A 138,230-nucleotide genomic window follows, 5' to 3' on the forward strand; every position below is an offset into this window, starting at 1 on the left:
GTACATAAAATCATGATCATTTCCAACATAGGTGAGACTTGAACAAGCATGGAGCAAGATCTGAGATCTGTTGTTTTTAGGGTCAGACAGTTCACAGTTAAAGTCACCAAATAGGAGAAAACTTAGGCCTTCATCTTAATATTTTGATACTAGCTTGGCAATAGATGTGCATGTGAGAGAGAACTTCCTCTCAGACATATAATTACGGTAATTAGTAAGAAAATAAACTACGAATATGACCACATTCGAAACTTTAACCGCAAGGAAACTGTCAGACTTAGCAACTAGATTACCAAGTAGCTCTTTCCGTATCATCAGGGCCAAACCACCTGAAGGCCTACCGCGAGTGGACTTAGCATGGTGGAAAAAACAGATTATGAGAAGACGTGAACTCCAACAGTTGACGACTATCGCTTGACAAGAAGTGTTCCTGAAGACCCACCACGTCAAACCGCAAAGTTGAGACAGTAGGTGATGTTTCGGTACAACTTTCCCATTGATGTTCCACGATACAATTTTTAAGGTTTTTTCAGACATTTGGAATTCTTTAGAAGAGACTGAGTGACAGAACATTTAAAACTGTAACATGGGTGGTCGGAGGAATTGCATAGAGCACACTTAGCGCCTTGGTACAAGGATTATCTTTGGTTGTAGAGTGGCCAGCCTCACCACACCTGGAACATCTTCGGATACCTGAGCACGCAGACGCAAAATGACCATATGACTGGCAAGAGAAGCATTGGGGTGGCAAGCGTTGAAATATACTAATGGGGAGTCTTTCGTACCCTATGATGGGCGGAAAGCGAATAGAAGACTCGAGGTCCTCTTTAGACTCAAAAAGAAGCATAAACGAATGGGTGTTTCGGATTTGAGTTGTATCAAACAGTTGGCAATCAGATCACACAGGTTATTTTCATTCAGATCTTCAGGAACATAACGGATAATACCGAAAAGGGAGGGGCATAGGAGTTTAGGCTCGACTTCAGGGTTATTCCCAGTTATGCGTGACATAATAGATTCGGCACCACTTTTATCCTTTGTGACTACTTTCCAGGCGTCTCTACTGGGACGAAGCTCGATTATATTCCCACTAGCTTCTCCACAAACATGCTCCAGATAAGCTTTACGGGAGTCAGGCTTTTTAAGGTCTAAGGGGGGCTTCTTTTGAATAACTGCATAGGAAGGCTTGGCCGGTGGAGTGACTAATTGATTCATGGATGTAGCAAGTTTCTCAGCTGCACGGGCTTTTTTCTAACTTTCAATAAAGTCCTTCAAATTATTGGAGATTTCTGTCACTTTTAGAGTAACATTAGCACTCAATTCACCAGGCGTAGTTGGGACCTCTGTAGGATCAAAAATTACGAATTTTGGCAATTTTATCCGGTTAGTCTCATATAACTGGATCAGTTTCAGCATATCTAACACATTATCGGCAATCTTCTGGCGAGCAACGTTGCGACTCGAAGTATTCGAATAATGCCAAAGTGTATCCTTAGCTTTTATAATCGTATCCTTGTCATAAAATCCCACTGCCTTTTCGCAAATTTCATCAGTCTTATTTGCTTAGCGCTTGCGATAAATAACTTAGCAAAGCCTTATGCACAAGTCTTTCTTTCTCATTCGACATTATGCTAATTTAGAAGTCCAGACACATTCAATAGGAAAAAAATAAAAAAATGACAATAGGAAAAAGTATATTCTTTCGTATACATGTTTTACTTTTTCTCAGCTTCATAATGACCTCCCCCGGCCCCTAAGTGTTCCACTATCTCTTACTTATCATCAGAATAATTATGGTTTTCACAATACAAGAAAAATCATATTCAAGTTCCCTTACTCCTTGTGTAAGGTCAGATTTTAAACCTTTAATGGCGAGTCATACTATAAAATAAGTTGCCTGAATCAGCCCGAAGGCCACTCATCCGGTTTGTTCAAAAAAAAAAATTAGTTCTTTGCTTCTTAGAAGTTATTTTTATCTATTTATTTATTTTTCTTATATATTTATTACTATTTATCTGAGTCCATTCAATCTATTTTATTAGCTTAGTCTGTTTAATGTATTTAATTTTGTTTTCTATAGTTTTAATTTTATTTATATTTCCCTTTCTTCTCCTTTTTGTTCTTCTCTCTCTGAGTAGGTGATTAATTTAAACTTTTGTTGTTGTTTTTTTCTGAGTAAATGACTTGTTTGTCTTCCCTCTTCTTTATAGGCTAATGAGCCTTTGAGGGAACAGTAAAGTGTAATATTGTATGTGTGTTTTACGATGATTGAATCTTATCTCAATTTAGACGAAGCCTTTACTATGGATGCTTAGAAGAAATTGGTTTCCCTAGTATTATAGGAATAACTTTTGGATGAAGTAAAAATTGCATTTTTTTGATACTATTAGTGGCTAAAGAGATTATTCAAGTACTTGATAGAAGACGTTGAAAACTGAACAGCATTGACGCTTAGGAGAAATTGGCTTCCCTAGTATTATAGGAATAACTTTTGGATGAAGTAACAACGGCATTTTCTTGATACTATTGGTGGCTAAGGAGACTATTCAAGTACTTGATAGAAGACGTTGAAAACTTAACAGCATTGTAAAACTGAACAGCATTGACACTTAGGGGAAATTGGCTTCCCTAGTATTATAGGAATAACTTTTGGATGAAGTAACAACGGCATTTTCTTGATACTATTGGTGGCTAAGGAGACTATTCAAGTACTTGATAGAAGACGTTGAAAACTGAACAGCATTGTAAAACTGAACAGCATTGACACTTAGGGGAAATTGGCTTCCGTAGTATTATAGGAATAATTTTTGGATGAAGTAAAAACTTAATTTTCTTGATACTATTGGTGGCTAAAGAGACTATTCAAGTACTTGATAGAAGAAGTTGAAAACTGAACAGCATTGTAAAACTGAACAGTGACTATGGCTGTTTTTGTTACAAATATTATACCATTTGCTTACCATCAAAAAGAAAAAAGAGAGAGAGAAGAGGGGATGTTTAGTTGGGGAAGGTGAATTTCCATGAAACAGTTTTTTCCAAAGAATTCTCACCCAAAAATATAAACGTCATTTCCAGAAGTTATTCTGGGATTTCAGACAGTTCTTTAAAAAAAATCTTAGGGGTTAACTTTCTCAGGGGTGACTTTATTTTTGCAGTATTGTTATGAAAAAGTTAAACTTTAGCGTAAAATCCAGAGCCAGTTAGGTCTTACACTCCCCTTTCATTTATATCATATCAGATATAATATTATAAAGAGCAAAAGCACAAGCTTTCCAAATGAAAGTGAAGAGCGACATTAAAAACTTGAAACAAACAGAAATTATCCGTTGTATGTTAAAGGGATGCACCCTCTCTACTCCCTGTAAATTATGTGGAGCTGCAGTCAATTTGTTTCAACTACAATTATTCTGTATATTATGAAATAAGAATTGTTTTCTTAACATGTTTTATTCCCAACAGCCCCAGTTCTAGACTTAGACCAAAAAAAAAAAAAAAAATAATGACGAAGACCACACTGCCTTTCTAAAATACAACAACAAAAGAGAGAATAATGAGGAGTTTTTTCACAAGACGGTGAACCAACAAAACCTATTTGAATATTTCGGCCCTATATCTAAGGGCCGTCTTCAGAAAAGAAAATAATAAACGATGAAACACTTACCATAAAAGTTCTCGGTTAAAAATCCATTTTTTTTAAAATAGCCTTTGCATCATTGTTTCTTAACGAATAGTTCAGCCAAGACTGTGTGATAAAAGCTAACATTTTACAAGCTAAAAAGGTTCATTCATTTCACTATTGCGATATTTGCCTTCTCTGCAGCTAATCTGATACTTCTTTTGGGATTGGTCTTGTTTTTATTCGTTCCTATTTTGCTTTATTTTGAATTAGATTATTTTATTTTAAAATAATTTTTAAAACTCTAAAATAATTTTAGCAATAGTTAAACTTGGCGGCTCTTTACTTTCATCTGAAAAGGTTTTTTCTTTAATAAGGTTCGAGGGCAACTATTGAGCGAAGTTAGAAGATTTTTCCATTTATTAAAACTGATTTAAAAGTAATTAATTGTGTTTTGCTTTCCTTTTTCCCGACAAAAGACAATATTACGCAAATATTTTAGGGCTTAACTACGGATACTCAAAAAAGTGAAAAACAGTTTCAGGGAAATAAAACCCGTTTTCAGACTATTCATTTCCTTATAAAACTAGTTTAATCAATAATAAACTTCACGCCTGTATATAAGGGTTATTTGCAACAATTCGTGTCATTAACGACAAAAATGTCAGCGCAAATATGCAACATCTGTGAATTATTGGAAATATTGGCTAAAAGGTGACTTTCTTGTTACAAGGGCTTTTAAAAAATATTTAAGGGTTTTTAAAAATATTATAAATTTCATAAAGCTGCTGATTTACAAAGCAAAAAAACATTGAATAGTCTTAAAGCTCATTGATGTAGATTGATTTAAAGCCGTGAACGTAATAATTTGATTTTTGACACTAAGAATAAAATTTCTGGCAAATTTTGGCGAGAACACTTTCCTCCAGTAAGTATTGGCAGTTAAGCTTTTAATCCTTTCGACATAAAAACCGTCTCATTGCACATAAATGCGTCAGGTATAAAAAAAAAATTCTATCCGGCACTGAATACTGCCAACAAGTCTTATATTACGCGAATTTGACCTAGCTTCAAACTACTCAGCTGTCTAAATGGAATACGCATAATAAAACTGTAATGCGTAGGTAAAGCAATACGCATATAATACGCACATAATAAAACGTAAATATAGGCACTTTTGTCATTCTTGTATGTCTGGATAATTTTGGCTTAAAGTTTTTAGAGACTGGTATTTCACTTTGACCATACGTTGCACCGCGTTATTTCTGCTGAAGTCTTCAGTAAAACTAAAGTCCCTTCGCGATACCCAGCTTGATTTTTTTTTTTTTTTTTTTCATCTAAAGTAGGGGATCGTAAATTACTAATTTCAGAACTCAAGAAATTCAAATACAGTATATCTAAAAACGTGGACACCGACTGCTAATTTTGGTGCTCAGGAAAATCCATAAGGCAGGTGATTTAGTATGACGGTTGATGCTATTAGCATGATCGGTAGCAGCCTGTATATTCATACATAAAAGGTACCGGTTGAATCACTACTTACCAAAACCATTAAGCAAGGGAAAAATTATATCGATGGAAGAAAAACTGGGAATTAATCATAAACGAAGATTTGTTGGACCTTCACAGTTTGTAGATAGCATCTTTTCCCTTTTCACCCCAAGAACCAAAAATTTAAAGTCACAGGAATTAGAAGGAAAATGTATTTTTTTTTTAATAAGTGTCGATGTTTGCTATAACCGAGAAAAAGTAGGAAGAAATTTCCAGAGGTCCTTTCCTTTAGAACGAAATTAAATGAGCTTACTAGAGCTAAAAGATAATTCAATTGAATCAGATACCAAGAACATGGAGGTCTTTAGCTCCTAATACACTAGGAGACAAAATCATTTGCCCTGTTTCATTTATCAGATTTCAAATGGCATCTGTATTAGCAAACTATTATCGCAACTTTAGATGTCTTTGGATCCCGATTCTAGCAAACATCTACCCCACTAGCAAACCATTTTACATATTAACAAGGACCCGCCCGGATATCGGATTCCCGGATACTGAATACCCAATTTTAGTGAGAACCAGAACCAGAGATTTATTATTGAGCGGCATTCATACTACGTATCTAATTTTCTATGCTGTGATTAAGTTACGTTATGTTAAGCGTTAAACAAGTCCTTTCACACAAGGCTAAAGTAAAAATTCATAAGACCAATAATTGTCTGAAATCATCACAATCATCATAATAAACTATTTAAAATTAGATACGCGGAATGGAGATACAGAATCAAGCTCTGTGTGAAAGGCTATCAAAGGAAAATTTTTATGGCACTTGGAATTTACCAAGTGACACAGCGATCGCAATTTCTGCCCGTCTGTCTGTTTGTCGGTCCCGGTTTTGCTAGTTCGGGCACTTCCAGATAAGCTAAGACGATGAAAGTTAGCAGGCGTATCAGGGACCAGACCAGATTAAATAAGAAAAAGTCTTTTCCCCGATTCAACCATCTAGGGGGGGGTGTTAGGACAGTTTGTTCGGAAAAATTAGAAAAAATGAAGTATTTTTAACTTACGAACGGGTGATCGAATCTCAATGAAATTTGATATTTAGAAGGATATCATGTCTCAGAGCTCTTATTTTAGATCCCGACCGGATCCGGTGACATTGGGGGGAGTTAGGGGGGGGGCTAAAATCTTGGAAAACGCTTAGAGTGGAGGGACCGGGATGAAACTTGGTGAGAAAAATAAGCACAAGTCCTAGATACGCGATTGACATAACAGGAACGGATCTTTTTTCTTTGGGGGGGGGCTGGGGGGTTAATTTTGAAAAATTAGAAAAAATGATGTATTTTTAACTTACGAAGGAGTAATCGCATCTTAATGAAATCTCATATTTAAAAGGACCTTGTAACTCAGATTTCTTATTTTAAATCCCGACCGGATCCAGTGTCATTGGGGGGGGGGATCTTGGAAAACATTTAAAGCGGAGAGACCAGGATGAAACTTGTTGGGAAGAATAAGCAAACGTCTAAGATACGTGACTGACATAACCGGACCGGAAAGACGGTTAATTCAGAAAAATTAAAAATATGAGTACTTTTAATTTACGAATGAGTTATCAGATCTTAATGAAATTTGATATTTAGAAAGACCTCGTATCTCAGAGCTCTTAATTTAAATCCTGACTGGATCCGGTGACATTGGGGGGAGATAAAGGGGGTAAGTGGAAATCTTGAAAAACGCTTAGAGTGGAGAGACCGGGATGAAACTTGGTGGAAGGAATACGCACAAGTCCTATATACGTGATTGACATAACCAGATCGGTAGGACGGTTAATCCAGAAAAATTACAAATATGAGGTATTTTTAACTTACGAACGAGTTATCAGATCTTAATGAAATTTGATATTTAAAAGGATCTCGTATCTCAGAGCTCTTATTTTAAATCCTGACTGGATCCGGTGACATTGGGGGGAGATAAAGGGCGTAACTGGAAATCTTGGAAAACGCTTAGTGGAGAGATCGGGATGAAACTTGGTGGGAAGAATACGCGCAAGTCCTAGATACGTATTGACATAACCGGACCGGATCCGCTCTCTCTGGGGGAGTTGGGGGGGATTTCCAGTACTTTAGCGTGCTTTGTCCTTCTGAATGTGCTATGACAGTGAAAATTGGTAGGCGTGTCACAAGTCACAAGTGCAAATGCCATATGAGCTCTTGACTCTTCTGACGTCGTCACAAGTGCAATATGAGCTCCTGGCTCTTGTTATCAAACAATTTATTTTCAAAAAATAATTAATCAGTTTATTATTTACAAATCAATTTGTTTCCCTTGTCCAGAATCTCTATTGTGTCGGTGCTTTATCAAATAGTTTGTGGTAACGAACTGTGGTAAGGAGCGACCCGGCTCAATAGTAACCAAAACTTTAAAAAACGGAATTTTGATACCAAAATATACAAATCAAAAGAATCAGATTTTTATGTTGATTTTAAATATATAAGTTTTACCAAGTTTAGTTTTACCCATCTAAAGTTACGAGCCTGAGAAAATTTTCCTTATTTCCGAAAAAAGGAGAAACAACCCCTAAAAGTCATAGAATATTAATGAAAATCACACCATCAGATTCAGCGTATCAGAGAACCCTACTTTAGAGGTCCAAGCTCCTATATCCAATTAAATAAAAAAAATAATTTTTTTAGCTGAAAGTAAGGAGCGACATTAAAACTTAAAACGAACAGAAATTACTCCGTATATGAAATGAGTTGTCCCCTCCGCAATCCCTCGCTCTTTACGCTAAAGCTTTTAATTTTTTTTGAAAAGTAGAATTGTGGCAAAGAGTCAAACTTTAGCGTAAAGAGCGAGGGATTGCGGAGGGGACAACTCATTTCATATACGGAGTAATTTCTGTTCGTTTTAAGTTTTAATGTCGCTCCTTACTTTCAGCTAAAAAAATTATTTTTTTTTATTTAATTTCTGAACGTTTTTGAATTAATGCATGTTTGGTTTTGGCTCTCCGCACATAAATTATTAAAATGAGATTTGTATAATAATTCTTTTTTCTTTGCTAAATGGCTTTCTCTTAGTTTTGATCAGACGATTTTGAGAAATAAGGGGTGGAGAAGGAGGCCTAGTTGCCCTCCAATTTTTCGGTTACTTAAAAAGGCAACTAGAACTTTTAATATTTAACGAACGTTTTTATTAGTAAAAAATATACGTAACTTAACAATTAACTTACGTAACAAACTTTCATAACCTTATATTTTTAATATGTATACGAGGGGGTTTGTACCCTCGTTAATACCTCGCTCTTTACACTAAATCGTAAGTTTTGTCCCAATTCTTTAAGAATGACCCCTGAATCAGAAAGGCCGTAGAATAAATAGTTTAAATTACTAAAAATACTTTAGCATAAAGAGCAAGGTATTTATCTCCTCCTAAATACCTCACTCTTTATGCTAAAGTATTTTTAGAACCCCTCATATGCGTAATAATCTCTGTTCGTTTTAAGTTTCAATACTACTTCTTCCTTTCATTTGAAAAAACGTTTTCATGTTTATTTTTCATTGTTTTCTTATAGTAATGCTTGAGAATCCTGCGCCCTTTTCATTGAATTTTTCTTCCCCCATGACAGATTTCTCCAAGGAAAGATCCTCCAACATAGCCCCCTCTCCTCAGCCCCACCCCCAAGCAAAATAAAATCCCCCTGAAAACGTCTGTACACTTCCCAATAACCATTACTATATGTAAACACTGGTCAAAGTTTGTAACTTGCAGCCCCTCCCCCAGGGATTGTGGGGGAGTAAGTCATCCCCAAAGACATGGTTTTTATGGTTTTCGACTATGTTGAACAAAATGGCTATCTCAAAATTTTGATCCGTTGACTTTGGGAAAAAAATGAGCGTGGGAGGGGGCCTAGATGCCCTCAAATTTTTGGTCACTTAAAAAGGCCACTAAAACTTTTCATTTCCGTTAGAATGAGCCCTCTTGCAACATTCTAGGACCACTTGGTCGATACGATGACCCCTGGGGAAAAGAAAAAAAAAAAAAACAAACAAACAAACAAACAAATAAACACGCACCCGTGATTTGTCTTCTGGCAAAAAATAGAAAATTCCACATTTTTGTAGATAAGAGCTTGAAACTTCTACAGTAGGGTTCTCTGATACGCTGAATCTGATGGTGTCATTTTCGTTAAGATCCTACCACTTTTAGGGGGTGTTTCCCCCTATTTTCCTAAATAAGGCAAATTTTCTCAGGCTCGTAACTTTTGATGGGTAAGACTAAACTTGATGAAACTTATATATTTGAAATCAGCATTAAAATGCAATTCTTTTGATGTAGCTATTGATATCAAAATTCAATTTTTTAGAGTTTTGGTTACTATTGAGCCGGGTCGCTCCTTACTACAGTTCGTTACCACGAACTGTTTGAAAATGCGGAATTTTGTACTTTTTGCCAGAGTAAGGATCAAAGTTTTACTTGTTCTTTGTTGTTTTTTTCCCAGGGGTGATCGTATCGACCCAGTAGCCCTAGGATGTCACGAAAGGGCTTATTTTAACTGAATTAAAAGGGCTAGTGTCCTTTTTAAGTGACCGAAAAAACTGGAGGGCAACTAGGCGCCCTCCCTCAACCTGTAAAGAGCGGGGCGTTGAGCGTAAAGAGTGGGCTGTTGAGGAGGGGAAAGCTGCTTTCATATCCGGAAGAATATCTGCTCGTTTTAAGTTTTAAAGTCACTCCTTACTTTCAGTTAAAAAAAAAACTTGTTTTTTTTTTTTTTTTTTTTTTTTTACTTAATCCCATCCAGATACTCTGTTGTTTCCGTATATGAAAGGGGCTTTTCCTCCCCAACGCCCCGCTCTTTACGCTAATTTTTTTTACTGTTTTAAGAAGTAGAGTTAAGAGAAAGAGTCAAACTTTAGCGTAAAGAGCGTGGCGTTGGGGACGAAAAGCCCCTTTAGTATACGGAGTAATTTCTGTTCGTTTTAAGTTTTAATGTTGCTCCTTACTTTCATTAAAAAAAAAATGTTTTTTTTATTTAATTTCTAGACGTTTTTAAATTAATGCATGTTTTGATCTTGGCTCTCCGCACGTAAATAATTAAAACGAAATTTGCATATTAATTAATTGCAATTAATCGAAAGATTTTGAGAAAAAAGGAGCGAGGGAGGAGGCCTAGTTGCCCTTCAAGTTTTTGATTACTTAAAAAAGCAACTAGAACTTTTAATGTTTTACAAACGTTTTCATTGGTAAAAAATATACGTAACTTAAGAATTAACTTACATAACAAACTTCTATATTCGTATGTTTTTATTGCGTATATGAGGGGGTCAATCCTCGTCGATACCTCGCTCTTTACACTAAAGCTTAGATTTTGTCCCAATTCCTTAAGAATGACCTCTGAATCACAAAGGCCGTAGAATAAATAGTTGAAATTACTAAAAATACTTTAGCGTAAAGAGTGAGGTATAACGAGGAGGTAAACCCCTCATATGCGTAATAATTTTTGTTCATTTTAAGTTTTAATGCTGCTCCTTACTTTCAGTAGAAAAAACTTTTCATTTTTAATTGTTTTTTCAAATAATGCTAGAAAATCCTGCGCCCCCATCATTAAAATTCTCTTCCCCCATAAGAAGTTTCTCCATGGAAATATCCTCCCATGTAACCCCCACCCCCTCAATTCTCCCCCTTAAACCAAAAAAATCCCCCTGAAAACGTCTGTACACTTCCCAGTAACCATTACTATACGTAAACACAGGTCAAAGTTTGTAACTTGCAGCCCCTCCCACGGGGACTGCGGGGGAGTAAGTCGTCCCTAAAGACACAGTTATTAGGTTTTTCGACTATGGTGAATAAAATGGCTATCTCAGAAATTTGATCCGGTGACTTTTGGGAAAAAATGAGCGAGGGAGGGGGCCTAGGTGCCCTCCAATTTTTTTGGTCACTTAAAAAGGGCACTAGAACTTTTAATTTTCGTTAGAATGAGCCCTCTCGCAACATTCTAGGACCACTCAGTCGATACTATCACCCCTGGGGAAAAAAAAAAAAAAAAACAAATAAACACACATCCGTGATCTGTCTTCTAGCAAAAAATGCGAAATTCCACATTTTTGTAGATAGGAGCTTGAAACTTCTACAAGAAGGTTCTCTGATACGCTGAATCTGATGGTGTGATTTTTATTAAGATCATATGACTTTTAGGGGGTGTTTCCTCCTACTTTCTAAAATGAGGCAAATTTTCTCAGGCTCGTAACTTTTGACTGGTATAACTGATCTTGATGAAACTTATATATTTAAAATCAGCATTAAAATGCGATTCTTTTGATGTAACTATTGGTATCAAAATTTAATTTTTTAGAGTTTCGATTACTATTGAGCCGGGTCGCTCCTTACTACAGTTCGTTACCACGAACTGTTTGATAATGTAGAATAAATTTAATTAACGTATTATCCTAATTGGACCTCATGTCCACTTGATATTGCTTTAATTTTGACCATGCCTGGACCAGAGGCTGAATATTAGCTAATTGAGTTGTGTCAGTAAGTGAATACCTGATACAAAACTAAAAAAAAAATAATAATAATACAAAATGCGCACAATTTAAACAGGAGCTGCACAAAAATCAAACTGCTTTAAAAACATAAAGTGAATAATGGTAATCAAGCGTACGCTTCAATACTTAGAAGGCTGTTATTTTTTGTTTTTTGTCGCCTCACTCTAAATAAATTATGGGATAATTTTGAACACTTATCCAGTAAATTAATTGTTTTGCCACTACTGAATGATACTTCAGATTTTTGAGTTTGGAATTTCTTACCTATAAATGGAAAAAGAGCTAGAAAAACCCGATTTTTACGAACCCGGTTTACAAGTAGAAAGTTGAATCTCTCTTTGGTCTAGTAAGTTAAGCATATGTAAATCAAACAAGTTTTGTTTTTATTCAATCACTGGCGGAAATGACAACAAAACCAAAACAAAGCTCTTTTAAAATTATGAAACTAAAGCACGATAAACACGAAGGTACCTTAATTAAATGCCTGGATCAACACTAATTTGGTTGTTAAATGAAATTTACAAGTTAATACATTTTAACACGGAGATAGCGTTTTCTTGAAGAAAGATGTTTACTTGACTTAAAACTGTTCGTCCTTTTATTGGCTTAATATTTCTCACAAAAGAACAAATCAGGCTTAAAGAAGGCGGAGTTTTTTTCAGAAATTCCTATTCATTATCAACCTAGGTTTTTTTTTTCTCAGCATCAGTCTACTCGGTGCACTAGTTAACCCAGTTTTAAAAGGGTGGAGACAATTTCACCAAACAAATGAGAAAGGATGTGATTAGTTTGTAAAAACACTTTACAAAAGTTAACCAATGGAATTCAAGCACACTTTTTACCATGAAAGAATGGGGTAGTAATCTTGCCTTTTTGCTTCATTTTTACTTCATTAGGTTTCAGGTTAGGTTTTACTTCATTAAGCTGTGTTTTTATTTGGACGCATGCTATAAAGTAGATAATCTCTCATTTCATAGATTATACCTGTGCATATTACACATTTTTGTGAATTAATATACATATTTATCAAGTTACAGGTAGTGGCGACTACAAAATTTGAATATGGCTATATCAGCTCAGAAACTAAAGCGATGTAAATACAAGAGGGCCATAACTGATAAATGAGAAATTAAAAAGGACTTCGGGGTGAAGGATGTGCACCTTGGAATAAATGTACAGTTCGCTTAGCCATAATTCTTGTAGTGAGGCCGATTATTTTTTTTTCTACTTGGACGATTTGCCACCTACAATCAAAACTTGGCTTAAGATTTTTGTCGGGAGACCCCATAACCTTCAAATTCACTTATCAAGCTATAACAGTTTTAAGCTAACTTCCGAAATAGGGACAGAATTTCGTTTCGACCCCGAAACTTCACGTCAATCGATGATGGAATGTAAGGAAATATTCTCTTCACTTAAAGATAAAATTTCATTTGTTTGCTTGGCAAAATTAAGCTTCAATTTTAAAATCCAGATAATAGGCTATAGGATTTTTGAACTAGTTCTAAATGGAGCACAATTATCTTTCTTTTTTTTCTTTTTGGCAGTGGGATTTGACAGCGAGAATAAACAAATATTTGATTTGATTCAGTTTTGGATCAAAGTTAAGAATTCATTTCTCCTGTAGAAAAAAAATTGTTTAAAATGGATAGAAACTTCTTAGATATGCAGTAGTAAAAATATACAAGCAGTATTCGTTTTAGGTAGGTGCCTGTAGTTTCTATTTTCGAGAAATTTTCTAGAAATATTCATATTTCAGAAAGAATCGCTTTAAGTCAGGCAGACCACCCATGATTCACCTAGGGAAGTCACTTAGCATTTTTAACTGTCAAAACTTACTATCATAATTTAAGATTTGTATAAGATTTTAAGCCAGGGTACATCAGAATAATTACAATTAAATTTTGAAATTCAGTCAATAGAGCATTTGATTTTCACTCCTGTTTACGTTTTGACTTCACTACTTGACCACGTTGGTGTAGGCTTACTGTTTACAAGTCTCGAAATCACTGGAGATGTCACTTTCCGAAAGATGGAATATCTTGCTAATTTTTCTGGGGCAAAACCAATCTTAAGAGCCCAAAACGCAAGCAAATCAACATCCTTACACACAGTTAGGACAAAAATTGAAACACCTTGTAATGAAGTAAAAATACTAAATAAATATGAAAATGTCAAACTTTTATCGAACAAAGCTAATATTCCGAACGTCCATGAAAGTCCTAAAATTGTAAATAAGAAGAGAGAAGCTCTTATTTTACTTGCAGTCATGGTATGGGAGTTCGTACGAAGGTTTGACGAATAAAAAACGGCATTTTTTAGAAACATAAAATAGACAATAATATTAACAATCATTACTAAAACCCAAGGAATAAGGACTACATATCTGAAAATTTGACGGTCCATCCAGCAAATATCACCTGCTGCTATATAAGTCAAGGGACTCTCGTATTCGTGAATCAGGCCAATTACTACTGGAATCACAGGCAACCCCCAGCTAAACATATGGGCTTTGGTCATGAACCGTGGTACGTAATTAGGGAGAATATAAACAAATTTTTCATACTGATGGTAAGCTTCAACTAACATCCAGAGAAATGATGAAAGGAGGAAGTAATGAAGTAGAGGAACTACAAAGAAACAATGGTAAGGAACTATTATTTCATTCCCCTTCCCGTGGAAGGAAACTAATAGCAAAACTAGGGCACAAACTAAAGCAAAAGATAGGCTAACCAGTATTCTGATTCCGATATGCTTCTTCCATGGCTTGTACACTATGAAGTTAAAAATCACTAATAAAAGACATACAATTGATAGGATTGAACCAACCAAACTTATTAAGTCTAAAATTAATGCATGCTGTCCACAAATCTTTTTACTTGGCAAAAGTCTTGTAAATGCTGTTAAATGATTGCATAGGCAAACATCAAAAACTTCACCATAATTTTCAACTGTATTATTGAAGAAACAGCCATCTTTCGCCCATGCTCCCGAACCACCTATTTCTGGATTCCAGTAAGCACATATGATGTCACTCCCATTACAGACATTGCTCGTCCTTTTGTAAAAGATCTTGACAGGTTCTTCTAAATTGAACACGGCTTTACCTGGGATCTCTGCCCCAAGTACAGCACTGTCTACTGTTCCATTATCAATGACAACATATCCCTGATCAACAATTAAACTATAGTCATAAACTGGTGTAAACATATTTGTATAATTAATAGTAAATAGTGAAGCGTCTGGATATGCTGCAAACGAAACGACTTCACTGTATGACAGAACTTCTGGCAAGAAAATTAACCCATCTTGCTCGTTGTCAATGTCATACGCAGTGAGTTTTGTCACATTTTTGATGTGGTTCTTCTCAGTAGTTACAGCAAAGCCATAAACAGGCTGTAACTCTGTATATCTTCCTGTCATGTGAGCAACATTTGAATCTACATAAAGAAACTCTTCTTCGTTCAAATCAAGGGCAGCTTTAGATAACAATTCTTCAAAACGACAGCATGCTTTAGTGAAGTTGAATAGTTCTTGCGACTGCCGCAGTAAGCTCTTTTCAACATTTAGCACCTAAAAGAGCACAATAAGTCAAACTTTGTGGGTAGGATCTGCGCCTTCTCTTATTCTTGTTAATTAATATATTTTACTGCATTTATAATTTTCCTCTATTATATATTGTACAATTCTGTGTTGTAATGTATTTACAATTTTACTGGTAATTTTCCGATGTATTTCTTTGTCGGTAATTTGACAACTGACAGAGTGAAAGTTGACCTAAGAGGACTACCAAAAATCAAAACGTTCTGTGGGTATGGATCGAAATCCTTCCATTTTATTTATTCTTATCTATTCTAATTTACAAAAGTGATGCCGAATTCCTCATAAAGTAATGTTTCCTGGTAATTTTCCAAGGTATTCCTTTTTCGGCAATTTACAAGTTAATAAATGCGGATATTTCTATGGTTTCAACAAACCAGGGGCGTAATTCTTTCAAAATCCCAGGGGGGGGCAAACTAGGAGCCGATTTTCCCAAATCAAGTGAAAACTGGAAAATGATCTATATATTAAAATAAAGCCAAAGATATACTAAAGAAAACTGACCAGATAGAAGAGCATCGCCAAGTGCTGAAAACCATGTTGTGACCAAGATGGGCCCAGGATTGCACAAAGCCTCCAACTTATTTAGTTTTTGGAGGTCCCAGGGACTTCTTGCTGTCCGGTTCTAAGCCGGCTTAAGCGCTTCGGTGTAGACTTGAGAAGATATGTTGGTCCCCATCCTGCACTGGTATCCGGGATCACTGCTTTTCTTGAGGCCAAAATAATTTCAAAGATTTAAGGAACATGAAAATTGGAACTTGGAATGTTACGACGTTAAAAAATGACTATCGCATCGACATTTTGACTGACGAATTCAGACGGTTTGAACTGGATTTATTAGGAGTTTCAGAAACTCATATCCCAGGGTAGGAAGCATGAAATTAGGTGACATAGAATTTGTTTACTCAGGAAGGAAGGATGGGGTACATAGACAGGGAGTAGGGCTCATGATGAATAAGGAAGCTGCTAAGTCTTGTTTAGGCTGGGAAGGTATTAATAATAGAATACTAATTGCTCATTTTATGACTAAAAAGTTTAGGGTATCAGTTATAGTAGTATATGCCCCCATTGAACCAATTGATGGAGATACTAGTGACTCAGATGAATTTTACTTACAGTTACAGGAGCAAATAGACAGGGTACCAGGTAGAAATATGGTGTTTTTGCTAATGCCCAGGTTGGTAGAAATACGGATAGATAGTACCCTAGCCTAGATAATTTTGGTGTAGGAAAAGAAAACAGTAATGGCTATAGGCTTTTGCAATTCTGTAGGTATAACAACCTAGTTATAACCAATACGGTGTTCGGTCACAAAATGGCCCATAAGTTGACATGGTATTCACGTGATGGTAAGACAGCAAACCTTATTGATTATGTTATTATAAACAGAAGACTAGCAGGATCAATACAAGATACTAGGGTGTATAGGAGTGCTGTTATTGATGTTAAAAGTAAAGATCACCATCTAGTAGTGTCTAAGGTTAATTTAAAGCTGAAATTTCGGAAGAGTAACTCCCTCCCGGAAAGTTATGATGTTGGTATACTTCAGGATGAAAATTTGAGACAAAAATTCCAGGAACAGTTGAGTACTAAACTTGAGGGTTTAAAATTTGACAATGTGGAAGATGGATGGAATAATTTCAGAAAAACAATTTGTGAAGTTGCTGATGGTGTCCTAGGGAAGAGTGCTAAGACAGCAACTAGGAATATTAGTGAAAAAGCTTTAGGTTTAATAGAGAGTAGAAGGGGTTTGTATAAGAATTATCTGAGCGATAGGTCGTATGAAAACAAAAGGAATGTAAAGAAAGTGGAGAAAGCATTAAAATATGAACTAAGGAGATGTGAAATGGAGGCGATGGATAAAATTGCTGAGGATCTGGAAGATGCGGCTAGACGGCATAATAGTAAAATATTATACTGGCATGTTAATAAATTGAAAGGGAGTAGCCGATCCGGACTAGTCCCAGTTAAAGATAGAAATGGGGCCACAATTAGTGATAAGGAAAAAGTTAAAGAAAGATGGGTGGAACATTTTGAGAATGTGCTAAACCGAGATACAGTTGCAGGAAAAGATATAGATGAAAATGAAAAAGTTTGTGATACCTTGGATGTGAAGGAAGATTTGTTTAGTGAGGAAGAATTAGCGACAGTACTAGAAGGATTAAAAAATAATAAGGCCCCAGGTGCTGATAGTATGATTAATGAGTTCCTTAAATATGGTGGCTCTGAGGTTAGGAATAAGCTACTGAAGATTATGAACATGATTTTTGAAAAAGGGGAAGTACCCAATGATTTTAGGAAAACCTTAATTAAACCACTGTATAAGAAAGGTGACAAGAGTGAATGTCGTAATTATCGAGGCATTATTCTGGTCCCTGTAGGTAGTAAATTACTGAGTAATATGATACTTTTTAGACTGAGACATGCTGTAGACAAAGTTTTAAGGGAAGAACAATGCGGTTTTAGAAAAGGTAGAGGATGTGTCGACCATGTTTTCACTCTTAGGTTAATAATTGAGAAGTCCCTTCGTTGTCAAACACCTTTGGTCCTTAGTTTTATCGATTATGAGCAAGCTTTCGATTCTGTTGATAGAACAGCGTTAACAAAGGTCTTATCGTTATATGGTATACCAGAAAAATACTTTAAAGTGATTTGCGCTATGTACGAGAATAATACTGCTGCGGTTAAGGTAGGAAATGAGGTTAGCAACTGGTTTTGTATTAAATCAGGAGTTAAGCAGGGTTGTGTTCTATCCCCCTTTATATGGATCATTTTGATGGACTTCGTCTTAAGGAGCACAGGAAAGGCAATTGGAGACCATGGAATCAAATGGGGAGGAAGAACGCTCCTGGACTTAGATTATGCTGATGATTTAAGCATATTAGATGAAAGTGTGAGCAAAATGAATGAATTTTTAGAGGTTTTACGAGTTCAGGGTGCTAAAATAGGCTTGAAAATTAATGTTAAGAAGACTAAGTCACTAAGGCTAGGAATAAGTGAAGTTGAACAGGTGACCTTAGGTAACGAAAAGATTGATCAGGTTGGGAGCTTCAGTTACCTTGGTAGTATTATTAGTAAAGATGGTGGGAGCAGTGAAGATGTTAAAAGTAGAATAGCTAAAGCTCAGGGTGTTTTTTCACAGTTAAAAAAAGTTTGGAAGAATAGAAAGATAAGCCTACAAACCAAGATTAGAATATTGGAAGCTACAGTGATGACAGTGGTCAAATATGGCTCTGAAGCATGGACACTCCGAAAAGCAGATGAAAATTTACTAGATGTTTTCCAGAGAAATTGCCTACGGATTGTTCTGGGTACCCGGCTGACTGACCGTATTTCAAACAGTAGGTTGTACGAAAAGTGTGGTTCAATCCCGCTTTCTGGGGCTATAATGAAAGAAAGGTTGAGATGGCTAGGCCACGTTCTACGGATGAAGGATGACAGATTACCGAAGATTGTCCTTTTTGGCCAACCGTCTGGGGCTACACGGAAAGCAGGTCGTCCTTGTCTGGGTTGGGAGGATGTCATAAATAAGGATTTAAAGGAAATGGGAACTTCCTGGGAGGGTGTAAAGAGGGAGGCTTTAAATAGATTAGGTTGGAGGAGGAGCGTGCGTAGCTGTGTTGGCCTCAGGCGGCTTGGTGCTGCAGTGAGTTATTAGTAGTAGTAGTAGTATTCGTTTATTTTGCCCCCCTTTTTATAATGTCACTTTTCGTTTTTCTTCTGACTTTTATTTGCTTTAAGTTTAGTTTGGTTTGACCAGTTTTTTTTTTTAACTTTTTAATTGACTTTTACAGTCAAATTATTGACTCACAAATGATTGTTCATTCTGATTTTTCTTTTTCACTGTTGTTTTTGCATTTTTGCCAGTTGTCGCATAATCATAGCATTTGTTGACTCCGAAGGCCGAATCCGGCCGCTTACGGGCTTGTAATATTGATTTAAAAAAAAAAACATCTCATCTCTTATCTTATGTTTCTTAAACTAGCGGTACTAACAACAAAATTCTTCGCTAATATTATTAGCCTACTCCTTTAATATTGCTGTGGTTTCTTTTTCGGCAATTTACAGGTTGATAGATGCGGATTTTTTTATTGCTTTTTTAAATTACTTTTTAGTTTACATGAAACATTCGATTTTACCGTATTTTATCTTTATTATTATAAATGTAAATCTTTGTCTCGCCTGAAATTTAAGAGAAAATATTTTTTTGGGCAATCTTCTGGATTATTGTCTTTCTAAACTAGCGGTAATAACAAAACATTCTTCACTAATATTATTAACCTAACTTCTTTTAATATTCCTGAGAAAGTCTTCGAAATTTAGCTTTGTTCAGTTGGTCAAGATTGGCTTCAGAACTAACTTTTTTTCAATTATTAACTTTTCATTTACATTTTCTTCATTACCCAGCTTTTAAGGATTTTTTTTGAGAAAAATTTTCTAGTATCATTCTTAAAGGAAATTACAGACCATAACGAAACAATGACTGAAAGAATTCAGAAAATTCTAAGAAATTCCAAAAGGCACCAAAAATTAAGAATTATGTTTTTATTGTAGCTAATTTAGTAAGAAGATAGCCCAACAAGATCATCAATTTTTATAACGAAATTAGTGGTCTGACTGGAAGTTCTGAGCATATTTTTATTAAACTCAAGTAAGTAATGGACAAAGGAGTACTGCTTCGAGTACCACAAAGAGTCCTTAATCACATACGTCTGTTTTTAGCTAATATGTTTACGGCTCCTACTAACGGAAATCAGTAATACTGTTAGGAAAGGAGAATAAAAATTAACGACCACAGGGAAGGCCAAGACATTGGCCACTCACATACTGATCAATCTTGTAATGAGGTAAAACTTGGAAATGTGGGGTATAAATCTGAAACACAAAAAAAATATTGGAATTTTGTGGTAAATACAATAAATTATAGGAATAGTCCTATAATTACAAGAATCTCAACTGTGGTAAATTACAAGAATATCAAGATTTCGGGGAGAGACTGAGGGTATAATCCTGCTGCCTCTTGTGATCCCAATTTCATTTTAAGGGTTCTTATTTTAGGCTACCATTTGAAAGCCAAGACATCTGACACAATCACACGAGCCTATTTTGGAGCGGGCGACATTTAGAAGAGAGGCAATTTTAAAAAGCACAAAAGTATCCCAATTGTGTGGCAAGTATAAGAAATTATGGAAAAGTTAGCAAAAATCTTGGTATTTCGAGAAGAAGGACAGACATAAGTCCAAAGCGTAGCCTTGGACTTGCACTTGCTAAACCCTACTCGTATTTTAAGAAGTGGTGCCAATATGGGGCAGGGGTACATGTACCCTTGAATTTTATGTCCTTGCTAGCTTTCGAGAAATACCTTTTCTGATTTTCTCACTGAAAAATGTCTTTTATAGTATTTTCATTGAAAAAATAAAAAAAAATTAATCTCTCCCCCTGGATTTTGAAAATGCATCCCTCGTATTTTTCTTGAACTAACGCCGTTGATTTTAAGAGTTCACTCACTCTATTTTTGGCCATATTTAGGCGTATTTTCTCTGTATGACAGCCTCGCCATATTATTTTGATTCACGATTATCAATGCAGGCAATAGAGCTAAATGTATATTTTTCTGCTCAAAAACTGGTAGGCATAAGAAGAGGGGTGCGAAGGGATTATTACCCCGCTTAAGTTCGCCAATTACAAAGATTAATGACTTCGTCGGCTATATAATGTGTATTCTTCTGACAAAGGAAATGCAAACTAAGGTTACTCAAACCACATTATACCAAAAACATTGCTTGGGAAATTATCGCTAAAAGCTTTTAATTCATCAATTAGTTTGTCCGCTTATATGGTCATTAGTCTGTGTTCACACAGTTGAAGACCTGCAACTGCTCTAAACCCCTCATAGGTTACAATTCAGAACTTTGGATGGCAAGCTGGTTGGAATATTTATAGCTTTCTTTTGATAAACTAATTCGTAGGCTTTTTCATGGCTCACATTTCTTTTTAAAATTTCTTTTTCACATTCCAAGCCAAGGACTACTCCTAACCCCTGCTCCCAACCTCCTGTATATATGCCACTAGGGCTTTCTCTAGTTATAAACACAAAGATGATTTCCAGCGATTATTAAGATTGTGAAAATAGGTTTGATAGTTACGACTAGAACAGAAGAATTCACACGCTTGGTATTCACACAGTTCGGCGTAAGTAAAATGCAAGTAAGGAGCCGCAAGGCCTAATAGTAACCAAAACCCTGAAAAAAGGAATTTTGACAGCAATATATACATCAAAAGAACGAGTTTTTAATATTAGTCCCAAAACACGTAAAATTTGTTAAGTTTAATTCTATTCATCAAAAGCTACGCGCCTGAGTCGATTTTCATAATTTTTGAAAAGGGGGTAACATACTCAAAGGGCATTTTATCTTTGTCGTAATTTAACTTTGAACTTTGACCTAAAGTTTTTTTTTTTTGTATTAATGCTATAATAATGACAGCTCAAACATAAAGGCTACTGATCCGGAATAAAAAAAATTTTAAGCACTATAAAACTTTAGCGCGAAGAGAAAGGGGTTGAGGAACGAGTGCCATCCCTCGTATACAAAATAAAATCCTTCCGTTTGAAGCTGTACTTTCATGTGAAAAAACTTGTTTTTTATGTCTAATTGCTAATCACAAGACCTCTTTCTTGCTATGGAGAAAAGTGGTTAAAATTACATCATGGTTACTCAAAATAAATCTTTATGATCAGAGCAAAAGCCTTTCTGTGACCCAGATGGTCGGAGGAAAGCCAATCTTTATAGCTAATATCATAAGTTTGGAATGGATATTTTTCATTAAAAACGTCCCAAGTTATAGATATTTGACGAAGACTTCACCAAGTTCCTGTTGGAAAAGTCTACTCAAGAATTTCCTAAAAAATTTTCAAATAAAAATGTTGAGTGAGCTCAGTAGTGATATTTGGCTGAAGCGGAGTAAAAATTTCTAAAGAACTCTAAGGAAGCTTGAAACATAGATATAAATGGTAAAACACATCAACATACAAAAATACTAGCACAAACTTAGTATTTGCTATGGATCATCCAGAATTTTTTTTTCGATTTAGTCAGTATAAATTTTTTTCCATATTTCTATTTTCAGCAAAAGGGTTTCAGTTTTTTTTTTTTTTTTTTTTTTTTTTTTTTTTTAATGAAAACATTTCCCGAAAAAGTGCAAATTGAAAATGGCCTTCATGTCACATAAAAACCTCAACAGAGCACACTTTAGCAGATGGCGTAATTTTTCAACTGGGAAAATTCGTTATAGTTAATCCTTAATTTTGGCTTTTACGTTAAAATTGAAACTGGCACGCATGTGAACGAAAAAGGAGGTCGAGGTAGGAATTCATGCCTGACCATCTGCCCTAGTATAAAATCTCCTAATCCGCCATGAAGGTTGAACATGGGTTCACCTAGAGATAAAAATGACCTTTAAGAATTTGAAAGTTAAACCGTATGCTAATGGTTAAATATTAGCATACGGTTTACGGTAATTCTCTTTGTTTTGACTAAAATAATTTTGCTTGAGGAAAGCTTAGTCCACAGAAATGTGCTTCACCATATTGAATACAAACTTCAATCGTTTCAACTTGTCACTAAGTACCTTTAACACTTGCACTAAGATTCACTTTCATCAATAAAAATGAGAACTTTGCGCCCATGGAGCCTGTGGAGGGAATCTTGCAGACACTATGAAGGTACCTGCATGGACTCGACTCTCTAATTTCCAAGGAACGTAAGTTTACAATTATAAGTGAAAGTGTGCTATTTTACAATATTTCACTAATCTAATTGGATTATAAAAATTGAATACTGAATACAAAAACTGAATGACCATATTGAATACAAACTTCTATCGATTCAACTTGTCACTAAGTGCCTTTAGCATTTGCACTAAGCTTCACTCTCCTCCAGAAAAATGAGAACTATGTGCCCATGGAATATGTGGAGGGAATCTTGCAGAGACTGTGAAGGTACCTGAATGGACTTGACTCTCCAGTTTCCAAGGAACGTAAGTTTACAATTATACGTGAAAGTGTGCAATTTTGCAATATTCCATTAATCTAATAAGATTATAAAAATTCAATTCATAGGTATTCACATTTTTGAGCTAAAATATTTAGCCTAAACAAATTTCTGAATATAAGAAAATACTTACGATCTCTTAAAATTTTTATTCTGTGCATCAATTAATTAGGTAATAGCAACAACACAGATATGAATTCTTATACATATATACATTTAGACATTAACTCTTAGCCCCCTGTGTGGGGAATATTTTTATTTCTATGATTGGTGGAGGTGTTTCTTCCTAAGACAGTTTGTGGTATTTAGTTTAGAGTGCAATTTTTGATTGAAAAACTAGTTTAAGAGTGCAAAACTTTGAGGAATACTATAGGTTTTTCCTCTTCAGAAGTATTTCAACCTCCCGAAACTATGTTCCTGACTAGGATTTCATAAAGCCTTTTGGGAGGGTATTCCTTTGTTGGTGAGCATGTATGGCTAAATATATTTAAACTACAAACCTTTGACAAGATTTCAAAACCAATTTTAACTTCAGATTTATCAATTAAAGTATATTTCTGGAAAATACTTCCAACGGTTTGCATATGATTTAAATCTGGTCTCCATGAATCTATTACATGCAGAAGTTTGACCAAGCTGACGTCTTCATCATTGTCCAGGGTATCCCATATCTCCTTTAGCTTGATACTTGTCTCATCTGTTTCACTTGTGGGGCATAGCGAATGCAAACGTTCAGATGGAATTTCCTTTAAAAATAAAGACATAAAATAAAGACTTAAAAAAGACGTTAAAAAAAAGACACTAAAACTATAGCGACTCAAGTCATTTTTTGTCGACAGTTTTTTTTTTCAAAATTACTTGTTTTTGACACACCTTTGCCACATAAAAATGTGCTGGTTGGTAAATTTGTATCCTATTTTTTCTTTTTCTTAATGTTTATTGAGAAATTTTAATACATGCAGAAAAATAATAAATCGTTTTTGTGGCTCAGATGAACACCTATCAAATACAATTTTTTTTTTCCAACAATATACCCCAAATACCGAATTAGTGTCAGTAGGTAAAATGTTAAAAATGTTCTTTTTATGGTGTTTCTGCCAATCAAACTATAGGGCAGCAACTACTTGCATGCTATGTTCATATTTGATCTATGATTATCTGTCCGCCATTTATGGTTATTCATATTGTAGTCATTTTAATATATAGTTCTAATTTACGCTGTAACGATGTAGAATTATATGCAGAGTCATATAAAGCAATTCCATTGCATTTAGTCTTATTCCAATTCGATCATAGCACCGAACTAAAAGTGGCCATTTATTAAAAATTGTTATAAGCAACGTCTATTCCACCGAATTCTCACAATAAGAGCAGCTGACAAAATTTCAGTAGCAAAATATGCTGCCAAAATTCCAGAAGCGAAATTTTTTGCAGCATTTAGTGGATAATAGCCGTATGCCACGGGTAGGTGCCAAAATTGAACTGGAACATCTTTAAGCAAGGCAAATTATCTTTAAAGCTACTTTTAATTTCTGCAACTAATTAGAAATGTAAATCAGATATGCGAAAATATCTAAATATAGATTTTTGAAAAAACGTATTCAAATGTAAGTAAAGAGCTAAGAAAAAACTCAAAATACAGAAATGCTTCTACGTACAAAATTCTCCTACTCCATCAACCAGACACTCTTTACCATGATATTTGAAAAATATTTTCTCGAAAAAAATCTGAAAACAACAAATATACAACTGCTACCACTACAACTAACAATGCGTTTGCAGCACCAAGCCCACTGTGGCCAACACAGCTTTGCACGCTCCTACTCCACTCCAATCTATCCGAAGTTTACTTATTACCCCTCCCATGAAGTTCCAAGTATCTTTAAATCTCCATAACCTCTTCCCCGCCCACTTGGAGGACAACCAGCTTTTCATTTAACTTAAAAAAACACACGTCCTTGACAATCTATCATACCAAAGTTATGCTTCATCCTTAAAAGATGGCCTAGCCATCTCAACCTTTGTTTAAGCTCTTCATTGGCTCTGGACAATCAAAAAATTCTATGAAAATTCTGATTGGCTTAAGTTAATGCTAGATAAGTCCCTGTGAATATCATTTTGAATGAGCCCAGAAAGTGGGAACTTCTAAGATATGGGAAGATTAGGAGGTGGCCACGTTTCAGAGCCATAGTTAACCACTGTCATTACCGGGGATTGTAATATCCTCCTCTTATTTTGAGTAATTATTTTTCCAATCTTCCATTCTATTTCAACTACATTTAAAACACCCTGAGCCTTGGCTATTCTACTTTTTACATCTTCACTGCACCCACCACCATTTCTAAAAATACAACTCGAGTAACGGGTAATAGAATCTTTAAAAAGCGTGTCGCTTGTTTTCATTTCCCTTTATTTTCAATACGACTCCTGAGGGTATCCTAGATTTGGGGCAGGTTACTAACCCCTCCCCCTTCAATCCTTGCTCCTTGGTTCCCTTCTCTCATGACAATACTGTGAGAATAAGGGCTTATTAAGGTGTGCTTTATTTGTACAAAAAAATAGAATTGCACTAAATATGAAGTAAGCTGCCACTCTCATCAAACATTCTTTAAGCCAAAGTTCAGCTTTTACCACAGGGCTTCTGCGGTTCAAAGTTTCCGTTTTCTATCAAATAAAAATTTCCCCAATAAAAAAGATGCTATTGCAGTCTAGACTACGTATTGCTCGTTTAGTCTAAAATTTAGCCTGTAAGTGAGGAGGCAAGAGGGTAACCTGCAACTTTTGTGTTGACCTGAGAAACCTTTAGCCGAAATCCTGAAAATACAGGCCTGAAAGTAAAATTTCCGTTGCCTTAGACCCCCTCTTCACAATTACAAAATGCAATCTATTGATCTCCCCTTTAACGCCTGGTAGGTGACTATGCACTACTTTACAACAGCTGAAAACAATTCACGATAACAATATTTATCTAAAACTCTTCGTGAAAACTAAAAAAAAAAATCCTTAAACTGTAATGTATCCCATTTTAAGTTATTAGTATCTATAAACTTGCATATCTTAAGAAAAAATGGGAAAATACAACTTTTCCACGTGAAGCTTAATCACAGATGGGAGTTTATATATAGGCTTGTTCGTTTTTTCTTTTTAGCTTAAACTAGGGATGATCATTACGAGATAGTAACGGGAGAATGATCATTCAAACGAAAATTCAAAATTCTAGTTCCATTTTTATGCCACGAAACAGTACTATGACTAAGGCGAAAACTTAGTCAGGCAAAAACTTTCACATAGTCAATCGCCTTAGAACTATCAAAAAGGTATTTACGGAGCGTCCAATCTTCTGATACCATGCCATCAAGCAGTAGCGCACCCTTTTAGGCAAAATAAATAGTTATCATATAGAATCATGTGCAACATTACATAGTTACATTTTGCAACTTTTTGTACAATGCTGCTTAAATCAATATTGGAGGAGATTTAGCCCCAGCATTCTTTCATTTTGGATAAAAAATTTAAAATAAGCCTGCAAAATATATTTTGAGGGGGGTGATAGTTCCCCCTCTTATCGAAGACATTTGGATTGTAAAATTAAAGATCGCATGCATAACAAGCTTTTTTTGAAATCCAAATATTATGACATAAAAAATTGTTTGTGCCCCCTCCCACAAAAATGATTGAGGTGTCCTTTTTTAGGGTTTCTCAGGGGAGCTCGATGGTCATCAGAAACGTTGAATTTTATGATGTGACTTTAATAAACACCACATTCTCCCCCTTAGGAGTATTTTCTCCTTTTTTCTAGAATTATGCAAAAAAATTTTATTCTGATAATTTTTTACAGATAAAAATAAGAATGGTGGATTTTATTTTTTCGAATTAGAGTTAAGATCATATGATTACTATTAGAGGAATTCCTCTTTAGTTTACCCCAATAGAATAATCTCCTTCCATGAAACGGAATCTTACTAAAATCCAAATTTTGGAGTATACTTACTTCCATTTGCTCCCATTTTGCGCCGTATATCTCATTTCCTCCACACTTGCGCCTGTAGTTTTTCATTGCTTTACATACCCCATCTTCAACAGCAAATTGGTACAATGGGGTTTCAACGAATCTATACAAGTTGTCATTCTCAGTTTCAATTGTCTCTGGACATCCAAAAGATGGGCGAATATAATCTACTGTAAGTTCTTCTGTAACAGAGCAATTGTAAGTAATAATATTGTCACCTTTATAATGTGTTATTTTTCCATTTCCTTTAATTTTGATTCTACCTCCCCATTCTTCAGTAACATCACATTTCTCAGCAATCAAATTTGGAACCTCTTCATGGTAGATAGTCTCCTTGTTGAATCTTGATAGTTGAAATATTTTTACAGAAAAAATAGCGTTTGACATGAATACTGATTCCAAGAAACAGTTTAATGTCCTTTCCATAGCTGTGTGTGTTTTAGTGCAAGGTTTCAAACTTGCTGAAAAAGGGGTCTTTATTCTTTCAGATATCAAAAAATTTAATTGACGGTTTTCAAAATTAGATTTTTCCAAAATATTTATTAATCTTACTACAAAGGGAAAATTTATGTTGCGGCATGAAAAATACTGACAATATGCATTGTGTAAACGTTTCAAAACAGCTTGTTCGAATACTCCAAATCCGTTTTCTAATATTTCGTCATATTCTCTATCGGAGTTAAGTTTTACTCTAAGTGAATAAGTTCTTTCAAAATTGGAGGTCACATAGTTCGACAAGATTAGCCTTCTAGAAGGTTCAAACCAATATTCACAGAAGAAAATAGATGCTTCGGTGGTATCAACAAGAACTTGAAGCTTGTCATTAGATCCAGGTGAACCAGAATGTAAGAGATTTCCGTTTTGGTAGCATCTTAATCCCAGTCCTTTATCGCATGTTTGGCCAGAAAAAACTACTGAATCAGTGCCAAGGTCGCATTCAACATCTGTCCCCATCTCAAATTTTGGATTTATTAAATGTACAGATAGAAAAGAATTAAAGCCTACATTTTCAATATTGATTTGAACACGATGAGTTGCCTCTGGTTCAACCTTTATTTCGCACAAATAGCTATTTAGTGCTTTATCAGGATCATAAGCTAAAACAAATCCATTTTGATCAACAGCTCCATACATGTGATGCTTTTTTATTGTGCAGGCTGCCTCAAATGGAATCCATGCTGTTGGAGAACAGGCAGATGACGGGGAGCTGCTCCAACAAAAAACTGGAAGAGTGAAATTATTGGTGACGTTCCTCTGTCTTAAGCCCACCCAGGCTGGAGTAGCAGTGCTACCCGCAGATTGGACTAATTGATAGGCAACTGAATAAAGACTAATATCATCTAAAGTGGCTAATTGACCGCCTTGAGCTTTGCAAGACCTTGCAGCTTCGTGCCACGTTACTGAAGACCCTGAAGTTAAAAGCCTCAAACATCTTTTTCGTCCTGGTATGAGTCTATGAGTCCACCATTCTTGCGGACAGGAATGCTGTATCAAATCTTTTGTAGGTAGCACAAATGTAGATACGCAGCCACAATTTGAACATGTTTGAATCTAAAAAAAGGAGACAAAGCTTGTTCTAAATAAATAAATAATAATTTAAATAAACAAAATAACAATAAGGCAAACACTGACCCGGCATACCTCTCCGAAGAGTTTTACCTCCAAAATTCTGAAAAACAATGAAATGTAAAAATCTGACTATTTAGGCCAAGTGACATACGACGTCCATTTTTACCAACCTCCAACTCGCCATCAAGGAAACGCTAGTGAATAAATAACAGTGATTTTATTACCATATCTCAGGTACCATCAAGCTTACTACCTTCATAATCACCTTGACGATTCAGATATTTCTGTTCAAAGGCTAAACAATGTCCTTTGCATAAAATGCTGCCGCAAATGATTTGAATGAAGTTGTGATGTTTTTTGGAGCTCCTCATCACTTTGGAACAGTGTCTTCCAAGCCATTTCCTGCAATCCAATACCTCCTCTTCTGTTCTGAATAGCTCTTCGTAGATGCCACAAAGTTTTGCAGTAATAATATGCAACAATAGTTACCCCCCCCCCTGCATAAACTCTACAAATAATATACCTATTTAATAAAAAAAAAAGTTGCCATAATTTTACATCTGTTGGATGTTTGCTTAAATTTTTCCGGCTGAAGGAATTTGTGTCCTTCCATTGTTGTGCATGAGCACCCAACATATGTATGGTTTTAACGTAGCTCTGAGTTTGAATCCAGCCGTTTCCCTGAATTGAAGAGATTCCCCCAGAGGACAGGGCTTCCAAGCCGACGGGAAGCCCAAAAAATTGTCATAACTAATGCGAGGGCTAAGCTTTCTAGGACTGATAAGGTTTTTACTAAAAATATTAATTGCTTTGGAGGACCATCAACGTCAACGAACATGCTTTAGATTTCTGAAATTACGATTAAAAAAAACAGTAAATCAATATCTCACAATAGTAGAAGAAACTGCGATATCAGTACGTTATTGTCATATGGTTTTAGCCAATAAATTGTGACTGTACTATGTAGCCACTAAGTTTGCATAGAGAAGAAATCTTCGATATAATTGTTTTTAAACTACAAAAAATTGTTAAACTTCGACGGGAATCAAAGACTATATACATATAAGTTAGAATTAAAAATGCCAAGAAAAATTTTCACGTTATCAAAACCTTTAACTAATAACTTAACCTCTTTTCTCAAGTATAGTAGTTTTGAAGTTTCAGGCAGCACTCTAAAAAATAGTCTATATTCTGAATCAACTATAAAAAGTAGGTTTTGTCCGGACGCCTATAATGAAAACGATCCCTGAATAATTCTGATTTGAAAAAGATGTAACACATTGGTATACGCGTCGGAGCGAAGAATTTCAATCTTTTCGGTCAACGAAATTCGAAAAAATAACGTCTGCCAAAAGATATAAAAATCAGTCCCGAGATGAACCCACGATGAATCAGGTAAATACATCATTGTGCTTAACCGCAAGCCTTCTCCTTCTTCTATTTTTCAAATTATTTTTTCTTCTCAGGATAAAATAGCTTTTAAAAGAATTAAGATTCATCAAGTCAATAGAAAAGAATTAGAACACATTAAATGCCCAATACTGCAAAACATTGATGGTTCTCAACCTGGAAGGAGTTTTAGGAAAATGTGTTGAATGAGGAGGACAGTATCTTTTAAATACAATAAAAATTGTTCAAATTTTTGTAGAAAATCTTTTTTTCAGAAAAAAGTATTTATTTTTGAACCACCTTATTGCATCGTCTATTCATACCCGTCACGCAATGCTTACATCTCTTTTTATCAAAAATTTTCACAGTTAATTAATATATTGACACAAGCCAATTAATAGACTCTTTAAGTTAGCCCTCCGGGCTTCAGAATTAACACTTGAAAAAACTCATCAAGATGTGAATTTTTTGTAGGTCATGCTTTATTTATTATACACTAAATAATAGCAATAATTTTTCTCTTAAGTAGCGTAACAGCTGCAGCGTACCAATTTTTATACCCAAATTGATTTATTTATGCTCCGATTTTTAAGCGTTATACAACATAATTAAACTCGAATGTTGTAAAGTTATAGGACTCGTTAATTTAAAGTTTGACGCGTTTTAAGCAGAACCATAATGTAAGCTTTTCAAAAGAAGAAATGATATATTTGTTTGAAAAACCCCATTTGTATTAGCGCCGTATGAAAAGCAAAGCATAGAGAATATAGGAAAAACTACCATCGTTCACGCATGTGGAAAGATGCAATGATGCATTGAATATGATCTGTGACTGGTAAGCTTAAGATTAATAGTCTACAATTGTTTGTTCCTATAAGAGATTAAATAAAAAAAACAGGTTTTTGAACTGAAAGTAAGGAGTGACATTAAAACTTAAAACGAACAGAAATCACTCCGTATATGAAAGGGGCTTTTCCTCCTCAACGCTCCACTCTTTAAGCTGAAATTTTTCTGTTTAAAAAAGTGGAGTTAAGAGAAAGAGTCAAGCTTCAGCGGAAAGAGCGGAGCGTTGCGGAGGAAAAGCCCCTTTCATATAAGGAGTAATTTCTATTCGTTTTAAGTTTTAATGTCGCTCCTTACTTCATTTTGAAAAAACTTGTTTTTTTGAATTAATGCATGTTTTGATTTTAGCTCTCCGCACATAAATAACTAAAGCGAAATTTGCATATTTTTTTTTTTTTTTTTGGCTAAATGGTTTTCTATAGTTTTAATCAGAAGATTTTGAGAAAAAAGGAGCGGGGGAGGAGGCCTAGTTCCCCTCCAATTTTTTGATTGCTTAAAAAGGCAACTAGAACTTTTAATTTTTACGAACGTTTTCATTAGTAAAAAATATACGTAACTTACGAATTAACTTACGTAACGAACGTCTATATTCGTATGTTTTTATAACGTATATGAGGGGGTTCACCCCCTCGTCAACACCTCGCTCTTTACACTAAAGCTAAAATTTTGTCCCAATTCCTTAAGAATGACCCCATCACAAAGGCCGTAGAATAAATACTTGAAATTACTAAAAACACTTTAGCGTAAAGAGCGAAATATTACGATGAGGTGGACCCCCCATATGTGTAATAATTTCTGTTCGTTTTAGGTTTTAATGCTGCTCTTTACTTTCAGTCGAAAAAACTTTTCATGTTTATTTTTTCATTGTTTTTTAAATAATGCTAAACAATTCTGTGCCCCCTTCATTGAAATTCTCTCCCCCATGAAAAATTCCTCCATGGAAAGGCCCTCCCACATAACCCCCCTCAACTTCCCCCCCCCCCCAAAAAAAAAATCCCCCTGAAAATGCCTGTCCCACGGGGACTGTGGGGGAGTAAGTTGTAACCAAAGAGATAGTTATTAGGTTTTTTGACTATAGTGAATAAAATGGCATTCTCAGAATTTTGATCCAGTGACTTTGAGGAAAAATGAGCGTAGAAGGGGGCCTAGGTGCCCTCCAATTTTCGGTCATTTAAGAAGGGCAATAGAACTTTTAATTTCCGTTAGAATGAGCCCTCTCGCGACATTCTAGGACCACTTAATCGATACCATCACCCCTGGGGAAAAAATAACAAAAAACAAATAAACACGGATCCGTGATTTGTCTTCTGGCAAAAAATGCGAAATTCGAAATTTTTGTTGATAGGAACTTGAAACTGTGGGATTTTTGTTAAGATTGTATGACTTTTAGGAGGTGTTTCCTCCTATTTTCCAAAATAAGGCAAATTTTTTCAGGCTCGTAACTTTTGATGGGTAAGACTAAACTTGATGAAACTGACATATTTAAAATCAGCATTGAGATGCGATTCTTTTGATGTAACTATTGGTATCAAAATTCTATTTTTTAGAGTTTCGGTTACTATTGAGCTAGGTCGCTCCTCACTACAGTTCGTTACAACGGATTGTTTGAAAACACAAAAAACCCTCCTTAGTTCATAAAGAATAAAAATATAAAACAGAATAATATTTAAAAAAAGCAATGAGAGCAAAAGGAAGCAATGAAAGGTAAAGTGAAGATATAGAGAAGATATAGAAGATATAAAGCTTAAGTCGGCTATTCACTACCCGGACCAGGCGTTTTTGGATGTAATATTTGGGCAGCTGTTTGCTGATTCCGGTACCCGTCATATTCAAACATAGCTCAAAAATGGATGCTGATTGCCAGGAAAATCAATAGCGTAATTTAGATGGCAGAGTAGTGCTTGCATGCACATAGGTCACTAGTGACACAATTACATGTTACAAAAGTGAGCTGTATATTGGTATATAAAGGAAAACAGTGGACATGTTTCAGTTGATGGAATACCTACGCAAAACCCGCATCCAAGACCCAAAAATATAAATTCATAAGAATGGAAGGTTTTATTTTTGCTAAAAAAAAATTTTGCTTGCATGTTTAAGGAGATACTGTTTTATTGTCTATTTTGTGCATTGCTTTTTAGAGATCACTGTAATTAGTAAGCTGTTATACTGGCTTGTATACCTCGGAGTCTCAAAATTTGCATGCTGCAACCCCATGTAAATCCAAAGAAAGTACCGCCCTGGGGCACCTTTAGCCCGATTTTGGCGAGGACCAAGAGTGATTGAGGAACTTTAGTCAAAAGATACGCAATATCATCAACTGGTCAAAAGCTATGCCTCATGAATAAAATAGTTCACTCCCACTCATTACCTGTAACATAAAACTTAATATTTGGTGGTGTGGTCGCATCCTCAGAATTAACAAAGACTGCAATCCCTACGAAAGTTTTTTTAATAAACAAATAAGAGGGTAAGAGAACGCCCAGGTAGCTCAGATCAGGCTGTCATGATATCAGGAAAAGGTTTAAAATTTTGTAATTTCTTGGCAAGTAACGCAAGCAGAAGCTGCAAACACGGAAGGACAGATGGGGATGTGCGTTGGCCATTATTTTGGCCTTGAGAGAGATTATGAATTTAGGCAAAAATGAGCGGATTGATTTAACCCCTCCAAGAAGTTTTAGTTTGTCATCTTATCGCGATTTCCTATTGGATTAGAGCCTATCCAAAAACGACTTAATCGTACTAGAGGAACTTTGCGGACGTTCTTGTAGCACTAACAATGAAGAAAAAAGGCGGAAACCAACACTTTTTTAGAAGTAGAGAAAAAATAAAATACAAAAGAATACGATTTGTTCGTAGGGGAAAGGGAGGTAGAGTTAATAGTAACCTAACATATGTAAGAAAAATATGCCTTTTCTTATGTATTTTTTATTTTTGAGTCCATTTTATACGCTGATTCTAAGAGCTTGAACTTTTTTTAACCTTAAAGACACCTAACAAAAGCTGTAAAATAAGAGAGTTTGTGTGTTTTTACAAAAAGGAGAGACACATCCCCCGAAAAGGGTACAATCTTGTAGAAAATGACAGTATAGAACTTAAAATGTCAGAGAAACTTAACACAACCAGATATTATCATAAATCTTATGGGGCTACTGCTCCCTCAGCCCCCCTTTTCCCTACTCTCATCCCACTCCTCACGATAAAGCACAGCTTGCACTTTACTAATAACTTATTAGGTCTACTTAAGATAAACAATTAAAAAAAAGAGAGACCTTCCCCAGATTTCTCCGCGTACCCATTTAGAGCTGGGTCGACTATGGCTAAATTACAGAGTCACGCCACTGACAACCGTCCCAACTGAACAATTGGGTAAACTGGGATTCGAACCCGCGTCCTCTCCGACTAAATCCTGAATCCACCACACCAATCGGCCAGGACGGCTCTGAGGACTAAGAGAGATGGAAACCATGCTCGCTTTTGAGTAATTTCTGTTCCTTTTAAATATTAACGTCACTCATAGCTTTTAACTGGAAAGTTTTTTTCTTTATTATGTAAGTTCTAAAGATCCATTCATAAAAGTGAAGCCTTAAAGATAAACCTTAAAGAATAATCTTAAAGATAAAAGGATTTGAGGTTTTATAATTTTAAAGGATACGGAACTTATGAAGATATACAAGTTCAAAAAGAACATAAACAGGTTATATACAAATTTCCTCACTAATTTGAGTGGAATTTCTGCACCCAACCTCAACCTCTGATAGCAATACTTGCGAGTAATACTTTTTTTTTCTCTTTCAATTACATTTATGGTTCTTAACGAACTAGAAATCATGTTTACATAATATTGAGCAATGAATGTCGAAAATTTGAGATTGGCCAAACCCGTCCATAAGAATTTCCAGGAGATTTTCGTTCACTTTCCTAACCGCAACAGGCATTTAGCCAAATAAACCACGTCAGCAATTAATACGTCAACATGATTTTATCCAAAGGTGACCTCAAGGCAGTTAAGAGTGTTTCAAATATCCAACCCTTCCTTCCTTCTAACAAGGACATAAAAAAAGTGTAAATCTTCCAATTTGGAATGAATTATAATTTTTTTTTTAGCCTAAAGCCTTTTTTTTTGCAAGGAATCATTTTTTAAAGGAACATTTTAATAACCCCTCCGCCTCTGATTTTTTTTAGATCTTTTCTTTTAGATCAAATCTTTTCTTTATAATTACATGCATTTCGCTAAGCTTTTAATAATGTACCGATTTCAAACAATAAAAACCAAAAAAATCAAAAAGGGATATGAGTGCGTGAGTAACTAAATGAGTGCGTGAGTAAAAGGGATATGAGTAACTCATTCGCCGTCAATTAGAAGTTTTTGTAGTGAATACCTGATAGCTCCTAATTCTTCTGATATTATGATATTTAGGATACTCAATAAATATGGAATAATTGTTAGAGTAGCAAGAAAACATATTTTCATACCAGGCTGTTCATGAACAGTACATATAGAGCATGAGAGGAAGACATCGGGCCCATGCCCCCAAAATCTTATGGCTCTTACGACTCCACATATAGATTCCTATAATTTCTACGGTGGACGGCGTTTACTTCTTCCCCCGGAAAATACTCCCCCCACGGAAAATACTCCCAGAAAATATCTTCCCGGAAAATGACCCCCCCCGAAATGCATAGTCTTTTGGGCTGCTCGCCTGAAATTCTAAATGGGCAAGCTCCCCTATTGGGTTTTCATTCATGGATGCAGAAGATTTAGACTTATACATTGACGCAAAGTTCAGTGATTCGACGATTATATTGACGTTTGATCCGTGGGAGTCAAGTGAAATCAGTATTTAATTTTTTCCAGGATATTCTACCTGAGTTTCCTAACAAGAAAAGGTATTATGCCTGATGAGACACGTGAAAAAATAATGATTCTACTTAGCTTTTATCTAAGGGCACCTCGGGGAGACATAAGAAAGCTCCAGCCACCCCTATATCTGGAAAGAAAAAAAAAATACGAAGGTACAACGTTTCATAAGTTTGAAAAAAAAACACGAGACTTTCAGACTCAATTGATTTAAAAAAAAACTATTTCCGCAAAACAAGTTTTCAAAGAAAATTAAAGAGCTCCGTTAAGGCAACACTGAGCAGAAATAAAGTCAAATAATCTCCCAAGCGTAAAACCACCATAAATCATTATCAATAAATAAATGAAACTCACAACGAACAGAAATTACAATGAATAGCCGAGTCAAACTCAAAATTTGCAAAAATTAACGTGAGTAAGACTAATAACCGCCATGCCTTCTCAAGACCAGAGCATAATTTGCGCTTTATTGAAAAAAAACAAATGACCCTGGATTGTCAGTTTAATTGAGATATCCGGATACTTATTCCTTATAGTTTTGATAATTTTTTATTTAGGAAAGTAAGAAAAGTGAAAACATTTAAAACATATTTTGTTTTCAGCAATGCAAAATAGGTTCTGGTCTTAAGAAGGCATCGGAGTTATCAGCCCTACTCGTGATATTTTTGTTCGTTTTTTATTGACATGGTCTTTTCCACGGAAAAAAATTATGTTTAACATCTTTTCAGTTTTTTCTGTGAGAATCCATAGTCTTGGCTGATATTTGTATGTTGGAAAAACTTTTTCGCAAATTTTAATCCTGAAACAAACAGTATTTTTTTTTAAAGAGTGGACCACAAATAAGACTTTTATTCACTGCAAAGCAAATATTAGATTGTCACTAATTACTTTCCCCTCCTTCTTCAGATGCAATGGAATGACACGTATTCTCACTTCTTCAAAGTCGCCTATGGGCTAAGGATTAATGCCAAAAGCTAAAAAAATGATAAGAGAGAAGAGGTCGAGAGATAACTGATTAGTCAGTATCATAGTAGCAGTAAAAGATTGATTAACTTATACTTACGGGCAAAGTGGATCCTTTAGGGTGTCGGTACAAGCAAACCCCTTCATGTTTTGAGCTGCAATCCTCATTAACAATATCAGTATTTGAACTATTGTAATACCTAATGCCAAAACATTCCCTGTGATCCAGTCGTAGAAAGTTTCTTGATCCTTCCAGTTCTGTAACAGTTACCGAACCTTGAATCAAAAAGTGAATATAAGGATGAATAGGTTTGGAATAGCCATTTTCCCACTTTATAACAAAAATGTCAGCTAACAATTTACTAACAATTGTAGAATCCCCTATGCTATAATATTATCATTTTTATATGAAAAAATTCGGGGCCCCAAGCTGGTATGAACTAGGGGCCTGATATGCTAAGAGTTAGCCATTTCATTAGGTTTTATTCTAATGATTGATTCTTTTGAACTTCTTTTTAAGGTAATCAATAGATGGGCGAGGGTTTTTATTATTATTGTTGTTAATATTATGGGTGGCTCACCAAACTGAGTGAAGGCTCAGACCACCGAAGGCCCATTGTTTCCACGTCCAAATAAACCCAAATAGTGAAGGGAGTCCTTACCTAATTAGTCTTTACCATATATTTTGCCAGCTGTTGGTAATTATATTCAATTAGTATATCCCCAGCTTATCATTCAGTTAATGAAAAACTTTCAACGGATATAATCCCAGCCGATCATTCTGCAATTCCAAATCCTCTTGCTTTCCTCCAGCTATTTCAAGTTTTAGAAAAACTGGGGGATCAGATCTTTCTATCCGGGTGAGATGATTCCCAAAATTCAGAATACCTGTAGTGACTTCAGTAACCCTTCGTATTCCGAACTATTCAGCCTGAAAGAGCGCAAATTTGACAACGTGATAGCTGGTTGTCTCCTCATTAAAACCAAGGTCACTTTGGTATATCACTATTCGAGTCCCTGATTTTCCGTGAGATCGTGAACCATACACATAAAAGATGTTCTTCTCCACTTCATTTCTATCCATTCTGGTAACCTGAAATTGCCTTTCAGGTAATACCAATGGGAAGCTATCTTCCTTGGGCATTTGCAGGTACACGTGCATAAGCATTACTGAGTTGCAAATGTCCATATAGCTTTTGATTTTCCCAATTCATGTCTGCTATCTCTGGTCTGTTGATCAGCAGTCTGGACCCTGATATCACTTGTTATTGCTTCTTCTCTTGAATTTTTTTAAGCCAAAGTCCTATACATAGCTCCGTCGATGCCATGTCAGTTCCATGATCTCCGGATGTAATCATTAGTCAGGCAAGCCTTAGCATCCTTGCGAAAGGTGTCATGTTCCTAGTGAACAGTTAAATTGGTGCTGACTTCCAACTTTTCTCCACTATTCTTCATCCCTGGATTAGGAAATCAGAGACCTTTCTCTACACAGTGAGCTATCAAGAACAGCTGATGATAAAAATGATACACAGGTATGTATATTGAAATAATCTGGTAGATGGACTCAATATCCTTAGCTGCTCAGGTGAAGCTTACGAAAATGCCATAGGAATGGCTGATTTCCAAATGGAAGTTCAATCCTGTGTAAAAAAAAATATTATTGAAAAACTAAAATTCATTCATTGTGCTAAACATTCCTAAGCCTGTTGAAGTCCATTCTGCTTCAACTAGAAAAAGCTATACCACTTTTCTCGGAATCACTTGGCAAGTTTTCATGTTCTTTTCATCATCTGCCCAATCTCGTGGAGTGAAACAAATGGTCTAAACAAGATGGAGTGCCAGATATGAGGCCGTAAAAATGACAATGAATCACTATTCTTTGATTCGGGGCATTTTGGAACGACTCATAGATTTCTCAAACACAGACCTCCTGAAAGCACAATTATACGGTTTGATGTGACTATAGTGCTGGAGGTATTACAGTCTTTTTCGTTTTCGTGCTATCTTGGCTTTTGAAATTGGGTTATTTGACTTTGACAATTGCAACAAAAAGGTTTGATCCTAACTAATGTTTCAATATAACAAGTGCTTACTGAAAATAACTTCCTGGTTTCAACAACTTATGTAATTGGACAGTAATTTGTGTTCATTTGAGTGTCATTTCACGATAAAATCGACGCTTAACTTAATCTATGCTAAACTTAAGTAGGTTTTGCTGTACTACTTAATTGTTCTCCCTTGTATATTTTTTGCCTACGCTATGTATATTTGCATGCATCAGGACGGTAAACGTGTAACTGAACCCCCGTTTAATGAATCCCGTGCAAGTGAGCCCATTTAACTGGACCTTTATTCAACTGAGCCTCGAATTAACTCAACTACCATTTAACTCATCCCCCGTTTAAGGTTTAAGTCAATCCCTATTCAACTTCAAATCAAGCCTCGTACAATTCAATCCCCGTTTAACTCAGCCCCCGTGCAGCTCAGTTTCTGTTCAACTAAACACTCGTCCAACACAACCCCCCTTCAACCCAATCTCGTTTGACTCAAACCCCGTACAACTCAATCTTCATCCAACTCAAACCTCTTGTAAGACAACCCTCGTTTGTATCAAGCCCTGTTCGACCCAACCCAACCCAAGCCCAAAAAATAAGTTTGAGCTAACGCTAATTAAAGGCTCAAAATTTGCTTCTCGCTTTGATGGCTGTTCAAATATCATAATTAATTTATTTTAAAACGTGTGAATGCAGAGGTGGATGGGTAGTTGAATATGGGCCTTGGCTCCAAAATAAGACATAATGTTTTCTCTAGTCAGGCTTGAGGTTTGATAGGATGTAACCTCTATTCTAGGAATATACAATAGTAAGAAAGAATCTGAAGAAAAATTGAGAGCTATAGAAGAGAAGCCAAGGTTATGCAGGCTTTAAAATTTCATTCTGCGAAAGAAGGTTCCAAAAGGAGATTGCAATGGTAGCGATTGTTATACTTAGAAAAATGTTTGAATAGTGAAGCAATCTTCACTTTTATTTGGAACTTTTTGGCGAAGTATGCTAAATAACATCAAAACCAGTGACTGGTTAATGCACACCTTTATGGGGTGAAACAAATAAAACCCTAATTACAAGAACTTTGGATGGTTACCCATTTCAACGCCCTCCGATGTTCCAAATGACCCGCTAGTGCTGGAGAAAAACAGAGAGAAAAAGAAGACACGTCCGGGCATCAAGCTCTTTTTTGAAAATCCCAAGAAGTTGTTTCGTAATTAGTCAAACAGTTCGTGGTAACGAACTGTAGTAAGGAGCGACCCGGCTCAATAGTAACCGAAACTCTAAAAAATGGAATTTTGATATCAATTGTTAACTCAAAAGAATCGCCTTTTAATGTTGATTTTAAATATATAAGCTTCATCAAGATCAGTTATACCCATCAAAAGCTACAGGCCTAAGAAAATTTACATCATTTTGATTGCGCACCTTTGATTGCAATCAGAAAATAGGGGGAAACACCCCCTAAAAATCATACAATCTTAACGAAAATCACACCATCAGATTCAGCGTATCAGAGAACCTAATTGTATAAGTTTGAAGCCCTTACCTAAAAAAAGGGGAATTTCGCATTTTTTGCCAGAAGACAGATCACGGATGCGTGTTTATTTGTTTGTTTGTTTTTTTTCCCGAGGGATAATCGTATCGACCCAGTGGTCCTAGAATCTTGCGCGAGGGCTCATTCTAACAGAAATGAAAAGTTCTAGTGCCCTTTTTAAGCGACCAAAAAATTGGAGGGCACCTAGGCCCCCTCCCACGCTCATTTTTTCCCAAAAGTCACCGGATCGAAATTCTGAGATAGCCATTTTATTTACCGTAGTCGAACAACCTTATAACTATGTCTTTGGGGGCGACTTACTCCCCACAGTCCCAGTGGGAGGGGCTACAAGTTACAAACTTTGACCAGTGCTTACATATAGTAATGGTTATTTGGAAGTGTACAGACGTTTTCAGGGGGATTTTTAGGTTGGGGCGGGGGTTTGAGAAGAGGAAGATATGTTGGGCGAACTTTCCTTGGAGGAATTTGTCGTGGGGGGAGAAAATTTTCATGAAGGGAGCGCAGGATTTTCTAGTATTATTAAAAAAAAAAACAATGAAAAAATAAATATGAAAAAGTTTTTTAAACTGAAAGTAAGGAGAAGCATTAAAACTTAAAGCGAACAGAAATTATTACGCATATGATGGGCTCACCTCCTCCTAATACCCCGCTCTTTACGCTAAAGTATTTTTCGTAATTTCAACTATTTATTCTGCGGCTTTTGTGATTCAGGGGTCATTCTTAAGAAATTGGGACAAAATTTAAGCTTTAGTGTAAAGAGCGAGGTACTGACGAGGGGGTGAATCCCTCTAATATGTAATAAAAACAAGAGATTACAAAAGTTCGTACGTAAGCTAATTTATAAGTTACGTTTATCTTTTACTAATAAAAACATTCGTAAAAAATTAAAAGTTCTAGTTGCCTTTTTAACTAACCAAAAAATCACAGGGCAACTAGGCTTCCTCCACCGTTTCCTTTTTTCTAAAATTATTCGATCAAAATTATGAGAAAGCCATTTAGCAAAAAAAACTCGCAAATTTTATGTTAATTATTCCTCTGCGGGGAGCCAAAATCAAAATATACATTGATTCAAAAACGTTCAGAAATTAAATAAAAAAAAAGTTTTTTTTAGCTGAAAGTAAGGAGCGACATTAAAACTTAAAACGAACAGAAATTAATTCGTATATGAAAGGAGCTGCTTCCTCATCAACGCCCCACTCTTTACGCTAAAGTTTTTTACTGTTTTAAAAAGCAGATTTGAGAGAAAGAGTCAAACTTTAGCGTAAAGAGCGGGGCGTTGATGAGGAAGCAGCCCCTTTGATATACCAATTAATTTCTGTTTGTTTTAAGTTTTAATGTCGCTCATTACTTTCAGCTAAAAAAAACTTGTTTTTTTTGTTTAATTTAGTGTAGATATGAAAGTATATAGCATCTATCATTAACGATTCACTTTTGTATTTAAATGATTTTTTTTTCACATGGTAGTTTTCTTTTTTAAACTCTTTTTTCACTTGCAAATGGGACCGGGAAGGAGAATACTCAAAAGAGGAGGGGGTTTTACACATGAGTTTAAATGTTTTCGATTGTGGAGATTTTTAGTGGTAGACTTTTTGTGGTTTCAATCTTTTTACACTCCAGAAATAACACTAAAATTATATTTTGGTGTCATTAGGCATTATATGATAGTACTGCCATGAGGAAAGTATAAAAAGAGCGTAAATTCACTTATTAGCTTTCAAATAACCTGAAACAGCTCTTTTCGATGTTTTGATGCTCTATTACGAAAGTAAAACAGTTCAAAATAGGGATGATACCTTTTTAGTGACAGTGAATAGATATAAAATTTTTTAACTGGATATTTCGAACACATACACAGTGTTCATCATCAGCACACATGTTTGACTCTTTGCCACAATTCTACTTTTTAAAACAATTAAAAGCTTTAGCGTAAAGAGCGAGGGATTGTGGAGGGGACAACCCATTTCATATACGGAGTAATTTCTGTTCGTTTTAAGTTTTAATGTCGCTCCTTACTTTCAGCTAAAAAAATTAGTTTTTTTTATTTAATTATGAGAAAGAACGCACCTTTGATTTTAACATAATTCTTTCAAGCAGGGTTAAAAAAAACTTCAGTAGCCAACGATATTTTTCAAGTAGCAAGCATAATTTTTATGGCACTTGGTATTAACCAAGTGACATATAGCAATCGCAAATTCTCTCGGTCTGTCTGTCGGTCTGTCTGTCAGTCTGTCGGTCCCGGTTTTCCTACTTTAGACACTTCCAGGTAAGCTAGGACGATGAAATTTGGCAGGCGTATCGGGGACTGGACCAGATTAAATTAGAAATAGTCTTTTTCCCGATTTGACCATCTGGGGGGGAGAGTGGAGGGCTGGTTAATTCGGAAAAAAAGAAAAAATGAAGTAATTTTAACTTACGAACGGTTGATCAGATCTTAATGAAATTTGATGTTTAAAAGGATAAAGTGTCTCAGAGCTATTATTTTAAATCCTGAACGGATCTGGTGACATTGGAGGGGAGGGGGAATTGGGAGAAGTAAACCTAAACTCTTGGAAAACACTTAGAGTGAAGGGATTGGAACGAAACTTGGTGGAAAAATAAGCACAAGTCCTAGATACATGACTGACCTAACCGGAACGGACCAGCTCTCTTTGGGCCATTTGGGGGGGGGGTTAATTCTGAAAAATTAGAAAAAATTAGGTATTTTTAACTTATGAACGGATCTCAATGAAATTTTATATTTAGAAAGACATCGTGTCTCAAAGCTCTTAATTTAAATCCCGACCGGATCTGGTGACATTGGGGGGGGGGGGTTTGGGGAGGGGGAACCTAAAATCATGGAAAACGCTTAGATTGGAGGGATCGGGATGAAACTTCGTGGGAAAAACAAGCAGAAGTCTTAGATACGTGATTGACATAATTGGAACAGCTCTTCTCTATTGGGGGGGGGGGGGTAATTCTGAAAAATTAGAAAAAATGACGTATTTTTAACTTACGAAGGAGTGATCGGATCTTCATGTAGCTTCATGTTTAGAAAGATCTCGTAACTCAGATCTCTTAATTAAAATTAAATATAAAAAAACTAGTTTTTTTTAACTGAAAGTAAGGAGCGACATTAAACTTAAAACGAACAGAAATTACTCAGTATATGAAATGGGTTGTCCCCTCCGCAATCCCTCGCTCTTTATGGTAAAATTTTTAATTGTTTTAAAAAGTAGAATTGTGGCAAAAAGTCAAACTTTAGCGTAAAGAGCGAGGGATTGCGGAGGGGACAACCCATTTTATATAAGGAGTAATTTTTGTTCGTTTTAAGTTTTAATGTCGCTCCTTACTTTCAGTTAAAAAACTAGTTTTTTTATTTAATTTCTGAACGTTTTTGAAATAATGCATGTTTGGTTTTGGCTCTCCGTACATAAATTATTAAAATGAAATTTGTATATTAATTCTTTTTTTGGCTAAATGGCTTTCTCTTAGTTTTGATCAGACGATTTTGAGAAATAAGGGGTGGGGAAGGAGGCCTAGTTGCCCTCCAATTTTGCGGTTACTTAAAAAGGCAACTAGAACTTTTAATTTTTAACCAACATTTTTATTAGTAAAAAATATACATAACTTAAGAACTAACTTACGTAACAAACTTTTATATTCTTATATTTTTTATTATATATATGACAGGGTTTGTCCCTCGTTAATACCTCGCTCTTCACGCTAAATCTTAAGTTTTGCCTCAATTCTTTAAGAATGACCCCTGAATCAGAAAGGCCGTAGAATAAATAGTTGAAAATACTAAAAATACTTTAGCATAAAGAGCAAAGTATTTATCTCCTCCTAAATACCTCGCTCTTTATGCTAAAATATTTTAGAACCCCTCATATGCGTAATAATCTCTTTTCGTTTTAAGTTTTAATGCTACTCCTAACTTTCAATTTGAAAAAAAAAAAACTTTTTCATGTTTATATTTTCATTGTTTTTTTTTAATAGTAATGCTAGAAAATCCTGCGCCCTTTTCATTGAATTTCTCTTCCCCCAAGAAATATTCCTCCAAGGAAAGATCCTCCCACATAGCCCCCTCCCCTCAATCCCACACCCAAACCAAAGAAATCCCCCTGAAAACGTCGGTACACTTCCTAATAACCATTACTGTATGTAAACATTGGTCAAAGTTTGTAACTTGCAGCCCCTCCCCTAGGGCCTTTGGGGGAGTAAGTCATCCCCAAAGACATAGTTATTATGGTTTTCGACTATGCGGAACAAAATGGCTATCTCAAAAGTTTTATCCGTTGACTTTGGGAAAAAATGAGTGTGGGAGGGGGCCTAGGTGCCCCCCAATTTTTTGGTCACTTAAAAAGGGCACTAGAACTTTTCATTTCCGTTAGAACGAGCCCTCTTGCAACACTCTAGGACCACTTGGTCGATACGATGACCTTTGGGAAAAAAAACGAAAAAAAACAAACAAATAAACACGCACCCGTGATCTGCCTTCTGGCAAAAAATACGAAATTCCACATTTTTGTAGATTGGACCTTGAAATTTTTTTCTATAGGGTTCTCTGATACGCCGAATGCGATGGTGTAATTTCCGTTAAGATCCTATGAATTTTAGGGGGTGTTTTCCCCTATTTTCCAATGTAAGGCAAATTTTCTCAGGCTCGTAACTTTTGATGACAAAGACTAAATTTGATGAAACTTATATATTTAAAATCAGCATAAAAATTCAATTGTTTTGATATATCTTTTAGCATCGAAGTTCTGTTTTTTAGAGTTTCGTTTACTATTGAGCCGGGTCGCTCCTTACTACAGTTCGTTACCACGAACTGTTTGACCTCAACTGGATCCAGCGTCATTGGGGGGAGGGGCAGTTGGGGGGGACCAGAAATCTTAGAAAATACATAAAGAGGAGAGATCAGGATGAAACTTGATGGGAAGAATAAAAACCTGTCTAAGATACGTGACTGACATAACCGGAGCAGATCTGCTCTCTTCGGTGGAGTTAGGGGGGGGGGTATTCGGAAAAATGAGGTATTTGTAACTTACGAACGGGTCACCAGATCTTAATGAAGTTTGATATTTAGAAGGATCTTGTGATTTAAAGCTCTAATTTGAAATTCCAACCAGATCCTGTGACATTGGGGGCAGTTGGAGGGTGAAACCGGAGTTCTTGGAAGACATAAAAATTGGGGTATTTTTATCTTACGATTAGGTGATCGGATCTTAATGAAACTTGATATATATAGAAGGATCTTATGTCTCTGATGCTCCATTTTCGACTCGAATTGGATCTGGGGACAAAGGGGGCTGGAGGAGGGAAACAGAAATCTTGGAAAACGCTTAGATTGAAGAGATCGGGATGAAACTTGATGGGAAGAATAAGCACAAGTTCTAGATACGTGATTCACATAATAGGACCGGATCCGTTCTCTTTAGAGGAGCTGGGGGGTGTTAATTTGGAGAAATTAGAAAAATTGAGGTATTTTTAACTTAAGAACGTATGACCGGATGTTAATGAAATTTGATATTTAGAAGGAATTCATGTCTCAGAGCTCTTATTTCAAACATCGACCAGATCTGTTGACATTGGGGGAGTTGGAGGGGGAAATCTTGAAAAACGCTTGGAGTGGAGGAATCGGGATGAAGCTTGGTGTATAGAATAAGCAAATGTCCTTGATACGTGATTGACGCAACCGTACTGGATTCGCTCTCTTTGGGGGAGTCGGGGGGAGGGGTTCAGTGATTTGGCGAGTTTGGTGCTTCTGGACGTGCCAGGACGATGAAAATAGGTAGGCGTGTCAGGGAGCTGCACAAATTGACTTGATCAAGTCGTTTTCCCAAATTCAACCATCTGGGGGGCTAAAGGGAGAGGAAAAATTAGAAAAAATGAGGTATTTATAACTTACGAGTGGGTGATCGGATCTTAATGAATTTTGATATTTAGAAGGACATCGTGACTCAGAGCTCTTATTTTAAATCCTGACCCGCATTAAGCCTCTGATTTTCCTTTTAAATCAATCTATTGATTCTTAGAATTTTTTATAGCTCATACCATATGAGTTCTTGGCTTTTAGCTCTTCCTGCCTTGTCACAAGTACCATATGACCTCTTAGCTCTTGTTTCTGAAGGAAGTGGATTGAATAGAAAAATTTTACCAGAAAAACGCCGTGTTTTTGTGAGATTTACAACATATCTTAACTTTTAAGGGAGGGAGTTTTCCTTAAGAAAGTGGAATTAATTAACCCGAAATATTATCTTATTCGTCTTTTTTACTTTCGCTCTACTTCTATTGACTTATGTAATTCTAAAATTTGAACGTAGCAAAATATTCCCCAACTTAAAATATTTGTTAAGCATGAAACCCGAAAAGAATCTGGACTCACCACCATCATAAGTTTTGTAACCCGTACATTTCTCCCTCCTGACCAAGCATGATTGCGGATGGTTTTTCCAGGTACTAGATAATATCCTTACTCGGAACATGAACATAGTACTATAGAATATTTCTTTTTTTTGATACTTTGAAGGAAGCCACAAGAAAGGTTTTGTCACTAAAGACTAAAATAAAAATAAAGAAGTTTTTTTTTCAACTGAAGGCTAGGGGCAGCATTAAAACTAAAAAAAAATATAGAAAGTATTGAGTATATGAGGGGGATTGCCCCCTCTTCAACATTTCACTCTTCACGCTAAAGTTTTTCGACACTTTCAAAAAGTTACTTATTGTTCTTATCAAATGACCTTTATGTTTGAGGACTAGTTTTTAAAGAATTGGGAAAAAATTCAAGTTTTAGCGTAAAGTGTGAGGTACTGAGGAGGGGAAAACCCCCCTCATATACATAATAATTTCCATTCGTTTTAAGCTTCAATGTTGCTCCTTACTTTCAGTTGAAAAAAAACTTTCTTTAATTTAATTTCTGATCTTTTTTTTAAAAATAACGCCAGGAAATCTGGCTCCCCTTCTACAGAAAACACCCCTACCCACATACATATTCTCTGGGCAATTCAATTCTGGTGAAAATTCAGCCCCGGACTATTACTCTTAACATCTCCACGAGTAAAATTGAGTTGGTAAAGAGAAAGCAAGATATATAAAGGCAATTTTGTTTAGGAATTCTGGGAAATTCCCCCAGTATAAAATTTCCCCTGAAAAGTTCACCCCCTGGAAACTTCCCTTTCCAAGAAAAATTCTCCCCATGCATAACCCCCCAGCATAAGATTCGCCATCCTCACCTAAAAAATGTGTGCATAATTTCCTAAAAACAAATACTATACGTAAAAAATGGGCAAACAAACATAAAGATCTTTCCTGTCTTAAGTCTGTGGGTGTCTTGTTATTTCCAAAGACATAGTTATTGTTCCTTTCAATTATGGTGAACAAATAGCTATCCTCAATTTTGATTGGATGATTTTAGGAAAAAGTGGCATGGAAGGGGCCTAATTGCCTTCCAATTTTTGGTCACTTCAAAAGTGCACTAGAACTTTTTATTTCCGTTAGAAGGAGCCCTCTCCCGATGTTCCAGGCCCACTTGGTTAACACGATTACCCCTGAAAAACCAATAACAAATAAACACACATCCGTGATGTTTCTTCTGGCCAAAAAAAAAAAATACAAAATTCCACATTTTTGCAGATAGTAGCTTGAAATTTCTACACTAGGTTCTCTGATACGCTAAATCTGACAGTGTGATTCCCATGAAGATTATATGATTTCTAAAGGGTGTTTCCCTCTTTTTTGAAAATAAGACAAATTTTCTCAAGCACGTAGCCTATAATGGGTAAAATTACTCTTAATGAAACCTATGTAATTGAAATCAGCACAATAAGCCAATTCTTTTGATGTATCTATTAGTATCAAACTCTATTTTTCACAGTTTTGGTTACTATTGAGCCGAGTCACTCCTTACTTACAGTTCGTTACCACGAATTGTTTGATATTATAAATATACAAAGAATATTTTATAAAATTATAGCAATTATCCGTTATAATTTCTGTTATAATGCAATTTTCGTTATAATGAGCCCTCTAGCGACATTCTAGTTCCATTGGGTCGATACGATCATCCCTGGAAAAATAAGCAATAAACACGCATCCGTGATCTGTCTTCTGGCAAAAAATACAAAATTCCACATTTTATAGACAGGAGCATGAAACTTCTACAGCAATGTTTTCTTATACGCTGAACCTGATGGTGTGATTTTCGTTAAGATTCTATGACTTTTAGGGAGTCTTATCCCCTATTCTCTAAAATAAGGCAAATTTTCTCAAGCTCTTAACTTTTGATGGGTAAGTACAAACTTGATGAAACTTATATATTTAAAATCAGCATAAAAATACGATCTTTTTGATGCAACTATTGGTATCATATTTTTTTTTAAAGTTTCGGTTACTATTGAGCCGGGTCGCTCCTTACTACAGTTCGTTACCACGAACTGTTGCAAAACCAGGGGAACTGGGTACAGAAGATTAGGAGGTACAGAAAATATGCGTCTAAGGATTTTTTTATAACGAGAAATTTACAATTTTGGTCCCGGCCTGAGGAGTTTTCTAGCACAGTAGCTCCCTATCGCCACTTCATTTAAGAGAAAATTGAAATATCATCTTTGTGCCTTAGAACTTCAGAAAGAAGTTGATACTTTAGAATCCTACAATCTACTGTTTATTCTAATGATTACCTAGAATAAAGAGATTGATCACAAATTGAAAAAAAACGAAAATCTACTAAGAATAACAGTATCGATTAAAGTTCAAATTATCGATTAAAATCAGAAATAGCGTTCTTCTAGCATACTATAACATTCAAAGAATAGCCAATAAATGAATGGCTTACGATCTGGTGGTTTATATGTAGTATGGCTGTAGGGAGGTCCTCCTTCGATACTTCTTCTAATAGGTATCCAGTAAGTTCCAACTTTTTCAGATCGCAACAAAATATATTCAACAGTACGAAGCCACTCTTCAGCTTGGAAGTTTGATTCAAGGTCACTGTCAGTACCTGTGATGAATGGATCTCTACACTGACCAATCACATTTTCCCATGACCCAATTTCTGCTATTTTATAGCAGTAGCTATGGGTTTCAATAGGTGTTTCTTCTGCACCAACATCTATTAGATCGGAAATTAATGAATAACCTCTTGGACACCTCTTTGGAAGTTGGTTACAGGCCTAAAAAGTATGGTTACTTTCATAATGGTGCTTCAGATCAGATATAATAATTGATTTTCAGATATTATAACTATTAATAATAGGTGCTTCGGAGCAGAAATTAATGAATAGCCTCTTGAAGAACTCTGTGGAGATTGTTTATAGGCCTGAAAAGTATTATTGCTTTAAAAACGGTCGAAAGAGTTTATAAATGATTCGTAAAAAAAATCCCCGATATTTTTGACAAATGTAAAATTCACTTGAGCACGGAAAATGAAGAAATTACGCAATGCCATAGGAAACCAGGGAAAAAAACATAAGAATCTACAAATTTTCCCTCTTCGACGCCATTACGCGGATATTATCGGACTTATCTAAAGATAAATATTGACATATAATATAACTGATTGTACAAGAATTGAACCCTATCTCCCCCACCCCCCTTAGAAAAAATGAAGAGAAATTGAGATCGCTACAAAGTCATGGTAGTGAGTTCATTATGTCTGAGCAGAAATTGGAATATTCCACCATGTTCTATACAGCAAAAGCTTTACATTTTTCATGTCATTCAGCCGTTTTCTTTTTCTTTCGTTCTTCTTCAGGAAATAATCATCTTGCTCTATTAAGGCTCTTCTGTTCCTGAAAAGGCAGTTGGGCTCGAAAGACACGTGAAAATACAAAAAAAAAACTTCATTTTGGAATTGAATTATTTCAGTTATTATGTTATTAGGTAGAATGCGGTTATTAGGTCTTGCACTAATACGGACCAATAAACATACTGAAAAAAAGGTATTAATCACTTTCCATACCGGCTCGATAAGCAATTTTAAATAAGGTTTCTAATTAATTTTCTTTTTCACTTCCTGATTAATTTTTAGGCAAAAGTAGTTATTTTTAGACATATTAAGGATTTGTTAGCATTATTGTCTGTGGGTTATGTCTGTTACACTTTGTCTGTTACGCCAGATTATATCTTCTATATATATAAAAATAAGTTGTATGAATTTTTTGTGTTGAGGGTTTAAATGTAAAAACTGGGAATTGCATAAATATTTCGAAATATTTTGACAATAGATTAATGTAATTTGAAACCTTAAAAAAGATACTTAAATTTTGAGGTTTTATTATAAATTGTTGAGCTTTAGCAAGCTTGGCACGTGGAGATTTCTCCAACTGTCAATGTTATAGAATGTTACCAAAAAGCAAAACCAGGCTTGCGGTTCAAAGAGAAAGGGCCAGATTAGGAATGTGCAATTTACGTCAAAGAAGGCGTGTCGAGGAACTACCAGAGCAACGCGAAACCAGACTTGCTGCTAAAAGAGAAAGTAAAAAAAGAAGGCGTGTCGAGGAATCACAAGAGCAACGTGAAAACAGGCTTGCGGCTTCAAGAGATAATGCTAGATTTGGAATGTGCAATTTACGTCAACGAAGGCGTGTCGAGGAACTACCAGAGCAACGCGAAACCAGACTTGCTGCTAAAAGAGAAAGTGAAAAAAGAAGGCGTGAGCAACGTGAAAGACAAGAGCAACGTGAAAACAGGCTTGCGGCTGATAGATAAAGTAAGAAAAGAAAGCGTGCCGAGGAATCACAAGAGCAACCTGAAAATTATCGCATGGCATTCAGGTACAGCCCAGTGGATGATTATAGTAGATGTGTTGAAATCGGAACTATCTCTAAAATTTGTCCCTATTGCAAGGCCATGAAATTTAATGGTGGAAAAATGGGAATGTGTTGCGATTCAGGGAAAGTTAAAATTCCTCTACTGGCTGCACCCCCAGAGCCATTGAAGACTTTGCTTACTGGAACTACGACAGAAAATAAACGTTTTTTATCAAACATCAGAAAATATAACTCATGTTTCCAAATGACGTCGTTTGGTGCCCAAATCGAAAATCAAGATCAATTTATGCCTACTTTCAAAGTAAAAGGGCAAATTTATCATAGAGCAGGTCCCTTCTACCATTCTCAGGCGAGAATCATAAATTTTTACAATTGTACTTCATCAGTGATAGAAATTCTAAATTGAATACACGTTGCGAAATTTCTCCCAACGTTGAAAGGACAATCATTTCCCAATTGCAACATCTTTTCCACGAAAATAATAACTTAGTGCGTCTGTTCAAACCAGCCATCGATTTGAGGCCTACTGATACGCATAAAATTGTTATTTCCGCTGACAAAACGCCTCCTGGCCAACATGTGCGTAGATACAATGCTCCAACTATCGACGAAGTGGCAATTGTTATGGTCGGTGATCAGTTTTTACCTCGGGATATTATTTTTCATAAGCGAAACGCTCAGTTGGTAAGAATTGCTGAAACTCATCGAAGCTACGATGTCCTACAATATCCTATTATTTTTTGGGATGGAGCCGACGGCTATCACTTTAATATTAAATTGATGAATCCAGCCACTAAAAACGAAATGAATAAGAAATGCAGTGCAATGTATTATATTCCTATAGACTAATGATTCGGCAGGATGAAGACAATTATATTTGAAAATGCCGTCAATTGTTTCACCAATACGTCGTTGATATGTATGCAAAAATTGAATCAGAACGTTTGCTATATATCCGTCTGAATCAGACCAAGCTCCGCTCTGAACAATACATTCATTTGCGAGATGCAGTTGTAAATGACGGTAATACCACAAACGTTGGGAGATTAACGATTTTACCTTCGTCATATGCTGGCAGTCCCCGTCATATGCATGAATATGCTCAAGATGCTATTGCGTAGGTTCGTCTCTATGGTCGTCCAGATTTATTTATTACATTTACATGTAATCAATCTTGGGACGAGATACAGCAGATTTTACTTCAGGACAATCGGCGGTTCATAGACATGACATTACGGCCGTGTCTTCCGGCAAAAGTTGAAATCAGTGATAAACTACATAGTAAAACTTGAAGTGTTTGGGTCAGTGCGATGCTGGATGTACTCAGTGGAATGGCAAAAACGAGGTTTGCCACACACACATATACTAATCTGGCTACATAATAAAATTACTTCTAACGAAATCGATGATGTGATTTCCGCTGAAATACCAGGCAGTGACATGGCAATTGTTGGATTGCAGTCCGAAATCAAAGATATCGACAAAATCGCACAATATCAGGCTGGAAGATACATAAGCAGTAATGAAGCTGTTTGGCGAATTCTTTCATTTCCGATACATGAACGTAGTTCAGCTGTTGTTCACTTAGCGGTACATTTACAGAATGGTCAACGTGTTTATTTCTCGGAAACCAACGTGCAACAAAGAGCCCTGAATTCACCGGACACAAAGTTAACCGCTTTCTTTTCGCTTTGCAAAAATGATTCTTTTGCAAAAAAACTGCTGTATACAGAAGTGCCTTCGTATTACACGTGGAATACTAAAAATAAAGTATTTGAACGTCGAAAACAGGGTAAGTCAGTCGACGGCCAACCTACCATCTTCAAAGATACCACGATAGGAAGACTCTACACCGTTCACCCCAATCAACATGACTGCTTCTTTCTACGCCTGCTTTTGGTACCCGGTCCGACGTCCTTTGAGTATTTGAGAACTGTAAACGGTATGACACTTACCGTAGTGCATGCCAAGTTCTGAATTTATTGGAGAATGACCAACACTGGGACAACTGCATCAATGACGCGTGCGGAACGTCAGCTCCAAGTCAAAGTCGTGCATTGTTTGGAATCATTCTAACAACTTGCTCTCCTTTAGCTCCTACAGAGTTATGGGGGAAATATAAATCGAAAATGTCCGAAGATATACTCCATCGAAAACGGTTAGAGACGTCAGATATGACTTTTGATTTTTACATCAGAAATTTATAACTACACTTTAGTTATTATAGAAGATTTGTGCGTATGTATGGCAAACAAACCTCTTCAGGATTTGGGAATGCCTTCACCTAACCGTATCGCTGCTGTTTCGACATGTGTAGAATTCGATCGTGAGCAAAGTTACAGTACGAATGATTTATTGTTGCATGTACAAAATAACATTTCCAAGTTAACGTCGGAACAAAAAGACATTTATGATACGATAATGCATTGAGTCGATAACAACGTTGGAGAAATTTTCTTTTTGGATGCGCCAGGAGGTACTGGTAAAACGTCTGTGATAAAACTGATTCTGGCATCAATTCGATCAAAAAATGATATAGCGTTGGCAATTGCATCGTCCGGAATAGCCGCAACGTTGCGGCCTGGTGGAAGAACTGCTCATTCCACTTTGAAATTGCCTCTGAATTTGCATTCTACAGAAACTCCCACGTGCAATATTTCCAAATCATCTGGGATGGGTGAAGTATTGCAGCAATGCAAACTTATTATTTGGGACGAGTGCACAATGGCACACAAAAAATCGCTCGAGGCTCTGGATCAATGTTTGAAAGATTTGCGAGGGAATTCGAAACTCTTTGGCAGCACATTAATATTGCTTGCGGGAGATTTCAGGCAAACATTATCTATAATACCTAGATCAACCCCTGCAGACGAAATGAATACTTGCCTGAAAAAGTCTAAATTATGGGCACACGTAAAAACATTAAAATTAACTACAAATATGCGTGTCCGATTGCAAAACGATGACTCTGGTCAAACATTTTCAGATCAATCGCTGGCAATTGGAAACGGAAAGCTCCCAGCAGACTCAATTTCAGGACGTATACAACTACCTGCTGAATTCTGTAATTTAATGACGTCCAAAAATTAATTGATTGAAAAAGTATTTCCGAATATTCTAAACAATTATAAAAATAATAAATGGCTAAGTGAAAGATCGATTCTTGCACCCAAAAATATAGACATCCACGAAATCAACAATATTGTTTTGACCAAGATTGGAGACAGGGCAGTCGTTTACAAGTCAGTCGACACAGTTTTGGAACCAAATGAGGCGGTTAATTATCCATCTGAATTTTTAAATTCCGTGGATCTTTCAGGGCTTCTACCACACGTGCTACAACTAAAAATAGGTGTACCAATAATACTATTAAGAAATATCAGCCCACAAAAGCTTTGCAATGGCACGCGACTTGCCGTAAAAAAAACAATGGAAAACGTAATAGAGGCAACAATCTTGACAGGACCTTTTGAGGGTGAGGCTGTTCTTATTACTCGCATTCCCATGATTCCAACGGATCTGCCTTTTCAATTTAAAAGATTGCAACTTCCAATTCGATTAGCATTTGCAATCACCATCAACAAAGCTCAAGGTCAATCATTAGAAAAATGTGGTATAGATCTTAATACTGATTGTTTTTCCCATGGATAATTGTACGTTGCAAGTTCGAGGGTCGGTAAACCTGACAATCTATTTATATGCAGCGACAATTGGACAGCAAAGAATGTTGTATATTCGCAAGTTTTACGCAGTTAATTTGTATTGTATCTATCTATCTATCTATCTATATAAAGAAGAGTTGTGTGTATGCATGTTTGTTTGTTTGTAAAAAGAGCGTTTGCATATGACGTCATTATTAGTACATAAGGCTTTGTATATGCACAGACAATGGGAAAGCCAAGAATGTTGTATATTCGCAAGTATTACGTAGTTCAAAACACATATATAAATCTATCTATATTCATAGGTGGTACACAGGGACACAACTACAATGGCACGTAACTAATATGGCACGTAACGACTTATGCGCACGGGGGGGCTTGGGGGGGCGCGAAGCGCCCCCACCAACTAGGTGTTGGGGTGGCGCAAAGCGCCAAAGCGTGCCGAGGAATCACAAGAACAACAAGAAAACAGGCTTGTGGCTGATAGAGAAAGTAAGAACAGAAATCGTGCTGAGGAATCACAATATATATATATATATATATATATATATATATATATATATATATATATATATATATATATATATATATATATATATATATATATATATATATATATATATATATATATATATATATATATATATATATATATATATATATATATATATATATACTAGCTGTTGGGGTGGAGCTTCGCGCCACCCTAACACCTAGTTGGTGGGGCACTTCGAGCCCCCCCAAGCCCCCCCCCGCGCGCGTAAGTCGTTACGCGCCATATTAGTTACGCGCCATTGTAGCTGTGTCCCTGTGTCCCACCTGTGAATAGAGATAGATATAAATATATATTTTTAACTACGTAAAACATGCGAATATACAACATTCTTCGCTGTCCCATTGTCTGTGCATATAAATAGCATTTATATTCCCTGTGTCCCGGTCGTCATTTGTGTCCTGGTGTCCCAGTTTGTATTTTCTCTTTGAGTGTCCTGGTCGTCACTTATATTCCCTGTATCCCAGTGTCCCGGTCGTCATTTGTGTCCCGGTGTCCCGGTCTGTAATTTCTAGTCAAACAATCCCTGTGTCTCAGTCGTCAATTATATATCCCGCCTGTGCCCCCGGCGTCCCCGTTGTAGTTGTGTCCCTGCGTCTCGGTCGTCATTTATATTCCCGGTCGTGATTTGTGTCCGGGTGTCCCAGTCTGTAATTTTTCTTTGAGGTTCCTGGTCGTCATTTATATTCCCTCTGTGTCGGTCGTCATTTGTGTCCCGGTCTGTAATTTATCTTTGAGTGTTTTTTCTTTTTAGTTTTTTTTTTAGTTTTTTACATTTTTTCAGTTTTTTTTTCTTCTTTATTTTTCAGCGTCACTATGAAGTACATATCGCCGAACCTTTGTTTTTTAACTTAAATCTGGTAGGCATTGATGACCTTATCCAAGTCAAAATCCCAAACCCAATCATCATCGCTATCATTTTCAGTTTTGATATGTTTTGACTCTCGCTTTCCAGGTGGATTTTCATCTAACTGCGCGGTTTTGCGTTCTTTAGCCGCAAGCCTGTTTTCTTGCTGTTCTTGTGATTCCTCGGCACGCTTTCTTTTCTTACTTTCTCTATCAGCTGCAAGCCTGTTTTCTTGCTTTTCTTGTGATTCCTCGGCACGCTTTTTTTTCTTACTTTCTCTATCAGCAGCAAGTTTTTTGGCATAGACTCTTTGAGCAGCTTCCTCGGCTGTTGCCATTGTAGGTTCTTCAGTCATTTTACAATTAAACATTTTTCCGTGAACCCATGTCTTAAATACCATTAATGACGTCACCGTCATAGCAAAAATGACGACAACTAACTTCATGACGTCAGTCGACACAGAAACATGACGTCACCTGACAGACAGACACACAGACAGACAACTTATTTTTATATATATAGATATATATATATAAGCCCCCCTGCGAGCGTAAGTTGTTACGCGCCATATTAGTTACGTGCCATTGTAGTTGTGTCCCTGTGTCCCACTACAGGTTTACCGACTCTTGAACATGCAACAAATAATTGTCCATGGGAACAACAATCCGTATTCAGATCTATACCTCATTATTCTAATGATTGCACTTGAGTTTTGTTGATGGTGATTGCTAATCAAACATTCCCTGTGTCTCCATCGTCATTTATATATCCCCCTGTGCCCCCACCAGCGTCCCCGTTGCAGTTGTGTCCCTGTGTCCCAGTCGTCATTTATAGTCGACAAACATGACGTCAGTCAACACACAAACATGACGTCAGTCGACACACAAACATGACATCAGTCGACACACACGTCCCAGTCGTCATTTGTATCCCGGTGTCCCATTCTGTAATTTATCTTTGAGTGTCCCGGTCGTCTTTTTTTTCTTTTTTCTTTTTAGTTTTTTTTTGTAGTTTTTCCCTTTTTTAGTTTTTTTATTTTTATTTTTTTAGTTTTCTTTTTCTCCTTTAATTGTCAGTTATTTTCCTTTTTTTAGTTTTTTTTTCTTTTTCAATTTTTTTGTTTTTTATTAGTTTTTATTTTTTTTCTTTTTACCTTTTTTTTAGTTTTTTTTCTTTTTTAGTTTTTTTTCTTCTTTTGTATTAATGCTAAAGCCAACATTCGAACCTGGAACCTCTCGGACCCAGAACCTCGGACCTTCTCTGTGTCCCCGACTGTTTTGTAGTTTTTACCTTTTTTTAGTTATTTTTATTAGTTTTTAGTTTTTTTTCTTTTTTAGGTTTTAGTTTTTTACCTTTTTTTACTTTTTTTAGCTTTTTTTTTTATTTTTTTTTGTAGTTTTTGTAAGGTTTGAACCTGGAACCTCTCGAACCTAGAACCTGGAACATACCGCGTTACCAAAACAGCTACATCAGCTTGTATACTTTCGTTTTTGAATTGGTGTACGATGAAATAATTCAGACGTCATATGCGGACAGACGGACAGACAGACAGACAGACATAACCCACAAACAACTTATTTTTATATATATATTATATATATATATAATATATATATTATTTTATATAATATATATATAAAAATAACATAAAAAAACACCTAGTTGGTGGGGGCGCTTCGCGCCCCCCCAAGCCCCCCCCGCGCGCGTAAGTCGTTACGCGCCATATTAGTTACGCGCCATTGTAGTTGTGTCCCTATGTCCCACCTGTGAATATAGATATATATATATACTAGCTGTTGGGGTGGCGCTTCGCGCAACCCCAACACCTAGTTGGTGGGGGGCTTCGCGCCCCCCCAAGCCCCCCCGCGCGCGCAAGTAGTTACGCGCCATTGTAGTTGTGTCCCTGTGTCCCACCTGTGAATATAGATAGATTTATATATGTGTTTCAAACTACGTAAAAATTGCGAATACACAACATTCTTGGCTTTCCCATTGTCTGTCCATATACAAAGCCGTATGTACTAATAATGACGTCATATGCAAACGCTCTTTTTACAAACAAACAAACATGCATACACTCAACTCGTTTTTATATAGATAGATAGATAGATAGATACAATACAAATTAACTACGTAAAACTTGTGAATATACAACAGTCTTCGCTGTCCCATTGTCTGTGCGTATAAATAGATTGTCAGGTTTACCGACCCTCAAAGATGCAACATACAATTGTACATTGGTAAAGCAATCTGTATTAAGATCTATACCGCATTTTTCTAGTGATTGCCCTTGAGCTTTGTTGATGGTGGTTACAAATGCTAATCGAATTGGGAATTGCAATCTTTTAAATTAAAAAAGCAGATCCGTTGGAATCATGGGAATGCGAGGAATAAGAACAGCCTCACCCTCATAAGGCCCTGTCAAGATTGTGGCCTCTATTAGGTTTTCCATTGTTTTTTTTTACGGCAAGTCGCGTGCCATTGCAAAGCTTTGGTGGGTTGATATTTCTTAAAAGTATTATTGGTACGCCTATTTTTAGTTGTAGCACGTGTGGTGGAAACCCTGAAGGATCTATGGAATTTAAAAATTCAGATGGATAATTAACCGCTTCATTTGGTTCCAAAATACAAATTAACTGCGTAAAACTTGCGAATATACAACATTCTTCGCTGTCCAATTGTCGCTGCATATAAATAGATTGTCAGGTTTACCGACCCTCGAACATGCAACGTACAATTGTCCATGGGAAAAACAATCAGTATTAAGATCTATACCACATTTTTCTAATGATTGACCTTGAGCTTTGTTAATGGTGATTGCAAATGCTAATCGAATTGGGAATTGCAATCTTTTCAATTGAAAAGGCAGATCCGTTGGAATCATGGGAATGCGAGGAATAAGAACAGCCTCACCCTCAAAAGGCCCTGTCAAGATTGTGGCCTCTATTAGTTTTTCCATTGTTTTTTTACGGCAAGTCGAGTGCCATTGCAAAGCTTTGGTGGGTTTATATTTCTTAAAAGTATTATTGGTACGCCTATTTTTAGTTGTAGCACGTGTGGTGGAAACCCTGAAAGATTTATGGAATTTAAAAATTCAGATGGATAATTAACCGCTTCATTTGGTTCCAAAACTGTGTCGACTGACTTGTAAAGGACTGCCTGGTCTCGAATCTTGGTCAAAACAATATTGTTGATTTCGTGGACGTCTATATTTTTGGGTGCGAGAATCGCTCTTTCACTTAGCCATTTATTATTTTTATAATTTTTTAGAATATTCGGAAATACTTTTTCAATCAATTAATTTTTGGCCGTCACTAAATTACAGAAATCAGCAGGTAGTTGTATACGTCCTGAAATTGAGTCTATCGTATCATAAATGTCTTTTTGTTCCGACGTTAACTTGGAAATGTTATTTTGTACATACGACAATAGATCATTCGTACTGTAACTTTTTTCACGATCCAATTCTACACATGTCGAAACAGCAGCGATACGGTTAGGTGAAGGCATTCCCAAATCCTGAAGAGGTTTGTTTGCCATACGTACGCACAAATCTTCTATAATAACTAAAGTGTAGTTATAAATTTCTGATGTAAAATCAAAAGTCATATCTGACGTCTCTAACTGTTTTCGATGGAGTATATCTTCGGACATTTTTACTTATATTTTTCCCATAACTCTGTAGGAGCTGATGGAGAGCAAGTTGTTAAAATGATGCCAAACAATGCACGAATTTGACTTGGGGTTGACGTTTCGCACTAATGGGGAATATGGAACAACCCACTGGTTATCTACTTCGATGGTGGTACCGTTGCCATTGTAGGTTCTTCAGTCATTTTACAATTAGAAATTTCTCTTTCAACGGTCTTCTTACAATTAAAAATTTGTCTTTGAACGATATTCTTAAATACCTGTGTCCTGGTCGTCATTTATATTCCCTGTGTCCCGGCCGTCATTTGTGTCCCGGTATCCCAGTCTGTAATTTCTCTTTGAGTGTCCCGGTCGTTATTTATATTCCCTCTGTCCCGGTCGTCATTTGTGTCCCGGTCTGTAATTTCTCTTTGAGTGTTTTTTCTTTTTAGTATTTTTTAGTTTTTTACATTTTTTCTTTTTTCAGTTTTCTTTTTCTTCTTTATTTTTCAGCTTCACTATGAAATACATATCGCCGAACCTTTGTTTTTTAAACTAAAATCTGGTAGGCATTGATGACCTTATCCGAGTCAAAATCCCAAACCCAATCATCATTGCTATCATTTTCAGTTTTGATATGTTTTGACTCTCGCTGTCCAGGTGGATCTTCATCTAACTGCGCGGGTTTGCGTTCTTTAGCCTCAAGCCTGTTTCCTTGCTGTTCTTTTGATTCCTCAGCACGCTTTCTTTTCTGACTTTCTCTATCAGCAGCAAGTTTTTTGGCATAGACTCTTTGAGCATCTTCATCGGCTTTTGCCATTGTAAGTTCATCAGTCATTTTAAACTTAAACATTAATAGATTTCTACGTGAACATATATGTCTTAAATATCTTTAATGACGTCACCGTCATAGCAAAAATGACGACAACTAATTTCATGACGTCAGCCGACACAGAAACATGACGTCACCTGATCCACAGACAGACAACTTATTTTTATATATATAGATAGATAGATAGATATATATATATATATATATATATATATATATATATATATATATATATATATATATATACTTTTTAGACTGAGAGATGCTTTGGACAAAGTTATAAGAGAAGAACAGTGCGGTTTCAGAAAAAGTAGAGGATGTGTCGACCAAATTCTTACTCTTTGATTAATAATTGAGAAGTGCCTTAGTTGTCAAACACCTTTGGTCCTCAGATTTATAGATTATGAACAGCGTTCGAGTCTGTTGATAGAAGAGCTTTAACAAAGTTCTTACTTTTACATGGTATACCAGAGAAATACATTAAAGTGACTAGTGTTATGTACAAGAATAATACTGCTGTGGTTAAGTTGGGAAATGAGGTTCGTAGCTGGTTTTATATTAAATCAGGAGTTAAGCAGGGTTGTGCTCTATACCCTTTTATATGGATCATTTTGATGGGCTTTGACTTAAGGAGCACAAGAAATGCAATGGGAGATCACGAAATCAATTGGAGAGGAAAAACTCCTGGACTTAGATTATGGTGATGATTTAAGCATCTTAAATGAATTTGTGAGCAAAATAAATTACTTTTTAGAGTTTTAGCGAAACCATGGTGCTAGAATAGGCTTGAAAATTGATGCTGAGAAGCCTAAATCCCTAAGACTAGGCATAAGTGAAGATAAAAAGGTGACATTAGATCACGAAAATATTGATCAGGTGGGTATATTGGAAGTATTATTAGTAAAGACGGTGGGAGGAGTGAGGATGCTAAAAGTAGAATAGCCAAGGCTCAGTGTGTTTTATCACAATAAAGTCTGGAAGAATAGGAAGATAAGTCTGCAAACCAAGATTAGTATATAAGGTGATCAACTCTATGGCTGATAAAAAGATGATCAAACGGATGATGGAAAGTAAAGAATATTTGAGAAGTCTTCAATAAGAATGGATGGGGTGAAAATGCTTGTTTTCACAGGTTAAAGTTCCCTTAAAACACGTCCTTGACCCTCAGCACGTCAGTTTATCAAATCCCACTTGAATCATGTATATACGCAAGGGGTAGTCTACCGCGCCCCCTAAATATGGCCGGATTTGTACAAATTTCTAACATTTTGCTATATATTCGTACAATTACTACGAGTATGTCTGCCTTGAATAATATTATTGACCACTCCAGGGACCTAGACTTGATAATGTATTATAACAACTGTTGAGCTTACCCTAGCTATACTTCCATCGTAGCACATTGCTTGAGCGAAAACACAATAAAATTCAAAAAAACTTAAAAGAAAAAGTAACATTAGGAGCATGTTTGAAATTTGAAAGGCGTCTGTGTTTCTTCTCATCTTGTTTTTTGAATATTTGCATAAGAAACCGCAACTTCCTGAGTTAGAAGTTGTTTACCAAGAAAAAACTAAATCGTTGACAGACTTTGTAAATACGCGATACAGAAAGAAGAGGCGTATTTAGGGAAAAATTTTGAAGGCATGCAACCCAATTTGAAAATCCAATTGCAAAAAAAGGTTCCTAAACGTATCAGACAGAACATGTCTAAGCATAATTATAATATTTGTAGAGGATACCTGACCTCCCATACATCCCCTTTCTTTAACGCAGAGAGAGTTAATTCATTTCATTCCTCAAGCCTGATTTCTAACAACGATTTCAACTAAGCTTAGAACTTTTAGTTTACTTTTTTAACGTTTTTGAATTGTTGTAATCCTTTGTCAAAATATATGCAAATATTTTTGCAATTACCAGTTTTTGCTCTTTAAGCAATTTAATATAAACTTCTCCATACATGAAAATCTTCAACTTTCCACATAACTGTGACAAGCGTGACAACTTCATTGCAATACTGATGTATATAAAAGTTACTTCAAAATTGTCAGGTATTTTTTTGGTTTGAATTAAAACATTAAAACTATTGCTCAGATACCATAAATATCTTGCAGTTTACATAATAACTTCAGCGATTCTGAACCGAACTTAAAAAAATTTCAACTTTTTTTTCTTGTCTTAAATACTTTCTATTTGTAATGTAATATGCGTCACAGACAAAAAAAACGATACATTCACTCTTTTTTTGGGGGGGGGGAGAATGATTTAATTTATCAAACTTTTGTTTTTCTTTTTTATGGTTTTTGAATTGTTGTAATCCCTTGTTAAAATACATAAAAATATTTTTGCAATTACCCGTTTTTTACTTTTTCCGTAATTTAATGTCTTTTCATACTAAGCCCATCCAAAGATACTTGATTATTACAGCAAGCCCGATTTCTAAAACAATTTCTACTAAGCTAATAAAATTTTGGTTTTCTTTTGAAGGGTTTGGAATTGTTGTAATCCCTTGTTAAAATATATACAAAGGTTTTTGCAGTTACCAGTTTTTTGTTCCTTAGGCAATTTATTACCTTTTCACATTAATTCTATTCAAAGATATTGGATTATTACGGGCTCATTATTCCGAAAAAATATGGAGCCATTTTCGAGAAAAAATACACAATTATTGCTCAGATACAAAGATAGCATATATATTACTACCGACTGTCAAAAGAGGTGCTAATAGGAACAGGTCGATCCTCGAGAGTTTTTATTTTAAATGCCAAGAATAATTTTTCGGTCTGTCATCAATCCTAATTTCTCAGAGAAGTGGTATTTGTTAATTGCAGGTTGGGGAGAAGTACAAGAAGAATTACAAGACGAGTTGAAAAATAACAATGCATTTTTCTTCCATGACCAACACAGTTATACGCTTTTAACACTATGCGGTATTTAAACCATCTCTTAATAATAATTTTTATTATTATTCTTCTTCAGGAGGAGGAGGGTAATACTACCAGAAGCTTTATTTCATCATGGTTTAAATGGAGTATTTCTCACTTCCCTTTTTTAAAATGTTTTTAATGTCGTCTTATTTATCATGTGGGGGGCATCCTAGGATACCCCCACACATGATAAGTAAGACAACATTAAAAACATTTAAAAAGAGGGAAATGAGAAATACTCCATTGAATCCATGATAATGGATTAAATGAAACTTCTGTCATTTAATCCAAGGGAAAGATGCCCACCACATGATAAGTAAGACAACATTAAAAACATTTAAAAAGAGGGAAATGAGAAATACTCCATTGAATCCGTGATAATGGATTAAATGACACTTATGGTTGCATTACCTACTGATTGCAATAACTTCCAAACTTAAAATAAAACTTCTGGTTACGTTATCCCCCTCCTCCGAGAAATTTCATGGCAGTGCTCATGCCTGCCATGTCTTTAATAGAATTCTAATCAATAATATATTTTCTTTTGCTGTGTTTAAAGAAGAAATCTCCAGATAAACAAACAAGTTTCCAAATTTGAAATGTTATCACCAGCTCAAAAGTCTGAAAGATAAATACAGACATTTCTGAACATTTTTTTTTTTTTTTTGTAAATACCGATATGATCCTGATATGTTGCTGCAAAAACCAACTAGAAGACTTCGTTCTGTGGTCGTTATGTCCATGCTTCTCATGACGAACAATAGTAACTACACGAGAAAAGGAAAAAAAGTGAAAAGCCATGAATATTTTGCTTTTGTTCATGATTTTTCACAAGACACCAAAAATGTACTCAAAGAAACCAAAAATCAAAAGGGACTTACGTGTTATAGCCACCATACTCAAGAAGTGAAGTAAGGCTAATCATAATGAAATATGCCAACATATGACAAAAATCTAATTCTTTAGTAACAAAATTATGGAAGCTACAACAGAGAATTATGGAAAGCAGGCCAACCAAAACGCATTATATTAAAAACCTAACCTAGCCACCTCAATGCGTTAAATATTTAATCAAAATATAGCTACATAGTACTTTATCTCACTAAGGCTAAGCTCTCGCTGAGGAAAAACGGTTTCATTACAGATCAAGAAAAAAATGAGGTCGCTATGACACGTAAGTGCCAAAAAAAAATGGTGACATACAAATAGACTAATTGGTAATGAATGTGACGAAAGACCACGGAAAAAGTGGTAATGATCGATTTTTATTGTTTGCAGGCTCTGGGACTCAATTCTGTCTTCTCGAATACCAAAAGGTATCGGCAACAATAAGGCCTTCAAAAGCTAAAAACGCGTATATACATGAAAGTCACTTTCCGAGTTAGACATGCCACTCAATTCAGCTCAAAGAGTCGCATCGAATGGCATATGCGAGAATGTCCTAATAAAACCCCCAGCAATGATTTTCCTGGCAAAAACACGCATCTGCAGCATTTAGCCCCATTTGTCAAAGATGAAAAATCGACATCTAGATGTGAAGCGAATTTTGGCATGTATTTTAATTGTATAATTGAAAAGAATACTGTCTAAAACCAATCCTAACAGCTTTTCACTTCAACCTTGTGTCTAGTGTGGCACAATGGGTGGAAAAAGAGCCACAAAACTTGACAAACTTTGAAGACAATTTCCTTGGAATAATGAAAAGTATATATGCACGTTTTTATATTTGGACAGCCGTAAAGTATTCATCATCTAAATCTGCTCCTGTCAGAAAAGACGAAACTAAGTCAGTATATAGCAGTGAGCATCAGAAGTAGTTGAATCCTCACCCAGTCAGCTCTCTCTATTTCCAACATCCCTATGCACAAGTATTCAGGTGAAACAAGAACACAAAATACTTGGGGCTTCTGGTCATATATTATTTTTATACAATAGTGGAAAATTTATTTTAGTATGATTTTCGTGCCAATTGACACAGCCTGAAAACTGACAGGAAGAATCCATGAACTAAATGCTGCCAAAGTTGTCTAGGGGCTTTGCAAATTGTCTAGGGGGTAGGTTTAAAATAAATTAATTGACAAAATATGTTTACAAGTATAATTTAATATTATTCAGTTGTATGCAAGTAGATGCCTCTTTGGGGGGAGGGTGTGTTTGAAAAGCAGTTACTTTTACCGTTGCAGCGATCCCCAGCTTGAAACAAAACATAATATTATCACAATTTTTTGATAATCTACATTTTACACTGAACTCTCATATAAGAATTTCTTAGCTTGGCATTCATAATACTTTTAAATAGAGAAAGCTATAAATTATGGTACTTAATTAATTTATTCATATTTTATGTGCAAAGAGCCGGAAAAGGATATGAATGTAAAATTCACTTTAATATGAACAGTTCTTACGTGGAATCCCCCCATCGGAATTTTTGTTTCACTTTAAATTTGAAAAGCATTGTTGAATATCAAACTCAGATAGTTTACTGCAAACAAATTTTTACAATTCCAAAAATGTTTTAGATGACAGAATTCATAATTAACTAGCCCTTTAATTGAATATCCAAAAGTGTTTTTTCATTTATCTCTGTTGAGGTGTCTCTACTTTCAGTCAGCGCGAAAAGTAATAAGAGGGCCTGGGGGAGAGACGAAAACATTTTATACCTAAAACCATCGCAAGAGTGCACTCAACAACTTCTTAAAGTTTATTTGCGATCGGATCAACAGTGTGGTACTATACACAGGACACACAGGTAGACAGTCTCACATACATTGGATCTTATATACGACCAGATCGGGTTTTTTCTAATTATTACTATTTTTCTAATTATTACTATTGTAAGTTTTTTATTATTTTTCTTATTATCACTTCTGCTGCATAAAGCGTAATACTCAAGGCCTATTTGAAATTTGATTTGCTAGTATCAAGATTTAAAATGATACAATGTAACAGGCAGGTGCGCTTAATAGACCAAAAATCGATAGATGTGGATGCTTACGTGCTCTCGTATGGAAAGGATTGTTTATGCGACCCATTTAATCATTGTAGAAAGCGGGCAAGGAATTCTCCATGCTTGGAATAGGTTATCACGTAAGTAGGTATTCCCTGAATCGAAATAACATCAATTGCTTCTTGGTTCAGCTGTCTAGCGCACAGTTCCATCGAGGGGGAATCTCTTTTAATTCATAGAGCTGCCAAAATCTTTGGATTATAAAGGTTCCCTGAGAAAAAATAAGAAAGAAGAAAACTAAAACCCTGAGGAAAGAAAAAATCTCTTTAAGTATTACGTAACATCCTACGTATGCACTGTCATTATTTAGCATCCTACCTGTGCGCTATCTTCGGTTAAAATCGGGAATTAGCAACATAACCGGTGAGCTCAGTCCCCTAACATGTCAGGTGAGAATGTGTCAACTTAAAATAGGTAAACAGTATTGTATTAAGTAACAGGTGTACGTACGAAGAACACCACATGTGTGCTATCCTCAGTTACAACCTTGTATTCCCACCTTGACCAGTGGGGTCCCTTACCTCTAATATGCCATGTGAGAATCTGTTATCTTGAACATAGGTAAACAATCTCCTATTGCGTAATATACAGGAGTACGTACATAACATCCCTCCTCAGTTACAACTGGTATTCCTCCACGGGGCCTAACCTCTAACTAGTGATACGGGAATGAGTCATCCTTAACATAAGGGACAATTTCCCTATTAACATTTTAAGAAAAATATCTTAAAACGTCTTGAAATGCCTTCAAACATCATGAAAAACGTCTTGAAGAAAAGTTTCTTTCAACGTCTTACCAAACATACTGAAGAAAAATGTCTTAAAAACGGCTTGAAATGTCTTGAAAGTCTCGAAAAATGTCTAAGAAAAAAACACTCCCAATGATGTAACGCTCACGTTTGCACCTTTACTAGCGGCTCGTGAAGGTTTTTCCTGACCCTTGTGGGGTTTTTAAAGAATCAAAGAAACCATGATATAATGCCGGCGATGGCATCTTGACTAGCGGATCCTGAAGTTTTTCTTCCAACATTTCTAGGTCTTTAAACAATCAAAGAAACTGTTACGTAATGCATACGTTTGCTCCTTGACCAGCGACTCTAGTAAGTCCTATTTATTAACATCCAAAAAGCAAATTTGCATGAATAAACAATCCGCTATTACGTAACCACCAAAGATAGCATTTGCATAAGTAAACAAAGCCTATTATGTAACTACCACCTATATCTTGAAGAAAATATCTCTAATTATATAACATTGAAGTGTATTATACCGTTACAGGTGCACTGTAGTATTGCACAAAATCCAGGTACACGTAATAAGATACTGATGGACTAGTAGTTCCAATTTTATACCCCCTTTGGGGTTGTTGGATCCAAAGTGCGGTCACTACTAACAATATTTAAATTTAATAAGCAAAACATTCTGAAAACGAAAATAAATTTATAGTTTTATCGTAGCACCTCTATTTAAATTCGAGTTTAATGAGCCATGCATAATTGAAAAATATGGCTACAAAGTGACTGCATATCCCCTATGAAGGGGGGAGGGGTGGGGACTTACGCAATAATTCACTGTTAGAATCAAAACTCTCCCTTGCTTCACCTAATTTTGACTACTATAAAAAATATTTTCCATCCCTTTAAATTAACGAATAGATAAGTTACATTTTTGGAGCATTTTGCGTAAAGATTTAACTAAAAAACCATCTAATCTTGCAGACGAAAGAAGTTGTTATAATTGACCCTTTCGGTAATTAACTAACGCTCGATCCATACAGCTGTTTGCTAAAAACTAACTCTCTACCTGACGGTGAAGTGTCATTGAAGGTTACGCAAATATCTGAAAGCTGTTAATCGTGCCCCTGCCAGAATAGACTTCGGTTAGCGGAAAAGTATATTGAAAAGGCGGACGAGGAAAAGCATAGATTTTGACGTAAGAAACGAGATAACATTATCAGTGATGGATGTGCTCAATAGCGCAAGGGGGTGTTACGCAGTTGTTACAATTGACCCTCTCGATAATTAACTTTTGCTCGGTCTATGCAGCTGTTTGCTAAAAACTAACTCTCTACCTGACGGTGAGGTGTCATTGAAGGTTACAAAAATATATGACGGCTGTCAGATATATAGAAAAGCATAGATTTTGACGTAGACAAATGAGATAACTTTCTCAGTGACGGAAATGCGCAATCGCGCAAGGGGGTGTTAAGTAGTTGTTACAATTGACCTTTTCGATAATTAACTTTTGCTCGGTCTATGCCGCTGTTTGCTAAAAACTAACTCTCTACCTGACGGTGAGGTGTCATTGAAGGTTACAAAAATATCTGACGGCTGTAAGATATATAGAAAAGCATAGATTTTGACGTAGAAAAACGAGATAACTTTCTCAGTGATGGAAATGCGCAATAGCGCAAGGGGGTGTTAAGTAGTTGTTAATAATCGAGCCTTTTGATAATTAACTTTTGCTCGGTCTATGCAGCTGTTTGCTAAAAACTAACTCTCTAACTGACGGTGAGGTGTCATTGAAGGTTACAAAAATATCTGACGGCTGTCAGATATATAGAAAAGTATAGATTTTGACGTAGAAAAACGAGATAACTTTCTCAGTGATGGAAGTGCGCAATGGTACAATGGGGTGGGGTTTTACTTGTTAATCCATTATGCTTAATTATAGTAGTTCAAATTTAGGCAAAATCTCGCCTCTTTTTTGATGGAGAGGAAGAGGGTATCCTTAATATGCATAGAGGCTTACCTTTATATATGCAGAAATCCTTTTTTTTTTTCGGTGTGTTTACATCCATTTTAGAGAATCGACTTGCACATTCAAGGTACAATATTTGCCTTTTGGTGAGATGATCTTCCACTTTAAGCCTTCTCTGAAAGTTCCAAGTTAATACCCTAATCCATTCTTACGATATACTATTTTGACAATTTGCTTGAACATAGCGTCTTTTGATTTAGTTCGAATATCCCTCAATGCTATAAAGGAAGTAATATGGTAGTAGCAGTGGTGGTAGTTGTAGCAGTATTAGTAGCACGCAATTATTGCCTTTTTGATCATATCCCTTATTGTTTCCTAAATTTTCCGAATTAATAAACTCCGTTATTCCAGTGTTACACCCTTTTGACAATCCTTATGCGCACAACGTGTTTCGATTTAGTTCAACACTCCCCAATAAATTGATTGATTGATTCTCAATAACATATACTATGTGTAAACAATGAACGAATTGCCTAACTTACAGCCCTTGTCCTGAAGACTGCAGGGGGTTGAAATCCCCAAAAACATAATTACTGGACTTTTCAAAAAGGCTGTACAAAGCAGATCTCTTAAAATTTCAATCGGATATGTTTTATGGAACGATAGGCTTGGGGAAGGGGGCGGATTGCCCTCCTTTCATTTTTGACTCTTAAAAAGGGTACTAAAACCACCGACTTCCAATCAAATGACCTACACTCGACCCAAAGCTTATACGACCACCCGTTCAATAAAAACCTTAATGCCCCGGGGTACAACTTACAATCCTTGCCCATGGGCTCTGGGGAATTATGTCCACCATGAAAATATTGTTATATGATTTTGGGACTATTGGTAACAAAATGGCTATCTCACAATTTCAATCGAATGCTTTTCCGGAAAAGAGGATGTCAGAGGGGGCTACTCGGTCTCTATCATATTTTTTCTTAAAAAGGACCTAGAAATATACATTTCCAATCAAATAAGCCTCTTCTAAAGTACACACGACGGCCCCTTCCATGAAAACCTTATATGCCCCAGGGGCATAGCTTACAACCCTTACCCACAGACTCTGGGGGATTCTGTCAACCTCAAAGGCCTTATTATATGATCTTTGGACTATTTTTGAACAAATAGCTGTTTCGAAATTTCTATCGGATGCATTTGCGGAAAAAACGACTTGGGGGGGGGCATGCCCTCCGATAACTGTTACTCATAAAAAGGGTACTAGAACATCTGATTTCCATTCAAATGAACCCCTTCCGAAGTTTATACGATCACCCTTTCTATATAAACCTTATATGCCCCCAGGGCATAACTTTCAACCCTTACCCTGAGGGATGTTTGGGTTGTCATCCTCATAGACATAATTTCCACACCTTTCAACTACGTTGAACAACATGGCTATATCAAAATTTTGACTGGATGTTTTTGGGGAAATAGCGGGCGTGGAAGGGGGATTAGTTGCCCTCCAGTCACTTTCGACTATTAAAATAGCACCAGCCCTTTTAATTTCCAATTAAATGAACTCCTTTCGAAGTTTCTACGACAACTCCTTCGATATGAAGTGCTCTGGTCTAAAACAAACAAACTAACCAAAAATAAAAAAATAAATAAATAAAACATTGTGCCCAAATGGCTCTTTACTTAGGCAGCGCAAAAATGATCAACGGGCTTTGAGATTAAGGATGTTAGATCACGAGAATGTAATTGAGGGGGAGAGGACACAGATTTTTTGATTAAAAATATCAAGATTTAAGTCTTTTTCAAAATCTAGGGGGCGACTCGTCCAACAAATTTAAAATTACTAAACCTTTGAAAGAGTATGAATGCAGATAACACTGGTAATTTGTCTGACAAGGTAATTCCCCAATTGTGCTTCAATTGGAACCAGGGGAAATTCTAGGGGGGTTACTTGACCCAGGCTTAGAAATTTTAGGGGCTCAAAATTTCAAATAAATAATCTAATGGTTGTAATTATTTTGTAACCTTTTTAAATTTATTTTTCTTAAAACAAAGTAAAGGTTGCAGTTAATTTATCAAAGTAATTATTAATTACTTCCATAATTCTTTGTGGTAATTTTTATAATTTTGTTAGTGAAATATTGAATTTTCATCATATTTTGTTTTATTTCATTAGTATTCACCAAACATCACTTCTCGAGTTTGTATTATATAATACACAAGTACCCAAACTATCAATAAATCAATCAAATAAATAAAACAATAAAAATAATTAAATAATAATAATTATTAAGTTAAGATAATAATAAGAATGGTAAAATTCTAGTTAATTGACTTCTTGCTATCATGGAAAGGGTTTAGGTTAGGGAAATGAAACTTTCAGGGATGGGTCTACAGACTAAAATATGTCCCGGGAAGGTATTTTAAAGTACGCACCTCCACTCCTTCCGCCTCTAGAGGGCCCTGAAATTTGCCCAAATGACAGGTCTATTGAAATTTTGACAAAACAACACTTTACCTGAATTTTCGGTTACCAGTTGCTTTTTCTCTGCCTTTAGTTCTGAAAATGCAATTCTTGTTATTTGAGTAGAATTTTGAGCCATATCAATGTTGTTTTTTTTTTCAGAACTTAGGAAATGTATTTGCATATCTTTAAAACCTTATAAAATGGAATTGAGCAAAGTTATGAAGCTGAAAACAATTTTGTTGTACTTCAATTAAGCAGAAGATCTATTTTGCAAGGTTTCACTTTTATAAACCACATATTTTTGAAGGTCATCAAAGGTCAGGACCCTCTAGAGGGAGAAAGAGTGGAGGTAGTTGCTTAATTACCTTTCCGGGACATACTTTAGTCTGTAGATCTATCCCTGAAAATGTCATTTTCCTAACCTAAGCCCGTTCTGAGATAGCAAGAAGTCAATTGACTAGAAATTTACCATAACAATAAATAAATTATTGATTAATTAACAAATTCATAGTAATTTTGTTAAAACTTGGGATGAAAGTTTCTGGGGGAGAGGGGGTGCTAATCAAGATTTTGCCCCAGGCGCAACAGAGGCCAGACCTGCCAATGATTCGCACTCAATTATCCCCTAATAAAGATGCCCATACAGTACTATGCAGTAACAACTAATTTTAGCCTGTAGCCTACATTATGTGTTAAATTGTAAACGCATGAATAATCACAGTTAAATGTCCTAAATTTAACAAATCATTAACTGATACAAGAACTGTGACTGGGTCAATGTCCGTTACATCTGCTGAATAAAAGATACGTCTCTTTTTCTCAAAGCCTTTAAGCAGCCCAAATATGCCCGAGAGGCCGCAATATACCCGAAACATAGGCGGGTCCATGGTAGCGTAGAAATAACGGAATTTTTTATTCAGGTTTCTTGGCTAATTTGGCAGGTAGCAGTGTGTCAGTAAAACTGTAGTAACTAGTCTGATAACAATGTTCAAGTTAACTATTTTATTAGCCCTGATTGCTTTTGGTAAGTAAATTTACCCTGCTATAGTGAAATAAGACTATTGTACCTTGACTATGTAGCCATTACATATTGGAAAGTTACACGTTATTGAGATTTCAGTCACCTACACTTGTATCTTATTTTTGTTACATACTTTCTCTTGAACAGATATTTTGTCACATACTTTCCTTGAAAGCGAACTTCTCTCGAGCTCAGGTCGAGTGCCGTTTACCCCCTAACCAACAAGAATTAAACATATAATAGATAAAAAAAATTAAACATATAATAAATAAAGAATTAAACATATAATAAATAGAGAATTAAACATATAATAAATAAAGAATTCTTTATTTGACGCTTGAAGGACAAAACGCCACAAGATTCAACCAAATGGAAAACTGCTGTCTTGTGCTGTGTTTAAAAAAAAGATTATCTCGTAATTTTGGTTAATTTTTACAGGTAAACGAATAGCGACCTAATTTTTAATAGTTTTTACTTTCTATTCTATACTAAAATAGCGTGACTCCTGGTTAACCGTGAAATCTGACCAGGAAATTTTGAGAATATAACTTACTTTTCTCTACCGCTTTGGCTTGATTAGCTTTCTGGCTTTTCCGTAAAATGTCGAGATAAAAAGGGGTCTTGTACGTGTGTTTTCGCTCTAAAAACAAAAAAAATGTTAGTGAGAATCTGCTTACTCTAAATTCTTTGAGAATACAAAAATTTATACCTTTTTTCCGGTTAATTAATCGCTAAGATCATACATTTTCCGACAAAAATCTAAGTTTCATTTTGCTCTTATCAGTGATCTAAGAATTTCGATGGTAAAATCACCAGCGTCCTCAGTTCAATTTCCTATTAGCCAGAAAATTTAAATCGAAGCCAGGATCACCAATTCCCGAAATTATAGGGGTGGAAGGGAGGGTTGGGTAAAATTAATTTTTCGAAATCTGGGGAATTTTTTTCCAACGGATATCACAAAAAAGGTGGTAAGTTGGCACCCCCAGTTGTTGCATTTCTTACTAGCATGACACCTCTAAAAACTTATAATTTACAAAGAGACAAAAATACAAGCAAAAAAAAAAAAAAAAAAATCCAAGATCAGGTAAGTAAGACCCTGGGAGGGAAAATCGGGACTGTTGTTGGAGAAAATTATTGTTGGACTTGAACTTGAAAAATAAAATTTGCAAATCTGTTCATTTAAGAAATCATCCTCATTTTCACATGCCTTTTATTGGCGAGGCTGACCAAGGGCCACCAGAGCCGACAACCAATCAAAGTAAGCCTTGTTGAGCATAACCAGAACCACCTTATTTAGCTGTACAATGATCCAATTTCGAGCGACTTAATTGTCTTGTATTTTATTAAATTAAAATCAAGTAGTTGCGGGCATCTATACATGGTTTAATGGTAGAAAAAGTGCAGACATATAGTCCAAATGAGAGGCAAAATCTGTCATAAGCTCTTTCAGGATTGTAAAAACGATGTCATTTCACTTGTATGATAGATAAGTCTATCATCCATCTATCCATGCATCATTCCTAAGGCAGAACTATGGTGAATAGTCATAGAACTAAGGGATGAAAGATCGGATTGATTTTGGATTGACGCGTGACTGTCAATGACTGAATTTGCTTGAACTCAGGGGCGAACAAGTGTCCTGAGCCTATTATGCTTGGCTGCCTGTAGTCTTAAGGTGGAATATCGTGTCATAGGGTTGAAAATATACTTAAAGAAAAGAACCTAAAAACAAGCGAGTAAATTGCAGAATTGGTGGATAGGTGGGCTGAAATAAGAGAGGAAGTTGCAGACACTGAGAAATTCTGATGTAAAGAGTATTATAGAAATAGGCATTGTTACACAGACCAAAAAAGTACATTTCAGCATAAACAAGCACAATCAAACTGTCATACTGTCGTGCTACAAATTTCAAGGAAGCCAGGTTTAATGGGATGAACCTTTATTCTTTGCTCGGTAAAATGATATTATTAGCTGCAATTATACTTGTAGGAGTATATATTAAGGAAAATGTAGATGATTATTCTTTCCTTTTTTTTCTTTTAGTGTCCGGAGACCCGGCCATCAGCAGTAAAGAAGGAAGCCTACGACCATAGTGAGTAAAGCCACTTCTTTGTATATTATTAATGGACTTTTAATTAAATTCCGATTCATGTAGCTGAAGTCAATATTAATCTTACAGAACAAATTTTAAATATTAAAAACTATTTTAAATGTGTGAGATAAATATTTTAAGACTATTCCTAAAGGACATAAAATTATCCTGATTAGAAAATTTACGTTCAAAAAAATTTTTACTTAGTTAATTAATCTATTGACAACCAATCATAAGTTCTACGAATAACGGGAGGAGATGTATCTAAAATGGTCTATTGGTGGTCATTTAAAAGTTGTCCGCCAATCAGAAACAAGCTTATATATTCATGGACCTTATGTGAACCAGTGGGGTAAGGTTACCTCGGCTATGTGAAGCCCCTTTACACAAACAGCGGATAAGCTGGCAATGAATAACTTTTTTAGTTTTTGCTCTATATTCAATACTGGATTTCAGATTTATACGAATTGTAAATATTTAACTTTATATCTGAACGCAGGCTAAAATTAAAATTTGTAGAGCTTCATGTTGATAAGTAATTCAGTTCGACACAACAGCTAGTAGTTTAAATGATTTTTTATATCCTATCGAAATGAACAGAATATTATAACAAAATCAGTCCTTAAACGCTCACCATCTTTATCTAACAGTTCGTGGTAACGAACTGTAGTAAGGAGCGACCCGGCTCAATACTAACCGAAACTCTAAAAAACGGAGTTTTGATACCAATGGTTACATCAAAAGAATTGCATTTTAATGCTGATATTAAATATATAAATTTTTATCAACAGTTACGAGCCAGAGAAAATTTGTCTTATTTTAGAAAATAGGAGGAACACCCCCTAAAAGTCATAGAATAATAACGAAAATCACACCATCAGATTCAGTCAACAAAAATGTGGAATTTTGTATTTTTTGCCAGAAGACAGATCACGGATGCGTTTTTTTTTTTTTTTTTTTTTTTTTTTTTTTTTTTTTTTTTTTTTTTCAGGGGTGATCGTATCGACCCAGTTGTACTAGAATGTCGCGAGAGGAAACCTAATAAATATGTCTTTGGGGATGACATAATCCCCCCAGTCCCCGGGGGAGGGTTGCAAGTTACAAACTTTGACCGTTGTTTACATATAGCAATTGTTAATGACCTGTGTATAGACCTTTTCAGGGGGACTTTTTCGCGTTCGCGTTGGGGTGGGGGTGGGTCGCGGGGAGGAGGTTACGCGGGAGGATCTAGCATTATTTGAAAAAAAAATGAGAAAAAAATAAATTTTTGTTTCAACTGGAAGTAATAAGCAGCATTAAAACTTAAAACGAACATAAAATATTACGTATATAAGGCGGTTCGTCTCCTCCACAATACCTTGCTATGTACGCTAAAGTATTTTTAGTAATTTCAACTATTTATTCTAAGGCCTTTGTGATTCAGGGGTCATTCTTAAAGATTTGGGACAAAATTCAAGCTTTAGTGTAAAGAACGAGGTATTGACGAGGGGCGAACCCCCTCATATACGTAATAAAAATACACAAAAATAGAAGATCGTTACGTAAGTTAGTTCGGTATGTATGTTTATTACTAACAAAAACGTTCGTAAAAAAAAATAATCTAGTAGCATTTTTAAGCAACCAAAAATTGAAGGGCAACTAGGCTTCCTCGCCCACCCTTTTTTTTCAAAATCGTCCGATCAAAAGAATGAGAAAGCCATTTAGCAAAAAAAAAAAAAAAAATGTGCGGTGAGCCAAAATCAAAACATGCATCAATTAAAAAGCGCTCAGCAATTAAATACAATAAGTTTTTTTTAACTGCGAGTAATGAGCGACATTAAAACTTAAAACGAACAGAAATCATTCCGTGTATAAAAGGGATTGACCCCTCCTCAATGGCTAGCTCTTTACGCTAAAGTTTTTCATTGTTTTAAAAAGTAGAGTTGTAAGAGAGTGAAACTTCAGCGTAAAGAGCCAGGCATTGAGGAAGGGTTCAACCCTTCCTTATATACGGTTCAACCCTCCCTCCTTATATACGGAGTAATCTCTGTTCGTTTTAAGTTTTATGTCACTCCTTACTTGCAGTTAAAAAACTTGTTTTTTTTTTATTTAATCCTATCAAGCTCATAAAACAATCAATCTTGAGTACACCATACAAATTTTGCCAGATCAGTTTCAACAAATTTCTGGCATTACTTTGCTTTAAACTTTAAGCTGAACTCCGGCTTTGTCTGATAAAGCAAACGATGGAGTTCTTCAATATAGGCTAGTCTTTAACTAGTTACTCCCACTAATCCTACTAACAAATCACTGCCGTACCAAACCCCTTGAGGCCAACAGCTGCGCACGCTCCTCCTCCACCTCAATCTATTCAACGCTTCACGCTTTATCCTTTCTAATTAAGTTCCAGTTTCTTTTAAATCCTTCCTAATCTAGGGGTAACCTGTGCCATATATTGCCCCCTAGATTTTGAAAAATGCTTTTTGAGGAATTTTTATTGAAAAATGCCTTTGTGTGGTATTTTCATTTAAAAAAATCGAAAAAAAATGATATTTTTTCCCCCTTCCGATAGCTATACGAAAACCATATTTACTCCCCCCCCCCTTGACCTTTCGTGAATGGACGCTTCTGTGACTAATTAGCAACAGCGAGGGTTTTTTAGTCATAAATACACAAATAATTTGCATGGATAATTTTATTAGAGACTTAAGCACGAAGAAGAAAAGGAATACGTTTGGGGTTTGGGGTAAAGCTGCGATACTAGTAATAAAAGCGAGCTCACTTTGTGAAAAACTAACAAAAGATTGTGCTATATGCACAAGACCGGCCAGGACAGTGTTTTTGCTTATTGACTTGGTCTCTTTAGGTCTACGGTTTTTACCCCTGAAGTTCTTCTTCATTTTTACGAAAGAGAACAATAGAGATTATTTTCCTGTGATTCTGGGGTAAAAAAAAAAGTCTACTTGGATTCCATTGGTTTACTGCTATGATGGATTTTCGCAAGCTTATCATACATATTCCTTAAGGAAAAGCTATTTACGGAGGGATAGATAACTTTGCCATGTAAAAACTTGATTGATTTCCTGTGTAAAATTTGGAAAAGTCCTAGATGAAGGTTATTTTTGCAATCATAAAAAGTAGTTTTATCTAAATGAATGGAACTTTCAGTAATGAGTCCAGAGCTGAAATGATGTCCGAGAAAGCCTTGGAAGTGTTTACCTCAACTCCCTCCCCATCCAAAGGGCAGTGGCTTTTGATGAACTTGAATAAATCTTGAACTGTAGAAAGAAAATTTTCACAAATAGGTCTGCGCAACAATTGAGGCCCAAAGAATTAAGTTTGGAGCTTAATAATTTTGCTAAATCCTGACTGTATTTAAAAAATTCGACAAAATATGTACCTTTGATTAAAAATCTTAATACGGCTTAAAATCCTTCGTTTTCAAAGCATGGAGTCAAACAAAAGTAGACTTCAACCAAAATCAAGGAAAAAAATGTTCTTTTTTTGAAGTTAGGGCACAAATCTTCGTGTCAAATGCCTACTATTCTGTTTTCTAAACACTAGGAACGGCGAAGCAGCAGGGAAAGGAGTTTGAAGATAATTCTCTAGGGCATAATTTAGGCTCTAAATCCATACTTCAATTTTCATAACCTAACTGTTTGAATTCTTAATAAAGAATAACATACTTGATAAAGAGTGGCGTAAGCCATTATAAGGGTTGACAAGTAGAATTTCACTTGGTTGATTTCCCTTTGTGAAATTTTAAGCAATTTAAAGAAAGAAACGTTTTTTAGTCACACGATTTTTTACAAGTAGTCCCTCTTTTCTTCTCTTGTCCTGCTTTACGAGTATCCGCTATTCAGTTGGCCGACATTATTTCGGCTATCGGTTAAGATCATCCAGATGGTGAGAGTAACGGACAAGTAAGGCTCCCACAGAAAACTAAATTTCAGATTTGCAAGTTAAAAGAATACAGGCAGTTAACCTTTGGTACTTTTCAATTTTACATTCTGGTTCAGGCACGGATGCAAGAAAGATTTTTCTTAGGGGGGCGATAATCCCCCTAAGAAATTTCAATATTGTTAAAATTCCACTTAGTAAATTTAGTGTATCATTTAATTTGCCGAGTTTTTTGCGTTTTTTCGAACTTGAATTATGTTTTTTTTTTAGTTTTATTCCCAACTGATAGCAAAAAAAAAGTCGTTCCATGTGTCTAAAATTAACTGCATATATTTTTCAGTAATTTAGCATTATTCAAAATATCAGTTTTGATCATTTTGGATCCGACAGTGACTTACTAGTACAGTTATCGATTCTAAAAAGATGCGTTTAGTGTTCTAAGCCGATAGTGTGCATGGTTTCTAAGAGGAAAAGAAACGACACTTGTTTGGGAGGGATTCTGGTTAGTAAGCCTGGGTATAGCTAGAGTTCTAGCAGAAGCTACAACACAAAAACTTGAGTAACAGTTGTCAAAACTGGACTCCTTGGACTCACTTGGACAAAACTGGACTCACTTGGACTACTTTTTGAAAAAAACATGGACTTCTTCTTATAGCTTAACTCAAATTATCCACATGGTATTGACCAAATTTCCCGCAATAGAGCTGCCCACATGGCTGCATACAGGGCTAAATTTTTGTATAATGAGTAGTAAACATATAAAGAAAAATTTAAACAGCAAATTTTTAGTGGGTTTTTATGTGGCTTTGGGAGAAACTAGAAATAAAAAGAAATATAGTATCAATATAAATAAAAAGTGGCCACATAGGTTATTTTGGTGAAGCTCTAGAGTCGGCTCCTATATTTCTAATGATAACCTCTATAATACATTGAATCTTTGGGACACCGAAATTCAAAGTTTACTTTGTCTAGATTGCTTTTCAAAAATGCTACTGTCCAATGCTGCGACAAGAAAGACTTTAAAAATTTCTGAGCACTAAACACAAAATAATTTTCAATAAATTAAGCTCCAATAAGCTATATTTTAAATGGACACCAATCCCATTTTTCAGAGTCACCCCTCGGGTTCCTATGTAGAAAAGCCGGGACTCAATCTACATACATGTTTTAGTATTCCTACAAAGCCTTATTGACACATATATAAAAAACTAACATAAATACTAGTTTTTTTGAAATATTTTCTATTGTTCAGGCCAAGCTTACACCCTATGTAACTCAATTAAAACTGTTGGATAAGTTCGTGAGGGTAACTATCTCATATGGGCATAAGACGTACGAAGTTCAATTTTTTTTTTTTTTTTTTCAGCAAAATTTCGAAACGTTCCAATGAAGTTGATATTACAGCCGTGCTGACAGATATGATTTCATCTATCATGGAATTAGAGGTAATTTTTTTATGAGTTGCTTTCTTGTATCCTTGATTTATTTTTCTGTCGTAAAAAAAAAACACGAAAACATACAAATAACTGGATTTCGTTTTCTACCAAGAGTACTTTCATTGTTACGTAAGACCTCTTGCTGCAGTTTTCTTGCGAAAAATGACCGTCATCAGGATTTACTATCAAATTGGAATTGAGCTAATTTGTGATATTTAAACTCTCCTTAAAGTTTTTTTAAACTAATACAATGAAAGACACAACTTAAATGTGTCTGAAAGTAAAACCATTTAAGACATAGATAACTTTGAAGACCACACTGCCTTTCCATGACGAAAGCACAGTTCAAAATAGGGGTGAAACCTTTTAATCGACAGTGAACAGATATAAAATGTTTAACTGGATATTTCGAACACATACAGTATTCGTCATATGAAGTAAAGCTCTGATGTTTTACTGCTGACGATGAACACTGTATATATGTTCGAAATATTCAGTTAAAAAACATTTAAAAGATACAAACTATGTGTAAGTCGCTGATCAGGTGCTGTTTTAGTCAACAACTTTCTATCAGTAACAACCTACAGGTATGACGCAACATGGGTCTTTTCACTCTCTTCAAATATTTATGGCCACGATTAGAGCCAATAGAAAAATGTGTTGTTAACTACGAATAACACCTCAGAATGGACGAGGGTTTTTTTTCCTTTTATTTTTTTGTGTATTTTAAAGCTTCTGAATAATTTGTTCATATAATTTCGGGTAAAGAATTTAAGCCGTGTTTCTAGCAGTTTTGTTGTGCTGTTAACTTAAAATATGAATAAAAGAAACAGTGCTAAGTGGAGTAAAGATTAAAAAAAATGAAAAATTTCCATTCTAGTGAGTTGCCACCCCCTCGTCCCAATTGAAATATTTTGTACCCAAATATAGACAAAAAGAAAAGAAAAGACAACAACAAACTTTAGGTTAATATACTAAAAGTCTAATAGTAGGATTTTGGTTTGGAATGGTAGATCCATAATAAATAGGAACCACTATCCAAAACAGGAACCAAGAATTTGTAGGGACCAGCCAGTTAAAAGAATGGGTCACTTTTCTTTTTAACGAAAAAAGGGAATACAAGTCACTGAAAGAGGAATACAAGTCACTGAAAGAGGAATACAAGTCATTGAAAAAGGAATACAAGTCACTGAAAGAGGAATACAAGTCACTAAAAGAGGAATACAAGTCACTGAAAGAGGAATACAAGACACTGAAAGAGGAATACAAGTCACTGAAAGAGGAATACAAGTCACTGAAAGAGGAATACAAGTCACTGAAATAGGAATGCAAGTCACTGAAAGAGGAATACAAGTCACAGAAAGAGGAATACAAGTCACAGAAAGAGGAATACAAGTCACTGAAAGAGGAATACAAGTCACTGAAATAGGAATGCAAGTCACTGAAAGAGGAATACAAGTCACAGAAAGAGGAATACAAGTCACAGAAAGAGGGATACAAGTCACTGAAAGAAAGTTCAGCCTGATGAAGCAGCATAAAAAAGCAAAGGAGCTGAATATTCCAACTTTAGATACATTCAACCAACTTTTAAAGTTTCTTTTAAATAGAAAAGGTTTCCAAGATTCTCACAAAAACAATGCAGTCTAATTCATTATATTGAATTGGAACTAGTAAAAAAGAAAGAATTAAAGCATAGATTTGATTATATATAGATTTGAATGATTAAGATTAAGAAACGACAGCTTCGATTTACCTAAAATTTAAACAGAGACTATATTTTCTCCTTCCCTGTTATCTTTTCCCCTACTTTCATTCCTAATATATCATACACATTTTTTTTATTGTCAGTTATTGTTTGACATAACTTAAACGATGTTTCGTAGTTCCTATACCTTTCTCATAAACGAAGCTTACGTGGCGGTCAGATAGTACGACATATTAGCTTCTGTGTACCCCCGGATATTGAGGGAAAGATTTCAATCTCAACGTATTCACAATTCCAATTCTGTTTCACGGCCCCAATTCCAATTCGGTTTCTTTATCCAGAAAAAAAACAAGTTTTTTCAACTGAAAGTAAGGAGCGACATTAAAACTTAAAACGAACAGAAATTACTTCGTATATGAAAGGGGCTGCTCCCTCATCAACGCCCCGCTCTTTACACAAAAGTTTGACTCTTTCTCTCAACTCTTCTTTTTAAAACAGTAAAAAACTTTAGCGTAAAGAACGGGGCGTTGATGAGGAAGCAGCCCCTTTCATATACGAAGTGATTTCTGTTCGTTGTAAGTTTTAATGTCGCTCCTTACTTTCAGTTGAAAAAAACTTGTTTTTTTTATTTAATTTCTGAACGTTTTTGAATCAATGCATGTTTTGATTTTGGCTCTCCGCAGAGGAATAATTAAAACGAAAATAGCATATTCTTTTCTTTTGGCTAAATGGCTGTCTCATAGTTTTGATCGAATGATTTTGATAAAAAAAAGAGCGGGGCAGGAACCCTAGTTGCCCTCCAATTTTTTGGTTTATTAAAAAGGCAACTAGAACTTTTCATTTTTTACGAATCTTTTTATTAGTAAAAGATATAATTTTGTCCCAATTCATTAAGAATGACCCCTGAATCACAAAAGCCGTAGAATAAATAGTTGACATTACTAAAAATACTTTAGCGTAAAGAGCGAGGTATTAGAAGGAGGTGAGCCCCTCACATGGGTAATAATTTCTGTTCGTTTTAAGTTTTAATGCTGCTCCTTACTTCCAGCTGAAAAAAAACTTTTTCATATTTATTTTTTCATTGTTTTTTTTTAAGTAATGCTAGTAAATCCTGCGCTCCCTTCATGGAAATTTTCTTCCCCCATGACAAATCCCTCGATGGAAAGCTCCCCCAGAATATCCCCCTCTTCTCAACCCCTCCCCCCAAACAAAAAATCCTCCTGAAAACGTCTGTACACTTCCCAATAACCATTACTATATGTAAGCACTGGTCAAACTTTGTAACTTGTAGCCCCTCCCACGGAGACTCTGGGGGAGTAAGTCGTCTCCAAAGACATAGTTATAAGGTTTTTCGACTACGCTGAATAAAATGGATATCTCAGAATTTTGATCCATTGACTTTGGGAAAATAATTAGCGTGGGAGGGGGCCTAGGTGCCCTCCAATTTTTTTTGTCACTTAAAAAAGGCACTAGAACTTTTCATTTCCGTTAGAATGAGCCCTCTCGCAACATTCTAGGACAACTGGGTCGATACGATCACCCCTGGAAAAAAAAAACAAATAATCACACATCCGTGATCTGCCTTCTGGCAAAAAATACAAAATTCCACATTTTTGTAGATGGGAGCTTGAAACCTCTACAGTAGGGTTCTCTGATACGCTGAATCTGATGGTGTAATTTTCGTTAAGATTCTATGACTTTTAGGGGTGTTTTCTAAAACAAGGCAAATTTTCTCAGGCTCGTAACTTTTGATGGGTAAGACTAAACTTGATGAAACTTATATATTTGAAATAAGCATTAGAATACGATTCTTTTGATGTAGCTACTGATATCAAAATTCCATTTTTTAGAGTTTTGGTTACTATTGAGCCGGGTCGCTCCTTACTACAGTTCGTTACCACGGACTGTTTGATTGATTATCTGTAAAATTGATTTTGTAATGTTTTCAATATATTTTTTCATATTGAGTTGCGAGCTGAAGGGGGTGCTGCCCCTCAGTTATATCATAATAAAGGTTAATCTTCTATCGATTTAGGTTTTGAAACTACTCGATTTATTTTAAAACAAAAATTTCGTGCTTGCTTTTAATATTTTGATATCAGAAACAATGATTTCATTTTGGCATCACAATGTACTTTCAATTTTTATTTTTGCCTTACATAAATATATAAGTTTTGAACAGCAAATATTAACTTAAATTAAAGTATTAAGCTAGTATTAAATATATAAATCCAAAACTTACCTTTTTTTCTCATATTGGTCACAATTTCGATCCCCTATTTAATCGTTTTAATAATTATCAGCTTAGTATAATTAATAAAAACGCTGTCAGATACGAGTATACAGATAATTGCAGCATTGGATATCAGCTTACTGTAATAAGACCCGAACTGTCTTCACTGAGCCTTTGATCCATTTTGTTATGTATGAGGTTGGAAATGTAGATATTTGTTTTATATACTCCTAAACTAACAGACCAGACATTACGAGATTTTGTAAATATACTGTAGTTAACACGACAAGCAAGGGCTAGTTAGTTTTTGTGTAGATAAAGTAAAAAGGAAACATTTGTAAAATCCCCATCAAAAGGGCCTAATTCATTTCCGATATAAGTGACACAACGAGTTTCTGCCCGAGAGAAGCAAAGGGCCATTTGACAAGATCTTCCCTGGATTGCGGAAGCTTAGTGACATCGTTAACGCATATTGGGTTGAACTCAAATCCTGTTTCTAAAGGAGTAAGTCATCACTACTGTGCAAGGTTAACTACCCTCACCGTGATTTAACTATCCTCACTGAACTTCCACTCGAGTGAAGCAAGGTTCATTTGCAAAGACCAGACTTCTTACGATCTTGCCCGAGCGAAGTAGACGCCGTCAGAAGCGAGGGTAATCAAAACGCTGCAAAAGCTGGGCATGTTGTCTAAAACGAAACTCTACTGGTTGTCCTTGATTTCTTTATGATTGATTTTAGAATCTAGAGATGACGACATCACGCAGTTCTGTGAAAATTCTACCCTCAGGGAGATTCAAGTCCAAAAACTTCTGAATTCTAGACAAGCGGGTCCGGACTACGTTGACGTGTCAGGGAAATCTGCAATCTTCAGTGTCACTAGGGCAAACAGCCGCATGATATAGGCCACCAGTCACAAAAAATTCTAAACAACTTTGCAATCTGTTTGAAAACCATTTGGATTCGAAACCACCAATTTCTGAGCATTAGATATTATTTATACTTTAGAACTACGACGTCCTGTCAAACGAGTAGGTCGTCTGTATACTGATTAAGGTTAAATAAAGACACAACGCAATGCATTTTTTGTGACTGCATTTTCTACGCTTTAATTTAAGATTTGAAAATAATTGATGCAATGATACTATAGCGCTAGGATTGAAGCTTAAGGAGAAGTTATGTGGTTTAAATATTGCGAGAATTTTATGTGGTAAACCTACAATTCCTAGATATCCAGAAATGGACAAAAATGGGAGCGGTAACAACGAGTAAAAGTAAATATTTTTTGTAGAGCATGAATACTATCGCATTCAGTACATTCTATAAAAGAAAAAGAAAAAGGGAAAGAAAATAATTCCTAAATGAGTCTGAGTACGAAGAGTTGTAGATTTGTAGAATAGCGTACAAACTATAACATTGGTAGAATTAAGAATCAAAATCTCAGCTCTTGGTTGCGCTGATTCAAGGTGATTATTGGACTAAGTAAACTAGTCTTAAACGTACACATAATGAACTGTAAAGATTTCAATTTTTCATGAAGCTTGAATGTCGCAACATCTATGAAACTTTATGCTGTGGGAAAAAAAAGTAACAGTGAAAAAAAATTAACAGTTGTCATGCTAGCAATTAACGGTTTATAGTAATACACTACTATAAGGCGTTGGTCTGTATCTTACAATATTTGGATTTTGCTGCTGAAAGTAAAACTGCTTGGAATAGGAAAATAATACAATTTATTTAGGGAAAGACCGAAATAAAATGACAACTAGAAAATACACTCAACGTGAACTGCAGCACGAAATTAAACTTGCGAAACAAACAAACAAAACTAGTGCACAAGAAACAGGTGTAGTAAATTAACACTGCTTCTTTATTATTTTTCAATAGCCTGAAAGATAGCTACTTCAGGGGTCTGCAATTTCGTATTTTCAAACTATCGGTGTATGTCAGTGCCAGACCGATAAACGTGGTAAACAAATCGTGGTCATTGCTTTGCGCTAAGTCTACCCAACCTTCAATTAATGGCACTATTGAAATTAACGTCGGGTACTTACGTGTTATAGTGACCACATCAAATAAGTATAGTAACCAAATTATGGGAAATACAACATAATTATGAAAAGCAGGCTGCCCAGAACGCACTATATTAAACACCTAACCTAAACACCTCTTTACATTGGATATTTAATTAAAATATACCTGCAAAGTAGTTTTTCTAGCTCAGGCTAAGCTGATTGTCTCCGAGTGGACATAGAAAACCGGTTTCGTTACAGATCAAGAACAAAGTGTGGTCGCTATAACGTGAAAGCACCTAATGTCGTAATGTGGTGGTAAATTTTTTGAAGAAAGAGAGTAGTATTTCACAGGATACTGGTTGAAAGTGTGCTTGTTAATTGTAGGGACTAGACATCGCTCCGCCCTGCCCGACATCAATGAATATGTAAATCACTTCTCTGGTCCATCATGTTCAGTACACTACTGCTTGTCCTGCAATCCTTAATTACCTTGATCCTACCGTTGATCTTTCCATCTGGATATCCTTAAGGATCTGTGTTTATGTTGAAAGAATACCAGATTATCTTCCTTGTGCCTTTATTTTCTCCATGAAGTGATTGTTTCACTAGGCAACCAATGTGGAGGAAACAAGTATCTATAAAATTTTGAAAAGAATATTTTTGTCGGATTATCGTAAAATCAGAAATTTCCGCATTGAAACTTCTCGACTTACTTTGAAGTAGTTATTTTTATTAACTGTTTCAACCATTCTTGTACAGGAATATTGCTTTGTTAAATATCATAAAACTACTTGAACCAAATTTTTTAGGATTACTATTACGAGGCGAAGAATGAACGTCAGCGAAGAGATATTAACGATAACAACATTGACAGTGAGGTCGTCGAAAACGCGGATCAAAAGCCAAGCCCCGTGTCAACAGCTATGACTTACTTAAAGGGAGTCCCTTTGGTTCTTTATGAGACTACTACAATCGTTGCTCCAATTACAATGCAGTACATGTTTAGTGAAGAAAGACCACATCCTCATTGTGAGTTAAAAATGATGTGTGAGGTCAACACAAGACTTACAGCCCGATATGGACGGCCTGGTGAGCTCGTCATGCAACTTGCTAGGTAAGGAATATCTTAGTTCATTCTTCGTTATGTCGCATAAATTGATGAAGAATCTATTAGGTTGGACTAGAGACTGTTCGTATGTTCTTCAGAAAAACGAACTTATGTATGGTTAAAAATAATCTTGTGAAGGCCATTAAAACAAATTCAATATCTAGGCTTCTTTTAATGTTGACATCCATTGAATAATAACCAATCTTTTAAATTTATATCCCTCTCCATTTCAAATTCTGGGGATTTGTCATCTAGACAAAGAAGAAAAATTTTGCTTTCAAATTACAAGTCTTCTTTATCTCCATCAGATTTGCCCGTGCATTTTACAGAGGTATTATATAGCTTGTCGTGATCACTCCAGTAGGCTCATACTCAGGGGACGACGCGAGAATGGCCTTGGCCCATATTTCATCCCCAATATTCTGAGAGCTATGTGATTCTTCCCCGAACATCTTCATGATAATTTACCGATTCCTATTTTGAATAATACATTATCAGAAATAAATTCCGGCAAAAGAACCTGCTTTGCGGTACCTATAGATTCCAAGTCCAAAAACAAATCATCCCACTAGTTACAATGTAACCAGATGGAGGAGGATTTTGAATTGTACCCTCCCCCTCCCCAATGCGAAATATTACATATACAGGAGAACTTTTGCTGATGTAATGACTTCCCAGAAAAATCTTTTCTTCCACTGTTGAAGCCACTATAAAATCCCAATTTAGACATTATTTTCAAAATACTTGTAGCATTTTAATTGGAAAATCGGACACAGCGTGCTAAATCTACTTATTTGTACCATCTTAGATTCCACTAATAAAAATGTTAGCTTATTAGTTTTACCAGCTGGATGATTATTTTACCTCATACTTATCAAACGAAAATTTGTTAACCAGGGAAAAAGTGCGAAAAGTCAAAAGTGAGACATAATGGCGGGACTGTACCCTGTTATTTTATATATTTTCACAATCATTTGAAAAACCCCTTCAACGAAGCCCTGCAACCTCTTCCCCTCATATAAGATACCTTTGTCCAACAAATAGCTCAACTACAACAAATATATTACATAAAAAACAGGAAGAGAGAGTATTGGATAAGGCACTAAAAACCGTTTAGTTCACAGTTGTGGCATTCATCGAACGTGGGTTTCTTTTTTTTTGGGGGGGGGGGGTGATTTTCGATATTTCATATACAAGTATATACAAAGACAAAAAGACGTTTTCTTAACAAACGTTGATTTCTTGACCGAACAAATTTCCGAATACCCGTTTTAAAATTTAGGTCACTGCGTCTTGCGAAGCATGCTGTGCATAAACAAAACACCATTGCATTATGATATTTCTGATGAGAAATCTGCTTAATAAAATATCTGCATTGTTTTCCAGTTATTTTATTGCTAAATATAAAATTTAAAAAGTGGAACAAAACATTCATTTTTTTTTATTATATATAAGATCCAGCTACAGTTTTTGAAAGGGAAGTTATGTTCATAAGACAGAGTTACAACAACTTTATTCACGAATATACGGACTTCCCTGCATCTAAAGTATTTCAGATGCTAATGGCCTCTCTTTATTATAACAGATCTTCTCGGATTCCTTGCTGTCACGAATTTTCATTTGCTATGGCTTGAGAGAAAATTCAGAAGTGGAACATGACATTCATTTTCTTTTTGATTATGTATAATACGCTGCTAAAGTATTTAAAGGGAAAGTTACAATTAGTTTGACAAAGTCTATAATGCAACAACTTTAATCGTGAATATATCAATATAAAAATATCACAGGTCTAAATGAACTCTTTATTTCATTAGGCATTCTTGGTTCCCAAGGACTTAATTTGCGTGTGTTTTTTTCTGTAAACTTGAAAGAGTTACAGAAACTAAAGGGAAAACCTGCCCAAATTCCGACTAAAAATTTTCTTTTAAACAATCAAATTAAATAGTTTGGTGATTCTTGGAAAACGTTAGAGAAATCAATTGGACTAAGTTGGCGACTTTTCAAGCAAAGCTATAAAAGAACTCTAAAACGAACGAGAATAGTATCACTCGTTTCTGCTAATGTGTATGTGAGTTTCCATAAGTAATAATGTAGTTCCTATTAGTAATAATATGAAAAAAGCTTCGTTTTCTTAAAGAGTTAAAGAGGCTGCGTCCCAAAGTCGAACCTTAAAACGTACAGGAATTAGAAGAGGCAGTTGGGGGGCTGCCGCCCCCCAAACCCCCAGCTTTTAAAGACTCTTTTGTACAGGTTTTTTGTTTTTTTGCTAACCCCCCGCTTTTGGCTTCGGAAAGGCCCTCTTTTAATTAACAAAAAATTGAAATGAATGAATAATGGAATAACTTCGAAAAATGTTAAACACAAGAGGAAACTAAAGGGAAAACCTGCCCAAATTCCGACTGAAAATTTTCTTTTAAACAATCAAATTAAATAGTTTGGTGATTCTTGGAAAACGTTAGAGAAATCAATTGGACTAAGTTGGCGACTTTTCAAGCAAAGCTATAAAAGAACTCTAAAACGAACGAGAATAGTATCACTCGTTTCTGCTAATGTGTATGTGAGTTTCCATAAGTAATAATGTAGTTCCTATAAGTAATAATATGAAAAAAGCTTCGTTTTCTTAAAGAGTTAAAGAGGCTGCGTCCCAAAGTCGAACCTTAAAACGTACAGGAATTAGAAGAGGCAGTTGGGGGGCTGCCGCCCCCCAAACCCCCAGCTTTTAAAGACTTTTGTACAGGTTTTTTGTTCTTTTGCTAACCCCCCGCTTTTGGCTTCGGAAAGGCCCTCTTTTAATTAACAAAAAATTGAAATGAATGAATAATGGAATAGCTTCGAAAAATGTTAAACACAAGAGGACAGGAGAACCATTGCGCCGAAACTAGTAATTAGTAACAATGAAGTCCCCCCACAAAAAAAACCTGTACAAAAGAGTCTTTAAAAGCTGGGGGTTTGGGGGGCGGCAGCCCCCCAACTGCCTCTTCTAATTCCTGTACGTTTTAAGGTTCGACTTTGGGACGCAGCCTCTTTAACTCTTTAAGAAAACGAAGTTTTTTTCATATTATTTCTGTACGTTTTTCTACAATCCATGGTGGATGTAATTTAATAATTCCTGTACTCCTCGTACAGGAATTAGGAGAGGTTAGGACTATAAGAAGACTATTAGGAGAGGCAAACCCCCCGCTTTTAAAGACTCTTTTGTACAGGTTTAATTTTTTTCATATTAATTCTGTACGTTTTTCTACAATACATGGTGGATGTAATTTAATAATTCCTGTACTCCTCGTACAGGAATTAGGAGAGGAACCCCCCCCCCCCCCGCTTTTAAATCATTGTATAAAATAGAAAAAAAATAGATAGAATGACCGAAATGTTTGTTTTGCTCATAAGAAGCTAATATTCTGTTATCTCTCAAATGATAAGCTGTCCAGGTGTTATCAAAATTTTTTTGATGTTGTGAAAAAAAACCGCCCGTAAGGGACTTGAACCCTTGACCCAAGGATTAAAAGTCCCACGGTCTACCGACTGAGCTAATCACTTGCATGTGTGTAAATATAACTTCTCAATAAGTTTTAAAAATTTCAAATTAACATGGGCTCTTATGGAGAGAATGTGTTAATTATGTAGCTAATGCGTGGTTTCTGGAAAACAGGGAAGGAGTTATCGGATCGAGCTGAAATTTCGCGGATAAGCTCCTGGGCCGTAAGGGACCTTAACTTGTGAATTTCAGCCCGATCGGACAACATTAAAAGGGGGGGTTGGAGGGTCGAAACTTCCGGGGGGTTAAGATTTTCCTACGAAACTTTCCAGGAAAATTACTCGGAGAATTCCGCATCGAATGAGTCTTCGTACACCCAGATCCGATGTCGGATGTGACCTGTAGGCGTCTAGGAAAAAAAAGAACATGAATTTTAAGTGGCTATGCGTGGTTTCTGGATAACAGAGAAGGAGTTATCGGATCGAGCTGAAATTTCGGGGATATGCTCCTGGTCCCTAGGGGACCTTAACTTGTGAATTTCAGCCCGATCGGACAACGTTAAAGGGGGGCTGGGGTTGACGGGTCGAAACTTTCGGCCAGATTTTCCCCATGAAGGAAAAGTTGGAGGGGGATGAAATTTTGCAGGTTTCTTAGTTGGAGCTCGGGCTACGAAATGCATCCCTCCCCATCCCTCTGCGACCACTGGAACCGAAGATCGCTTAACATTGTCGTGTGTCGCCTCTTTATAGAGGCACGAGTGTGCCTCCTTGATGATAATAATAATAAATAGTATTGCATTTTAGAGCCTTTAAGCCAGGAGCTTTGACTGCCCCTATTTATCAATTTATATTTATTTGTATTTATCTAATATCTTAATATTCACCTTATTCATATTTATCAATTTTATTTATTTATATCATTTATAAATTTATGTCATAAGATATGCAATAAAAATTAATACAGTCAACACTAAAACTGATAGCAAAGCAAGCATATCAATAAAAACAGTAAGTTAGGAATTAAACCTTTTTATGAAAATATTACTGTATAACCAGAAGAAGTAACATAGATAAAACCTATTCATCTCCCTCTCCCTGAAGAGTGATGTTCGGATTAACGAAAACCTGCTGTATGTAGATGGAACATAACCAACTCCTCATCGGAAGAGTCATCGGATGTTTGTCGATTGCGTCAATGAGCAATTGTAGTTGCCAGCAAAGAGTATGGGTAACTGATAAGTGGGATCTTGCACTAGTGTCGACAAAAAACTCAACACCATCTAACGTTTACCGAAACTTGGCATTTTTTCAGTCTAATAACAAAAACAACTAATCCAATTTGTTTAATTAGTAAAATTATTGTAGTAATAAGTGTCTTTGTTTTGTCTTGAAAAAAATACGTAGTGTCGCCAAATGCTAGATGGCGTTGTCGACATTAGCGCAATTTTCCACTCTTATTAGTTATCCGTACTCTTTGGTTTCTAAATTAATACAAAATTTTACGTCCAATCATTACAGCCACGATTATCATTTCAATCAAATAACCACTCTCATCTTCTATGGCTGTTGATGTTGTTTGTAAAAACTCCCAGAAAAATTCCCAAGTTACCAGATAAGAGTTGAATTTTTCAACTCTATTATTTGCTTAACAAAGCAAAAAGAATAAACAAAGTTTGCTATTAACTTGCCACTGAAAGTGAATATTGCGCATTTGGAAACGAAGGCTTGGACCTAGGGTAATCTTAACCCTATTTAGAAAAATCTGCACAAATATCCTTATATGCGTATCTTTTATATATTTCTAAGAAAAATATCGTTAATTTTTCTCCTTAAGTCGTAAATTGTTATAACTTTGGGTATTGTAAGCTATACTATTTTGGTAGCATGTACAAGGCTAAGGCTCAGCATCTTCCTATGTAAAAGAGAGGACACAAACTTAACTCCCCCCCCCCTTCATGCCTGAAACGCACCTCTGACTTGTTGGATTTCAGGAAAGGGAGCTGATATCAATCTTTTGCTAAAATCCTGCTTTCTTTATAGCACATTGGCTGGATATGCTATCGGTGGTGATAATGCGCCACGCTACGACGCTCTTTTGGAAGCCAGCCGAATGGGCCGACGAAATGAGGACTGTTCCGAGAAATTTCCCAAATGTTCAACCCGTGCTGATTCATCCCCGATCCCGGTTCTTATCAGGATGGCTAGTCGAATAATGAACAACTAAAACCTGTGTTTAATTGTAGTGTGTATTCATACCCGGTAATTTATTTGTATTTAAAAACCGATGTTACTTTTTATATATATTTTTACGACGGGGAGGGAATAGGTTTTTGTTGAATAAAATTCGAATTATGACCACAAATTGAGTTTTATCATGACTAAGACATGTACCATAAAAACAGGTTTGTCTCGTCTTGTATAAAATACCTGCATTAAGTGCTTTCATCTCTAAATGACCTCTGGTTATTCATTATACTTTCAGCTCGGAAGTTGTTATGAGAAGATAGAAAAAAAAAACTGATTACAAAGGGTTTGTCATAGATCTCAAGAGATTACTTTCCAAGACTGATTCTTAGTGGTGTTGGGGAATTAGGTAGGCTTATTTAAACACTTTGGCACCAGTAAGTCAAAAGATGGTATGTTCAACCCAAGATCTACCCCAAAAATTTCGAAAGTGAGGAAAAAACGGAAATATGCGTTTGGGTTTCATTTTACCTTTACTAAGAAACAGCTGTCTGTGAAAGTAATTTTTTTTTACAGGTATTGAAATTGAAGGCTCACTTTCTCAACTATTTTTGAAAGTAAAAGAAGATGATACAGCGTATTTTGGAGAAAAATGAAGCTTATAATCGTGATAGGCCAAATGAGACACAACAACAACAGATTCAACATTGATGGTATCCCTGAACACCCCTCCCTCAGGGACAATCAAAAGTTTAAAATTGTTTTCTAGCTAGTACTTAAAACGGACCACTGAGCTCTCCCTATCTTTCGATTCATTTCAGCACCCCCTCCTCTTTCTTGACCATCAATACTTTTAGATGGTAAAGGGAGAAACAATATTATGTTGTAAGTCGTATATAAAATAAATAACTAAATCAATTCCTTGAACCCCCCCCCCCCCTTCTCCAGTAAAACTCTCCTACTCCTTCTGGACCTTCTACCAGATAGGGTAATATATGCTATGAGCCTTTAAACAAAGCAGGATAAATTAGAATGTTTTGAAACCAGTTGGAAAAATAGTTTCATTTATTTAGAAATGCATAATAAACAGACAGATTGACAATTTAACCGCCATGTAACGTAAAAGAATGCAAAAGCAATGAACACACGCAAAGTTGACACCCTAGAAGTAGTGCTGGATGATATTCAATATAGATATTGATATATCGGAGCAAACATCAATATTGAACATCAAAAAGTAAATTTGAACATCATCAAATTCTTTGATGATGTAAAGTCGACATCAAAATGTCGGCTTTTTCTGCTATCTACCGGTAAACTTACTGCAGAAAAGATCCAATATTGGCAATTGTTTCGGAGACGGCCGAGAAAAAGAAAAAATGAGGTATTTAACCCATTGACTCATACATGCTGATACACAGCATACATACCTGTATCCATAAGTTGGTATAGCATGTTCTCAAATTCAAAATGCCTTTAGTCAGGGGGACTTTCAAATATTGCTGAGGAACTCCAAAAGGGCTTGGTTGTATAAAATGCCTTCTAGGCTTATAGGCCTTCCTCATATAGCAGAGAATTGGCTTTTTGTACTGATTCTAAACATAAAAAATTCATTCAGTTTAATGTTCTTATCAAAAGGTATGAGCCTGAGAAAATTTGCGTGATCTTCGAGAAAGGGATAAAACACCCCAAAAAGCCAAGGAATCTTAATGAAAAGTGCGCCAGAAGATTCAGCATATCATGGAATCCAACTGTAAAGATTTCAACCTCCCATCTGCGAAAAATGTGTATTTTTTTATTTTTTGTCAGAAGAAAAATCACAGATGCATGTTTATTTGTTCCTTTTTTATTTTTTCGCCAATGTGGTCGTATCAAACCAATGACCCAGGAATATAGGGAAAGTGCTCGTTCGAACGAAAATAAAAGTTCTAGTGCCCTTATAAAGTGATACAAAATACTGGAGGGCAACTAGCCCTCATCTCACACTCTTTTCCCCTGGGGTCATCCGACCCAAATTTTGAGACATTTATTTTGTTTGCACAGCTGAAAGATCAAATAACTGTGCCTCCGGAGATTACATAACCCCCAAAATCTGGGGAAAGGGCTTTAAACTATAAATTTTGCCTATTGTTAACGTATAGTATTTTTTTTTCTGTAAGTAAACAGACATTTTTCGGTGAGGGAGAATTTTCTATGAGGGGATTTTCCACGGGTAGAATTTTCCATGGACGGGGAAGTTTCCAGGGATGATCTAACAACTTGGAATTTTAGACGAGAGAATTTGTCAGAACTCTTGTGAGAAATTCGTCATGCTTTCTCTTTGTCGATTAATTTTTCATGAAGAGGTGTTCCGAGGAAATTGTAATGATTTCCCCACAGCACCTGGGGGAAGGGCTGTAACCTATAAATGTTGCCTATTGTTTACATACAGTATTGGTTATTTGGAAGTAAGCAGACATTTTAGGGAGGGAATTTTCTGCAGGGGGATTCTCCACAGGGAGAATTTCCCATGGGCAGGGAAATTTCCGGAGATTCTGGAACAAGGAGAAATATTACACGGGATAATTTACCAGAACTCCTATACGAAATTTATCATACTTTCTCTTTGCCGATTAAGATCGACATCTAGAGAAGTTCCGGGATTTTGTTCGGGGAAAATTTTCAGAGTTAAAATTTTACGTAGAATCTTTTCAAGGGAGGGAGGGATTTCCCAAGGGAGAAATTTTCCATAGGGAAGTATTCTGTGGGAGAAATTCTTCGTGGCGGAATTTTACGCAGAATATATTCTCCTTGGGGAAACTTTCTGCAGGAGAAATTCTTCATGGGAGAATTTTACGAGGAACAAACTCTCAATTTGGAGGATGGAATTTCAAGGAAAAATTTCCTAATGAAGGGTTTTTCCGGTATGATTTGAAAAAAAGATGAACAATTAAAGGAATAACAAGTTTTTCTTTTCAAATGAAAGTAGGCTAAAGAGAATTTTATAGGCAAAATTGTCCACAAAAAAATTTCTGGGTGGAATTTTCAGCAGGGACGGATTTGTCGTGGGGGTTTCCCGGCATTATTTGACAACCGATTAAACTTTAAATAAAAAACAAGTTTTTTTCAACTGAAACTAGGGAGGAATATTGAAACTTGAAACAAAAAGAAATCATACCGTATATGAGGGGAGTTGCCCCCTCCTCAATACCTCGCTCTGTAAGCTGAAGTTCGACTTTTTGTCCCAATTCTTTAAAAACAACTCCTGGAACCCAAGAGTTACTTAATTAGAATAAGAAGCTTTTTTAAAATACTAGAAAGAACGTATATTAAGGACATCCCTCTCATATATGGAATAATTTCTGTTCGTTTTAAGTTTTAATTCTGAACCTTACTTTCAGTTGAAAAAATCTATTTTTTTTTATTCAATCACTGAAAGGTAGAACCAACTCTGAGATAAAGACGTTGGCATGTTGCTAAGTTTGAATAGTCAAAAGTAGCCAATAGGTTACCTTTCTTTATCCTTAGCCCGGGTAATTTCAACTATAGATTTCCATTACATCCACTTATCTAATCAAAGTTTGTTTTTATTGCTTGATATTATATTATTCAAAGTTTAAAAAAAATTGTACAAAATACACTTTTATTACAATTTTTGGTACTTATCTGTTAGCCAGTACACGTTCGAGAATTTGGATCTACAGGTATGAGGTTGTCACGACTGAGATTCCCGGGAGGTAGAATGAACGCATATAATTTGGTCTGCATATTTGTACATTTGGGGAGGGGTTTGGGGTTAAATTCAAAACTTAAAACGAACAGTAATTACTCCGTATATGAAATGGGTTGTCCCCTCTTCAACATCTCGCTCTTTACGCTAAAGTTTGACTCTTTGCCACAATTCTACTTTTTAAAACAATTAAAAGCTTTAGCGTAAAGAGCGAGGCGTTGAATAGGGGACAACCCATTTCATATACGGAGTAATTTCTGTTCGTTTTAAGTTTTAATGTCGCTCCTTACTTACAGTTAAAAAAAACTAGTTTTTTTCATTTAATTCCTGAACGTTTTTGAATTAATGCATGTTTCATTTTGGCTCTCCACCATAATACTTGTGCAATCTTATTGAATTTTTTGTATTGAATCAGATTAACAGGTTATTAAAATGAAATTTGCATATTAAGTCCTTTTTTGGCTAAATGGCTTTCTCTTAGTTTTGATCAGACGATTTCGAGAGATAAGGGGTGGGGAAGGAGGCCTAGTTGCGCTCCAATTTTTCGGTTACATAAAAAGGCAACTATAACTTTTAATTTTTAACTAACGTTTCTATTAGTAAAAAATATACGTAACTTAAGAATTAACTTGCGTAACAAACTTTTATATTCTTATATTTTTATTATGTATATAAGGGGGTTTGTACCCTCGTTAATGCCTCGCTCTTTACACTAAATCGTAAGTTTTGTCTCAATTCTTTAAGAATGACCCCTGAATCAGAAAGGCCGTAGAGTAAATAGTTGAAATTTCTAAAAATACTTTAGCATAAAAAGCGAGGTATTTATCTCCTCCTAAATACCTCGCTATTTATGCTAAAGTATATTTAGAGCCCCTCATATGCGTAATAATCTCTGTTCGTTTTAAGCTTCAATGCTACCCCTTACTTTCTCCTTAATCTCGACTTCGGAGAAAAAATGAGCGTGGGAGGGGGCCTAGGTGCCCTCCAATTTTTTTGGTCACTCAAAAAGGGCACTAGAACTTTTCGTTTCCGTTAGAATGAGCCCTCTTGCGACATTCTAGGACCACTTGGTCGATACGATGACCCCTGGGGAAAAGAAAAAAAAATAGATAAATAAACACGCACCCATGATTTGTCTTCTGGCAAAAAATACGAAATTCCACATTTTTGTAGATAGGAGCTTGAAATATTTGCTATTGGGTTCACTGATACACCGAATGCGATGGTGTGATTTTCGTTAAGATTCTATGACTTTTACGGGATGTTTCCCCCTATTTTCCAAAATAAAGCAAATTTTCTCAGGCTCGTAACTTTTGATGACAAAGACTAAAGTTGATGAAACTTATATATTTAAAATCAGCATGAAAATCCGATTCTTTTGATGTATATTTTAGCATCAAAATTCCGTTTTTTAGAGTTTCGTTTACTATTGAGCCGGGTCGCTCCTTACTACAGTTCGTTACCACGAACTGTTTGAAAATTGAATAGAAGGTGACTCTCCCGTGAACGTATACGGCACTTTTTATTTCGGAGGAGGGCATAACTTCTAAAACTCGCAAAGACTGATGACCACGACAAAGAAATCCCTGACTTCCCTCATCGTACTGATACAGCCTTGGACCATATCAACTAATCTGCCGCGGAAGTCCAGGGGATTCTGCAGCGCCTTGACATGACCGAAGCATATGGTCTAGATAATTATAATAAATTCTGGTCTCAAGCCCTGTTTTCCCAAGCTAGCTCTGTCATCACTATTCCGGCTCGGCTTTCTCTCTGCATTCTTCGCAACGGTCTAGAAGCCGGCCTGCATAATCTCTATTTCCAAGCTATATTGCGATCCAACCCATATTGACCACACAGGCCGATAAACCCATGTCTATGAAAAGTTTTACAAAGGAATTTTCAGTAAAACCTTCTATCAAAGCCAACGGAACTTTTTATTAACAGTTTTTAAACCCTAGGTAAGAAATTAAGCTCTACGAAAATTAGTCACCAGTTCCATATTTTAGGGCTATAAAGAAAGAAAGGTTGGAGAGGCTTCAACCTTCATTAAATATTTTATGACTAATCCTATGATTATGACCTGGTTGTCTACATTTTATTTCCTGAATACCTACACATACATTTGATATTTTACAACTACTATGTATAAGTATGCATTTTATATAAACTAAAATTTAATGTTTACTGGCAGACTTCGCTTCCACTAAGCTTGATAGTTTATCCATTTTTACTTTAGAAAATATCCTACATATTAGAATATCTTAGATGACCCCTTTTATTTTTCATTTATTTTTATTGCAAATTAAATAACAAAATGGGATATGAATATAACAAGTTGAACAACAAAACTGAAGACTGAAAACCAAAATCTTCGGATCAGAAAAAAAAACTGAACAATTTAAAAACTTAATAAACAAGTATGGCAGATTGTCAGATCTGGAATATTTTATCTTAAAGCTATTAGCTGTATTTTGCACAAGAAGACCGTATGCGTTCAACTATGGAGGTACGCTCTGCTGGAACTGTTGAAAAATACTGCTTCTGTAGTTCAGAATAGCGAGATTCAACAGGGATAACATCTCGAAAAGACCAGTCTTCCCAATTAAAATTGTATTTTTCAAGTAATTCTTTCTTCTTTTCATCAGACTAGAAAGGAGATAGACATAAATAGCAAAAACATAACCGGGCATAAATAGATTAGTCACTTAAAATTTGGATACGAGGGGTCTCCGGATTAAAGTGCAGAGCAGCTTTTAATGACATTTCTAACAATTACAGCAGAAATATCTATGCGCATATGGCCCCCTCTACCTTGTCCATTAACAATTCCTGAGGAGCATTCATTATTGGATCTACTCTTCTGTGCGCATTTCGAGCATAAAGCAAAGAATAAAACGGGAGGCTTCACCTATTGCTGGCACATAAGCTTCACGACTCTGCTTACATGACTCTCACAGCGGGGTGGATACACTTAGGCTCCCGCATCGGTATTTTCCCTCATCCTGTTTAATTGTACTAATCCTAATCCTGTCAAATCCACCCCTCTAATCCTGTGATTAGTAAAACTTCCAATATTCTTGTGGCGCACGTGTATCTAAACCCAGCCCCTCGATCTGCCCCTGCTTATGGCACATATAACTCTCTGCCATTTTGAAACGAGCAAAATTTTAAAGGCGGTTCTGCTATTCTTAAGATACAATTTTAATGGCTAAACAACATATTAGTCACTGCTTTTCGACAAAAACAAAATTATCGATGACTGAAGCACCATTATTTATGGCTAAAGCGACGAATAATACTTAGTCAAAAATATAAATGTTTACTTTTACGGCTTTAGATTTCTGGCTCTTGAAGGACGGGGTAGTTCTCTGTTTTCTTCGATCTATATTATTGACTTGTGATTTCCTAGAAAATACATTTTGCAAGAAATGATCCCATCGGTATCCATCGGATGTGCTGTCATGTTATCTACGTTGCTTTACTGATATATCTTAGCACCAAAATTAGAAAGTACTTATGACTCTGCCTTAACTTCTTGCGACGGCAACTACCTGTGACTGCAACAACTTGCGACTGGCTTCTGGCTCTTGGGGGATGGGTGCAGCTATTATATACAGAGATATTTGTTCCCTCTTTTCTTCGATCTATATAGTAAATTATGCGTTCCTAGTAGAATCCTTTTTGTGAGACATGATCCCATGGACATCAATCGGATGTACTGTCTTGTTATCTATGCAGCGTTACCAAATCTTTGAAATAAACTGTACAAATTTCCCGATTTAAATAAGCTAGAGATTAATTTGTATCACCTGAACAGCAGGTTAAAAATTTGCCATAACAAGAAGAAAATTTTCAATAAACTAAAACTTAGAACAGATATCTTAGTCAAAAAGGAGCAAGTAAAACCAAAATGTATTGGAAAATTCGATTGTACCAAACAATTTCCAAATATGCCGCATTGTACCAGGACTTTTAAACTGAACCAAAAACGACAACACTGTACCGTGTTGGCAACGCCGCATCTCTGCTACTTTATTTATATTTCTGTGTATCGAAATCGTCAATCGACACACCCAATTTTAGACACCTTTAAATTCCTTGGGTATCAATATGAGGATGTTGGAGCCCCGACTTGACATCCAAAGAGGCCCGACCCGGCTACCGACTTGGGTTTTACCGCTGGATAAACTGTCTTTTTTGTTGTAAATCATAACAGCAACAATTTGTAAAGGGGCAAAGGGGATTTTCTCCCCAAGATTGCTTTCATCAAGGACTAAATTTATGCCTAAGAACATTGATATTATAAAACAGCATTGCCATGCGTCTTGAAATCTAAGATCTAGTTAACTAAGATGATCACTATAGACAACTTAAATCCGTGTTCTTTATTAATTGAATGCCTCGTAATTTCCAAATTTATTATTTTTGTATACAAAATTATTATTCTATTGAACGATTTAAAGAATCACAACAAATGAGGAGTACCATTGAAAACCTGCTAAACTTTCCTTAAAGTAAATATATCATTTTTCATATCAAGCATGAACTGCAAAAAGTCAAGTCCAAGGAGTAATGCTACTTACAGTTTGTTCAATTTTAACTCTGAGCAATACTCCAACAAAACTTAAGCTAGAGGCTTACAATTAGCCTATAAATTAGAGCTATAAACTCTTGGAGTTATAAAAGCTAGGCCAATCAAGGTAACGGTTTGAAGTGGGGGCTTACTGGCATAAATTGTCTAGTTGAGGGATATCTAATGACAGAAAAGTTAGGATAACTGAAGCCAAAAATTATAGCCAGTAGCAAAGGTGAACTTGATTTTTGGTCCAATAGGAATTTCACATTCAAAATATAATCGCAATGTTACCACCTACAGTTCTTCTAAAATTCCTTTACTTTTCTTGCAAATTTTTATGTTTTGGAATAAATAAGTTTGTAAACTGCTTCCAGACTAATCTACGACCCATAATTTTTGTGTACTGCTTTTTAAAATTGGGTAGGGGATTTGTCAATAAAATCTATTCATTTTGTACAGAGGAATTTATTTTGAAGAAGGTATAAAGTTTAAGGTGGGGCAAATTCATCGAAATAGAAAAAAGCGGAAGCTTAAGAATGAGACCCACAGAAAGTTTCAGGAAAGTCCCACAAGTTGTGAGACTGGGGAGGCGGCACCTTAGTGATTACATTTGGCAACCAAGTTAGTCAAATTCACTTCCCTACAAACTAATTTAATGTTCAACAGCCAAAATGCATTATTCTCATTGTTTTCGTATTCTATTCCCTTATTAACATGAAAATTTAAAAGTCTTATCTGGTACTTCTAGTGCCAGAAGTTATTAGTTCTTGTACTTCAGAAGTGAAGCTGACTAGTTTGGTTTCCAAAAGACTCCGTTTAGAAGCGAACACAACCATGTTCTTCAGAAGATTCAATAAATAAGTTAAAAGTTCATCAGTCAGACACTTGCCACAAGGGTGTCAACTGGAGTAGGTCTAGGCACATCTCCAACCAAAACGTCCGGAAATACAATTACACCCCGTAACGCAAACCAGCCACCATACCTGGGGTGCAGACAAACTCCATAAATCCTCTGAAATTAAAAAGAGATTATTAGGCACCATAGACGTATTAATTTGTAACAGACTATAAAATGCATATGTTTTTGCAAGATCCTTGTGCTTTTTCATCCATGTCAGCAGCAAAAGTTTCCAAGGGCGTCTTAAGTAAACAAAACGGGTTATTTAGGTATGCTCGGTTTACTACCACAATTGGTTGTCTCCAAAATTGGTGTGCTACCACATTTATAGTTAGCTGCGTGATAACCGTTTATCTGCTTGAGCATTCCAATAACTTTTCTATATTATCTGGTATCTATCCAGGTAATGAATCTATGCTTTTGACCGAAATTAACCTGATTTACTACAGAGCACAAATGTATGACTTTTAATAATGGGCGAGGTATTTTTAAAGATAATGATCATTGATAATGATCACAGAGAAGTTGAAGCAAGATTTTGAAAAATACAGTTACCCCGCCCCTGCGTATTTGAAGATAGACGCCACTGTCATCCAGTAATAAATCAAGCCTTTTACCTTTTACATTAATAATAAGCATAAACTTATTAATTATTAATAGAATATAGGCAGCATGTGTTTTGGCAAGCTCCTTGACATTTCCCTTTCACGCCACCAGTAAAGGGTTCTGAGGCGTTTGAAGCAGGGAAAACCAATTATCAGAGGTAAGTAAAACTAGCACTGCCAGTCGTCTATTATAACTGCGATGCAAAGCAAAACTACCCTTTGCAGCTTACTTTTTATTGTTTTTTCTTAATTATATGCAGCTGTCTCTAACATGGTAAAGGCAAGAGATGCAAATTAAAAAAAAAAAAAAAAAAAAAAAAAAAAAAAACTAAGTACAGGAAATAATATGAGCAAAAAGCAGACTACAAACCGTCATACCTCCAAAAGCAGACTTTTAGGGATAATTTAACGTTTGACTAGTTTTAAGCATGAAATTATTCCAATGAACCGTTGAATCGAGAATGCTTTATCTCTAATTCTGAGTGTTAGGGAATCATTCTGTAAAAGTACAAACATTTTCCAATTCACTTTTGTTAGGATTGCGATGTGTGGCCAGTAGCTAGGTAACGTTAGGAAGTAGAAACATGACAAGAAAAATTGTGGTCTGAGGATCAACAAACAAAAAAGTCCTCTGAAACAAAAAATTTTCTGTAGTTTTCTAGAAAATAAAATAGAAATCATTTTTCAATCCAATTAAACAGTATAAACATAAAGCAAAACAAGAACGCCCTGTCTCCAAAGGTAGACTTCTTAAAGATGTTTCAACGTCGGACTTAAAGAGGATAACATTATCCTTTTGAACCCTGAGCTCGAAAAATCAGAATCGTATAGAGCACAATATTATTTCATCAGCCCATGACATCAAGAATTCTATATACCTTCTGGACTATTTGAATTTGATTCAGGAAAAATTAACCTGTAAATCTAGTCTCCAAATTCCTTTTGTTTGAATTATCCTCAGTGGTCTGTAGCAAGGTAATGCTGGGAGGTAAAAACAAAAAATCTGGTGACGGGATAGTGAAACAGAGAAGAAACGCTCCTCAAGTTTGTAAAATTACTAGCATTTTTATAAACAAAAAATAAGAAATCATGTTTTTCTAGCCCATTATATAGTATTAACAAAAATCAAACAGAACTGTCCAATTCCAAATGTAGACTTCTTAAGGATCATTTGGTGTCAGCCTCGTGTAGAGCATTGTCCTCTGGCCAATCTGGTTGGTCCAAAATTTTCCCATGCGCATATTTACCAGTAGGGATTATCATATTTCCATCAAACTTAATAGGAAGTAAAAAATAGTGTCCTAGTTGCCCTTTTGGGCTCTCTGGAAAATCTATCCTTTGTCAGGGACAAAAGGGTTCATTAACTTCTGCAATCAGTAAACGTACCAGAGGTAATAGTCAGATCTACAGCAAACTTGGTCAGAAGCTAGAGCTAGTGCTCTGGTCATCTTTTTTTGGTTGAATGAGAATCAACCTGCATCTCTGAAACATGGAAAGGAGATATGATAGTCCCTAAATTCGAGTCATCAGGACATATAGCAAGTTGTTTTGATGAAGGTTTGTTGAAGTTTAGCCTCATACAAACATTTAGGTGGAATGCAAGAGTAAGTGTCCTAGTTGTAATTTCATTCGTGTCCAAGTCTGATCTAATCTCTTTAGGGGGAAGGAATGCTCAATTCTTGTCACTAGAGCATCTAACAAAATGGGCTATCAGATTTTAATTAAAGTGTGTGAGAAACAAGAGCGAGTCCCCCAGATAGGCCTTTCTAGATTCTGAAATAAATCTATCCTCTAGTGGGGGAGGAGATGTTTAAATTCAGGTCTTTAGGACATCTATAAGACAATATGGCCGGGTCCAAACTGAGCAGATGTTTTAGTTATGCACTTAGATGTTGCAGACCCGTTGTGGATATCGTGGCGGATTTAAATTAAATTTGGTCTTCAGAAAGCCTAGCAGATGGGGTTACATTTGGTTAGAAGTAGGAGTAAGCACCTTATTTGTGCCTTATTGGGATCCTAACACATTCTGAAATTGCAGAGGAGACGCGTATTCAAGTTCTTGTCACTACAAGATCTACCAAAACGGTTGGTCGGATCTCAACCAGACCTGATGAGAAGAAAATTGTGAGTGAAACACTTTTTTCTTTTCTTTTTAATTTGAAATCTGATCTAGCGTATGCAGGGAATCTCATAAATCTTGCCATAAGGGCTTTCAATAGAAGGAGTTGTCAGATCTTCACGAAACCTGGTCGGAAGTAAGAGTTAATTTACTACTCACATTATTGAGATCAAGATCCATTCCAACCCATGCAGAAGAGGGAAATGGGAGGCAGCCTTAAATTATAAAAAGAGGAGTTATCATATTTCAACCAAACTTGAACAAAAGTATGTGTAAATGTCCTAGTTGTTCCTTTTCGGGGTGAGTGACTATTGAAAGAAATCCACAAAAAATAATGATGCTTTTAGGGAATTAAATTAAAAAAACAAGTTTTTCAACTAAAAGTAAGGATCAACACTAAAACTTAAGACAAACCGATATTATTACGTATAAGAAGGTGTCTGCCCCCTCCTCAACACCTCGCTCTTTACGCTAAAGTTTTTAGTACTTTCAAAAAATATTGTTATTCTAATTAAACAACCGTTGTTTTTCAGGATTCATCTTTAAAGAATTGGGACAAATCTTTAGCGTAAAAAGCGATGTATTGATGAGGGGCAGCCCCTTTAATACGTAAAAATTTCTGTCTGTTTCAAGTTTTAGTGTTGCTCCTTACTTCAGTTGACAAAACTTGATTTTTTTTTAATTCCCGATTCTTTTTTAAACAACGCCAGGAAATTTGGTCCACGGAAAAATCCCCTTCCTCATGATTTTTTTTTTTTTGCAGACAGGAGCTTGAAACCTCTACAACAGGGTTGTCGGATATGCTGATTCTGCAGAAAGGAGCTTGAAACCTCTACAACAGGGTTGTCGGGTATGCTGATTCTGATGGTGTAATTTTGATTTGATCCTTTGCTGGCACACACACACATATATTAAGAAATTTTCAGTCCTACGTAGATGAAAGACTTTTTGGGGGTGTTTCTCAATTTTTTTTACATCAGACAAATTTTCTTAGGCTCGTAGCCACTGATTGGCAAAATTAAACTTAATAAAATTTACATATTTGAACTTAGCATAATAATCCGATTCTTTTGATTTACCTATGGGTATCAAAATGCCCTATTTAATAGATCAGTTAGTATTAAACCAGGTCACCCTTTACTTACAGTTTACAGTTACCACGAACTGTTTCATGAGAAGCCAGCCTGACATTTACGGGTAAAGGGCACGTAAATTTCCGTTATCAGAAGCATCGCTAGGAGAAAGGGTCGTCTTGCCTCACTTAAAGTTGGTCGGAATTATGATTAAGTATCTTAATTGTCCCTTTCGAAAATTTGTGTCTCATTCAACTTATCTGATGCTATTGGATCTCTATATTATTGTCATTAAGGCATTTACTAGATGGAGCTGTCGGAATTTAATAAAATTAGATGGGAAGTAAAAGCCAATGCCCCAGTTATGCGTTTTGAATATTAAAAGCCGGTCCAAAATCTGCGAGGCAGACACTGAGGGTTCCCCTAAATATGTTCCATCTGAACAATAACCAGAACGGATCTTAACTAAACTTAGTCGAAGTAAAATTTTATGTGCTACTTCTGTCTTTTCGAAGCCAAGGATCCACCAAACCCCTGGGAGGGAAAAAGAAAAACATCTATGGTCCCTTATCTTCAAGACATCTTTCAGGAGGTGATGTAGAATTCCAGCTGAGCCCAGTGATAAGTAAGTCCGAATTGTGCCTTTTTGGGAGCACTGACTCTTCTACCTCTATGATGACAGGAGAAGGGGTCCTTAAATTCTTGCAATCAGCAGGTCTACCAGAAGTGAGCGTCGCATTCCAGCTAAACTTGGTGGGAAGCAAAGACCAGTGTTGGTCTTTTTGGCGTCTTGACGGTAATCGAACCTCAGAAGAGCTGAATGTATCCCTAAATTCTTGAATTCTGGACATTTGAAGAATAGGTTGTTTGACATCAGCCAAGCTTGGTAGAAAGTAAGAGTGGTTTAATTGTCTTAGTTTCGTCTTTCAGGGGTCCGTCACAGATGTTGCAGAGGATTTCTCCATCCTTGTCATTACCAGGAAAGTTTCTTTGGCTTAGTAACCGCTGTACGCTTGTAATATTTTCTTTTTGTACAAATAAATTGATTGATTGATTGAATCATTTTGAGAACAAGAACATTTTTCTCAATTTCGATTCTTTCAAAATCAGTGTTTTTCTTGATAAGCAATGGTATTGTGACTAGATATAAGCTAACAGTAAAGAAGATTTTGTTACCTTATCAACAGGCCAAGGATCTACAGCCAAATCTTTTCTTTGATAAAAATAGACAGCACCAGAGACATGACCAGCAGTCTGAACGAGAATTCTCGGCTTTCTTGTATTGCCTTGCATTTGGTAATCTTGAAGAATTTCAAGGTGACAGCCATCTAATTTCTATGGCAATCAAGAAAATAAAGAGAAATTATAAGCTTAAAAAGTTATTCCTTGAATATGATCCAAACAAAATCCACTTCTTCATGTTGTTGTTGTTTGTTTGTTTTTTTTTGGGGGGGGGAGACCATACTATCGAACGTTTAATGTCAGAGTCCAAAGAATGCATCTTTCTGACAACTTACGTGACAACAAAACAAAACTTTTAAGGCTTTGTCGGAAATACTTTATATTGTATGTAATTTAAGCGATTCATTATGCAATTCCATGCCTTTAATATAAAATAAATTATAGACTTATATAGAAAAATATGCATAAATAATAAAGTATATACACACATTGCATCCCTTCCTCTTGCAGCACTAAACATTTTCCACATAGTATATTAACTTATGTGTGGTGGTCTTTGAGCTAGAAATACTAATATATTTCCTTACATATATGTCGTGCATTGTGTATAGACGCAGTATACATAGTATGTACACATAGCGTGTCTTCTTTTTTCACACCATACATTTTGCAAATAGCCTATTAGCTTATGTCTGGTAGTCTTTAGGCTACAAAAACTAATATATTTTCTTATCAGGCACGGCTGGTATCTCACGAAGTACATCTCCCTCCGGACATCTCCATTTTTGCAGTAATTTGCAATCTTTTCACTTTACAGTTATACTCATATCGTTTTCATTAGAGGGTAGTTGGCTCTATAGCTAAGTTCTGACTGGTTACAGCAAATTTTTGTCAAGCAACAGGGGTTAAAATAACAACTCTGTAATTACCTCGTCTACTTCGAGATCTAAAAAATACTCTTTTGAATACCTAACTACAATACAAAACCAGAAGTACTGTTGCACTATACACAAACAGAAAGCTTTGGTTTATTCAAAACGCAATTGTGCTGACCCGAGAAAATAATATTTTGACACTGATCCAAAATAGAAGCGAATCGAAAATCGCCCAAAACGAAGATATTTTTTCGGGTCTTTTACAACAAAAACCAATTTCTTGAAAAAAGGTTTAGATTTATCAGTGAAAAAATAGGTTTATAAAGCTGGATGGCAGAACTGCAAACAGCAAATTTTTGAAGTTGTAATTAAAGATCAAAAACCAGCAAAATCCAAAACCACAATTTTTCTGTCTACCAATATTGTCCAATTTACAATTAAGATTATGAACTCACAATCTCGATTGCAAGAATAGTCAAGATTTAGATTATCAGTGGAACAGCATATTTGAAATTCAGGTTGTGAATTTACTATTTGAGAGTTCAAACGAAAATGCCTTTTATTGGCAATGTGATATCTGACTAACCATAATTAAATTGGACTTCCATGCTTATATTGCCCTGGATTATCCCAGTTTATACTAGAGCCTATCTTAAAAGTCTTTACTTTTCTTTCTCTCTTACCTGTTATATTATCGGCCCAAGTATATTCTTAATCCTCTTTCAAGGCAGATTTCCAGGATAATCTTTTTAAGAATTTTTAGTGATGATATTAGCTTACCCACCATCGCTAAAACTTGCCAACTTCATCAAAAGGATTGTGTGCATGGTTATCATAATGCACGCCTTATCTAGCTGAAATGTGGAGCAGTTTCCCAGTAATACTAGTCCTCAGAAAGCCACCTATAACCCATTATACTACTGCTACAGGTATATAATTTACCTTCCCTCACATAAGATTTTTTTCCATAAAATCTTTGCCAGAGTTTTTAGTGACGGAAACAACTTGTCACAACATCACTCACACCTATCACCTTCACTAAAAACTGTATGCATGAATTTTTAGCAACCAGCTTAGTCACAGCAGGAATAGTCCTCAGAAAGAGCACCTTTTAAATACATATTTAACTAACTAACATGGTAAAAAAAAAGATAATAACCACGACCAGATATTTGTTATGGCTATTGTGGAGTACTTTTAACTTAAAAATTATTTAAGACAACACTACCTTTTTATCATAAAGATGAAGGTATTATAATGAAGAAAGGTGGGTTCTTTTTCTAGTCTAGTTTTGCTTCGTACAAATGAAGGCTAGATTCAAAGCTCGTATATCTTTTATTTCAAGATATTTTAACAATCTTCAACTTCACACTGAGACAGTTTTTATGGTCGTATCCCACAACTTCCTGGCATCCTATACGAGATAAGAATTGAAAGTATTTATTTTTTTTCCCCTACTTGGCCTTTCATCCCCAAAAATTGAAAACATACCACCTACAACTAATTCATAAGTATCTTCCCCTTCCCTCTCCCGAAAAACCCTTCAATGTTGTTTCACTGACGAGGATTATCTCATATCAAACCAAAATACTTACATTTCCTTTCTGGTTTTCCTACTCCATAGTCTGGAAACAAGCCATACTTCATCCCCTGTTTCTTATTCTTGTTATTTTCATTCCTTCATTCATATTTTTAAACTCTTCTGCTAAGTCCACGTAACTAATCTTATTTAAGCTACATGAACTCTTTTGTTTATTTCTATCCGATTATTCTAAGTAAACTCTTTCCTATTTCTATATATTGTAGAATGGATGCACAAATGATCAGCTTACTGATGAATGCGCTAATTTAACTTTCTTGGGGAAGAAAGGAGGCATTTATGATTTGATTGATGAACAACAATCAAATACTTACATGTTCCAAAGACTTCAAATGATTTGCTAAAGACTCATCTAACGGATCACCTTCACCAATGCAATGCCGTTTGAGAAGGAAAGGAATGAATGTCTTTTCAAACATTTCTGGAGAACTGATGACTACAAATGCGGCAGCGTTGGGGTCATAGTTCAAACGAAAAGGCTTCGTAACTTTTTCATTATACCAACCAACCTGTAAAAATATCTTTTAAACATTAAAGTAAAGTCCCTTGAAACTTGTAGACTATTGGAACACTGGCGCAGTTTAGTCAAAATATTGGGGGGGGGAGGGGGCGACGTTGGAGCCAATTTTCCCAAACCAAGAGAAAATGACAGTGAAAACTAAAAAATTAGCCATAGAGTACAAGGCAAATATATACTAAAAAAAAAATTACCTATTTCTGTGGATGCTTGAATTATCCAAGCTTAACTTATTTTTGACAAGATTTTTGAGGAAACTAAATTTCTATTGGGAGGGGGGGGCAAACTGGGGATTTGGGATCAGTTGAATTGCTCGATTGACTTCTAGATATTGACATTGTGTTGTCAGTACTACTTAATAGAAGACAGCACATAACGATCTTCTAGAGTTTCTGCAAATATTGTCACCATGAAATTTGAGCATTGATGAGTAATGAAGACTGGATATTTTATTATTATTTCTCGTTTCTATTTTTGTTTATTTAATAATATTTTTATTCCAGTTCTTTCTAATAAAGAGAGTTCTTTCTTTATTTGAAACAAGAGATGAGGCAGTGTTGGGGCCACAGCTAAGACAAAAGTCTTGATTTGTTATACTAGTTAACTTGTCAATTAAAAACGATATTTGCCCAAGGAGTTAAAAGTTGGACATATGCTGACTATTTCGGTGCGAAATGGCAAGTGAAAAACTAGTGCTGAATCATGTCATGAAGTTTATCTTGCAAGAAAGGAAAGCGGAATGCACGGTAGTTTCAATTATGAAAATTGCCTGTGATTTCTTTCAAACTTCATTTAGGCTAAGAAACTACCATAGCTGAAGCTGTGTTTGCCCGACCCACTGAACAGGAAAAAAGCCCGGGTGTAAAATCGACATAATTCAATCGATGTATGTTATGAGAAGAAAGCACTATTGCCTTGCTATGTTGTGAGCCTGATCAAGGGCCAACTATCCCCGGAGAAACTACCGTAACACACCCCTGAACTTAAGGAATTTAACATGAAAATCAATAACTTTACTGAACATAGTAATGGTAAGGCCGTTGCCCGCCATTTCTCCAAACCCTATCGAGACTGCATTTACCAAAAGAACGAAGGTATTCTAGTCTGTGGTTGTTTTTCCCCCTATGACTTCGGACAATCAAAATTCTCGCAGACTCCTTAAATTCCTTGGCTGGTGATAATAGTTCTAGCATTAAGCCCTTGAGTGTCAGAATGATGAATGGCGGGTAGATGAATCCAATATAGGTGCCACAAATACTCTCGCAGATGCTATCATAGGCAGCGCAATAGCGCTGCATAAGTAAAGAGCTGCCTCATTCCATTGGAAATTAAAAGGGCTAGTGCCTTATTTAATAGTCAAGAGTGATTGGAGGGCAACTAGCCCATCTCCCACGCCCATCATTTCCCCAAACAAATCATGTCAATATTTTGCGACAACCATTTTGTTCAGTGTAGTTAAAAGGCCCGGAAATTATATCATTGAGAATGACACACCCCCCCCTGCAGCCCTCAGGGTAAAGGTTGTAAGTTATGCCCTGGGCATATAAGGTTAGAAAGCATTGTCGTATAGACTTCGGAGGAGGCTCATTGGATTGGTAGTCTGAAGCTCCAGTGCCTTTTTTAAGGTCCAAAGGGATCGGAGAGCGAATACCCACCACAACTTGTATTTTCCTGAAATGCATCTGATAGAAATTTTGCGATGACCACTTGTTATTGGAGAAACTTAAAAAAAAACTCAATTTGATTGGAAATTCAAAGGGTTAATGCCCTTTTTAATAGTCAAAAGTTATTGGAGGGCAACAGACCCCCCCCCAAGCCCATCAATTTCCAAAATGTATCTAATAAAAATTTTGAGACAGCCATTTTGTTTAGCGAAGTTTAGAGGTCTGGAAGTGATGTCTTTGAGGATGACACCCCCCCCCTCACAGTCCTCAACGCAAAGGTTGAATCAGGTGTTCTAGTGCCCTTTTTAATAGTCAAAGTGATCGGGGGCAGCCCCCCCCCATAAAAAGTATTTTCAACAAATACATCCGACAGAAATTTTGTGATAGCCATTTTTTCAAAAATAGTCCAAAGATCATATAATAAGGTCTTTGGGTTGACAGAATTCCCCAGAGTCTGGGGTAAGGGGTGTACATTAGGCCTCAGGGGCATGTAAGGTTTTACGGAAATGGTAGTCGTGTGAACTTTTGAAGAGGCTCATTTGATTGGAAATATATCTAGTTCTCTTTTAAGAGTCAAACATAATGGAGAGAAGCTAGCTCCACCCCTCCCTGGCATCCTCTTTTCCCGAAACACATTCAATTTAAATTGTTAGATAGCCATTTCCTTACCAATAGACCAAAAATTATATAACAATGTCTTTGGGATGGACACAATCCCCCGGGCCCATAAGCAAAGCTTGTAAGTTACGCCTGGGGCATATACGTTTTTTATGAAACGGATGGTCACATAAATATTGGATCGGATGGACGTCATTTGATAGGAAGTCGGAATTTTTAGTGTCCACCTAAGATTAGAAAGAGAATGGGGTAATCACCCCACCCCAGACCTATCATTCCCCAAAACACATCCGATCGAAATTTTAAGAGAGCTATTTAGTTCAGCATTGTTGAAAGGTCAATTCGTTCATTGTTTTACACATAATATATGTTATTGAGAAAATAATGTATGTTTGAACTTTACTTTCTAAGAAGACGAAGGGCATCCAGGCGACTTTCAGAAAATGTTGAGGAGAGTATAGAACTAAATCAAAACACATGCATACAGATTTCCTAAAGGATGTAACACAGGAATAACCAGGTATATTAATTTGGAAAATTCCAAAAATGATCGAAAAGGTAATATTTTGCATACTAACCAATACTATTACAACAACCATCGCTACTACTACCACAATACTCCATTTACAGTATCGAAGGGAAACTTGGAACTAAATCAAAAGACGCTACGTGCATGCACATTGTCAAAATAGCATATCTCAAGAATTGATTCGGGTATTAAGTGGGAACTTCTAGAGAATCCTTACAGGGGAAGATATTCTCACCAAAAGGCAATATGAAATTTTCAAGGAATTTTTAAGGGGGAAGGTGGACTGAATCACAACACACCGTCTGCATGCAGGTTGTCAAAAAGTTGTAACAGGAATATCTAAGGAACAGTTTGGTATGTGAAGTTGAAACTAACAAGGCTTGTTGTGAGGGATGTTGAACTAACCACAGGAAAACATTTGCATGCTAATGCTACTGCTTCAACTCATACTACTATTACTGTTACTATTATTACCACTTCTATTACTAATACTGTCACTAAAGATGAAATTATTATAATCAATTCTACTACTACTAGTAGTAGTACTACTATTAAAACTAGGGATATTAATCTGAAGAATTTGGGATACATAGTAACTGTATAGAACAAATTAGAAACAAACTCTGTCCACACAGGTTATCAAGTGGACGCATCAGAAATGCTTCAGGAACGATTGATAGCATTAAGCTGAAACTTTCAGCGTTTGTTCAAGGGGATGTTAAAGAAACCACAGGTGCAATGCGCATACTGCTACTAAAGCTGCTGGAACCATTGCTACCTTGCAAGCTAGGGGTATTAAGACAAAGTTTTTAAAGAACATTTAGGCTGATTTTGAAATAAATCAAAACAAACTATGAGCATGTGGACTTTCAAAAAGATAACAAAGCAATATCTAAAGAACAACTTATACTATTAAGGTAGACCTTTAAAGGTAAGTTGTGACGATTTTGAACTAGCCAGAAGGTACTATGTGCATACTTTTGATATTACCTCTACAGTTGCTGTAACTAATGGTGTTAAGGGTACTGGGGCAAAACTTTTAGGAGAAGTTTAGGAGTTTCAATTAAACAAAAATACTATATGCATGTAGGTTTTCTCAAAAGGGCATATAAGCAATATTATAGGCAGCACCACTCTATAATAGCAAGAAATATCATTGAAAACTTTAAAGGAGCTAATTTGATTCAAAATTAAAAGTTTTGGTGCCCTTTTTAAAAATAAGAAGAGATTGGAGGGCAAGCAGCCTTTCTTTCAAGCCCATTCATTTTCCGAGCTCATCCAGTCATAGTTTTAAGACAGCTATTTTGTCCAACATAGAAAAGGACCAGCAACTTTGTCTTTAGGGATAACGGGCATATCAGCCCACCCACCCTCCCCACAATTATGCAATTAGCCCATTATGGTTTTAAACTAAATGTTGCTTTAAACTAAATCAGAAGACGTCGCGTTCATGGTTGCCAATAAGACACCTCAGCAAGAAATTGAGAACAACAGGGGCCATTAAGTTGAAGCTTATTGGGCTACTACTATAACTATTTCGGCTCTTACGATTTAAATAAACAAAAAGAGTGGAAGTGTATCCAGGTTGTCAAAGATCATAGATAGAATCATTTGGAAATGACATTAAGTTATATTTTTCAGGTCAACTTCAGGGGGTAAAAATTAAATTAAAAAAAAATGCTATTTGTGTCAGGATTAAAAATTGTTGAAAAAGTTTCTCCAACATACAAATAGCAACCCAAACTATATTGTATTGTATAAAAAAAATTTCCATGAAAAAGTGTACGTCAATAAAAACGAGCAGAAATTAATTTTAAAACTTTTTCCACAAAATAGGTTTTCAAAGGAAAGTAAAGAGCTCCATTAAGCCAAAAATGGGCAGAAACAAAGTCAAATAATCTTCCAACCGTAAAACTACCATAAATCATAATCAATAAATAAATGTAACTCAAAACAAACAGAAATTACAATAAATAGCTAAGTCAAACTCAAAACAAGCAAAACTTGACGTGAGTATGGCTAATAATTCTCATGCCCTTCCAAGGCCAGAACATAATTTGCATGTTACTGAAAAAAAAAATGAACGTGCATTGTCAGTTTAATTGACTTATACCACTATTCATTCCTTGAAGTTTTTACATTTTTTTATTTATGAAGGTAAAAAAATTGAAAACATTTAAAATGTATTTTTTTTTAGTAAATCTCTAATTTCTAAAACAAAATCAGTTCCCTGATGCTTGTCTTGTTTCTAAGTTTTGGTTTAAAGTGTGATGTGATAATGACAAGCTGAGGTTTGGTGTCATCAATGGAGTACATCTTTTGCTAAGTGCAAATTTGCAAAAAAAAGTCGCTAAAGGTACCAAACCCGTTGTAGATAGAACTAGTAATTGCGTAGAGAATATCCCAAGTGAAATCTGGAATATGCTCCAGAGTAAGAAACTTGAAATTCTAGCAGCTCCTTGCTGCTGAGTCCCTCTGAAGAATATCGGATTGAGAATTTATCTGATGAGTCCACCCCTCCTGACCCACAATTTGAAATAAACATGACTCTGAATTTGAAATGAAATAACAAAATGCTGTTGAAAGTTTAGGATTTGCTTTAGCCCTGAGCGGTGTGTCTGTGGGAACTGTTAAAAAAAATTAAAGAAGGAAAATTCTCAAGGTGGTAATAACATTTGCGGTATGCATCTGGCAATGCAGATAATTTGTCTAGAAAATGGATTGAATGCCTAGCCAAATGCTCACAAAAAAGTAGCAAGTTTTTTTTTATCAACTGCCACTAGGGCACTGGAGCAACACGGAGAGACGACTAAAGGCTCGTTTCAAAGGAACTTACAATAGTTAGTACCTTTTGTAATTTTGCAAATCATACTCCAGTAAAATTCCGTACTTTATGGTAATAGGCCATTTCAGTGAGATGGATAAGCTTTTAATGGAAAAAAATGCCTTTGCTCAATACTTTATCTGCCTTCAATCTCTCAAGTTTCCACTTTGCTTGAATTTTCAGAAGAGAAAGGATTGTCTTATTATTGTTGATGACTATCCAAAGAATCCCAGCTTTCTCTTGCAAAGTAGCATCTTTCAAAAAGTGATATTTTAATAATGAATCTTGTTTAAGCTATCGAAATCCTATCTGAATTCTTTATTACCTGCCTTTTCTACAGTACTAAAACTGATTGAGCTAGTTGCTACTTTGCCTGTGACCACTTCTGGTAATAGATCATTTTTCTCAGCATTAGGGCATACAAAGGGTTATCTACAGTCAATGATGAGAAACAACAGATTCATTGATCATCGTGACCATCAAAAAGAGAAGGTAAAGGATGTTTTTGGATAGATTCGTTGATGATATCTCCAAGAAGCAAAACCATCACTGCCCCTGTATTAGGTATATTTGCTCAGTTTTTTTTCAATAAATAAAAAAAAATCTTTGCCCCCTCCCTAAATTTTCATGATCTTGAGTTCCTGATGAGTTTAGGAATAACTGATCCCAAAAATTAATTTTAGTTGAATCTTGGTATTAATAAAATGTAATTTGAGTAATGAATAAGTGGATTTCATCCCTGTTTTTCACCATCTTGCCTCATCCCTTGTAAGTGAAAAGATGGTAAGCCAATTGTCTCTATACATAAAGAAATTACTAACCCTTCCTCTCCAAGGCTTAGCCCTCCAGGTACCTCCATGTCAGAGAATATCATTCTACAAAATAGATAATACAAGCAAAATCTGGCACAGATAAAAACATCATATGAAAAGTCATGTCTGCTTCAAATCATTTTGACGATCAGTTTTGAACATAGTGATTTTTTCTACATATACCTTTAAAAAATGGTAGTTTAGCCCAGAAGCATGGTAATCTTCTTCCAGCACCATCTTAATCTTTTCAATATTTTTTACACATCCTGCTGAAGACATATTGGTAAAATATAAGAACAAAGGATAATCAACCTAAAATAAATAAAACAATAATTAAAAGAAACATTTAGAATTTAAATATTCTCAAGTACAAATATAATTTTTCTTCAGTAGCTATATAAGGATCAGGAAGTTGAGAGTTCCCATGAAACAACTATGTATTGACCAGAACAGATGCAGAACATTTTTAAGAGTAATATAATGAAATAAAATTTATACAATTAAAAGCAAGATAAAAATTGCCAAAAAATATAGCCCTTAGCAATAGCTTATAAAAAAAAATATTGATTTTGTAATTACAGATTGGCACTATGAACTCAATGATGTTGAAAATGAAGAAAAAATTTAAGTAACCTATTGGTAGGTAGGTAGGTAGGTAAGTTTTATTTTATCCACAATACAAACATAAATAAAAAAATGACAACACTAATAAATTGTTGCAGCAAAAAGAAAGTCCTAAGGACTTGTGCTGCAATTTCATAATATGATTTACATCTTATAAATAAATATCTAAACATAACATCTCATGATTAACCACCTAGCCTATCTTATATATAAAAAATAACAACACATACACATGAACAAAATACAACAAAATAATCATATTAAATATCATTTACCTGTATTCAGTCCCCACCCCACATCAATAAACTGCAAAAAAAAAAAAAAAGACATCAAAAACCTTCTGCCCTTCAAAACCTATTACTTAAATAAAACATTTTCAATTTATTTTTAAACCCATATAAAGTGACAGACTCCCTGATGCCAGCCGGCAAACTATTCCAAACAGAAGGCCCCAGATTCCGAACCACATATGATGATCGAACTGTTTTTCTTTGTTCATGGCTTAAAAGTTGTGAATTTCTTGTATCATAATTATGGTACTCCTGATTCATGGAAAAATAATCATGAAAATACTCAGGGCATATATGTTTCATGCTCTGGAACACAAAAATTGATGCCTGGTAGTCACGAATCTGACCAACATTTAAAACATTACACCGGGAAAAGCTAGCAGTAGTTTTGGATTCAACCTGCTCTTTTATGTCCGCAATCAATCGAATGCTTTTATTTTGCAAAATCTGGATCCTTTTATAATTAGAGAAGAAATTACTAGCCCAATGAACACAACCATAATCTATATAAGGATGAACAAGGGAAAAATAAATGATTTTTAAAATCTTGAACGGAAAAGTTTTTTTTACACGCCTCAAAATTCCTAGACCCCTAGCCATTTTAGCACCAATAACACTGCAATGCTTTTTCCACCTAATATTATTATCTAAATAAAACCCCAAATACCTAATTTCAAAAACTTGTTTAATGGGTAAATGTCCAAAAAAAATGTTATTATTATCATTAAGTAACCTACATGTTCTACTAAATATAATGTAATTTGTTTTAGATGCATTAACTGCTAGGGAACTACCTATTGTAAAACTGCGCAAACGTTCAAGTGCCAAATTAGCCTTATGTGCAACCTGCACCAAACAACTACCAATTACTGTTATCGCAGTGTCGTCCGCGAAAGAGGTCAGCGCTTCAACTCCAACATGTGAAGCCAACGAATTAACATAAATAAGATAAAGTAGAGGTCCCAGCACGGAACCTTGAGGCACTCCACACTTAACACCGAACTCTCTGCTTGATATATCTGATAAAGCAACTTTGATAGTCCGGCCATGCAAATACGATGAAAACCACTTTACACAAGTACTACCTAACCCAAGCCCACTTAGTCTACTAAGAAGAGTATTAAAATCAACAGTGTCAAAAGCCTTACGGAAATCTACAAAAACAGTTAAAGGAATCATATTATTTTCAAATGCATTATCAACAAAACTTAAAAGATGGTGTACTGCATGACTAGTGGAATGTTTACTTCTGAAACCAAACTGTCCATTATACAAAATTTTCTTCGAATCCAAAAAATCATACAATCGTTTATAAATAACTTTTTCATAAATTTTACTAAATAAAGGTAAAATGGAAATTGGTCGCCAATTACAGGGTTCTGAGGGGTCCCCACCTTTATGTAAAGGTATGATTTTAGATTGTTTCAGTTCCGACGGGAAATGCCCTTTAACCATTGAGAGATTAATTAAATGAACCAGTACCGGTAAAAGATACACCGACACATAATTAAAAGCCTTTAGGTTCAATCCATCTACACCAGAAGAATTTGATTTAAGGCTACAAACAATTTTTTCAACTTCTTCTACATTACATGGTACAAATTCAAACCCATTCTGCATGCTTGAAGGATTTACCTTAATGTTGACGGCACAACTACCTCTAGACACTTCATTCTGTATAACACTACCAATTTTCGAAAAATAATCACCCATGTAATTTGCTATTTCCAATTTATCATGAATAATTCTATTACTAGTTTTTAAATTGGTTATACACATATCTTTTTTTTCACATCCTATCACTTCACGGACAATTCCCCAAGTATCTTTTATATTACCTTCCTTAATCTTCAAACGGTTTAAATAATACTCATTCTTTGCATTTCTTTTTGAATTATTTACATAATTTCTCAACTCTTTAAACTCATTTAAAATCATTTCAGATGGATTATCAAGATATTGACAATACAACTTATTTCTTTGTCTTATTAAACTCAAAATTTCATCATTTATCCACGGCTTTCTCGGTTTAGCTTTCTTGCAATTAATTTTATTCAATGGGCAATTTTTCTCAAACACAGGGTAAAGAATATCTGAAAAAATGTTAAAAGCTTTTGAAGCATCATTCTTTTTCATTGTAAACCACCTCCCAATCCAACGAACTAACTTCATTTTTAAATTTAGCCAGATTAACTTCTTTCATGTCACGCCGAAGAATCTTGTTTTTTCTTTTAATTTTACAATGTGATAACTTCTGCAACAAACAAAGAAGCGGTAAGTGGTCCGAACCAGAATGGATTAATACATCACACATGCTATCTTCCACCATAACTTCAGTGACGAAAACATTATCAATCAAAGTTGCAGAATGGTCTGTTAATCGGGATGGGATAGAATTTAATGGGAAAAGACCAAATGAAAGCATGACATTAAGGAAATCCAAATTTTTGGCTTGAAGATCTAATAAATCAAAATTAAAATCACCTATGATTACAATTTTATCAAAATTTCGATTTATTTCAGATATTAAAATTTCAATTTCCTCTAGGAAAAAATCCGGACTAGCACCAGGGGGTCTATACACCGATGAAATAAGAAGTGGATTATTATTACTTGTCACTATTTCAATAACAAAAGTTTCAATCTTACCTTCAATCCATAAAGATAAATCTTCCCTTACTTTAAATTTTATATCATCCTTGATTATGAATGCTAAACCTCCCCTTCCCATCAATGACCGGTTCTTGGAAATAAGTGTGTAACCTGGAAAATTAAACAACGAAGCAGGACATTGTTCACTAATAAATGATTCACAAATACCTATCACTTGCACCTCACTGTTAAGTTTATTAATTATATCAACTACATCTTCATGTGAAGTAGTTAAATGACAATTCCAGTGGAGAATCTGGAATCCGGACAGCATAACGGGTGCACTCACATCATCTACTGCAACATATTTACTATGCCTTGCAGGCTGTTTATCCGAAAATTCCGACCGGCTACCAACATCACTCGACAAAATATTATCCAACGAAAAGCGATCTTTTTCTAACCGAAGTAATCGTGAAAACATTCATAAATAATTTATCCTACTTCCTATTAAAGAACTATTACTACGAAAGAATGTAAATACTAAAGTACACATTTATAACTACTAAAACGAAAAAAAAAAACAAAAAAACTCAGATTATATGTCGTCACAACTCCACAGTCGGCGTGTCCGAGCGTCATTTCCAGATCGAGCGAAAATACGGCCGTGATCGGACCATACGTTGTGGTTACCTAACCTATCACGAGCCAGTTGCAGAATTTCTCGTCGCTTCTTAGTTAAACTTTCAGACACAAATATACCAGATTTGGCCAGTTTGCTCTTAGCAGCAAATACCTTTCTAGCCACATCCTTAGACAAAAACTGGGCGAGTACCGGTGCAATCATATCAGGCCGCGTAGGATTCTCTGAAAGGGTAAATCTATACACTTTAGTTAGTTCCGAAACATAAACTTGTACGCCCATCTTGTCCGAGATAATATTATTAATACACGATTTTACATCAGCACCCGGAGCTTGTTTGACACCACTGAAAATAAGTGAATCCAGCCTATTTTCCTGCTCAATATCGTCAAGTCTACTTTCGATCTTTTTCACTCTCTCTTCGAGTATCATGAAGCTGTTTTTTAGTGATTTTAGTTGCTTTTCGATAAAATCAAATTTTGGCGAGTATTCCACCATCAAAGAATCATATACGTCAGATATCATTGATTCAGCCGAGTGCGGGAGTTGATTTTTTATGCGATCGGAAACTTTACGTGAGATTTCATCCCTGAGATTCGCTTTTACAGCTTCCAATTCTTGTTGAGTCTGAGTTAGTCTCATGTTCAGGTCAGAAGATTGGTTGCCTATATCCGCGCTTGAATTTGACGGATGATTTTTCGAAAGATGTCCTGGTTGTTCAGTGCTGTTAGAAACAGTGCCCTTGCGCTTAGGACGGGACGACATTGTAAACTACTAATTAGTAACTCTAATTAACATGAGACAAAGACTTACACGCAAGGGGGGCTTTTTTACGACCCCCCAGCTTCAAATAGTGCCAGATATTATCCAATTAGGTTTGCAGCAGGCTAATCCAAATCAATTTCCTGCATCCGATATGACACGAACAAATTATAACACTGGTTAAACGAGTTTAGGTGTTTTCACTATGAATGGCGGATAGCAACGATTGAAGTCAGCAATTATGTATTACCTAAGGCAGATACAATTAAACTGGAAGCGACTCTGAAAATCTTATCAATAGAAATTCCCAGAATCTTTGACAGTAAATTTTTTTTTTATTGTAGTGGTTAGATCAGAAGAGGCAATACATAAAACTCTAACCAAACATAAGAAAAGTATGGGAATGATTTTCTTCCCAAAGTAAGCCCATGTCAGCAAGTTGCACAAGGCAATCTACCAGTTCAAAGCATACTACTGTCAACTATCTTATTAGCCTACTCAGAGCTGTTCAAAGGGGAGGAGAGCAACCAAGGCAGCTCCCCTGGGTGCCGTTGTCATGAGGGCTTTGATTGGGGGTGTTGCCCACTTTGATCAAGTTTTTCACTTTGATTCAGCTTCTTTGCTTATATTTGAGTCAGGAGAGGGTACTGTAAATAATTTTTCCCCATGCACCACCAAAGCCTAGGAATAGCTCTGAGCTTCTTATCTGCTACCAAAACAACAGACTAGTTTTTCTTTAGGAAAATGGTGACTTTTCAGTATATTTTGAAATTGGATTGCAATATTGTTTATACAGATATTGTGGCAATCTTTGTGCAAGAATTCTTTTGATAGCACTCTGTTCTATGTTCTCTTCTGAAAGAAACACTTTAATAATAAGAGAGTGGGGTAAACATTTAGCTTTTTCCTTACTGAGACAGGAAGAACATGAATACATCACTGGATTCATTTTTTTTTTTTATACTCTATCCAAATATACTAAATGATTCCATAACAAATTATCCCTTAAGTCCTTAAATGGGACCCTGAAGATGACATCTTGTCCACAGTTTTACCACTAGAAATGAGTTGAAACTTACAACTCAATTATAAATCCCTTATTTTTAAGTAAGATTGGAAAGCATTTTCTAAGATTAGGCTCAAGCTTTAAATGTGTGTCCAATCTCCACTATTGATAATCACTAGGCCTATATTTAAAATTATGACTGTTGTATGCGGCTAAAATGTTCAAGCTAGTCCAATTTCTAGGTAATATTCAAGAGATTTTGCTGTGATTTAACTGTTAAAGTGATGATTATATGACTGACTACTGTGCATTTTGACATTTATTAGGACCATCACAGGGGGGGGGGGGAGTTTAGTGCATTGTCAGAAAAGTGCAACCATGATATTTAGATATAGAATAAGATAAGGGATATAAAAGCACTACTTTTATTTGTTAAGATATTTCCTTTAGATGAGCCCTCTACTACAGTGTTTTCATTTTGAAAAACATTTTTGTACGCCCCCCCCCCCCCCCAACTCCTAAATTTTCTTGAATTGATCCCAGTACTACCACATATATAAGATGCAAGGCAATACATAAAATATTCCATAACTGGCATAGGCAGAAGGCAAACTTACCACTTGATTCCTTTTTGTATGCTCTTTCTAAATATAATAGTCAATCCACTTGCAAATGCACCCCTACCCCTGATTGGTACATATATAACCCAAGGAATACCTACAAACTAAAAGAAAATACTAAAATAATGAAATTCTTACTTTATAATTTCTAGTATGTTTCTGTGAATCAAATTATCATGTTTTCTTCCATTATTATATACTTTTAAAAATCAGTTCCAATAATATTTTGGTGATTTCAACACTAAATCACCCACAGAGAAAACAAACTCAGGGGATGCCCAGTTTAATATAGGAGCTGTAATGTATGACTGCATTGATGTAATGAAGAAATACCTTATTAGGGACAAACAGGGCAGAGGCAGAGCCATTTCCAGGGTTGGTGGTGCCAACCAGGCCTGGGGAAAATTAAATACAGCACCCTTTCTCAACCCAAATATAAACAACAAAAGCTAAATCAAAATTGGATTAAAGCAGGCAATACCCCAGCCATGGCAACCCCTCAAGTCATGGCACCCAGGGCAACTGCCCAGTTGCCCCCCCACCTCCTAGGAACAGCTGTGAGTAAAGGGGGTGGGTAAATTTCCTGATTAACTCAGTAATAAGATGGCTAATAAATAGAATTACCTTTTGTAATCAGAATTTCATCTTGAAATTTAAATATAACATTCAATGCATTAGAAACTAACTTTACCCCAGCCCCTAATGTGCAAACATAAAATACTACTACTACTAACAACTCACCACAGCACAAAACTACCTGAGGCCAACACAGCTATGCATGCTCCTCCTCCATCCTAATATATTCAAAGCCTCCCTCTTTACACACTCCCATAAAGCTCCCATTACAATACCCTCCCACTCCAGCTGTAGACAACCTGCTTCCTCTTTACATCTTCACTGATCCCACTGTCTTTACTAATAATACTACCAAGGCAAGTGAAGCTGTCCACTTGATAATTTTTTTGTTACCCACCTTTTGTATCTTATCTTATTCCTAATCTTAGCAACTTAGTCTTCCTAACATTAATTTTCAGACCTATTCTAGCACCCTGAACTTGCAAAACCTCTAAAAGTTCATTCATTTTGCTCACACTTTCATCTAAGATGCTTAAATTGCCAGCATAATCTAAGTCCAGGAGAGTTTTTCCTCCCCTTTTGATTCCATGGTCTCCCATTACCTTTCTTGTGCTCCTTAAGACTAAGTCCATCAAAATGATCCATATAAAGGGGGATAGAACACAGCCCTGGTTAATTCCTGACTCAATACAAAACCAGCTGCTAACCTCACTTAGGATAGAATATGATTTATTGGCTAAAACAGCAAAAAAGCTAGCATAAGCATTTCAGAACAATTACAATGACAAAACATATATTAGGGGATAAACACAAAGCAAAAACCTAATCAATTATTAAAATGGGAAAGAATAAGGGACAAAAAAGTTTTTGTACCTCATAATCAACATTTGGGGATACAACTCAAGTTGGGTATTTGGAGCTCTACTTGTGAGTTGTGTATTTGGAAGGAATAGGGAATTTTCGTTAGGGGGGGGGATGTCAATGATAGTCAGAACTAAGGCACTTGTGGCCAAAGTTCATGGTAAGGATGTGATGTCAGGATTCCAATGTAATAAGTTCAAGTCTAGCCAAGGCTTCATTGCATGTAGTATCCTCAGTATAATTTCTATTGCTCTTTTTTGCATACTTTCAGTTTTAGAACATTGGTCTTTTGTTAACCTAGGATGCCAGACAGGGCAAGCATATTCAAGACAGGGTCTTACATAAGAACAATAAATTATTTTAAGGTTCTGAAGTGATATGGAGAACAGTTTGAGAAGAAAGAAATATTTAAGTAGAAAACTACCAGATTTAAATAAGTGGGAAGTATGGAACTTCCATTTAAGGTCATTGTCCAACTGCACACCAAGCAGTTTAACTGTATTTAAATTTGGTATGCAAAGGTAAGTATTGATAGGGAGTATATTTTTTTTAAAATGAGAATAGCAAGAAACTACTGTGTGCTTAAGTTGAGTTTAACATTGTCAAGATCATTCTTTAAATTGTTAATGAGTGAGTCAGGTATAATGTTTAACGTAGTAGAAGTTTGACAAAGATTAAGTAATGTCAAATCATCTGCAATTTTAAAAGAGTTGTCAAAACTTGGTAAGACATTATTCAAAACAACTAAAAATCCTAATTTAGTCCCTTGACGTGCTCCACAGGAAACAAGCAAAAACCTGATAAATCTCCATTAGGATGGACTATATATTGTTCATGGTCAGACAAAAAACTAGCTACTATACATAAAACAAAATCTCTGGCACCTAAAGCCCTTGCATTATCAATGAATGTCTGATAATCCAAGTTGTCAAGGCTTTGCTAGTATCAGCAGAACCAACCTCAACACATGAGCTATTTAACTCAAGATGTTTGAAAACAGTGTCAAGTATATAAATTAAGCAATACACGGTGCTATGATTTGACCTAATGCCAAACTGATAACTGCAGCAGTGTCATTTTTGAACATAACACTAAAAATTTAACAAATTTATCTGGTATACCATTCAAGGATAAGACCTTCACATGAGCTCTTCTATCAATAGAGTTAAATACTTCCTCATAATCTATAAAACTGAGAACTAAAGGTGTTTGATAATTCAAGCACTTCTTAATTATTAACCTGATAGTGAAAATTTGGTCAACACATCCTCTACTCTTCCTAAAATTGTACTGTTCTTCTCTTAAACTTTGTCTCCAGCATCTCTCAGTCTAAAAAGTATAGTACTACTAAGTAATTTGTTACCTATAAAGACCAGGCTAATGCCTCTATAATTACTACACTCACTTTTATTACCTTTCTTGTACATTGGTTTAATTAGGGTTTTCCTAAAATCATAAAAAATATGATTTTTTCAAAAATCATATTCATAATTTTCAGTAACTTATTTCTAGCCTCAGAGCCACCATGTTTAAGAAAACTCATTTACTACACTAACAACACTTAGACACTTCTTATTTTGTAATCCTTTTAGTAGTATTGCTTATTCTTCCTTGTAAAATGAATCTTCCATCACATCTGAGGCACCACAAACTTTTTCATTTTTCTCTACTTCTTTATCTGCAACTCTGTCCTGGTTTAGCATATGTTCAAAACGTTCTGCTCATCTCTCTTTAACTTTTCTCTTAGGGCTATCACTAATTGTGGCCCCATTCTTATCTTTAACTGGTACGGGTATAAATTGACTACTCCCTCTCAACTTATTAATATGCAAGAACAATATTTTACTATTATGCCATCCACCTGTATCTTCTGGATCCTTAGCAATTTTATCCTTGGTCTCTACTTCACACCTCCTTAGTCTATATTTCAATGCTTTCTCTACTTTCTTTATATTACTCTTGGTGAAATTCTAGTTCATTGACTTCTTGCTATCTCAGAAAGGGTTTAGGTTTGGAAAATGAAACTTTCAGGGATGGTTCTACAGGCTAAAGTATGTCCCAGGAAGGTATTTTAAAGTTCTGTTAAAGTTCTGAAAATGCAATTCCTGTTATTTGAGTAGAATTTTGAGCAATATCAATTTTTTTTCAAAATTTAGGAAATGTATTTGCATATCTTTAAAACCTTATAAAATGGAATTGAGCAAAGTTATGAAGCTGAAAACAATTTTGTTGTACTTCAATTAAGCAGAAGATCTATTTTGCAAGGTTTCACTTCTATAACACACATATTTTTAACAGTCATCAAAGGTCAGGGCCCTCTAGAGGGAGAAGGAGTGGAGGTAGTTGCTTCAAAATACATTCCTTGGACATACTTTAGTCTATAGATTCATCCCTGAAAGTTTCATTTTCCTAATCTAAACCCTTTCTGATATAGCAAGAAGTCAAATAAATAGAATTCTTCCTTACTCTTATTTTCACATGATCTATCACTCAGATCATCCTTGTACAAGCCTCTTCTCCTCTCTATTAAACATAAAACTTTTTCACTAATTGGCCTAGGCTATTCCTAGCTATATTCTCAACTTTCTTCCCTAAGACACCATCAGCATGTTCAGAAATTATTTCCCTAAAATTACTCTATCTGTCTTCTACATTGTCAAATTTAAACTCTCTAGTTGGTAAAATTATAGCAAATTGTATAACTGGCTTTTGTATAAAGTGAATACACTACTCAATGCCTTTTTTATGCTCTTTAGGAATATAATAATTGCTTCTACCTTAAATTTAAATTTAAGGACTTTTTAACCTAACCTAACCTTGTTATAAATAATTTTGCACTGAGAAAATGTAGCATTGTTTTTTTGAAAACAACGGAAAAGATGGTGCTGAGAAAACATAGTATTATTTTTTTGTGGAAAATGAGCAATAAGTCATACTCTAATTGAAAATTTGTCATTTTGAAGAGCTCAATAAAATGCTTAAATTTGAATTTGCAATTGAAGTGATTATTATATTCATAAAGAACATGAAAAAGGTATCAAGAGGTATGTTCACTTTATTGATATGTCAGTTATATGAACTGTCACAATTTTTTGAAAATTTGTCATTTTTAAGAGCTAAAAAGTGCTTAAATCTCAATTCAAGGTAGAAGCAATTATCATATTTGTAAAGAGCATAAAAAAGGCATCAAGTGGTATATTCACTTTATACAAAAGCTAGTTATACAATATATTATAATTTTACCCTCTTGTTTAGTATCCAACTGTTCCAAGAAAGTTTCTCTCAAATTCTCATCCTGGAATCTACTAATGTCATAACATCATGGAAGGCCGTTACCCATCCATAATTTCAGTTTGAATTTACCCTAAACACTACTAGAAGGTAATCTTTACTTTTAACTTCCATAATAGCACTTGTATATAGCCTACCCTAGCATCTTGTATTGGTCCTGCCAGTCTTTGGTTTACAATAACCTAATCAATAAGATTTGCTGTCTTACTATCTTAGGAATACCATGACAACTGATGGGGTATTTTATCAACAATTCTGCTTTAAGGAATGATAAAAGTAAGTAAGCTTATTTATGATCCTTTTAAAATAGTTTTCAGATTTTTTAAGGGTTTCCACCAGTGGTCCTTGGGTGGGTTTCTATGTGCCTTACAATATTAAAAAACCAGCTTGAAGATTCAAAGCTCCAATTTTAAGATACTTACAATAAATTTTCATGGTCACTAATGGGCGAAATTACATAAGATTTGATTATTTTTCCAAAGAAGATGTTTAGTTTTCAAACTGTGGTTTCTTCAGTGTTTTCAATGTCTTTTCAGTGTTTTCAATATGTCTTTCTTATAATATGTTGAACATCAAAAGTCTGCCGCAAAAATCAAGAGACGGCATAATGGATTCGGCAAAATTTTCTATAATCACTAGATGCCACATTTGAGGCCTTTTTTCGCGTCAACCAAAGAGACTGTTTGAGCTCAACCACTCCGTGTGGTTGAGCTCAACCGCTGTTTTTGCGTGAAACAGTGACAAACCAGGTTGTCATGAAAAGTGATTTTGCGTGAAACAATTGACTGGTTGAACTCTAATTTAACCAGAACTGTCATTGTTTTTAACCGTAGGGTTCTACCATTCATAATTGTTGGTTGACCTTTTCAGGCGTAGATTTCGAAAAGAAGAATTCGTAGGCTATAAATAAGTCTATATAAAATAAGAATTATAAGCTGACAAATAGAATTCTAGCCACGCAAAAGTAAGGTTTAATTTTGTTTTTTTCGTATTAGGGCTATTTGGATAAATGTTGGGTTATATCCTGCAATTTGATTCACATAGGCCTTAAGACAGGAAGTCAAGAGTTTGAATATGCTTTTGAAAACTTATGTAGATACTTGGAAATCTTTGTTTCATCCTTTTGATGCCCTAGGCTTGACCTTAGCTTGGTAATTTGGCTTCAGAGATAAAACCTTGATGAAGCAAGACCCTAGTGGTTATAAAGCATTGTTAATCCAATTACTATTCTTACTAGATGCTTCAAGATGTGTTGCATCTTTGTCAGAACTCTTTACATTTCAGCCTTACCCTATAGGGCCATGGATAAATTTTCAGGTCAAACTCTAGTTTGGCTACTGTTTGCTATCTTAGAAATGGGTTAAGTCAGGAAAATAGAACTTCCAGTAATGAATCCAAAGCAAAAATTAGTAAAATTCTAGTTTAGCTAATTTTCATTATCTTGGAAAGGGAATAGGTTACAAGAATGAAACTCAGTAACTAATCCAGGGTCAAAAACACTCTGGGAAGGTACTGCCAGGCTTCTATGTCAACCCTTTTCTGATTTTTAAGTCTTAGATAATTGCTTACTCAGAAGGTCTATACCTATACTATTGAAATTTTGACAAAACAAGATTTACCTTAATTTTTAATTATCAGTTTCTTTTACTCTGGCTTTAGCTCTTAAAATGCAATTCCTTTTATTTGAGTAGCATTTTAAGCCATATCAATATTTTTTTTTCAAAATTTAGGAAATGTCTGCATATCTTTAAAACCTTATAAAGTGGATTGAGGAAAGCTGTGAAACACAAGTCTTAGAAGTATCTTATATCAAAATACACCTGATACAGTTTAATTTTTTAGAGATGACACAGAATAGCATTAAAGCTGAGTATTTGCTTTGCAAGAAATGTGTCCCTTCTGTTGTAAAGCATTTTGGATAGACACTAATCTAACCATGGGCGTATTGCTGTTGCAAATGGTTTTGCTTAAAATGGTTTGGAAAACAAATAGCAAATGTAAATTTGATTTTTTATCATTATTTAAGACTAGAATATCACAAAGCTATGCAATCACATTGCTTGTTGTATCTTAAGTAAATACAATCCCTGATGGAGCTTTGTTGATACCTGTCTTAAAATTAATTTTTCTAAATAAAATATATTGTTTATGGGACAGTAGAGAAAATGGCAACAACCATGAATTGAGTTTTTTTCAATATTTCTTTTTTCAAATAATAGTTCTCTGGTCACATTTGTGTTCCTTGCTAAGTTGTTGGCGCTCTGGTTTGGGAATCCTTTGTCCAAGGGGTACAGGTTTAATTCCTGGCATTGCTAGTGTATTTGGTTTTTACCAGCTAAGTATTCACCATGCTAGTTTGCATCTTAAGTAAAGCAATCCCTACTGGAGCTTTGTTGACACCTGCCTTACAATAACTTGTCTAAGTAAAATACAATGTGTATTGAAGATTAGTGAAAATGGCTGTAAATCCATCTTGTTTCTTTTTTCAATTTTTTTTTTTTAATAGTTGTTCTACTCTGGTCGTAATAATGTTCTTGGCTAAGTGGAAAGCACTCTTAGTAAGAAATCCTTTGTCCATGGGGTACAGGTTTGATTCCTAGTATTGCCTGTTTATTTGTTTTAAATGGGGGTCAGTGATGTTAGACAGATCTAAACCAGCTCTAAATAGGCAAATGGAGAAATATGCAAAAGGTAAGCAGGGAGGGTGTACAAAAGCACAAGATTTCTGGCCCCCAGCCCTTAATTGCAATTCTTGGCCAAAGGGTCGCAAAGTGAAAATTAGCACTGCCAGTTTAAACCTTGATGTGTCAGTGCTGCCATACTTACTTACTTGCATATTGTTGTTGAGTTTGCCCACATTTTATCTTCATTACTATCTAAAATCATTTAGACATTCAGCAAACTGTCTCAAAGCACAATTAGTATTGAATAGTTTTTGGGCCTTACTGACTTTCCCTTTATAGCAAAGGTTTATTGTTGTGTATAATGTAGATATTTTAAAGTAATCAATCATTAAGAATTCCCTTTTAGTTTTATCAAGTTTTTGAGTAATAAACCTTTTTAATTACCTTAAAATATTTATTCAGGTCCTTTACTATTGGCTGCCCTTTATATTACAATAATGATTTAAATATATTGTGGTAACTAAAAATTTGGATAATCCAACCTATTTTACCATCTTAAGGTTGTTTACAAAGGTGTATGAAATATTTAAGTACTGACTTAGCTACAGAAAACTTCTAGATATAATAAAATGTAAGCAAGATGGCTCTTACTTTGACCATATCTATGGAAGCACTAATGAGAGAGTGGGTCATTTGATGCATTTGTAGGATTGAGTGAGATGAGAAATGAAGTGTAGGTTTGATGAGAGATGGCTGGTGAATGTGATGAGGGATGAATGTTTTGCAAGATTTTAAAATTTTGGACAATTTCTCATGTTGACAGTAGAGTGCAGAAGTAAAATTTTGTAATTTTTTTTTCTTTGTTTCTGTTATGTTAGACAATGTTGAATATTCTAAAGTGAAGTTTCTTTTTTGTTTGGAATTGTGATGGCCCTAGGGCTTTAGTGCAATACAAATTACTAATGTTTATTCACTTTCTTTAAACAAACACAATGTCTATGTCTCCTAGCTTTAACAAAGTCAAATGTAATTTTAAGACCAGGGATTTCAAAGTAGGTCAAATGAACTTCTGGTAAAAATGAGCAATTTATGAAACATCTAGATTAAAAAAGTCTTTTAGACAACAAAGAAGACAATTGAATAAAGAAAAGTACCTTATATCATAATTGTTGTGCACCCTTAAGATAGAAATGAACAAAGCTTCAATTAAGATTCTGTTTTGTTTAAACAGACAGAAGGGACAAACCTCCAAGCTTTGACAAATACAATCTCACTTTGTGGCTCCTATCTTTTCAAAGGGGACTTTCTTTGGATTTTTTCTATCCAACTAAAACTGAAAAGGACAGCATGATATACAAGTGACCTTCCAATTACCCTACATAGCAAGAGAAAATCATTAAGTTAGGCTATGCTTTATCTCAATCCCCCTCCCAATGTGCAGAAATATGGCTCAAATTTCATATTTTCAATGCATTTAACCTCCTGTCACCTGTTTTTCTAGTTATTGTTTGTCACATTTGTTTAATTTACAGCTACATGGGATGAAGTTAGAGAGACAGATTGACAAAACAAATGGAAAATAGGAAATTTCAGCAATACATTTTTATATTGGGAGGATTGAGGGGTAAAGTAGAGCAAAGTTGAATGTAAAATGTGTTACCAGGTATTATCTAAAAATTATGAAGCATGAATTTTTTTTTTTATTATGTTTCTTTCTCTTCAGGTCCTTCTCTAGGGCTTTACCAAATCAAACATTCTATGCCCAGTAAAATTAGCAACAAGGTATAGTCTATATACAAAGGCTTATGTTATTTAACTATGAATATGGAATTTATATGGCAATCAGGAACTGGATACAGGCTAAAGCAAGTAAAAAAGAAAGAAAAAACTTCCCTAGTTAGCTCAGGAGACTTTTAATAGATTACTCTTCAGATAATTGCCTATGATACATAATTTAAATATTTACCCCTGTACAGTAGGGCGTTAAAACAATCTATCACAATGTAAGATACAGTATATTTAGATATGATGCTGATTTACAAATTCCAGGATTCTTTGTTGTAGTTTTCATAATTTTGTTGATAAAGTTTTATATATTCATCATATTTTATTTTATGTCATTAACATTAGCCAAACTAAACTTCTCAATAGAACTTGAATGTGGTGGCTATAATGCACAAGTACTGCAAAAATCTTACAACACATTATGTGTTATGGTAACTGTTCAGTGAGAAAAAAAAATTTCCTAGTTTAGCTTAATTTGTTATATTTTTGTGCTTATCAGAAATATTTTGTTAATTTTAGGCAGCTGTCCCCCCTCAAAAAATTCTTAAACATTTGCTGGTTTATACTTAACTAGTATTCTACTGAAAACAAAAATTAATATATATTTTGTATTGAAGGAATATAAAGCCCTTTGGATTTTTTTTTATTCAGATTAAGCAGTTTGCTATTTTCTTTTGTTAGGCTAAGCCTGTAATAGTGCTTTATTGTGAAGAGTCAAAATTTGCAGGGATTGCAAAGGCTAGCCTGAACAATATGTTATTACAAATTCTTAGGTTAAACTTCTGTTTGGTAAAATTCTAGTTTAGATAAATTTGTATTATCTTGAAAAAAGTTAAGGTTAGGAAAATGAAACTTTTAGGGATGGGTCTAGAGACTAAACTATATCATGGGAAAGTATTTTGGAGCATCTAACTCTACTCTTTCTCTCTCTTAAAAATGTTTGCCTTAAATTACCTTAAATCACATTGTCTAATGAAATAAGGATTAAATCCTGTAGAATTGCTGGTTAGTGATGATGACAGTTGGAAATCTCAATATTTGGTCCACACCCTTAAAAATGCTTGTGTTATAAAAGTGAAACCCTTGCAAAATAAATCTTCTACTTAAATGACAAGAAAAAAGCATTTTTAGTGTCATAACTTTGCTCAATTTCAATTTATGAAGTTTCCAAGATTTGGAAACTTTCAGGATATACATTTCCCTATATTTAAATACAAAACACTGATATGGCTTAAAATTCTACTCAAATAACAAGAATTGCATTTTCAGAGCTAAAACCAGAGAAACAGAAACTGCTTGCTGAAAATTAAGGTAAGATGTTGTTTTACCAAAATTTTAATAGTTACAGACCAGTCCAGTATGCAAAATTCCCAGATTTAAAAACAAAAGAGGGTTCTCAGAGTATGTATTTAGCTATGGATTAATCACTGAAAGTTTCATTCACCTAACATAACCCCATTCAAAGATAGCAAAAAGTAGCTAAACTGGAATTTGACTGGAAATTTAATCTATAGCCTGGTAGGCTAGTAGAATTCCAAATCAAAACAAAAAGAAGTCAAACTAGAATTTTATCCTCTGTTTAGGGTAGCTCAACAAAGCTAAAGTCTTATCATTTAGGACTTTTTTATAGGTAATTTTGCTTTTACAGTATGAATACAACATTTTCCAATATATTACCTGAACAATTTAACCAAAGATTCCACTAATTCAGACCCTTCCTATCTCTTCAAATATACCAGAGAGTATGCTAGATCATTTTTCAATTCTCTCTGACCTCAAACTAATGTGAAATATGTCAAATCCGGAGGAAATTAAGCCAGTGCTAAATCATTTAATTATAATAGAATGACACTCTTAACCAGTTCCAGTTCCAAAAATTGTAGGGAGGTATATGGACTAACAACAAGTCCTTTCACCTCTTTGACTTCTTCTTCAGAAAAACTAGCTACTGGAAGCGCTATTCTCCTCCAGTCTGCGAACAATAAATATATACGATTATGAACAATAATACACTGTTATTGATTGTGGGAAGTGCGAGTACCTGAGCTACCTGTCCCCAGCAGTTTAAGGCACTAGGCCGGCCGTATAGTTTAACACTATACGGATGTTTTATGTTTGAAATTTTTTGCCCAAACCGACAAGTAAAAAGAGTGTTTTCGCGAACCAGTTTTGTTTGAGCTCAACCATATGTAATTTTTTTCCGTTTTTGCGTTAAACATACAAGCTGGTTAAACCAAAGCTGTCATTGGTTAAACCAGCTGGTTGACGCGAAAAAAGGCCTTTGTTGATTACAAACAGATGACGATGAAAATCCGGCAGCTTTGTCACCATAATCATTCACAGATCCAGGGTTAAAATTTTAACTAGATTTCATTTTTTTTGCTAGCAAGTTAGGCTCTCAGAAGCTTCTTTTTTGTAAGGGCTTCGTCCTAAAACCGTTATAACAAAAATTACCAGTATCCATACCAATTCTACTAATACCAGCTCCAACTCAATAAAAGTCCCACATCATATTATATTAAATTTTAGTCTGAGGATGTGTAGGTGTCTAGTCTAAAATTGAAATTTTCAGCAGGACTATCTGGTGGTTCCGGTTAAATACTAAAGGAAAAAATCAACATGACATTTTCACTAGGGCCGGGGTTGTCCCGTAGATTGCGTAACTGTGTTCTTTGGTTCTTAGCCCGACATAAAAGTCCATATTTCCGCGGAAAGATCTGCAGAGGTTTAAACATTATTTTCTTCTTTTGTTTTGTGAAAAGGCTATCAATCACATGGATAATATTGAAAAATCGAGCTTAAATTCCCTTTTACTGAAAACAAAACTTCTCAAGCTTTCCCTTCCCTGATATAAAATCCAAGGTGCTACTATATGATATAAAAAAACCAATGAAAAGAAAACAAAACTCTTTCATTAAGCAGCACTTTGAATTTGAGAAACATAGAGCTTGCAAGGGTGCCAATTTAGGAAAAGGACATAGAAGTGGCAATTTCCGCTTGATCTATAAAAATATTTTTCTAAGCATTTTCATTAAAAAACTAAAAAATGTCTTTGCCTTCCTTACATTTTTATATATTGATACCCCTTGGAGTTTACAAGTTCTATTAAAGAAAGGATCTTTATATACTTTTGCAAATTCAAAAATAAGCTTTTTGGGTCAAGTACTCCACAAAAGTAATCAGGTACAAATACTTAGTCAACTTGAAATTTTAATTTAAAAATATTTGAATAAAAATAATTGCCTAAAACTGTGACAGACTTTTTATTTTTTAAAAAGAACTTGGAAATCTATATGGCTCTTTTTGGCTTCCAGCAAGTTGCCTGAAATAGTTATGACAAAACGGCTTTTTCTTTTAAGTTCTTATTTCTTTTTTTCTTTAATTTCTCTTAATTTCTCACAAGAAATTAAGACAAAAATGCAAAATTTTTCTGGCTTGTGGGAAGCACAAGTGCTTGAGCTCCCTGTTCCCAGAAATTAAAGGTAATTTAATATCAAATATTTCGACTGGTAATTTAATTTTACAAAACAAGTTGTCCAAGTCTCTTCCTTCCAGTTTTCTATTGAGTTTTTTGCCAAATAAAACGCTAGTTCTAAGTAAATATTGTTTTCACTTAAGTATAAAAGACACTAGCCTTAAAAATCTTTTAGAGGGGTGGTCCTCTTTTTATTTTTGATTATTTTTGTTTGAAAGTCTTGTTTATCACTCAGATTACACAAGCATCGCTTAGGGAGAAAATTTTGTCCCAGTTAAAATCCCTAAGCACCAAAACCTCAGAACAAATAAGCACAGAAATGCACTGAAAGTATGCTCTACAAGTAAATAAAGGTACAGCATTTATTGAGATCTGTTTTGTTAAGAAAGTCACACTCCATCTTGTTCCCAATTTCCCACTTTTCATTAAGAAACGATATTAACTTTAGTTAATTAAATAGGAACAGAATTTCTTATTATTTCAATTAGAAATGAACCCTGACTTACGTTAATTTTCAAAGAACAATATTTCTTATGCAAGAAAAGAGTAAAGTTGACACATAAAACGACCCTTAAACACCTTTCTATAACTTTTTGGAACCCAACTAGTGCTGAAAAAATAAAAAACAGAGATTATTTTGGAAATTTCCGAATCGTATTTAAGGTTTACTCAGAGGCGCCATTTGGGGGGGGGGCAGGGGTGGTCAAATGCCCACCCCAGATTTTCCAGGGGGCCCAAGCCTCCACCACAAAGGGCCCTTTGCCGGCCATAATAATCCATTATGTCCAACATAACCCATTCTGTCCAATTGATTTGAAATTACTGCACGCCTATTAACCAAAGAGCTTAATTACCTGACGACCCTTGGGGTAATTATGCTATTTGCTATTAATTATTATAAACTCTGAAAGTAGGCTAGATACATAATAAAATTCTCGACATCTGTCAAATGCCCATTTCCTAGATGCATAAATTCTGAATTTTTACAGTAATTCCTCTAAGTTGACAGATTAAAATAGATCAGTTCCTCTCAAATGTTTCGATGTTTATTTTCTTGTTTTAGTGATTATAAGCCCCCGTTTTAGATTACTCGAGTCAGTTCTTATTCTGTTTCTGTCCTCGTCTTATGTACAATTACTATGTCATATGTGTAAATAAACATTTTTATGCTCGACACATAAACCTTATGAAGGTTAGAGACGCTTGACATCCTCTACTGGTCGAACCCCAGATTGTAGGCCAACGCTACAATAAGACTCTAAAGAGAGAGCACAGAGAAGTAGAAGACGTTACATCATTAAGCCTATTAACTTTTTAGTTGGGTAAATATAAAGGTATTAATAGCCATTAGTATTAGAACTCAAAAGATCACCAGGAATCTGAAACAATTTGTGACAACTTTGACGCTAGGAAAGAACTTAATCCAATCTGGAAATTGGACTATTACATTGGCGGATGAAATGAAGCGAGAGCACTCCAAGACTTTAACCCGTCTACTAGCCGAATTTGACAAAAGGTTCACAGATAACTTGCCAGTGCTGAGCACACTCGAAGCCTTGGATCCAAGATCGACAAAGTTTATGGACACAGAGTTGTTCAAGCGTATCTTTGCTCTTTACGGCGAGCTGGATATCGACGACATTCTTCTCGAATCTCAAGCTGGTATTGCCAAGCGTTTCTTGCTCGATGAGGAGAAAAAACCGGAAAACTTTCTAGACATTGTCGATCATCTTCAGGCATTACCAGTGGCTTACTCACAAGTAATAAAGTACTTTGTATTGCTGCCACACTTCCTGTGACAACAGCGAGCAATGAGTGTTTGTTTTCTCGCTTAGAAATAGTGAAAAACTACCTGTGGTATACAACAGGAGACAATTGTCTCAGTCACCTCCTTTTGATGTTTGCAGAGAAGGATTTAGTAAAAAGTTGGACCACAGCCCGCTTGTTGATGATTTTGCAAAGATGAAACCTCGGCGGTTCCTCTTCTTACTTTGAGTGTTGTAATATTTTTTTCTCTTGTTATGTTTTACCTTTTTGTAAATATATTTGATCTGTAAGAATTCTGCTGACGGAAAACCGAGATTTTGGTTGCAACCCTCAGCATGCTAATGAAGATTACTTTCATCGACGTATCGTTTACTTAAATAAGAAAGTTTCTCGCTGAGGAACGCCAACCTGTAGTCTGTTTGAATTTTCCACTTTCAGTTTAATCACTTAACCTCGTTGATTGTGATTTTCGATGTTAAAATTAATCTTAGAGGTCAGTGTGGCTGAGTTCCAAATTCGGTTACAGTACATTTCCAAGCAACACACGGGTGCTGAAAATGCGTTTTACTTAGAATATTCGATCGATGTGCTGCCAAAATCCGCATTTTTTCTTACGCGACACGAAGTGAGTCGGGGGAGCCCAAGATGGAGTTCA

At 35.5% G+C, this 138,230-nt stretch overlaps 3 protein-coding genes across 7 annotated transcripts; 1 reads left to right on the forward strand and 2 right to left on the reverse strand.

Moving 5' to 3' along the window:
- Positions 1 to 12,017: 12,017 nt before the first annotated feature.
- LOC136030041 (uncharacterized) lies at positions 12,018 to 62,437 on the reverse strand. The gene is made up of 6 exons (XM_065708660.1): positions 62,189 to 62,437; positions 49,353 to 49,689; positions 37,041 to 37,216; positions 27,298 to 28,866; positions 23,807 to 24,052; positions 12,018 to 15,228 (listed from the first exon to the last, which is right to left on the reverse strand). Exons 1-6 carry the CDS (start codon positions 62,312 to 62,314, stop codon positions 13,600 to 13,602), a joined length of 4,083 nt encoding a protein of 1,360 aa, XP_065564732.1. The 5' UTR covers positions 62,315 to 62,437; the 3' UTR covers positions 12,018 to 13,599.
- Positions 62,438 to 72,789: 10,352 nt separating this feature from the next.
- Positions 72,790 to 93,233, forward strand: LOC136030042 (uncharacterized). The gene is made up of 5 exons (XM_065708661.1): positions 72,790 to 72,934; positions 74,975 to 75,023; positions 80,269 to 80,347; positions 87,099 to 87,403; positions 92,912 to 93,233. The coding sequence occupies exons 1-5, from the start codon at positions 72,895 to 72,897 to the stop codon at positions 93,093 to 93,095; spliced, it is 657 nt and encodes a 218-aa protein (XP_065564733.1). The 5' UTR covers positions 72,790 to 72,894; the 3' UTR covers positions 93,096 to 93,233.
- A 5,807-nt stretch (positions 93,234 to 99,040) lies between these two features.
- Positions 99,041 to 128,545, reverse strand: LOC136030051 (cyanocobalamin reductase / alkylcobalamin dealkylase-like). Of its 5 annotated transcripts, XM_065708674.1 has the most exons (7): positions 128,347 to 128,540; positions 120,254 to 120,336; positions 116,843 to 116,971; positions 110,010 to 110,204; positions 107,215 to 107,373; positions 102,233 to 102,355; positions 99,041 to 99,413 (listed from the first exon to the last, which is right to left on the reverse strand). In XM_065708674.1, the coding sequence occupies exons 1-7, from the start codon at positions 128,357 to 128,359 to the stop codon at positions 99,228 to 99,230; spliced, it is 888 nt and encodes a 295-aa protein (XP_065564746.1). In that variant the 5' UTR covers positions 128,360 to 128,540; the 3' UTR covers positions 99,041 to 99,227. The 5 variants fall into 5 exon arrangements, with proteins under 5 accessions (XP_065564746.1, XP_065564747.1, XP_065564744.1 ...); XM_065708675.1 differs by lacking the exon at positions 120,254 to 120,336 and having other exon boundaries at positions 128,347 to 128,545; XM_065708672.1 differs by lacking the exon at positions 128,347 to 128,540 and having other exon boundaries at positions 120,254 to 120,664.
- Positions 128,546 to 138,230: the final 9,685 nt, after the last annotated feature.

Source organism: Artemia franciscana, chromosome 8 (genome assembly GCF_032884065.1).
Source record: "Artemia franciscana chromosome 8, ASM3288406v1, whole genome shotgun sequence".
Lineage (NCBI taxonomy): Eukaryota > Metazoa > Arthropoda > Branchiopoda > Anostraca > Artemiidae > Artemia > Artemia franciscana.

Bases quoted from the DNA above. Each gene is read 5' to 3' on its own strand.
- LOC136030051 (XM_065708672.1), bottom strand. From the start codon at position 120,649: ATGTTTTCACGATTACTTCGGTTAGAAAAAGATCGCTTTTCGTTGGAT. The intron at 116,972-120,253 runs GTAAGGGAAGAT...TATTTATTTTAG, and splicing joins AGGATGATATAAAATTTAAA to GTTGATTATCCTTTGTTCTT. The intron at 99,414-102,232 runs GCAAGTGTCTGA...TCTCCTTTCTAG, and splicing joins CTCCAGTTGACACCCTTGTG to TCTGATGAAAAGAAGAAAGA.
- LOC136030042 (XM_065708661.1), top strand. From the start codon at position 72,895: ATGTTCAAGTTAACTATTTTATTAGCCCTGATTGCTTTTG. The intron at 72,935-74,974 runs GTAAGTAAATTT...TTTTTCTTTTAG, and splicing joins ATTAGCCCTGATTGCTTTTG to TGTCCGGAGACCCGGCCATC. The intron at 75,024-80,268 runs GTGAGTAAAGCC...TTTTTTTTTCAG, and splicing joins GAAGGAAGCCTACGACCATA to CAAAATTTCGAAACGTTCCA.
- LOC136030041 (XM_065708660.1), bottom strand. From the start codon at position 62,314: ATGAGAAGAAACACAGACGCCTTTCAAATTTCAAACATGCTCCTAATG. The intron at 24,053-27,297 runs GTAAGTATACTC...TTATTTTTAAAG, and splicing joins CAAAATGGGAGCAAATGGAA to GAAATTCCATCTGAACGTTT. The intron at 15,229-23,806 runs GTTTGTAGTTTA...GTGCTCTTTTAG, and splicing joins GTTTTGAAATCTTGTCAAAG to GTGCTAAATGTTGAAAAGAG.